The sequence below is a fragment of the Cibotium barometz genome, chromosome 47 (genome assembly GCF_041138505.1).
Source record: "Cibotium barometz isolate CiBa-2024 chromosome 47, ASM4113850v1, whole genome shotgun sequence".
NCBI classification, from domain to species: domain Eukaryota; kingdom Viridiplantae; phylum Streptophyta; class Polypodiopsida; order Cyatheales; family Cibotiaceae; genus Cibotium; species Cibotium barometz.
The window spans coordinates 396,033-540,211 of record NC_141092.1 but is presented as its reverse complement, the minus strand read 5'-3'; the positions used below and the strand labels follow the sequence as shown (position 1 = coordinate 540,211).

General features: G+C 42.5%; 1 protein-coding gene and 1 pseudogene across 6 annotated transcripts; both read left to right on the top strand.

The window, feature by feature from the left end:
* Positions 1-51,331: 51,331 nt before the first annotated feature.
* Positions 51,332-125,792, top strand: LOC147611240 (uncharacterized). Of its 6 annotated transcripts, none has more exons than XM_086785045.1 (11): positions 51,335-51,644; positions 62,849-62,949; positions 117,828-117,941; positions 118,059-118,141; positions 123,509-123,592; positions 123,713-123,788; positions 123,908-123,980; positions 124,150-124,223; positions 125,030-125,123; positions 125,220-125,306; positions 125,425-125,792. In XM_086785045.1, the coding sequence occupies exons 1-10, from the start codon at positions 51,622-51,624 to the stop codon at positions 125,293-125,295; spliced, it is 798 nt and encodes a 265-aa protein (XP_086641171.1). In that variant the 5' UTR covers positions 51,335-51,621; the 3' UTR covers positions 125,296-125,306; positions 125,425-125,792. The 6 variants fall into 6 exon arrangements, with proteins under 6 accessions (XP_086641172.1, XP_086641174.1, XP_086641175.1 ...); XM_086785044.1 differs by having other exon boundaries at positions 51,338-51,644; positions 125,420-125,792; XM_086785046.1 differs by lacking the exon at positions 117,828-117,941 and having other exon boundaries at positions 51,332-51,644; positions 125,420-125,792.
* Positions 104,353-105,513, top strand: LOC147611241 (uncharacterized; annotated as a pseudogene).
* Positions 125,793-144,179: the final 18,387 nt, after the last annotated feature.

Genomic DNA, 144,179 nt, shown 5'->3' with positions numbered 1-144,179 from the left:
AAAGCCTCCTTGCTTGCAATTACTGTAGTGTCAAATCCCTTGATTATTGAAGCAAGAGAGAAGATCATGCAGGATAGATTCTTTGGCTCTATTGCTACCCTACTTATGCAGGAAAGCAAAACTCCACAAGAGTTGAACCGAGTTCAAGGGTATAGCCTGGATGATAGAATTATGTATTATAATCACAGGCTATGCATTCCCAATGATGAGGGAACCAAGGGACAAATTCTGAATGAAGCCCATGAGACAGCCTTATTTGCAGGACATCCAAGTTTCATCAAAACCTACATGTCTTTGAAGAAAATCTTCTCTTGGCCTGGTCTAAAAAAGGATGTGCTTAATCATGTAAGATCCCTGTCTCCATCGCACTTGTTTTACCCTATTTTGGCCTAGAGAGAGATAATCCCAAATTAAGATATCTTTAGATATAAAAATCCTCCTAGTGTCTAAAATGGATTCCCCTCAAACAGAAATTCAAAATGAACTTTCCAAAGTGCATTTGGAATTAATTGAAAATGTGTATAAAGGACCTTAGCCTAACGGTCTACATTTTCAGAAATGTTTGGATTATAGTCCAATTAAGGTTCCAATGGGCCAATTGGATTAATCCAAGTGTTGGGATGAGATAAATCTAAAAGAATAAAAGAAAATACCCAAAAATGAGTAAATGTTCACATAAGATGAAGAGTTGACTGAGTACAAGGTTTATTAGTTAAAAACTATGAGATATTACTATTAAAAAATGAGATATTTTACAAGGTTTATTAGTTAAAAACTATGAGATATTACTATAAAAAAATGAGATATTTTAGAATAATGATGCATTTTTGACACCTTGGTAAGGAGAGGGGGACTCTTGAGGTAGGCACCTATTTCACACGTGTGGAAGGGTTTTTAATTCAAAACAATTGTGATATTTTTATCTCTCCTCTCTCCTAGATCAAACCAAATCAAAAAGGGAACCAAACTGGTTCAAATCTTGTCCAAATTGAGTCAAACTAAACCTGGAAAATTCTAGAACCCAGTTGGACTTGGTTAGTGGCTTCCCTCACCTATAAATAGATCCTTAGTCTTTTGTAAAAAAAAATTGTGAACTATACCATGTTAGTATTACATTAAAATAATGATATTTTCTATTATCCCTTTAAAATCCTCTACTTTTGGAGATCTTGGAACTTCTCTCTCTCTTCAACAACTCTTGGAGCTTTCTTCTCAACTCACTAAACCAATTGATTGGTTGGGGGCTTCACTTCTAGATAAAGAAGCAAGCCAAACCTAGAGGTAAGGAGGAATTTCATGGTTTTTGTTAATATTCTTAAATGATTTCACTTCTCAACCCCTCTCAAGCTTGAGAAGTTTCTAACTAGTTGTTTTTAATGTAAATCAAGAACATTAATGATTAATCACAAAAAAGTTAATCTTTATGCTTTTTTAGAATGATTTTTATGTATATCTCTCTCTCCCAAAAGAATAGTCATTCCTATGGCTAATTCTTTAGAAAAAGAATGCTTCTCATTGATAAATTCTTAATTCAAAACCAAACTCTAAGCTTGTTAAGCTAGAGGTTAAGAAAATGGTATTTTCATGCTTTTATGTTAATAAAATTATGATAAATTTATGATTTAATTCCATAATTTGGATTTAATTTTAAGGATAGTTCTTCTATCATAATTGTATTACAAAGTCTTATTCTTTTCTAGAAAAATTAAAAATTATCTGTAATAGCAGCAAAGCTATGGAAAATTTTTTAATCAACAAATATCTTATTTTTATGCATAATGCTAAAAGAGGACTTCCTATCATACTCTAGGATTGAACGTCCTATACTAAAAGAATGATTTTCATCATATTCATGGGAAATAAAATTTTAGTGTTTATGCATAAATAATTAATTAAAAAAAGAGAAATTTCCATGATATTTGAGAATCAAGTAATTAAATGGAAAAAGAGGAATTTTTAGTAAATATATTTTTATGCAAAAAGAGGAATCCCCATGATATTTGAGAATCAAGTAATTAAATAGAAAAAGTGGAATTTTTGGTAAATTTATTTTTATGCAAAAAGAGGAATTCCCATGATATTTGAGAATCAAGTAATTAAATGAAAAAAGTGAAATTTATGGTAAATTTATTTTATGCAAAAAGAGGAATTCCCATGATAATTGAGATCCAAGAAATTAAATGGTAAAAGAGGAATTTTTAGCATAATTCAAATTATAAGTATTTATCAAAAGTGAAATTTTAAGCATTATTAATTTTGAGCATTATTAATTTTATTGGAAAATATGGGTAGAATTGATTTTTATAAATCCCATGAATCTTTTACTCAAAAGAAGAATATTGAATATATTTCACTTGAGAAATTTGAGAAAGAATATGAAAATATCCATCGAGAAAAAGTACCTTCAACTAGGCCAAGCAATTGGCAGAAATTTATCAAAGTCTCATCATCGACATCGAAAGTAGAAAATGTTACTAAATATGAATAGATGTGAGCGAATGTGATAAGATGTAAATGCGATGTGACAGGATGTGATGAGATTTGGGTGGGATGTGATATGATGTAAATGGATGTGGATGGGATGTGATGTGATGTGATGTAAATGGATGTGGATGTGAATGTGATGAGATGTGATGATATGTGAAAGGATGTGATGTGATGTAAATGGATGTGGATGTGAAGAGATGTGGATGGGATGTGATGTGATGTAAATGGATGTGGATGTGAATATGATGAGATGAGATTGAGATGTGATGATATGTGAAAGGATGTGATGTTATGTAAATGGATGTGGATGTGGATGTAGATGTGAAGAGATGTGGATCGGATGTGATGTGATGTAAATGGATGCGGATGTGAATGTGATGAGATGAGATTAAGATGTGATGATATGTGAAAGGACGTGATTTGATGTAAATGGATGAGAATGAGATGTGGATGTGATGTAACGTGATGTGATGTGATGTGATGTGGATCGGGGTAGATGTGAATGGATGAGATGTGATGTGAATGGATGTGATGTGAATTGGGGTAGATGTGAATGGATGTGATGTGAATCGGGGTAGATGTGAATGGATGTGATGTGATGTGGATTGGGGTAGATATAAATGGATGAGATGTGATGAGAATGGACGAGATGTGATGTGAATGGATGTGATGTGATGTGATGTGGAGCAGGGTAGATGTGAATGGATGAGAAGTGATGTGAATGGATGTGATGAGATGTGATGTAGATCAGGGTAGATGTGAATGGATGAGATGTGATGTGGATATGGATAGATGTGAATGGATGAGATGTGATGAGGATGGATGTGACGTGATGTGATGAAGATCTTAATAGATGTAATTGGATGTGATGAGATGTGATGTGGATGAATGTGATGTGATGTGGATAGATGTGATGAGATGTAATATGGTATGATTGGATGAGAATGGATGAAGGATAATAGGAACAGATATGACCTGTTTTTAAATGAGTGTTTTATGTCAAGAATGCTGGGGAAGCATTTTTTACCATCTTGTGAATGAGTTCGTGGGTGGTGACCTAAGTGATAAAGTTACAACAGCTCTCATGGAGAGTCAATGGAGGACATCTCGCGTAGCAAGGTCGGCCGAGGTCTTGACCAGCCTCGGTTTGATTTAAATGGTGAGCTCCCGGTATGGTGGATGAGGGACCAGGGAAGCGGCCTATGAGTGAAGTGTTAGGTGACCTGCGAGGAAGGAACCTAGAGTGTGTTGACCATACGATGCTCAGGCTCTGGGTCGCCCGAAGATACCCACGCATGTGTCGAGGAAGAAAATGGAACAAGGTGTTAGTGTTGTTTTCTGAACTCGAGCATGGATCTGGTTGATTGTCCTTGTTGCTGGTCCTCAACGGATGAGTCCATGGCTCTTTTATATGGATCTGTTGGTTGATCTTGTTGATCTTCAATGGAGAGTCCATCTGGATTTTCTTATGTGATTATATTGTCGGGTACAATGAGCTAAGAACTATTGAAAAGGCCCCTGAGTGAACAGGTTGCCAATGATGCCATAGGTACACCCATAAAGAAATGATTGGAAATTAGAATTCAACCGGATATTTTGGAAGATTATGATCAGTGATACTATGGTTTCATTAAAAGATTATTTTAAAGACAGTTGAATCTGTGAAACAGGCAATTTCATATTGGGTGTGTAAGTGGTGTGACTATCTTGAAGTTTGCTTGAAGTGCCGGCGGCTAGGGGGCATGGGAACTCTTTTCCTTCATACTCGTCTCGGGACAAATCATAACTAAATTTCTAAATGGATCCTATCACTATAGTGGTTCGGCAGTTGGCTAACCCATTGGTTAGGCTGGACTGATGGATCCCTAAAATGAGATTCAATTAAGTTATGATAGTTGAAGTAAATCCTGGATAACCCTTGTTCTATGGAAAAGAATCAACGGCTATGCCTCTTGATGAGGAAAAAAGTGTTGGACTCTATGATCCAAGTGCAAGTCTTTTCCTTGATCTGACCATGTGACTAACGGGTTTGGTCGGATCAGTTTGGTTATTTACGACTCTTGATTACGTTAGAATAAAAATATCTTGGAGGAATCGCCCGTGCTTTGTGGGCGAGGGAAGTTTTTTTCGGGTTCGGAATCCGAGGGATTAGTCTCTTGTCCGGATATCCGTGGACGAGGCCCCGAGTGAGAGGCTTTGCCCTCCTGCTTACACTGCTAGCACCCCCAAATTCGTTGCGCGGAGGGGGCAGGGATCTTTCAGCTCTGGTATCAGAGCAATTTGGCTAAAGAGGAACAACCAAGAAGCCAAAAAGTCAAAAATGTATGAAGTACAAGTAAAAGATTGTAATTGTGTGATGAAATTCATACAAATTGATATTCGGAAGAATGAAAATTCATAAATTGGAAATTGGGTCTTCAAATGGAAGTACCGCAATTATATGGAATCCCTAACTTGCTTGAGGCCTAGATATGATCATATTTACCTTATAACTCCATGGACCGTGACTACCCGGATATACCTTGAGTATAACTGTAACTCTTTACTGGCAATATATACGAGTAAATCTAAGACCTTGAAATTATAAGCAAAAATGCTATCCAAATGATGAATTGGAATGCTGGTTGATATGATTTTAGAATTCTGGTTGAGAATTGATGAGTTGATTTGGATTCTAATTGAAAGATGATGATTCCTGAATTTTGGTTGAAGGAAGATAAGTTGAACAAAGCCACAATGAGGATGAATGGGACGAATCCCAGTGAGATGATGTTAGTAACTGGAATGACGATTATGACTTCAGCAAATCACTATGAGATTAGTTGATTGTGTTGAGATTGCTACTGTTAACCTTTAACCCCGTGGATCTAATTAAGGGATGCCAAATTGAGAACCTGCATAACTGAAATTCTCGTGGAGGAATGTTCATATGAAATTTTTGGTATGATGGACTATTATTGTGTTAAGGATATGAATGATATATTCTGAATGAATTGTTTTGTGATAATGAGTTATGTGTGTTCTTTTTGTAGAAGGGATTTTTATCCCAAGATTCTGTGTGGGTTGACCAGACTATAAGGAACCCCAGAATTCAGTTGGATCTAAAGTCGGAATTGAATTATAAATAAAGTGATCTTTTCACCTGAGCGTCTTGGTCTCTTGTCCAGATATTCATGGGCGAGGCCCCGAGTGAGAGGCTCTACTCTGCGCAAGAAGTGCTACTTCCGTTGCTAGCACCCCCGAATTCGTTGCACAGAGGGGGTAGGGATCTTTCAAAGGGTTTCGCCAAGGCCTTTGATGTCAAAGTCCCGCCAAAGCCAATACCATCATCTTTCAAAAGATTTCTATCTCCAGAAGGTGATTCCAACTTTCCACTGCCTAAGAGACAACTAGGTCAATCTCAGGATATGGGAAGTTCGAGAATGGAAGAAAGGTTCTTTTCTCGAAACTCAATCTCCTGGAATTCAACTTCAGAAGTTTCACCCTTAAACAAAAAAGTGAAATGCTATAACTGTCAAGGATTTGGACATCGCAGTATGGATTGCCCAACTCCTTTTGGATCAAGGTTTGTGGGGCAGGGAAGTCAGGGACCAAGATTCCAGAGTCCAGCTCCTTCCTTCTAGAGTAATCAGGTTCCTTTTCGTCAAAATCAAGGAAATCCCAGAGGTAGACCCTCTAACCAGCCCTCAGTTTCAATCCAAAGTAATGCATGACCTCTACCTCAGAATAGGGAAAGTCAAAGAGAGATGTTCCCAAATTGACCGTCGACTTTTAAGGCAGTAATGGTGGAAGTGATTGAAGAGGAAGAGATGAAAGAGATTATACTCCACCTGGCGAGATGAGAACATCTCGCGTTTTTTAAGTGGGATAGGATGTAAGATTCCTCTCTCCAGCTTTTGAGGTGTAAAGATGTAACAAACTCCCCTTCTGTTCTTATAATTATTCCCCTCTCTGAAATAAAAGAAAGATCTTATTTTACCATGTTTTAGCTTAGAGAGAGATAATATCTAGAGAGAGATAATCCAAAATTAAGATATCTTTGGATATAAAAATCCTCCTAGTGTCTAAAATGGTTTCCCCTGAAATAGAAGTTCAAAATGAACTTTCTAATGTGCATTAGGAATTAATTGAAAATAGTATAAGAGACTTAGCCTAAGGGTCTACATTTTCAAAAATGATGGGATTATGGTCCAATTGGATTAATCCAAGTGTTGGGATGAGATAAATCCAAACAATAAAAGAAAATAACCAAAAATGAGTAAATGCTCACATAAGATGAAGAGTTGACTAAGTAGAAGGTTTATTAGTAAAAGAATCATAATTAAGTTTATGATTATGGTTAAAATTATGATTTAAATTCATAGTTTAATTTTAAGCATAAAAGAGGAACTACTATCATATTTTCATTACAAGCTTTTATTCTTTAGAAAAAAAATTGAGAATTATCACTAATAGCAGCAAAGATATGGTAAAATTTTTAGAAAATAATAAATATCTTATTTTTATGCATAATGCTAAAAGAGGACTTCCTACCATATTCTAGGATTAGACATCCTATGCAAAAAGATTGATTTTTATCATTTTCATGAGAAATAATTTTTTTATAATTATGCATAATTAATTGATTATGAGAAAAGAGTAAATTTTGGTAAATTTATTTTTATACAAAAGAGGAATTCCCATGATATATGAGATCCAAGTAATTAAATGGTAAAAGAGGAATTTTTGGTAAATTTATTTTTATGCAAATAGAGGAATTCCCATTATATTTGAGATCCAAGTAATTAAATGGTAAAAGAGAAATTTTTGGTAAATTTATTTTTATGCAAAAAGAGAAATTTCCATGATATTTGAGATCCAAGTAATTAAATGGTAAAAGAGGGATTTTTGGCATAATTCAAATTATGAGTATTTATCAAAAGTGGAATTTTGAGCATTATTAATTTTATTAGAAAATATGGGTAGAATTGATTTTTGTAAATCCCATGAATCTTTTACTCAAAAGAAGAATATTGAATATATTTCACTTGAGAAATTTGAGAAAGAATATAAAAATATCCATCGAGAAAAAGTACCTTTAACTAGGCCAAGCAATTATTGGTGGCAGAAACTTAGAAAAGTCCTATTGGGTATCGAAAGTAGAAAACGGTACTAAATGTGAATGCGATGTGAATAAGATGTGAATGCGATGTGATAAGATGTGAGTGGATGTGATGAGATATGATGTGATGTAAATGGATGTGGATGTGAATGTGGATGTGACCAGATGTGGATGCGATGTGATAAGATGTGATAAGATGTGAGTGGATGTGATGAGATGTGATGTGATGTAAATGGATGTGGATGTGGATGTGGATGTGGATGTGGATGTGATGAGATGTGGATGCGATGTGATGTGATGTAAATGGATGTGGATGTGGATGTGATGAGATGTGATGTGATGTAAATTGATGTGGATGTGGATGTGATGAGATGTGAATAAGATGTAACGATATGTGAAAGGATGTGATGAGATGTGAATAAGATGTAACGATATGTGAAAGGATGTGATGTGATGTAAATGGATGAGAATGAGATGTGATGTGATAGATATGCACGTGAATGAATGTGGGATGTGAATGGATGTGATGGATGTGAATGGATGTGATTAGACATGAATGGATGAGATATGATGTGGATAGATGAGATGTGATGTGATGTGGACTTGGGGAGATGTGAATGGATGTGAAGTAATGTAAATAGATGTGAACGTGAACGTGATGTGATGATATGTGAATGTGATGTGGATCTGAATGAATGTAGATGGATGTGATGTGATGAGGATAGATGTGGATAAATGTGATGAGATGTAATATGATGTGATTGGATGAGAATTGATGAAGGATGATAGGAATACATATGACTAGATGTGGATAAATGTGATGAGATGTAATATGATGTGATTGGATGAGAATGGATGAAGGACGATAGGAATACATATGACTAGATGTGGCGATATGTGAAAGGATGTGATGTGATGTAAATGGATGAGAATGAGATGTGATGTAAATGGATGAGAATGAGATGTGATGAGGATAGATGTGGATAAATGTGATGAGATATAATATGATGTGATTGGATGAGAATGGATGAAGGACGATAGGAATACATATGACTAGATGTGGCGATATGTGAAAGGATGTGATGTGATGTAAATGGATGAGAATGAGATGTGATGTGATAGATATGCACGTGAATGAATGTGGGATGTAAATGGATGTGATGGATGTGATTAGACATGAATGGATGAGATATGATGTGGATAGATGAGATGTGATGTGATGTGGACTTGGGGAGATGTGAATGGATGTGAAGTAATGTAAATAGATGTGAACGTGAACGTGATGTGATGATATGTGGATGTGATGTGGATCTGAATGAATGTAGATGGATGTGATGTGATGAGGATAGATGTGGATAAATGTGATGAGATGTAATATGATGTGATTGGATGAGAATGGATGAAGGACGATAGGAATACATATGACTAGATGTGGAATAAGCAATGTGAATTGATATAGAAGAATGTGGAATAACGAGAAATGATATGGAACAATGTGGAAAGATGAGAGTTCGTTAGAAACTGTATTTATGAAACCTATTTTTAAATGACTGTTTTATGTCAAGAATGGTGGGGAAGCATTTTGACCATCTTGTGAATGAGGTCATGGGGAGACCTAAGTGATAAAGTTGCAACAGCTCACGGAGAGTCAATGGAGGACGTCTCGCGTAGCAAGGTCGGCCGAGGTCTTGACTAGCCTCGGTTCGATTTAAATGGTGACCTTCCGGTACAGTGGATGAGGGACCAAGGAAGCGGCCTATGAGTGAAGCGCTAGGTGACCTAGCGGAGGAGCCTAGAGGGTGCAAACCATACGATGCTTGGGCTATTGGTCGCCGAAGATACCCACGCATACGTCGGGGAAGAAAAATGGAACAAGGTGTTAGAGTTGTTTTCTGAACTCGGGCATGGATCTGGTTGATTGTCCTTGTTGGTCCTCAATCAATTGATGAGTCCATGGCTCTTTTATATGGATCTATTGGTTGATCTTGCTGATCTTCAAAGTCCATCTGGATTTTCTTATGTGATCATATTACCGGGTAGAAACTATTGAAAAGGCCCCTGAGTGAACAGGTGGTGAGAGTTCTGGTTGCCAATGATGCCATAGGTACACCAATGAAGAAATGATTAGAAATTAGAATTCAAGCTAGATATTTTGTATGATTATGATCAGTGATACTATGGTTTCATTAAAAGATTGTCTTAAAGACAGCTGATTCTGTGAAACAGGCAATTTCATATTGGGTGTGTAAGTGGTGCGACTGTCTTGAAGTTTGCTTGAAGCGCCAGCTAGGGGGCTTGGGAACTCTTTTCCCTAGTACTACCCAAGGTAAAACATAACCAAATTTCTAAATGGATCCTATCACTACAGTGGTTTGAGGTTGGCTAACCCATGGAATTGAGGCTGGATTGATGGATCCCTAAAATGAGACTCAATTCTATTAAGTTACGATAGTTGAAGTACATCCCGAATAACCCTTATTCTATGGAAAAGAATCAACGACTGTGCCTCTTGATGAGGAAAAAAGCATTGGACTCTATGATCCAAGTGCAAGACTCTTCCTTAATCTGACCATGAGACTTACGGGTTCGGTCGGATCAGTTTGGTTAGTGTGACCTTGACTACGTTCGAATAAAATATATTGGAGGAATCGCCTATGTCTGCTAGGCGAGGGGAGTTTTTCCGAGTTCGTCGGTTTTGGAAGAATCGAGGGAGTAGTCTCTTGTCCGGATATCCATGGGCGAGGCCCCGAGTGAGAGGTTCTACCCTACGCAAGAAGTGCTACTTCCGCTCTGCTACTAGCACCCCAGAATTCGTTGCGCGGAGGGGGCAGGGATCTTTCATAGGTAATGTTCTGACAGGCATAACCAGGATGTCTACCACCAATTTCTTTGCTGCCAATCATAGTATATCTTTGTTCGTAATATCCCAAGAAACTTGGTATTTCTACCATGGATACCTTTCACCTTTAAGGAAGTATTTTTGAGTTGGGGTTTTCCCAACTTGTTCTATGCATTGAAAGAAATTAGATTGTGAGCTAGGCAATTGAATGGATGTTCATAGGGGCGCTATATGCTCCTCTATGTCTCCTTCAACTCCACCCACAAAGTCTTGTGCAGCAGGTGTAAGGTTTCCTCCTCGTTGTTTTAACAGTTTGGCTCTTTCTCTTGCCTCCTCTTGGGCTTGTGTCTTCTTTTGAGTAGCCCTTTCCTTGGCGACTTTCTTGTCATGTGAAGCACATAAGGATTCTTTGGTAAGAGTTCCATAAAATTTTTTAAACTTACTTACATTAAGGAAACCAACAGTTTCAACTCCATCAAGAGTCTTAACACATATAGTACCTTGTGGAGTAACTTGACAAACCTTGAATAGTCCCTTTCTGGAATATTTAAGCTTTCTTCTCACTGCAGACTCCATAAATAAGTACAAGATCCCCTACCTCGATCTCCTTGTCCTTGAGATTTTTGTCAAACCACTTCTTTCTTCGGTCCTTTTCTGTCAGCATGTTTTTCACTACAATTTGTTGCTCCTCGATGAGTTAATCTAGAACAAATATCCAGTCAGCCAATTCATTACCATCAAGATTTTCACTTACAGCTACCCTTAAGCTAGGAATCATGAACTCCCAGGGCATTACTGCCTCAAGTCCATACACCATCTTAAAAGGCATGCAATTAATTACAACTTTGTATGATGTGTGATAGGGCCATAAAGCTGCTGTGAGTTTAGACTCCCAGTCAGTGTGTCGAGCTTCAATAGCCTTTGTCATTATTGAAATAAGAACCTTGTTGGTTCTCTCTTCTTGGCCATTTACCTGTGGGTAATATGGCATTGACTTATGGTGGTGAACGATCATGAATGTGCTGGTGAGAGTTTGGCTTACATCATTGATAAAATGCTTACCTTGATCACTCACTAGCCCAAATGGACATCCAAAGCACGTAATGATGTTCTCATAGAGAAACTTAGTAATCGCTTTTCATGAAATTCTTGCTTCATCCCATTTGGTTACATAATCTATGGCAACAATGATGAAGCGTGCTTGTGTGCCATGTGTAGCAAGACTAATAGGAATAGGACCAATGAAATCTAAGCCTCATTTTTCAAAAGGTTGGTTAACTTTGACCGGATGCAATGGCATCATGTCCTTCTTTTATGGCTTTGCACACCGTTGGAACTCGTCACATCCCTTGACAAATAGTGCACAATCTTTGAAGACCAATACCCCACTTGGAGTATTTTTCTTGCTGTAATGTTGACTACAAAGTGTCCACCAACTATCCCTTGGTGTGCTTGTTCAATGATGTATAAGTATTCATCCCCCCTGGGGAAACATCTTAGTATATCATCCTTACCTCTTCTATAAAGAGTTCTGGCAATAAGTTGGTAAGGTGCACTCTCTTTTAGCAACTTCTTTGCTAAATCTTTCCTTAGTTCCTTTCCTTTTGGAAAACCATTAGCCAAAAAGTTAATGATTTTCTCACTCCATTCTGGAATAGCCTCAACCTTGAATAGCGTAGCATCCAATAACTTATCATCAACCCCAATTGGTGCTTTACCATTAGGTATACGAGATAGATGATCTACCATGACATGACACTTGCCAAGCCTCATAACTACTATGAAATCAAACTTGAGAAGAATCAACAACCACCTTGTGATCCTTCCTGTGGAGCATGGTTTGTTTACTAGATACAACAAGGCTTGATGGTCAACATAGAAAACAAATTTGTTAGCAAGAAGGTAATGCCAAAATTTCTTTATAGCATAAACCATTGCTAACCCTTCATGCTCAATGGTGGTGTAGTTGATTTCAGCCTCATCTAGTTGCTGGCTTGCAAAACTAATAGGATAGTCTAATTTGTATTCCATTGGCTGTGCCAGGACACATCCAATTCTGAAGTTAGAGACATCAATGTGCACATGAAACATGATATCCAAGTTAGGTATTCACAAGATTGGAGTACTGGTCAATGCTTTCTTCAACGCATTATAAGCTTGTTGACACTCCTCGGTCCATATAAATACAATCAATATCTTGTACAAAGGACGAGCTATTTCTGCATAGAAAAGAATAAACCAACGGTAGTAGCCGACATTCCCCATGAATCTTTGGACTCCCTTGTAGTGTGTTGATGGAGGTAATTCCATTGTGTGCCCAAGAATAACTTCGTGTTTCACCCCCTAGAAATGGCATTTGTAAGGGTTTAAGGATATGCGATAAAATTGACACCTTTCAAACACCTTTTTTAGGCACTCTAGGTGCCCTTTCCAAGACGAATGAATGCACAAATCATCCAAGAAAGCTTCAAGAAACTTTCTTAAGAAGTCCTTAAAAGTGGTATTCATAAGTCTTTGGAACATGCATGGTGCATTGGTTAGACCAAATGACATAACTCTGTAGGCATATACACCATGCTTACTGACAAAGGTTGTTTTAGCTTGGTCTTAAGGGGCGATCGAAATCTGATTATAGCTTGAGTATCCATCCAAAAAGCTATAAGCCTCCTTGCCTATAACGTGTTTGAGAACATGTTCTGAATATGGTAAGGGGTAATGATCCTTGCACGTGGCAGCATTCACTTTCTTGAGATCAACACACACTCTAAGTTTTCCATTCTTATTGGGCACACAATGGGTGAGACCCATTCCGCGTGTTCAATCTCATAGATGAATCCACACTCAATGAGTTTATCGATCTCTTCCTTGACAATGCTTGCATATTTGAGATTCATTGGATAGGGTCTTCTCAACCCCTCTCAAGCTTGAGAAGTTTCAATTTAATTACTTTTAATGCAAATCAAGCTTTCTATAAGAATTCTAATGATTAATCATAAAAAGTTAATCTTTATGCTTAATTAGGATGCTTTTTATGTATATCTCTCTCTCTCCCAAAATAATAGTCATTCCTATGACTAATTCTTAAGCAAATGAATGCTTCTCATTGATAAATTCTTAATTCAAAGTCAATCTCTAAGCTTGTTAAGCTAGAGGTTAAGAAAATAGCTTTTTATGCTTTTATGTTAATAAGATTATGGTAAATTTATGATTTGATTCCATAAATTGGATTTAAGTTCAAAGATAGTTCTTCTATCATAATTATATTACAAAGTCTTATTCTTTCTAGAAATATTGAAAATTATCATTAAATAGCAGAGCGAAGCTATGGCAAAAAATTTAGAAATTAATACATAGCTCATTTTTATGCATAATTTAAAAAGAGGACTTCCTACCATATTCTAGGATTGGGCATCCTATGCTAAAAGAATGATTTTCATCAAATTCATGGGAAACTAATTTTTAGTATTTATGCATAAATAATTAAATAAAGAAAAGAGAAATTTTTGGAATTTTTATTTTTATGCAAAAAGAGAAATTTCCATGATAATGGAGATCCATGTAATTAAATGAAAAAAAGAGAAATTTTGGTATATTAAAATAATAAATGTTTTTATTGAATTTAAAGAGAAATTTTAGGTAAATTTATTTTATGCATGAGAAAATTTAAATGATAAAAGAGGAATTCCCATGATAATTGGAATTCAATCATTTAAATGGTAAAAGTGAAATTCTTGGCATATTTGAAATAATGGATATTTTTATTGAAGAAAAGAGAAATTTTAGATAAATTTATTGTATGATAAAAGAGGAATTCCCATGACATTTGAAATTCAGTCAATTAAATGCAAAAAGAGGAATTCCCATGATATTTGAGATCCAAGAAATTAAATGAAAAAAGAGAAATTTTTAGCATAATTCAAATTATAAGTATTTATCAAAAGAAATTTTGAGCATTATTAATTTTATTGGAAAATACGGGTAGAATTGATTTTTGTAAATCCCATGAATATTTTACTCAAAAGAAGAATATTGAATATATTTCATTTGAGAAATTTGAGAAAGAATATGAAAATATCCGTCAAGAAAAAGTATTCTTAACTAGGCCAAGCAATTGGCAAAAATTTAGAAAAAGTTCCATCATCAGTATCAAAGTAGGAAAAGCTACTAAATGTGATTACGATGTGAATAAGATGTGAATGGTTGTGATAAGATGTGAATAAGATGTGAATGGTTGTGATAAGATGTGATAAGATGTAAATGGATGTGATAAGATGTGAGTGGATGTGAGTGGATGTGAGTAGATGTGAGTGGATGTGATAAGATGAGAATGGACGTGAGTGGATGTGAGTAGATGTGAGTGGATGTGATAAGATGAGAATGGATGTGAGTGGATGTGAGTGGATGTGAGTAGATGAGAATGGATGTGAGTGGATGTGAGTAGATGTAAATGGATATGAGTGGATGTGAGTAGATGTGAGTGGATGTGATAAGATGAGAATGTGATGTAAATGGAGGTGGATGTGAAGAGATGTGGATGGGATGTGATGTGATGTAAATGGATGTGGATGTGAAGAGATGTGGATGGGATGTGATGTGATGTAAATGGATGTGGATGTGAATGTGATGAGATGAGATTGAGATGTGATGATATGTGAAAGGATGTAATGTGATGTAAATGGATGAGAATGAGATGTGGACGTGATGTAATGTGGATGGGATGTAATGTGGACGTGATGTAAATGGATGTGGATGTGAATGTGATGAGATGAGATGAGATTGAGATGTGATGATATGTGAAAGGATGTGATGTGATGTAAATGGATGTGGATGTGAATGTGATGAGATGAGATTGAGATGTGATGATATGTGAAAGGATATAATGTGATGTAAATGGATGAGAATGAGATGTGGACGTGATGTAATGTGGATGGGATGTATGTGATGTTATGTGGATGTAATGAATGAGATGGATGTGAATGGATGCGATGAAATGTGAATGGATGACATGTGATGTGATGTAAATAGATGTGAATGGATGTGAATGTGATGTGATGTAAATAGATGTGAATGGATGTGATGTGATGTGAATCGGGATAAATGTGAATGGATGAGATGTGATGTGATGTGATGTGATGTGAATCAGGATAGATGTGAATGGATGAGATATGATGTGAATGGATGTGATGTGAATCTGGATAGATGTGAATCTGGATAGATGTGAATGGATGAGATGCAATGTCAATGGATGTGATGTGATGTGATATGGATATGGGTAGATGTGAATGGATGAGATGTGATGAGATGTAATATGATGTGACTAGATGATAATGGATGAAGGACGATGCGAATACATATGATTGGATGTGGATTAAGCAATGTGAATTGATGTAGAAGAATGTGGAATAACAAGAAATGATGTGGAACAATGTGGAAAGATGAGTTCGTTTTAGAAACTGTATTTATGATCTGTATTTAAATTATTGTTTTATGTCAAGAATGCTGGGGAAGAATTTTGACCATCTTGTGAATGAGGTCGTGGAGACCTAAGTGATAAAGTTGCAACAGCTGACGGAGAGTCAACGGAGGACGTCTCACATATAGCAAGGTCGGTCGAGGTCTTGACCAGCCTCGTTTCGATTTAAATGGTGAGCTTCCGGTATGGTGGATGAGAGGGACCAAGGAAGCGGCCTATGAGTAAAGCGCTAGATGACCTACGAAGGAGCCTCGAGGGTGCTAACCATACGGTGCTAGGGCTCTGGGACCGAAGATACCCACACTTGCATTGAGGAAGAAAATGGAACAAGGAGTTAGAGTTGTTTTATGAACTCGGGCATGGATCTGGTTGATTGTCCTTACTCAACGGAGGAGTCCATGGCTTTTTTATATGGATCTGTTGGTTGATCTTGTTGATCTTCAATGGAGAGTCCATCTCGATTTTTATAAGTGAATATATTTCTGGGTACTATGAGCTAGAAGCTATCGAAAAGGCCCATGAGTGGACAGGTGGTGAGCGTTCTGGTTGTGCCAATGATGCCATAGGTACATCGATGAAGGAATGATTTTGGAAATTAGAATTCAACGTGGATATTTTGGAGGATTATGATCAATGATACTATGGTTTCATTAAAAGATTGTTTTAAAGACAACAGCTGAATCTATGAAACATGCAATTTCATATTGGGTATGTAAGTGGTGTGACTATCTTGAAGTTTGGTTGAAGCGCCGGCAGCTAGGGGGCCTGGGAACTCTTTTCCCTATTTCCCAGGGTAAAACATAACCAAATTTCTAAATGGATCCTATCACTATAGTGGTTGGGTAGTTGGTTAACCCATGGGACTAGACAGGGTTAGGCTGGATTGATGGATCCCTAAAATGAGACTCAATTCTGTTATGGGTACAATAGATGAAGTAAATCCCGAATAGTCTTTGTTCTATGGAAAAGAATCAATGGCTGTGCCTCTCGACGATGAGGAAAAAAGCGTTGGTCTCTATGATCCAAGTGCAAGTCTTTTCCTTGATCTAATCATGTGACTTATGGGTTCAGTCGGATCAGTTTGGTTAGTTAAGGCTCTTGACTACATTAGAATAAGAATATCCTTGAGGAATCGCCCATGCTTTCTGGGCGAGGGAAGTTTTTTCGGGTTCGGTTTTGGAAGAACCGAGGGATTAGTCTCTTGTCCGGATATCCGTGGGGCGAGGCCCCAAGTGAGAGGCGGTGTCGTGCGCAAGAAGTGCTACTTCCACTCCTAGCACCCCTGATTTCGTTGCGTGGAGGGAGCACGGATCTTTCAGTGTGTGACGACACGAACGCTACCATTCTGATTTATCATAATGGATACTAGGCATTGGCCATTCTGGATGGTGGGGTAGGTGTCAGCATCATTACCAAACATTGCTAGGAAAATTGGGGGAAGCCGGATCTAAAAAGAGTAGATCTAATCATTAAGATGGCTGATGGAACATCTTCAAGACCCATTGGGCTCTTGGAAAATGTTGAGTTCAGACTCTTTACGTTTCAATATCATCATACATTTGTGGTCATGGACTTCTTATGCCAACCTGATACATTTGACATAATATTGGTTTAAAGATGCACGGGAGAAGAGATCTTGAGCTTTTGCAAGCACACACACTCTCACAAAACCCTAAAAGAGAACACACAAGGTGAGAGGCTGAAAATCTTCTTCATCTTTACACAACACTCAACACACCATATATAAAGATAAGAGTACATACAATATGAAAAGGTACTCAACCAAATATATACTAGGGTTCTTTATAGTGTGAACCCAACTAAATGAGCTAGCGCTATAACTATGCCAGTCTTCTCAAGAATGGCTATCACACAGCCTATTATCCCACTGGCCGCATATCACCCATGATCTCACCAACCATGCCAGTGCTGTAAGTGTGGGGCCTATGCCCCATGCGGGTCATCAGTGTCCACCGCCTCACTAGATGAGCTCGATATCTCAACACTCCCGCTCAACTCCATCTCATGTACACCAAGCAAAGCCCTGGAGCTGCGGAGCTTCTCTGTACCCAATGCTTTGGTGAAGATGTTAGCGACCTGATCCTGTGTGCTGACATAAACAAGGTCAACGTCTCCTGCCAAAACCTTCTCTTTGACAAAATGGTAGTGGACCTCTATATGCTTCCTGCGAGCATGAAAATCTGGGTTCTTGGCCAACTGTATACTGCTAATGTTGTCACAGAAAATGACAACTTGTCTATCCACTGATAGACCCAAATCTGCAAGTAGCTTTCTCAACACCAAGCTACCTCACATGCTGCCATAGCAGCACCTCTGTACTCAGCCTCTGTACTGGATAGAGCAATCGTAGGGTGCTTCTTGCTGCTCCAAATCTTTGAGTGAACCAAGAGAGTCCTCATCTAGTGGTTCAGTTGATAGACCATGGAGTGGCAGGCTACGTCATAATACCAGTCCTACAAATGTGATTAGTACATCACATAAAGGCAAAGAGAAAGTGGTTGAGCCCCTTAGTATGCCTGACATTTCTGTAGGGCATTCTCATGTTGATGGAGAGTCTAGTGGCTCAGAGATGAGCCTTGATGAGAATCTTGGGATACCAGCTATGAGAACACATGGTGTAAAGAAGGCTATGGAAGCCATGAATGCAAAGCTACGAAGATCTGGGAGAGTGAAGAATCTTGTGTAGAGGTTTACCTATGACGGTTATGTGGCACATCACTATGCATACATGGCAAAAGTTGTGCAGGTTGTAGAGCCCACATGCATTGATGAGGCTATTGGAAATGTGTGTTGGGAGAAAGCTATGGATGAGGAGATGGATGCACTATATGGAAATGAGACTTGGGATTTAGTGCAATTGCCTGAAGGCAAGAAAGCCATTGGATGCAAGTGGGTGTACAAATTAAAACATAACAGTGATAGAAGCATAAGCAGGTACAAGGCTAGATTGGTAGCCAAAGGATATGCGCAGACATATAGCATTGATTATGAGGAAACTTTCAGCCCAATTGCCAAGATGGCAACAGTGAGAGTTGTGATAGCAGTGGCTACATCACAGCAATGGTCTTTACATCAGATGGATGTAAAGAATGCATTCTTGCATGAGGATTTGCAGGAAGAGTTGTATATGTTGCAGCCACCTGGTTATGAGGATGTGAGTCACCCCGAGCATGTTTGCAGGTTGAAGAAAGCCTTGTATGGCTTAAAATAGGCACCAAGAGCATGGTTTGACAAGATTTTTGAATATCTTGTCACTATTGGCTTTCATGTAACCAATGTAGCTTTCTCGCTGTATGTGAGACACAATGATAGAGGGGTTGTGCTTGTTGTCATCTATGTCGATGACCTGATCATTACGGGGGACCATGATGAAGAGATCTTTTTTGATGTAAAGATCTTGCTTAGATAGAAGTTTGAGATGTGAAGGATCTGGGGGAGCTTAGATATGTCTTGGGCATTGAGGTGATTAGGTCACCACATGGTATTAGATTACTGCAGAGATAGTATGGCTTGGACATGTTGTCCAAGTATGGTATGACAAGCTGTAAGCCTATCTCAGTGCCATTGGATCAGAATGGCAAGTTGAGCACAGATTCAGGAGAGATTTTTGGAGGATCCTACTATGTATAGGCACATAGCAGGAAGCTTGATCTACATGACGATCACCAGGCCAGATTTGAGCTATGCTGTTAGATTGGTGAGTCAATTTATGTAGGTTCCTCGGAAGCCGCATTTGGATGCATTGAGATGCATACTGAGGTATGGAGGTCTACTTTTCATTGTGGACTATTTTATGAAACTAGCACAGAGATATGTGTACATGGGTACACAGATGCTGATTGGACTGGTAGTATCTCAGATAGAAGATCTACTAGTGGCTTCATGTTTTCTTTTGGGAGTGCTGCTACACTAGATGTTGTGCATTCAGATGTATGGGGTCCTACAAAGACCATGTCTATGGGAGGCTGCAGGTATTATGTGACATTTATTGATGACCACACAAGGAAAGTTTGGGTATACTTCATGAAGGAGAAGAGTGAGGTGTTCACTCATTTTCAGAATTTCAGAGTTATGGTGGTTGAAAAGCAAACAGGGAAACATGTAAAGTGCCTAAGGACAGATGGAGGGGGAGAGTACTTCTCCAATGAGTTCTCTAAATTTTTACAGAAGAATGGTATTTAGAGACAGTTTACATGCAGATACACTCTGCAACAAAATGGAGTTGTTGAGTGAAAAAACAGGCACATTGCTAAGATTGCGCGAGCATTGGTGGGAGAGAAGAATATGCCGCATAGCTATTGGGCTAAGGCTGTTTCTACAGAGCAGTTTACATCATGAACAGGACTCCAACTGCAGCCATACGTGATGTAACTCCAGAGGAGAGGTTTACTGGTAGAAAACCTGATTTGTCTCATCTGAAAGTCTTTGGATGAATTACATATGTGCATGTGCTAGATGAGCTGAGAACTAAGCTGGATCCAAAAGCTAAAAAACGTGTGTTTATTGGGTATTCCCTTGAGCAAAAGGGATATAGGTGTTATAACCCTGCTACACGTGAGTTGAGGGTAAGTAGGGATATTGTTTTTGATGAGATGAGCAGCTGGTATGCTGCTGACACAAAGAAGCTGTTGGGGTTCATGTGAGTGGAAATGTGGTTGCACAGAATGCAAGTCAATTTTCTGCATACCTTCGACTTTAAACTTTGGCAGCCCTGTGACAATTCCTTTAGTCTGCATAGATTGCATTCTCTATACATTCACATGTCCAATTATTTTATGCCAAATGTCTGTGTCTGCAACAATTCCTGAACTATTTGCAAACATCGCAGCACTCACTTCAGGCATGTTTACATTCAATGTAAACATTTTGCCCACTCTGTTGCTTTTTACAACCAACCTGCACTTGTCTTTAGAGTCTTCAACATAACAACCATCAGGGTTAAACCGAACCTGCAAACCCTGCTTAATCATCTGGCCAACTGAAACCAGATTCTTTGTTATGTTTGGAACATGAAGTATATCTGCAAGGTTCTTCACTTTGCCATCCTGCATAGACAATGGCACATCTCTACCATGGGCAATTGGATGAGCAGTGTCATCCCCTGTTTCCACAAAACCCGATCTTTCAAGGTTTTTCATCTCCTTGAACCACTCCCCATGACTTGTCATGTGGTTCAAAGCACCCAAATCAGCGTACCATACATCATCTTTATGTGCTGCTTCAACATTTTCAGACATGGCATTAACGACATGCTGCATAACAAACAACCTTTCATTATCCTCATTGTTTTTGCTCAAGGATGCATAGTTGTTTTGCTGTAATTTTCCATTTTGCATGTCATCCTGCTTCTTATAACAATCTGCCTGCACATGTCCACGCTTACCACGATAAAAGCATCCACGTGTATCATTATACTACCTTTGCCAATTTCCACGACCTCTTTGACTCCCCCTGTCTCTGAATTGGCCTCTTCCACCTGTGTGTTGTTGTTGTGAATTCTGGGACTGTTGTTGTTGTTGCTGCTAGCCATAACTTTGATTACCTGTTTGGCCACCTCCTTGGCCGCGTCCACGGCCTCCTCTACCTCGTCCTCTTCCTGAACTTGTGTAGAAGACCTGTTTCTCTGAACTGTTTTTGTTTTGTGAAGACTATTGGTATTCACCCAAGCTCTCCTCTTCTATAATAAACATAGACACCAAATCTGTGAAATTGGGAATGTTTTCCCGAGTTTGAAGACGTCTTGAACGCCTTGTATTATGGCCCAAGACCACGTAGACAGACTTCCACCTTATCATCATCATCTACTGAAACACCAATAGATGCAAGGGATTCCACAATACCCTTGATCTTCAATGCACAGACATACTCTTTTTCTCCACAATATGAAGTTCATTCTTCAACTGTATCTTTCGTGCCTTGGTATTCGTTTCATAGAGTTTTACCAAGGTGTCCCACACCTCCTTGGGGGACTTGGCATCATGTATGTGCCCAATCATGGTGTCCTGTATACTAGAGAGCCAATACATAACTTTTCTGGCTTCTTGGTTCCAATCCTTGAACTCTTTCACATCTGCACAATCAGATTGATCTCCTGTATCTTTGATGCCTCTTCATGCTCTCCTTCTATGTAGTCCCTAACCCTTTCCCATTAGGAAATTTGTCAACCTGGACCTCCAAGCATGGAAGTTGTTCTTATCAAGCTTCTCAGCAAAACAATCTCGTTTATGCCATCATTTGACATCTTGCCAGACACACAAGTTTACCAGAAACAGCACTCTGGTTTGTCCTGCATATACTGCTGTATTTTATGTAACGGTACTGTACTACACTCAAATGTCACAACCACCACCAGTGACCTCAATGTGCATACATACACCCAATGGCAACTGTTTGAACTCCTTGCAGCGCACAACCAATCTGTCTTCCTGCAGTTCTTAAAAGAGAATTCTACATAGAATCGATGACTTAGCCCCGCAGTCGACGAACTTGCCTGCTTTTCAAAAAACGGAGGTCCTAACGCGTCCGAAACGTGTTTTCGGCCCAAAAATTTTGGTCCGATATATGACATTATAGTTGCCCTATAGCATAACTCCCGTGAAGAAAGCTCCTCAATCAAAGATCGTTTGTCGGTGCCTCCCGTAGAGCTCCCGACAAGGGTGTAGTCGCCAACACAAATAGGGAAGAGTAGATGAAGCTCTTACCCTCGTACCGCTTCTTGTGCTTCTCTTTCTTGCAGCTCAGCCCTTAGCATGAACCAGGCTCTGATACCATGAAAAGATGCAAGGGAGAAGAGAGCTTGAGCTCTTGTAAGCACACACACACACACTCACAAAACCCTAAAAGAGAACACACAAGGTGAGAGGCTGAAAATCTTCTTTATCTTCACACAACACTCAACACACCATATACAAAGATAAGAGTACACACAATATGAAAAGGTACTCAACCAAATACATACAAGGGTTCTCTATAGTGTGAACCCAACTAAATGAGCTGGCACTATAACTATGCCAATCTCAAGAATGGCACTATAACTATGCCAGTCTCAAGAATGGCTGTCACACAGCCTGTCCATCGCACTGGCCGCATATAACCCATGATCTCACCAACCATGCCAGTGGTGTAAGTGTGGGGCCTATCCCCTCCAGGCCCGGGTCATCAGTGTCCACCGCCTCACTAGATGAGCTCGATATCTCAACAATTGGGGACGACCTTTCATGAGGGAATCCAAATTGGTGCATGATTGGGCTTTGGATCATGTATATATACGCAGGGACTCACAAACATTGAAGATTGATCTAAGAGCATGGAAGGCACACCCCATGGAAGGGCAATTGTTTGGTAACGACTCAGTCACAAAACGTAGCGAGCCACATCCCTATAGATATGCCATCCCACAAAGGGAAAAACCAAGGATGAGGAGGATACAGAGATGTATGCATCACTACCTCCCCCAAATTTTTGTGAGAATTAGATGCATGTGTTGGCCACAATTGATGTGATGCAATCTAAGGGAACCCAGTATTTGGAATTTGGAAACATCCCTACAACTTCTATTTGCATGGTTGATTGGCAAACTGTAAGATTCCTTCCTCCAGCTTTTTGAGGTGTGCAGGTGTAAGAATCTCCCCTTCTGATCTTATAATTATTCCCCTCTCTGAAAAAAAGAAAGATTCTGTTTTACCCTGTTTTGACCTAGAGAGAGAAAATATCTAGAGAGAGGTAGTCCAAAATTGAGATATTTTTGGATATAAAAATCCTCCTAGTGTCTAAAATGAATTTCCCTAAAATAAAAATTCAAAAAGAACTTTCCAATGTGCAATTGGAATTAATTGGAAATGGGTATAAAGGACCTTAGCCTAAGGGTCTAGATTTTCATAGATTATGGTCCAATTAAGGTTCCTATGGGACCAATAAGATCAATCCATGTGTGGGGAGGAGATAAATCCAATTTGTAAAAGAAAAATACCCAAAAATGAGTAAATGCCCACATAAGATGAAGAGTTGACTATGTACAAGGTTTATTAGTAAAAAACTATGAGTATTACTAAAAAAAAAATGAGATATTTTGGGTATAATGATTCCATTTTGACACATGTGTAAGGAAGGGGAGTCCCTTCAAGGAGGCGCCTAATTCACATGCTTGAATGAGTTTTAAACTCAAAAAAAAAAATGTGAGATTTTTATCTCTCCTCTCTCTTGGATCAAACCGAATAAAAAAGGAACCAAACTAGGTCCAAATCTGGTCCAAATTCAACCAAACTGAAATCTAGAAAATTCTAGAAATCAGTTGGTCTTGGTTAGAGCCTCCCTCTCCTATAAATAGAACCTGAGTCTTTGTAAAAAAAATAGGAGAATTTTACTATACCAAAATTATGCTGAAATAATGATAATTTTTACTATTCTCTAAAATTCTCTCCAAATTGAAGAAATTGGAGCTTCCCTCTTTCTTCAATCTCCATTGGTGACTCCATCAGCATACCAAACCAATTGATTGGTTGGGGGCCTCTACCGTGATCAAAGAATCAAGCAATTTGTAAGGTAAAGTGTGAATTTTGATCTTTTCCATAAATTCTCAATGTTTCTCTCTTCTCAACCCCTCTCAAGCTTGAGAAGCTTAATTAGAATGGTTTTTTAATGCTATTGAAGTTAATTGATGAATGGTAGTGAAAAATTACATAAATTTAAATTTATGCTTAATTTTAATGATTTTTATGTAATTTCTCTCTCTCACTCAAAGAATGGTCATTCTCATGACCTATTCTCAATCCAAATGAAGCTTCTCATAAAGCTTTTCCTTAACCCAAGATTAATCTATGCTTGTTAATTTGGAGGCCAAATTAATGGTTTTTTATGCTTTTAGTTTATGTATTTCATGAAACTTGATGATTCAATCCATTATGGGTTAATGATCCAATTAGGGATCATTCTAATCATTCCCTTAATGTTAAGCTTTATTCTTTAAAATAATTGAGATTTATCAGTCATAGCAGCAGAGCTATGGTAAAATTTCTGTTAAAATTACACATAAAACAATTTCATTCAAAGCATGAAAAGAGGACTTCCTACCATATTCTAGGAATTATCATCCTAGATTAATTGAAAGAATTTCATTGTAATCATGGAAAAATTGATTTTTATGTTATGCATAATTGATGAATTAAGAAAAAGAGGATTTCTAGTAATTAAATTTAATGTTAAAAAGAGTAATCCCCATCGTATGAGTATTCTTAAAGGGTTATTTTCATTCTAGACATAGAAAAATGTATACTAGAAATATCTTATTATAAAAGTGTGATTTTTATCATAATTGATTTTATGCATGAATTAGATGCATAAAAGAAATTCTTTTATATTAAAAGAGTGATTTCCATCATAAATGATTTGTATGCATAAACATATGCATAAAAGATATTTTTTATATTAAAAGTGAGATTTTCATCATAAATGATTTGTATGCATAAACATATGCATAAAAGATTTTTTTTATATTAAAAGTGAGATTTTCATCATAAATGGATTTTATGCATAAATTAGATGCATAAGAGAAATTCTTTTATTCTAAAAGTTTAATTCCTACTAAATTGGATTTATGCATGGAAAGATGCATAAAGAATTTATTTTAACCCAAAAGTTTTATTCTCATCAATTTTGATTTTATGCATAGAAAGATGCATAAAGAATTTTATTTTTAATTCAAAAGAGATATTCTTATCAATTTTGATTTTTTGCATAGAAAGATGCATAAAGAATTTTATTTTTAATTCAAAAGAGTTATTCTTATCAATTTTGATTTTATGCATAGCTAGATGCATAAAAGATTTATTTTTATTTTAAAAGTGTTAATTTCATTAAGATGAAAATTTATGCATAGAAAGATGTATAAAAGATTTATTTTTATTTCGAAAGTATTATTCTCATTAAAATGGAATTTATGCATAGTAAAATTCATAAAAGGATTATTATAAAAGTGTTATTCTTACTAAAGTTATCTTTATGCCTAAAAAGATGTGTATGAAAAGTGATAGGATATGATAAGATATGTATATGATGTGATAGGATGTGATAAGATGTGTATGAGATGTGCTAGGATGTGATAAGATGTGTATGAGAAGTGATAGGATGTGATAAGATGTGTATGTGATATGATGGAATGTGATAAGATGTGTATGAGAAGTGATAGGATGTGATAAGATGTGTATGAGAAGTGATAGGATTTGATAAGATGTGTATGTGATGTGATGGAATGTGATAAAATGTGTATGAGAAGTGATAGGATGTGATAAGATGCGTATGGAAAGTGATAGGATGTGATAAGATGTGTATGGGAAGTGATAGGATGTGATAAAATGCGTATGAAAAGTGATAGGATGTGATAAGATGTGTATGAGATGTGATAGGATGTGATAAGATGCGTATGGGAAGTGATAGGATGTGATAAGATGCGTAGGAGATGTGATAGGATGTGATGAGATGTGATAGGACATGATAAGATGCGTATGGGATGAGTTAGGATGTGATAAGATGTGTATGGGATGAGGTAAGAAGTGTATCTGATGGGATAAGATGTATATGGGTTGTGATAGGGCGAGAATGGATGTGTTGTAAAAGAATAGATGTGAAGGCGTATGTGGATATATGAATGGGAATGTATATATGGATGTATGGATATGGATGTATGAATATGGATGTGGATGTGGATGTATGAATATAGATATAGATGTGTATGTATGGATGTGGATGTATGAATGCAGATGTGGATGTATCAATGTGGATGTGGATGTATGAATGTAGATGTAGATGTGGATGTGGATGTATGAATGTGAATGTGGATGTGGATGTGGATGTGCGAATGAGGATGTGGATGTGGATGTATGACTGTGAATGTGGATGTGGATGTGCGAATGAGGATGTGGATGTGGATGTGTGAATGTGAATGTGAATGTGGATGTGTGAATGAGGATGTGGATGTGAATGTATGGATGAGGATGTGGATGTGAATGTATGAATGTAGATGTGGATGTGAATGTATGAATGTAGATGTGGATATGGATGTATGGATATGGATGTAGGGATGCGGATGTGGATGTGGATGTGGATATGGATGTATGAATATGGATGTGTATGTATGGATGTGGATATGGATGTGGATGTATGAATGTAGATGTGGATGTGGATGTGGATGTGGATGTATGAATGTAGATGTAGATGAGGATGTGGATGTAGATGTGTGAATGTGAATGTGGAATTGTGCAAATGTGGATGTGGATGTGGATGTGGATGTGCGAATGAGGATGTGGATGTGAATGTATGAATGTAGATGTGGATATGGATGTATGGATGTGGATGTAGGGATGCGGATGTGGATGTGGATATCGATGTGGATATATGAATATGGATGTGTACGAGGACTAATGAATGCGAATATGTATGTAAATGGATAGGATGTCGAGATGAGTGCATGGATGAGATGTGATGATAGGTAAACCAGAATGTGAATGAATGATATAAGATGAATAAATGAGATGTAATGAGAAATGTATGTGATAAGATGTAATGTAAATTAAGAAAGATACGAATGGATGTTAGGTGAAGTGAATGAATCTGAAGTGATGGGATGGAAAATGATGTATCTAGTTTGAAAATGGATACGCATATGATTGGAATTGGGTTAAGTAATATGGATTGATGTGGAACAAATCGGAAAGATAAGAATTCATTATAGAAACTGTAATTGTGACCTATTTGTAAATGACTGTTTTATGTCAAGAATGCTGGGGAAGCATTTTGACCGTCTTGTGAATAAGGCCGTGGAGACCTAGCTGATAAAGTTGCAACAGCTAACGGAGAGTCAACGGAGGACGTCTCGCGTAGCAAGGTCGGCCGAGGTCTTGACCAGCCTCGGTTCGATTTAAATGGTGAGCTTCCAGTACAGTGGTGGATGAGGGACCAAGGAAGCGGCCTATGAGTGAAGCGCTAGGTGACCTGCGAAGGATCCTAGAGGGTGCTCACCATATGGTGCTCGGGCTCTGGGTCGCCGAAGATACCCACGTGCGTCGTGGAAGATATTGTATAAGATCCCTGTCCCCACCGCGCAACGGATTCGGGGTGCTAGCAGCGGAAGTAGCACATCTTGCGCTGCAGGGCAGGGTCCCACACTTGGGGCCTCGCCCACGGATATCCGGACAGGTGACTAACTCCTCGGTTCTTCCAAAACCAAACTCGAAAAAACTTCTCTTGCCCGGAAAGCACAGGCGATTCCTCCAGGATAAAATTTTACTCTAACGTAGTCAAGATCATTACTGACCAAACTGATCCGACCGCACCTATAAAGATACTCGGCCAGATCAAGGAAGAAACTTGCACTTGGATCATAGAGATCAACGCTTTTTTCCCCATCAAGAGGCACAGCCGTTGATTCTTATCCATAGAACAATTACTATCCGAGATTTACTTTATCTATCGTAATAACATAAAGGAGTCTCATTTTATGGATCCATCAGTCCAGCCTAACCCCATCCAGTTCCATGGGTTAGCCAACCGCCCAACCACTGTAGTGATGGGATCCAATTTAGAATTTAGTTAGGTTTTGTCCCGGGTACCAGGGAAAAGAGTTCCCAGGCCCCCTAGCCGGATGTTCATGCAAACATAAATCTAGTCACACCACTTACACACCCAATATGAAATTGCATTTTTCTCAGCATCAGCTATCTTTAAAGCAATCTTTTAATGAAACCATTGTGTCCCTGATCACAATCCTCAAAATCTCTAGTTGAATCCTTATTTCCAATCATCCCTTCATCGGTGTACTTATGGCATCATTGGCAACCAGAACGCTCACCACCTGTTCACTCAGGGGCCTTTTCGATAGTTCCTAGCTCATAGTAACCGGCAATATAATCACTTATAAAAATCAAGATGGAATCTCCGTTGAAGATCAGCAAGATCAACCAACAGATCCATATAAAAGAGCCATGGACTCATCCGTTGAAGACCAACAAGGTAAATCAACCAGATCCATGCCCGGTTTCAGAAAACAACTCTTACTCCTTGTTCCAATATCTTCCACAACACACGTGTGGGTATCTTCGGCGACCCAAAGCCCGAGCACCGTATGCTCTCAGCACCCTCTAGGATCCTTTCGCAGGTCACCTAGCGCTTCACTCATAGGCCGCTTCCTTGGTCCCTTATCCACCGTATCGGAAGCTCACCATTTAAATCGAACCGAGGCTGGTCAAGACCTTGACTGACCTTGCTACGCGATACGTCCTCCATTGAGTCTCCGTCAGCTATTGCAACTTTATCAGCTAGGTCTCCACGACCTTATCCACAAGATGGTCAAGAATGCTTCCCCAGCATTCTTGACATAAAACAGTCATTTACAAACAAGTCACAAATACAGTTTCTATAATGAATTCTTGTCTTTCCAATTTGTTCCACATCAATCCATATTACTTAACCCATTCCAATCATATGCGTATCCATTTTTAACTAGATACATCATTTTCCATCCCATCACTTCAAATTCATTCACTTCACCTAACATCCATTCCTATCTTTCTTAATTTACATTACATCTCATCACATACATTTCTCATTACATCTCATTTATTCATCTTGTATCATTCATTCACATTCTGATTCACCTATCATCACATCTCATCTATTCATACATCCATTTCCACATCCACATCCATACATACACATCCATATCCACATCCACATCCTGATTCGCACATCCAGATCCACATTTACATTCATACATCTATATCCACATCCATATCCATACATCCATTTCTACATCCCCATTCATATATCCACATACGCCTTCACATCTATTCTTTTACAACACATCCATTCTCGCCCTATCACAACCCATATACATCTTATCCCATCAGATACACTTCTTACCTCATCCCATACACATCTTATCACATCCTAACTCATCCCATTCGCATCTTATCACATCCTATCACATCTCATACACATCTTATCACATCTCATACACATCTTATCACATCCTATCATATCTCATACACATCTTATCTCATCTCATATGCATCTATCACATCTTGTCACTTCTCATACGCATCTTATCACATCCCATACACATCTTATCACATCCTATCACTTCCCATACGCATCTTATCACATCCTATCACTTCCCATACGCATCTTATCACATCCTATCACTTCTCATACGCATCTTATCACATCCTATCACTTCTCATATGCATCTTATGACATCCTATCACATCTCATATACATCTTATCACATCCTATCACTTTTCATACACATCTTATCACATCCTATCACATCCCATACACATCTTATCACATCCTATCACTTCCCATACGCATCTTATCACATCCTATCACATCCCATATACATCTTATCACATCCTATTACTTCTCATATGCATCTTATCACATCCTATCACTTCTCACATACACATCTTATCACATCCTAGCACATCTCATACGCATCTTATCACATCCTATCACTTCCCATACGCATCTTATCACATCCTAGCACATCTCATACGCATCTTATCACATCCTATCACTTCCCATACGCATCTTATCACATCCCATACACATCTTATTAGGCATAAAGATAACTTTAGTAGGAATAACACTTTTATAATAATCCTTTTATGCATTTTACTATTCATAAATTCAATTTTAATGAGAATAATACTTTCGAAATAAAAATAAATCTTTTATACATCTTTCTATACGTAAATTTCTATCTTAATGAAATTAACACTTTTAGAATAAGAATAAATCTTTTATGCATCTATCTATGCATAAAATCAAAATTGATAAGAATAACTCTTTTGAATTAAAAATAAAATTCTTTATGCATCTTTCTAGGCATAAAATCAAAATTGATAAGAATATCTCTTTTGAATTAAAAATAAAATTCTTTATGCATCTTTCTATGCATAAAATCAAAATTTTGATGAAAGTCACACTTTTATAAAAATTTTCTTTTATGCATCTACTTATGCATAAAAATCAATTATGATGAAAATCACACTTTTAATATTAAAAAAATTCTTTTATGCATCTACTTATGCATAAAAAACAATTATGATGAAAATCACACTTCTATAATAAAATATTTATAGTATACATTTTTCTATGCCTAGAATGAAAACAACCCTTTAAGAATACTCATACAATGGGGATTACTCTTTTTAACATAAAATTTAATTACTAGAAATCCTCTTTTTCTTAATTCATCAATTAAGCATAATAAAAAAAATCATTTTCTCCATGATTATAATGAAATTCTTTCAATTAATCTAGGATGATAATTCCTAGAATATGGTAGGAAGTCCTCTTTTCATGCTTTGAATGAAATTATTTTATGTGTAATTTTTATAGAAATTTTGCCATAGCTCCGCTGGTGCTACGACTGATAAATCTCAATTATTTTAAAGGATAAAACTTAACATTAAGGGAATGATTAGAATGATCCCTAATTGGATCATTAACCCATAATGGATTGAATCATCAATATTCATGAAATATATAAACTAAAAGCATAAAAAAAGCCATTAATTTGGTCTCCAATTAAACAAGCATAGATTAATCTTGGATTAAGGAAAAGCTTTATGAGAAGCTTCATTTGGATGTAGAATAGGTCATGAGAATGACCATTCTTTGAGTGAGAGAGAGAAATTACATAAAAACTATTAAAATTAAGCATAAATGGAAATTTATGTAATTCTTCACTACCATTCATCAATTAACTTCAATAGCATTCAAAAACCATTCTAATTAAGCTTCTCAAGAGAAACATTGAGAAATTATAGAAAAGATCAAAATTCACTATTTACCTTACAAATTGGTTGATTTCTTGTTTTTTGGTAGAGGCCCCCAACCAATAAATTGATTTGGTGTGTTGATGGAGTCACCAATGGAGATTGAAGAAAGAGGGAAGTTCCAATTTCTTCAATTTGGAGAGAATTTTAGAGAATAGTAAAAATTAGCATTATTTAAGCATAATTTTGCCATAGTATAATTCTCATTTTTTTTACAAAGACTCAGGTTCTATTTATAGGAGAGGGAGGCTCTAACCAAGACCAACTGATTTCTAGAATTTTCCAGATTTCAGTTTGATTGAATTTGGACTAGATTTGGACCTAGTTTGGTTCCTTTTTTATTCGGTTTGATCCAAGAGAGAGGAGAGATATAAATATCACATTATTTTTTAGTTTAAAACTCATTCAAGCATGTGAATTAGGCGCCTCCTTGAAGGGACTCCCCTTCCTTACACATGTGTCAAAATGGAATCATTATACCCAAAATATCTCATTTTTTTAGTAATACTCATAGTTTTTTTACTAATAACCCTTGTACATAGTCAACTCTTCATCTTATGTGAGCATTTACTCATTTTTGGGTATTTTTCTTTTACAAATTGGATTTATCTCCTCCCCACACATGGATTGATCTTATTGGCCCATAGGAGCCTTAATTGGACCATAATCCAAAAATTTCTGAAAATCTAGATCCTTAGGCTAAGGTCCTTTATACCCATTTCCAATTATTTTCAATTGCACATTGGAAAGTTCTTTTTGAATTTTTGTTTCAGGGGAATTCATTTTAGACACTAGGAGGATTTTTATATCAAAAAATATCTCAATTTTGGACTACCTCTCTCTAGATATTTTCTCTCTCTAGGTCAAAATAGGGTAAAACAAAATCTTTCTTTTATTTCAGAGAGGAAAAATTATAAGGTCAGAAGGGAAGATTCCTACACCTGCACACCTCAAAAAGCTGGAGCAAGGAATCTTACATCCTACCCCACTTAGAAAACGCGAGATGTCCTCATCTCGCAACCAGGGGACAACTCTTCCCCTTAAGATCCAATTGATTGTGGGGTTCCTTATATTCAGGTCAACCCAACAGAATCCTGGGATAAAGATCCCTTATATAGAACTCATCATCAGATAAAGATCCCTTATTTAGAATATATCATTCATATCTTTAACACAATAATGGTCTATTAGACCAAAAAAATTTCTTTCTGAACATTCCTCCACAAGAATTTAAGTCAAGCAAGTCCTCAATTTGTCATCCAAATAACTTGATCCACTGGTCAAGTGTTAACAGTAGTAATCTGATAGCACAATTCATTAACCTCATAGTGATTTGCTGAAGTCATTATCATCATTCCAGTTATTACAAATATTAGCACAGGGACTTGTCCCATTCATCTTCATTGTGGTTTTTGCTCAACTTAATGCTTTTTAACTAGAATTCAGGAATCATCTTTTTCCAATCAGAATCCAAATCATCTCATCAATTCTCAACCAAAATTATAAAATCATATCAACCACATTCGAATTCATCATCTAGATAGCATTTTTGCTTATAATTTCAAGTCTTAGATTTACTCGTATATACAGCCAGTAAAGAGCTGCAGTTATACCCTCGGTATATATGGGTAGTCACGGTCCTTGGAACTATAAGGTAAATACCATCATGTCTAGGCCTCAAGCAAGTCAAGGATTCCAAGCAATTGCGGTACTTCCATCCGAAGACCCAATTACTAATTTATGAATTAGGCACTCAAACGTGGCCACACGATAGAGGGATTGCCAGGGATTACACAAGCACTGAACAACCCAATGGCTAACATCTTTGAGCCATTGAGATCTATGCCACAAATTCACCTCCCAATGCCATTGGCCATGTCTATAACAAGCGCGTCATCGGGTTTTACACCCCCTGTGACATCGGGTGTTACACCCCCTGTGACATCGATCCCACACCGGGCTTTGGTTCCTTGCCTAACATTCCCACAAATCTTATAACAAGCGCATCATCGGGTTTTACACCCCCTGTGACATCGATCCCACACCGGGCTTTGGTTCCTTGCCTAACATTCCCACAAATCTTATAAGTACCAACCCTTTCCTGGATGCCCACACCTTGGACATACTGACTAGTCTAGGAAGGGGGTGGCCCAAGGACTCACTAAGGCTCTTCCAACAAGACCACTCTTATACAGCCTCAATGATTCATACAAAAATATGGTCGTACAAATTTTCAAAAATATGGGCAAATAACGGAACAACAGACCCTGTTCAATTCATTCAAATGTTTGAGCAGAGATGTGAAGCCTTTGGAAATCCCAATTGCCCCACTAAGGTACATGCGTTGAACTTATGCTTAGAGGGAAAAGCTAGTCGATGGTTCATCACATTAATGCCAACAGCGATCAAGACCAACTTCAAAACCTTGAAATTAACCTTTATACATGGCTTTTCCAGACAAGGTGATTAATGGAGTGCAATAACAAAAGTCTATTCAATTGAGCGTCAACCAAATGAATCCATTAGAGATTTTATCCTTCGGATAAAACTCGGCGGACTCACGTTGTGAGTCATGGGAAAAATTAAACGATATTCAATTGAGGAGATGTTTCATGATGGGCTTAAAGAATAATAGCTTACACAACTTGATCATTGTATCCAATCCAAAAACATTTGATCAATGTTACAAAGAAGCAATACGTTTAGATGACAACATGCTAGAAGATGAGCATGCTACGAGGTGTTCCTTATCTAAACCATGTGAAGCAATGGTAAAAGAAAGATCGATCTCGGAATCGACATTCTCCGAATTTTATGCAGCCTTGCTTAAAACCTTACAGCAAACATCTCTAAGAGAGGATGAAAACCTTCAAAACCAGACATCCTTAATGTTAAAACCCTAAGATCTCTCTAGATAATTGTTATGATAAATCAAGCATAAACTCATCCACCTGGGATGCAAACATGAATTATAATGAAGTACATCATACCTTTATCTTGATGTCCCATACTATCAAGAGGTATAACTCCAATCCAATAGCATGTAGCTATAGTGTGAAATGGTAGGTGAGTAGATATAATCCTCTATACAAGAGAACATCATATCATAACCTAGCCTTAAGATAGCATAGCCTTAGCCTCCCTTGAGTGTGCCCCATACCCCTATTATATAGAAGGGCCCTCAAGTGACTCTTGACTCTCCATCTCCCATGTGTGACCCTTCGATGCTTGACCCTAATCTTAACCCTTAAGGTAAGTCCTTAAGGTAAGTCCTAGCCCATGCTCCACTAGAGCTTGTTCCCATGCTCCCATGCTCACAAGCCTAATGTGGGTTAGCCTTGTAGTATATGCACACATAATGTACATATAACATACTTCCCCTCTCTCAAAACATTGAACTCTTGCAATGAAAAGGAGCATTGCACTGACCAAATCAACCGTCTCCCAAGTTGAATCCTCTATTTCCTTTTCTTTCCACCTAATTTTAATCTCAGGGTTTAGTCAACTACAAAGTTTCATTTCCCTGAATTCAAGTACCTTATTAGGTTCATGTGGAGCATAGGATAATTCTTCGACTTCAACGAGTTCTTGAGGAAGGAGTAACTGTGTTATCCTCACCTCCCAGTTTCCCTTTCAATCTATTGATATAAAAGACTGGATGAACTCTAACATGTGGAGGTAGTTTAAGTTCATACGCAACCATGCCAATCCGATGTATATATCAAAATAGACCACAATATCTAGGAGCTAAATTCGAGCATTTTTCTATTGACAAAGTCTTAGAATCTTTAGGAACTTTTAAATAAACCAACTCTCCTAGTTCAAAAAACCAAGTTGAGCATCCTCTATCAGCATAGAACCGTGCCCTATCTTGAGCACTCCTGATAGAATCCTAAGCTTCGGTCAGCATTTCCTACATATCACGCAAGAAATCCCTCGATGCATCAAGTTCGATGTCCTTAAGATCGACATCAATAGGTGTCCTAGGTTGATACCCATACATAAGCATGAACGGACTAAAACCAATAGCCATATATTTAAAACTGTTATAGGCAAATTCCATCATTGGAATATATTTTTTCCAATTTGATGCTTTTCCTAGAGACATATGCACGAAGCATATCCTCTACAATCTGATTCATATGCTCTGTTTGCCTATTAGACTGCGGATGATCAGAGGAATTCATACTTAAGCAGTTTCCTCTTGTTATAAACCATTCGGAATAAAATAGGAAAACATGGCATTATAACAGCAGGAATCAGGGATTCATCAGCACCCCGACGTACCCACATCTGCACATGGAATTATCAGTGTCCCGAGTTACCCATATCAACATAGAGAGTCATTAACGCCAACAAAAGAAAATTCCAAATTTCCTTAAACCGAACACAACAAGATAAACTCGTTGAACTCTAAAGAAAGAGATAAACTTGTTGAACTCTAAAGTACAGAACTAGAGAAAGAAATGCCAATAAAAGAAAAATCCAAATTTCCTTAAACCGAACACAACAAGATAAACTCGTTGAACTCTAAAGAAAGAGATTTCAACAAGTGAAAATGCCGACGAGATTACACTCATCATCAATACATGCATGTTATAGATAAAAGAAGTTTATCTAGAGAATGCCCACACAATAACTTTAAATGAATTCAGAAAATGAGATTGTCTTTGAATGTTGAGGTCAACATGCTAAGTGATATAAGCAAACCAACAATCTTGAGCCCAAATTATCCCATAAGATAATATATGTGAGGGATCACTAGCATCCCATACCACCATGATACCACCCATACATACCTTACCAATTTGAAACTCCCTAGTATGCCGTCTAGGAAATATAAATAAAATCTTGTATAAAAGGAATAAGATGGCCTTATCCCAGACTTTCACATACTAAAACCTGTCTCTATATTCTTGAGACCACATCAAGGAATAACTCTTTCCGAGTATATCATTAGAAAAGAAATTGAATTATTGACGCCTTTCCAATGATAACTACCCAATAAACACAATAAAGCTAGGGTAGAAAAATAACTCACCTAGATACATAAGCAACTAGGTATCCAAGTTAGAATATGTACAAGAGTACAAGGAACATAGTCCAAAATTACGTGCAAAAAACCAAAGGTAAATACTATCTTCAAAGCACACGATATTATCCAAAAGATCAAAAGATCATTATAAAACCATGGATAAAAGCATAGAAGCTCCTCGAATCCATGAAAACCATAGTTGATCATAAAAATCAATGCATGCCATAGTTGATCATAAAAATCAATGCATGCCATCTAATGGTCATTAAGCATGCCAAAAGAAGCATTAAAATTGGTGGCCAACTCATCAATCCGGAGTATATGAACGTGGTGTCGTTCAAGCAAAACTCCAAAGTAAGCAAGTGAAACACATGTGTATAGCACTCAATAAGAAACCCCTAGGCACAAGTGATCTAGGCAAAACCTAATGAGTCTATATAAAACTTGGAAAACATCCAATAAAATCCACTAAAACAAACCGATCCACTAAAACAAACCGATCAACTGACCCATTATAGAATTTATCTTAGGCTTAAGAAATTAAGCATAGACCACACTTAAATAAGTACAAAATAAATTATCATAGAAAAGTGTCAAAGGTGAAACACACTTTGAACGCAGATTATAGCCATCATTGAAGAAATTAAGGAACATGTCCAAAAAGAATGGCTAAACTAAGGTAAAAAATCATGAAAACATCGTTTAGAATTAATCTAAATAGAAATATCTACTAATACGAGGTATAATCGTATTAATAATATGCGAATAACCCGCATCTATCTAATGTCAGTACGAGAAAACGTACTTCAACATTAAATAACCCTCGGTGAAAATATTAAATTCTTGCCACATGCCAAACACCAACTCCACATTTTCCAGAAATTTAAAATTACCTTTGTCTAATTTTTAGGGATTTTTTGAAATTTTTAATTTACCCCGAACGTATTTACAATACGAACGGTCAAAAAATTTTGGAATCCCAATGGTTTTTCCAGAATACGGAAAGCCAACAGTTTCGGGAAAATGAAAAGACAAAAAAAAAATCAGAATGTGAATGGTCAAAAGTTTCCCAAATCCGAAAGGTCAAAAGATTTTCCGAAATCCGAAAGGTCAAAAGATTTTCCAGAATTCGGAAAGCCAAAAGGTTTCCCAAGAATGCGAAAAGCCAAGAGGTTTCGAGAAAATAATTTTTCAAAAAATTCCAGAGAATTTTTTCCTCAAATCTCATATTTTCTCAATATTTTCAAGCTTTTTTTGAAAAAAAATCAAAAGCTTTTTTTGTAAAATTTAAAAAACTATTTTTTATTTTAAAAAATCAAAATATTTAAAGCTTTATTAAGCTTTAAACAAAGCTTCAAAAAAAAGTTTCGGGGCAGGGGGGATTTTTGCCCGCAGGCTGCGCTGCAGCCTTCCCCTTCTGCGCGTTTTCCCAAAGAGAGAGAGAAGGTTCTCTCTCTTCTCTCTCCACTCTCCTCTCTCCATTCCATTTCCATGGAACCTCTCCACCCCCTCCTTCTCTGTAATCAGAGAGGAGGATTAATATTTGATTAATTTTGTAATTAATCTTGTTAATCATAAGTAACTCCTAATTATGATTAACATTAATTAAAAATGTGCTTTTTTAAGAGGTGTTTATACTACACGCGAGAGGAAAATAGAAGGAAAATTCGAAATTGAGAGACAAAGAGGATCCCATGCACACAGGAGAGCATTCAATGCATCAACATGCTACCCCTACTGCATTTCAGTAGAAAATCGGTAAAAATTTGATCGCATACCTGCGGAAAAACCCGCAAAAATGTATAAAAAATACATTCTTAACCATAAAAATGCTCAAAAAATTTCTAAACAATTAGGAAAAAATTCCTTAAAATTCTAAAAATTTAGGGAATCCATTCTACTAAAAATATCCACAATAAAATATGTGGTATTTTTGTAAAAATTTTTATTAATGCTTATTTTAAACCATAAAAATTAGAGAAAAATAGCATTAAACTCACGAAATTCCCCCGTAACATTGATTCGTCCATTGAATAGGAATAACACGCGTTTCAACCGCCATATCGACGATCCATGTGCAAATCATCAACACAAATCAACAAAATAACACTTTTATTAGTAAATATTAAAATTTACTTTTTAAAAATGCTAAAAATTACAATAAAAAGAAGAATCAACAACAATTAACTAGAGATTGCTCTGATACCACTATTAAAACCCCAAGATCTCTCTAGATAATTATTATGCATAAACATGCATAAATCAGGCATAAACTCATCCACCCGCCACCCCCCCGAGCCCAAGGGATGCACACATGAATTATAATGAAGTACATCATACCTTTACCTTGATGTCCCATACTATCAAGAGGTATAACTCTAATCAAATAGCATGTAACTATAGTGTGAAATGGTAGGTGAGTAGATATAATCCTCTATACAAGAGAACATTATATCATAACCTAGCCTTAAGATAACATAGCCTTAGCATCCCTTGAGTGTGCCCCATACCCCTATTATATAGGAGGGCCCTCAAGTGACCCTTGACTCTCCATCTCCCATGTGTGACCCTTGGATGCCTGACCCTAACCTTAACCCTTAAGGTTAGTCCTAACACATGCCCCACTAGAGCTTGTTCCCATGCTCCACTAGAGCTTGACAAAAAGTTGACAATAACATACTACCAGGAAGAGAATCTAACTTTAATGGATATCTATGATGCTGAACGCAAAAGGATACAAGCCTCTTCTATAAAAGCCTCTTTACACAATGACCTAGCATCTGCGTCAACAACCAACTCCGATAAAGCCTCTACTCCTTCAACCCCATCCTCACCTACGAAGTTCAATGCCAAAACCTCACAATCAACATCTATTCCTAGAGAAGTTCCCATAGCCAAACCATCTATCTCTAACAAGGAACTCAAAGGAAAGACCCCGGAGCCTATGCATCTTCATCGACAAACCTCACCAAAGGAGACAACCACATGCTCAAAGGCCTCGTCATCGACAACCACTCCACAAGAGACTCTAACCTCCTCATCATCAACAGCCTCACCAAAGGAGACAACCACATGCTCAAAGGCCTCGTCATCGATAACCACTCCACAAGAGACTCTAACCTCATCATCATCAACAATGCCCATGAGTCTCAAACCTGCAGCCTCAGCACCAACCAAAGTCAAGCAGGGCCCCAAACCTTCCACATCAACCCAAACGAAAACTCCACCACACAACAACCACAATCAAGGAAACGAAAACTCCACCACATGACAACCACAATCAAGGTATCTTAATAGTATCAAAATGTGGGTGGAGAAGCAGCTACTTGTAGCTCAAGGCTACTATGAAGGTGCATCATATGGTTGCCAAAATCGAACGATGTGAAGAAAACCTCACCACCGACTTCAACCCCAACAACTTCACCTAAAGTTCGACAAGAATGAAGGCCCAAGAAACAGCAAGCAAATCACTCAACCACTCTTGTGCATTCAGCACCAACACAAGAGCTTGTCTGTTGAAGCAAACAAACAACAGTCTTCCTCCCTACTGCCTCGACATCATTTTATCACACAAATTCAAGATCAAATATAGAGACTTGGGAGCACATCAAGAACAAAATAACAATGCTCTTTTTCCCCTCTGCTGGAAGTGAGAAATGAGCGCACAAGAAGCTGTTACTTGCAAATCATGACATAGATGACCTATAAAATTTAAAAAAAAAGGGGCCAAAATCTGCAAATTCACGGAATTCCATCTCATGGAATTACAATTCACGGAGATTCATCTCATGGCTTAAGAACCTGTACTTTCACAATTTAAGCCTTATCACACGGACTAAGACATCTCACGCATTAACCTTTTCCAATAATCTTCAATAGCCATTATATATCTGTTAGCTTATTGCTTACTATTCTTTTGGCTAAATTAATGTAGCTGAAGCTCCATGAGTACATATCCATACTGATACACTGGAGAACATTTGCACCAAAGCCTCATCATCGACAACTTCCAGGTACATCTCTGGATGGGGGGCCATGGTGGGCAAAAGCTTGGTCAATGGTACAACCCATCGCCTGGAATTTTCCTTCAAATTACAAACCTCTGCAAACGACGCCACAATCTTCACAACTCAATGATTTTCAATTCCTAGTCGCAAGCCGAAGTAATTCTTTCAATCCTCACCAACAAGTGGCTACTTCAACACAGAGCAGTTCAATATAAGAGTCTATATGACTCAATTCTTGTACTTCATGAAAATCTACTTCTAAGAACACTTAAATATACATAAAAACATAAAAAGCACATGAACAGACGAAGACAGGATCATATCCTACTCAACAACATTTGACAAGAATCTTGCCACACAAAGGGACATCATCACAAGCCAATTACTTCAAATGATGAATGTCTTCAATGAATCAAATGAGGAACTGAGAATCACCATCTCATTCTGATGATTAAGTCTACATTCCTCCGGATCCTTCTCTCTCTTGTCTCCCATTATTATCATCTCTTAGTGTCCCCACTAACAAAAATCACATGTAACTTTGCCGATGATTACCAAAAACAAAGTGAGCCAAAAAAAAAATGCTCACACAAATATAAAAGTACAATCATTCGCAAACACCCCCCACCCCGTTAGGAATTCCCAATACACAACTAACCTCTTCATTAATTAACTAGCTTTTCTTATTTCCTCCGGAGGAACAAAGACCATTGAACATCATTCAACATCAAAGCCATCGACAAGCTTGTTCATTCTCCCCACACAAAGGTCTTCAACGCGATCACGCGGACGTGATGGCTATCAGGAAGGGGGGAATGTTAATCCAATTCTAGGATTAACAAGAGCTACCACCATTATCTTACATCAAGGAGTCATGGTAGATACACCAAAGGGTCATACATTCAAGATATAAAGCAATAGTGTCCAAAGCTACAACTTGGATGGGCGCCCATAATGGTGTGACGGAGTATTTATGGTGATTCCTGCTTCAAGAGCATGTGGTAGCAAGTTAGGATGAAGTCCTAAGTGATGTACTTCATGGATATATTATGAGAGTAGTCATTGTAATAGCATCAAGCCTCTTATGATCCTAAAGTGCCCGGCCGGCCATAGTTTAAGTGAGTGTGAACACTTATGGCCATGTATATAATAAGTGAATTTCTCTCATAATACAACATACTCTCCCATTGTGCAATTGAGTCTTGCTCTTGCTAATCTCTCTCCCTAATGCATGCTAGTGAGTGTGTGTGAGTGAAGTGAGGTGAGAGGAGGGACGAGGGCCTGTAGTGCAACACGGCGGTGTGGCAACACTCGTGGAGACGCGATGGAATTGCTTCTCAAGGAGTTGTAGAGCTTGGAGACATCAAGGGTTACGAGATCGGCCATTGGAAAGATCCTCACAGTTACGGTTCACCAGGTAATCTCTTTTTGGATGTGTTTCAAGGAGGGTTAGGGTGAGCCATAACAATCAGCAAGCCTTGCTATACCTTATCAAATAATAAACCTTGCTCTATAGGGAGGGTTAGGGTGAGCCATAATAATCAGCAAACCTTGCTATACCTCATCAAATTATAAACCTTGCTCTATAGGTGGTTGTTAATTCTTCTTGAATTTGATTTCACAATAGTGGTAAGACTTGGAAAGAAACATATCATGGTTGATCATCTATCTCATTTACCTAATGTGGGTGAAGCACCAACTAGAATAGATGATGATCTACATGACCCTATATTATTTAAAGTTAAGGCTATACCAGAGTGAGTGAGAAAATCATTAACTTTCTTGCTAATGGTTTTCTAGAGGCAAAGAAGTTAAGGAAAGATCTAGCAAGGAAGTTGCTTAAAGAACCAAAACCTTACCAATTGATTGCTGGAAGAGGTAAGGATGCCATATTAAGGCATTTCCCAGGGAGGATGAATACTTATACATCATCAAGAATAAGCACACCAAGGGATAGTCAGTGGACACTTCACAGAAGATGTTACAGTAATAAAAATACTTCAATCAAGGTATTGGTGTCCCACACTCTTTAAGGATCATGCACTATTTATAAGAGGATGTGACAAGTGCCAACAATTTGCTAAACCACAAAAGAAGGACATAATGCCCTTACACCCTATTAAAGTTCTAGAACCCTTTATGAAATGATGCATTGATTTTGTAGGACCCATAAGTCCGGTTACACGTAGCACCCAAGAAAGGTACATTTTAGTAGCTACAGTTTATGTCACAAAATGGGCCGAAGCAAGAGCTTCAAGAAAAGCGAACACTGTGGCTACATCTAAATTTCTTTATGAGAATATAATTATCTACTTTGGTTAACCTTTTGAGCTGGTGAGTGACCAAGGGAAACACTTCATAAATGACGTAATCCAACATCTCACCACAACATTCACGATCTCACACCTCAAGTCTACACCATACTACCCGCAAAAAAACAAGAAAAAATGATCAAGCTAAGAGCACTAACAAAGTCCTCATTTCCATATTAACAAAAATATTGAAGCTCAACGCAATGATTGGGAATTCAAGCTCACAACAACTTTATGGGCTTACTGAACCTCTTACAAAGTTATAATTGATTACACACCATTTAAGATGGTATACGGGGTTGAGGCCCTAGGAATTCATGATACATAACTTAAGGGTAGCATTGTTGAGAGACTAGAGGGTAACATGTAACCTGACCAGCTGTTCATTCTTGAATAACTGGAGAAAAAAAGATAAATTTATGTACAAAACATGTTAACAGAAAAGGATCAACGAAAAAAGTGGTTTAAAAATAATCTCAAGAATAAGGAAGTTAATGAGACCTTTTACTTATGTATGGAGTCTACAAAAAAAAAAAAAAAACTAGGAAAAGAACCATTTTGAGTCTGTGAAATAACACCTCAAGGTACCATGTGTGTTGAAACCCTTGACAAGGTCTAACCATTAGCTTCCTTAATGGTAGTAAATTGAAAAAGTATTATAGTCCTATTACCAAGGAAACCTTGCAGGTCACACATGATAAGAAGGCAACCAAGGAGAAAGCGGAACTAAAGAAAGCTCAAGCTCAACAAGAAGCTAAAGAAAGGCAAATCCAATAGCAGCAAATGGCAAGAAGCTATCCTTGGATCTGCACAAGCCTTTGTGGGAGAAGTTCCATTCAATTGCCTAGCCCTTATGGTAAAGTACTTTACAATGCATTGCTTGATATGGGGTTGTCACAATCTAATTTCCTTCATGCATGGAACCAGTTAGGAAAATCTCAACTTGTAGATACCTCTTTAAAGGTGAAAGGTATCCATGGTAGAAATACCAAGGTTCTTGGGATACTACAAATAGAGACATATTATGATGGCAACAAGCACCTAGTGGGAGACTTCACGCCACCGAAACATTACCTGAACTAGTAATACTTGGTCGCACATGAATGAAGGCTGATGGATGTATGATTGGCTGGTCAAGGCATGTCTATGTGGGTAAAGCCATGTCTGAACATTCTACTCATAAACTCATGCTACCTCTAACTCTTATCGAGAGTCGCAAATGACAAGGAAGTTTTAACATCCACAAAATCTAAGGAAATCCCTCCACTTCAGCATCCACTATTTAAGGAACTCTTGATTCTTTTACTTCCACATGGCAATCACCTCCATGTCAAAAGAACGATGAGCAGATACGACAGGCTAAAAAGTGGCAACCCAAATCTACCTTGAAATGGGTTCCGAAGATTTCTCTATCTATACCACCTTAACCGACCAAGCAAAGAAGGTCTCAACATAATAATCGATGCAAGAAATCCAAATTATAGGTTACGCCAAAATGGATACCCAAATGCTTATTGAAAGCTTAAGGCTACTACAAGGGTAACCATTGTATTTAGACACCAAAACATAAATTTGTACCACTAGAGCCTTACCTCCACCACTTACAAATCCCCCTGTCTCCTTAGTGATGGATAAAAGCTTCACTAGCTCAAATTCCAACAAAGGAAAGACTATTGTAAAGGGAACCTTCACCACCAACACCCAAACAAGTCTAGATTCCAAAGAGAAACCCTATCACACGACACATGGTGATTGATGTGGTGAAGCTTCTACATCACAAAATGTTACAAAACCATTGTTGGCTATCCAAGCCCTAACCCAATTGGTTTCCCTAGAGCAACCCACTACGTAAGTACAAATTTCCTTGCCAAGTATCAACTCCATTGCTCATCTATAAGGGCAAACCCATAAGCTCTATCTGGTCTTATGAAAGCCCTTTACCGCCATTAAAGCTAGAAATTGACATGCCGCAACAAGTAACAAAGGGCGCTCCTAGAGCCAACAAGCACTGATGGAGCAAAGTTTGAAGGGATGGTTACAAAAAACCTACAATACCTTCCACAAGGTTAAGGTATGATATAAAGAAAGAATAGGGGACTTATGTGAATATCATTAATTTTGCTCCCCAACAAATTTCATGTGCATATCAGGAGAGAGCTTGTTGGAAAAAGCTAACCCATGATAATATATCTTGCACCAACATGTACATCAATATGGCACCTATACACATATAAAAAATCTGACTAACCATAAAAATTTTAAAAGATGATGATAAAGAGCACATATTAAAATAAGAGAATGAAGTACGATTGTGCTGTTACTATAGGCTATGAGCATGGAGTTTTTGTAGATTGATACAAGTGACACTATCCTGGACCCGGATTGTCTAGATTGGTACTATCAAGGATAGCTAAGTATTCCTCCTTTCCAAACCCACTCATGCTATTTTTATGCACCACTAGGAGAGCGATGTTGTGGAGCCACCTTTGTGGACCCGTTCTACCTATAGTTTCATCCCCTTGTACCATGTCTTAGCTACTGTGAGCATCACATATGTTGGCCGCAATATCCTACTTATGCTGGCACTATAGAACTTATTTTAGGTGCTATAGGACATGACTCTTGCAGTCCATGGTAGGAGTGACACCATAACAACATGATGACGTGAGTGTACTTTACCCAATGTGGAAGGACCCTATAGGGTAAGGAATGCATAGGAAGAGCTTATAGAGCAAGGGAGGAGGGCAAGAGCTTATGCACTTACACCGTCATTCTATAAAATAATGTTACTAACTCCTTGTCCCTTCTGGAGCATGGTGGGTCATTTCCTAGACAAGCAGTAGCTACTTAGCTCACTTGCTTATAGTACCCATGCCATATCACAGTGAGGATGCACTCAGCCCGTTGCCTCGTACACCAGCCCGTTAGAATGACCCATGAGGATGATGAACTTAGTGACACTAAGTCTGACCCGACGTATGAGTTATGGCTATCTGATAATGACCTATTGCACTGATTTTTGAAGATTTTTTAAGGTTCACAAAGAGCACAAGGAAAGTTCTCAACATTATAAGTACAAATCGACAAGCCCGACTTCCCAACCATACAACTAACTAGGTGTATTCTAAACCCATTCTCAACTAATGCTATTGTTTTCAATTTTAATCTTTCTTATAATTCTCTATTTCATGTTTGTTTGAGTGCTTTCTTACATCATTATGTGATTGGTCTATCACTTTTCTAGTTATTACTTAGATAACCATTCAAGATTTGGTCCTAGTTCACTCCTTTCTTGAATGGTTATTACTTATATAACCATTCAAGATTTGGTCCTAGTTCACTCCTTTCTGAGATTGACTTTAAAGTATGCCAAGTGCTCCACCTTCCTTAGTGTGCCCTCTTTAGTTAGAATAGAGCCTTCTAGCTGAATTCTGAAAGTGAAAGTAGTTTAGCTGAAATCGCAGGCTTTGGCGAATTGCCATGCATCTTTCAACACTATCCACCACCATAATCCAGCCCAGAATATTTTCCAGTCTCTGATTTCTCTAGAGAAGTGTCCTTCGCTGATGCCTTGATCGGCTTTCCTTTAAAATTTTCGCTTCCTTGTCATCTTTCACTCCTTCCAGCCAGTTGAGTCCTTATGCATCTTTCACTCCCTTCCTTGTCATCTTTCACTCCTTCCAGCTAATTGAGTCCTGCACAAAGTGGTCAGCGAGGACTGGTCGACTTTTCCTTTAGGGAATACGGACACCCGGACCTTTGTCTTTCCTTTTCGAATGGTCAGCCGATCTATATCCCACTTGAGCCGCCGGATCTTTCCATGATGGAGCCGTGGTCGGCAAAGCAACATTGGGTGTGCTCTAGAGTTCTCCTTCACCAGGAGTATTGGATACATGAAGTTTATAATCAACCACACTAATTTCTTAATGCATGAAGTTTATAATCAACCACACTAATTTCTTAATTCCGGACAATTCCCGCAGAGGCATCACTCTCCGCCCCCTTGCCAATCCACCCTTTTGACAGCAAAGGGCACTGGTTGGATGTCTATGATGCCTAAGCTATAAGCCATTTCTTATGATAACACATTAAGCCCGGATCCTCCACCATCAATAAGAACACCAGGTATTGTTCGTTCTTAAATGCCACGGTAACTTCCGGATCTACTTCATCACAGTCTAGAACTCGTTCTATTGAGCCACATTGAACTGTATTGATCTGAATGTTGTTGGATTTAATTTCTAACAATTCCACAGGAAAGATCTTTTTCAAAAGTTGTTGTCTATAATTAGGCACTAAGCACATGAATTGATCCAATGTGATATTAAGCTTCATCTTATGCAAATCCTCCCATAAATCATACTCTACTGATCCATTAGCTATTTAAATTTTATTTGTTGCAGTCCGAGGTAAAATTCCTACCCCTTTCTCATGCACAAACCACTTTTTTTTTAAATTTTACCAGCGTCATAACTTGGTAATGATACTTCCAGCTCTTTTTAGACTTGTTCTACACCTTTCCTTGCATAGTTCTGATACTTATGGCACTTTCTGTCTACACCCTTTCTTCTTAATTTTGGTGCTTCTAGCACTTTCAGGCTATTCTATGCACTCTTACCGCTTGATTCCGGTGCTTGTGGCGCTTTCTAGCTCTTCTTTGCACCTTGTCTTATTTGAACAGCCTCCAGTCAATCTACTACCACTGTGATTGTGGATGTAGAGCTGTGTGGACGTTCCGGACCTTGCCATGTGCTTCCTGCACTAACTTGGCAAAACTTGGTTCCAAACACATCGTTGCTTCTCCCAATTTTGGAGTTTATCCTTTGACCTTGGTTGATTCTAATTTCTCCATATCAACTACTAGGCATTGCACCCTTGGGACTGCCATGACAGCTTGTGGAGGCTCTACTTCCTTCGTTGCAGGAGGCTGAGCTAAAGTGGACCCCTCCGCTTGTGTTTTCTAGAGTTCCATCTGCTGCTAATGTCGCTCTACTAGATTGGACACTCCGTCTTTCGATGACCTACTTCCTTGCAATAGTAACAATGAAAAGGTGCACTTGGTGCACCTCTATGACCTCATCCATAAGTGCGAGCTTGTGGCATGCCTGTAGTGGACTGATTGATTGGTGCTATCTATTGTTGCATTCAGACTGCAAACTGAGTTTACTCTATCTGGCGTTGCGGACGATTGACTCTGGCATTGTACTAGCAAGCCTTCATAACATGAGTGGTAGTCTGGCATATAACATAGTAGATAATAAGTGGACATTCTTCTTGGGTATGACCTTTCTTAGAACACTTTGTACACTAGACATCGGATTGCAACCCAGATCTAGCTCCTCTTGCACTGCCAATCATACCTAGCTTGCTTGTTAGACCACGTGTAGCTGCATGCACTAGCATCCCTGCAAACTTGCTTTACTCTGCCCTAAAGCTAAGCTCATGCCGCCATAAGTCGTTTCTCGACTATCTCTGGCTTCTCGCTTTTCTTATTCCTGTTCTTGTGCTTGGATTCTAAATCTGACTCCGCATCCGAGTCGTTATCCGAAGTGTCTTCCTCTTGCTCATCCTCTGAAGAATCCACTTGAGGCTTCGTTTTCCCTTTCTTCGAAGCGGAACTCTCCCCCCCTAAACTGGGCTTTGATATTCAAGCAACTTCCACCAACCCATCAAACTCGTTGATTGTAAGATCCATGGATGCCACAATAGGTTTCAACTTCTTCTACAGACCTCAGACAAACCATTCTCCCATGAGGGCCACCTCAGTTGGCTGATCAATGGGATCCACCCAACTCCGCATAGTATGGAATTTGGTCGCATAATCTTCCACTAGCAAGCTCTTTGTTCCAGATGGCACAATTCCTCCAAGACTTGTGAAGAGGTCTTATCCTTCTATAACCGGTGTAGAAAGGCATTCTGAGCCACACGAGAGTTTACCATTTGTGGTAGATTGAAGTGTTCATTAACCCGACTATCCTCTGAGTGACCACTGTTAATGTCTCCCATGAGCCTGGCACTGGCACCATCATCTTCCTCCTACGAGCCTAGCATTGGCACCATCATCTTCCTCCACAACGGAGACGTCATGATTGTCAACTTCCTTTCCTTAATGATCTAGTGCAGTTTGTTGTCAATGCTCCAAATGAGGATCATAACGCCGTTCTCGGTAATCGGCAAGTGGCTAATAAAAGTCATTGCCATGCTCAGCTTCCAATAGAAAAAGATTTTACAAATTCGATTGAGCATGGATTGGGAATACTATCGGATAACCACTGAGGAGTACTAAAATAGACTTAACTTTGAAAAATGGAAGACGTTCTAAAAGACCTAAGGATGAAGATCCACGAAATGTGGTCACTTCCACGTGATTAACCAAACACCACAAAAAAGTTGACAAAATAGTGGTATGTGGACTAGGTGAAACGTCTGCACACAAAGAAAACACATCGACATGCAGAACTAAACGACAAGCTCCATCCTGATCTAAATGAAAACAAAGACGGACAGAGGGATGGCGAACGATCTGCCACTTAATCGGCAAGGGCAGATAATCCACCTCTGTCAACTCCATGCAACAATGGCATAATGCTTAGATCATAAAAGTAGAGCACATTGGTAGGGAATCGATCGCAAACCAACATGGTAAAGAAAGATTTAACAGTAAATATGACGACAGAACTAAGCAATAGACAATTGACTAATACATAATGCAGACAACATTGCACAGACAATACAAAGATGGAAATAGACTTTGTGTATTTCTCAATGCTCTTCTTCTTCTTCTGGATCATTTATAATTACAACTGTGAGTTGTGGGCATATAGTTATCAGCTTTTGAGAAATAGAACAACACATGATTGTTGGAATTCTATTCCTAAACTACCCCTAAGCTATGGATGTGCGGGTCATAGAGGATGTTAGAAAGTCGAGTGTGGGTGTGATATATGTTGTTGGTCTAACTTTGAATAGTTAATATAAATACTTTAATGTTAAAAAAAAAGATTAAAGTGGCGGGTTATTTCCTAAGCTAAGACTCTCTTTCTCTCTATCATCATTGTTTAGAAATAAAACACCCCATCATTATATGTAAGTTGTGTCCATGCTATTTGAGAATATAAGTGAGCACATCTCACTACACATCTCCACCAATGAAAAAAAAAGTAAAACCAATAACCATTTCTATTTATGAAAAATATTTTTTTCTTAACAAAAATTCTACATACATGCACATATACACATACACATGTATACCCACATACATAGACACACACATGTACACACACTCTCACATGCACACACGCGCGCGCACACACACAGTCACTCTTGCATGCACATACACACACTCGCATACACATACACGCATAGACATAGGCAAGCATACACACATATAGCCCTACACTTGCATACACATATGTACACATGACACACATACACACACCGACACACATCTAATCACCTATATGTATTGATTCTCTATGTGCACATGTAAGTGTGTGTGTCGATTATGTGTGTGCACACAGGTGGAAGTGTATGTGTGTGCACATGAGTGGAAGTTTATGTGTGTACATGCATGCATGTGTGTCGTGAGTGTATGCATGCTAACTCTGTGTGTGTGCGAGAGTGTGTGCCTTTATATATCAATAGTGTATGCGCATGCGCACGTGTCTGTGTGAGTGCACCCTTATCTATTAAAGCCTTAATAAAGGCGGCTCACGTTATCTTGACGCTGAGACTATGCCTGTCGACTCTATGTGTGGATGCATATGTGTATGTGTACCGACAATCGCATGTGTGCATACACCATGTATGTGTTTATGTCCACGTGTGTGTTTTTATGTGCACGCGCATGCACACACACACACACACGTACACTATATGAGCGTAAGGGTCTATAGCTCTGTAGTAGCGCGAGAGTGTGTGTGTGTGAGGGTGCGTGCAAGTGCACACGTGTGTGTTGTGTGTGTATGCGTGTGTGTGTGTGTGTGAGAGAGAGAGAGAGAGAGAGAGAGAGAGAGAAATCTGTGAACTTACACACATGAATATGCACACACATGTACACATACATATTTATAGGAATGTTCATTCCCAACAAAACATATGCACATCTCACACTATGAGTGTATTCACACATATAGTCACTCACATTTGAATATAAGCTCACAAGTTGGTACGAAGTACAATTGAAATACTATTTTGAGAGGTGATTGTTGAGGTCGATGACTCGGGTGCTTTCCCCTGCCACATGCTTTCTCTTCTCATACATGGAAGCATTGTATAAGGGAGCAACAATGCGAGAAACTACTATATGGCAGGTCTGAGAGCTCCTCTTTAACCACGTGTCACATGGCAGCAGTGTAATACAAAAAGGTAGTGGGCAGGCCGGAAGGTGCCGGTGAAGTTCTAGTGCTAAGAAAAAGCATCCAATTTGTTAAATATCGTCGACTCAGCTGTTTGCAGTTCCAGTGAGGATTTTGCCCCCCATCAAGCTCGCCGACACGGCCGCGTTGCGCGCCATGAGCCTCTTTGGGCTTGGCAGGTAAGTACTGGTTAATCAGGCCCGTATCTTATTGCCTTAGGGTGGGGTGTAGGTTTAGGTTTAGGGTTAGGTCAACCCATCATTCAACAAGGGTTGTAGCTATAACGGAATCAAACTTTGCAATTACTCACCAACTCGTTGTTCTTAGTGGAGAATTTGCAGATAAAATGATTGCAAATTAGTGGAGAATTTGCAGATAAAATGATTGCAAACGAAGATTGATTTTAGCCTTCAATCCGTGACCCCAAAATGCCCTTTTTCCTCCTTTTAACAGGGCTTTCACAGGTGTTTAGTCTCTATGACTTATTTGACTCCGACTGCTATTGAGACGCCCAACCAAGGGCTTAATAAGTGTCCGATTGTGGAAGCCTTGACTTGATCCCACCCTAAGCCTACTGATTAGGAACACTAATGCAAAAGCAATGATTAGGTAGAGAGAGAAGAGAGAGATGAACTGTGTTTTGGATATCTTGTTATGATACAAAAAGATGTCTCTATGACTCATTTGACTCCGCCTGCTATTGAGACAACCGACCAAGGGTGTAATAAGTGTCCTACTGTGGAAGCCTTGACTTACTTGATCCCATGTGACTTGGTTGAACAGAATGCTAATCAATACACTTAAATACACCAAGATTTAGTGGACAACATGCTCAATACAAGAAGTAATTTACAAGATTAAAGAGAAGACTGTCCCAAATTTGCAAAAAGGGTGGACAACCAACCAGCCAAAAGAACTGCTTCAAATGTGGTAGGAAAGGCCGCACGATTTGGGAATGTCTTGATTCAGGCCAGCTCCATGATGAGAAGGCTCATGGGAATGTTATTCTTGTTGTGCAAGGAAACTTTGGACACTCAGCTGAAGGCAAAAGAAAGATTTGTAAGGCATGGTGATAAATCAAGGATCAGCCCGCTTTGTTCATGTTTGATGATTGTTCCCTTGATAATTTGATTTTTACCCATATGTCTTGCCACCTTGGGATTGGAAGTTGGATACGATATGGAGATACATGCATGTTCAGCTTTTGAAGAGGCTACACTTGTGATTGGAAAGCTTCACATTCACATGTGGGGATATCTGGATTGTGAGAACTTTCTTATTGCTTAGCTGGCATGAGCGTCTTGACTCTCGCAAGGGTTACAAGACAATCACTTTTATGCAGAGGTGGAGAGCATGTTATTGATATTCTCTCTTGTCATGCAGTTGAGTGGTTAGAGAGTCAAAGTTCCAATGTAGATGTTGTAGATTCGACCTCTGTGTGGTGCAATTGGGAGTGACGCGTTGAATGTGTAGAACTCGCTCTAGCCTGCATGAATTAAGTAAAAAATCTCTTGAAAAAAAGTATGTTATTGATGCGAGTACTCTCTGTTAACCTTGGTAAAACCAAGGTAATGGTCTTTAGTATCTCCCGCCCCTTCACATCAAGATTGAGCTTTACATACAGAGGGGATCCTATGGAGATTGTCTCATCCTATGTCTATCTTGGTGTCACTTTCAGTGGCCCATGCTTCACCATGCTTCCCATAGTACATGCCAAAGTGACATGGGATATGTAGCCTTGGGCTTACTTGAGTTACAGTGCTTCCAGGTACATTTCCAGGAGCCCAGGATGAATGGTTGGCTTTTTGACACCCTTGTCACACTAGCCTTGATGTATGGAGCAGTCTTCTAGGGGCGGATTTATCCGATGAAGATTGGCAATGAGTTGAGAGCTCCCAGGTCATGATGTTCTCCCGTATAATCCACAGCAAACCTTCAGTCCTACACCAGATTATCCAGGCAAAGTTGGTTGCAGCCCAGTGAATACACTCTTCCAGATAGTTAGATACCTCCATTATCAGTCACATGGATCCCCACAGGTACTTGATATGTAGTGTCACATGTGAATAGGAGATAACTCTAGGGGCACTTTTATCCCGATGGGTTTTCCCCCTTGGACACCTAGTGTGAAAGGACACTTAAACTAGAGTGTTGTATGACCAAATCCTAACTAGTTTTCGCCTTCACATGTGTGGTCGCCTTGCTGCCTTGATTCTATTCGTACAACTCTGAACTGAAACTGACCTGTCCATACAGTGCCATGTCATCATCTTGCACAATTGTGCTTGCTGCCAGACTATCCCTGATTGTTTTACCAGCCTATTGTACAACTGAATCAACATTTGTACCTATTGTACCTGCTAAAGGTGCCTTACAGTACACATACCTTGGATTTTTACGGCGAAAATTTGGGGCTTCCATTGTCTCCTGACATTGGTCAATTACACACTACCCTACTTGAAGTCGACCAATTGCATTTGTAAGTGAAATTTGAGGCTATTTTCATTCATGAACAGAAGTGACTGCACCTTATTGGCAGTTTGTGCATTTTGGGCTTGATAGTGCACAGCAGTGCATTTTGGTTGCATACAGATTATTTTTGAGCCTCTTTGCAATTCGTGCACTTGTATCAATAGCACAAAACACAACAAATGTATTTGGTGTACTCTCATAGGAGGATAAGTTGGATGGCACCAACTACTCGTTCTGGAGTTTTATGGTCAAGAACTTTCTGGTGGGCAAAAGTTTGTAAGTGGTGATGAGCCTAGACCTGTAGACATTGCACGTGGAATGCTTAGCATGCAGCAGCACCTGTAGTTGTCACTTAGGAACAATGTAGATGGGATGCACGTGATGCTCATGCTATGGCCTTGATCTCTTTGTCAGTAAAGAGATCCGTTATTCCTCACATCCGTTAATGTAAAACCTCACAGCGTGGCATGGGATGTATTGGAGACTATGTACCAAGGCAAAAATGAGGCCAGAGTTGCCTAGTTGAAGAAAGAGCTTAAAAACGTGCAAATGAACGAAGGGGATAGCATGGCTGATCATCTTACGAAGATCTAGGATCTTTGAGAGCAACTGCTTAACATTGATGAAGTCATTGTTGAAAGGTAGTTAGTCTCCATGACACTACACTCACTTCCAGAATGCTACCTCAACTTCCACACTTCTCTCACTTTGTCCATGAGGGGTAACCCTCAACCCCTTATGTTTGAGGAGTTGGTTGGTTTGATAGATAGTTGTTTTAACAGTTTGGCGGAATGATTGAGTATGTACTGGGTAAGCACAACCGTGTAGTAGATGCTCTTGGTCAGAAAGGTAGTATTCAGATAGTAGAGAAGTCCATTGTATTAGAGATATAAGGAAAGGACTTAGACAGTATGAAGACACAATATGCTGATTGTGCAAAATATGGAACTCCTTACAGGATGGCCCTTTATTCAGAACTGGGTCATTATACCATTTAGACGGTTGGCTCTTTTAGAAGAGTTGACTATGTGTTCTCAGGGAGAAGAGACCGACACTCCTCCATGATGCCCATGATTCACTTGTTGGTGGTCATCGCGGGATCAACAGGACTTTGGAGAAGTTAGAAAGATACTCTTATTGGCCGAAGATGTGCAAGGATCTATACAACTATGTTTCTGCATGTCCTATATGTCAGAAAGTGAAAGTACCTCACACCAAGTAGGCAGGGCTGCTTCAGTCATTGCCCATTCTTGAGGGTCCTTTTCACAACATTTTGATGGATTTGTTGGACCACTTCCCGCATCTACTTGATCTCAGAATACTCAGTGCATGACGATAGTTGACAGATTCAGTAAATTTTGTATGCTTATACCATGCAAACAAACGGCTCGACTTTGGTATCTAGTATGTGGTTTTCCATGGACCATTACTTCAGATTGGGATATGAAGTTTACATCTCACTTCTGGCGAGCTCTGTTCAACAACTTTGGTACCAAATTGCAATTATTGAGTGCATTCCATCCCCAGACTGATGGCCAAACCAAGATTTACAACTAGTTGGCTTTCGATGTGCTTAAAGCATATTGCCATGATCAGCAACCGAAGTGGGAGCTTCATCTCCCGTTGGTGCAAGTGATTCTCAATGACACACTCATCCAGTGTTGGCAGAACCCCTTATGAGGCAGCCTTTGGTCGAAGATTTTTTTCCCTTCTCACGCAGATGATATCTCCTTCCTTGGAAGCCAACAAGACATCAGAAACATTTTCAGCCATCATTGAGTTAGTCAAAGAGCGCCTTACCAAAGCTTAGGAGGCTTATACTAGACAGACAAACAAGTCAAGGTGAGACAACAACTTGAAAGAGCGATTGGGTATACTTAAGGATCATGAAGCAAAGACTCAAGCAAGTGGGCAAGCACTATCCAAAGTTATCATTCAGGAGTTTTGGTCCTTTTTCCATCATCAAGAAGTTAAGTGATGTCGCCATGCAACTCAGATTGCCAAGACGGTTGGATGATGCACGTCGTCTTCCACGTCTCTTGGTTAAAGCCTTATGTCGGATCTTCATTACAGAATGTTCTAGAAGAGCAGCAGCCAGAAATGGTTGATGAAGCAGAAGTGATAGAGCTCAAGCAGATCCTTCTACATCATTGGAAGCATGGTTTCGGACGATGACTTCACAAATTTTATACCAAGTTCAAAGATCAAGGAACCCATGAAGCCGTTTGGGTAGATGAAGAATTCTTTCTCGAGTATCCATAGTTCTTAGTGGACTACCTCGAAGCCATGAACTTGCCGCGAAGCTAAGCAGTAGGGAATGTCACATGCACCCATGCACTGTGGTACACGGTGACACACTGGCTCATCAATAGTGCAAGAAACATGTACAGAAGTAGTACCTTTTTAGGATATTTTGTCATATGCCGTGACCTCTTTGTGAGCCCCAATCCGGGATGTGTCAGATACGAGCTATGTAGGTCAGTCTCCTAGCCATAGAGGTCAATGTCAGGTTAGTCCTCTTAACCCAGTTTAGAGAATTTAGTAAGTAGTCCTCATGTAGATGTTAGCCATATGTTAGATTGCATTAGAAGCATGTAAGTTGTAGGGGCTAGCCTTAGGGCTAGCCCCAAGGCCTACCCAAGGAGAGACAGCCTTGCTATGGGTATTAAATACCTTAGCCATCTTGTAGACCCAATCGACAGCTCTTATGAGGGCTTGGGCAGTAGTCGGCCAGGCCTGGGCTGCAGTCAGTCAGCAACCAGGAAAGCCCACACTTAAAAGGAGCATTTAATGCTGTGTAAATTCAGTCGTGGCAATTTAATCAGGCCGACAACATCATAAACCAGCCGACTAGTACCTCTTGGACATATAAAAAGGTGAGCAGCCATAGTCCATAAAATCATCAGATAAAAATCAGAGTTATCAAGTAGCAGTCAAGCATTTGTGCTTAGGCCTCCAGCCTTTGCATACTTTTCAGCATTCTTCGTGCTTTCCAAGCCAAGGCAATCGAAGCTTTGTCTCTTCTAAAGTTCTTAGCACACCAACCCTCAATCTAGGGCCGGTGTATTATCTTCGAAGATAGCTTCATAGTCGCCTACAGCTTATGCATAGTTCTACCCAGTGCTTGGTCATTTGTTCTTACATTTGGCGGTCAGTCAGTCAGTTTGTCTCCTCAATCTTGTGGACACAGTTCAGCTTGTATTCAGTTCTCCAGAAGAAATAAAGCAAATACTCTTGATTGCAGGGAGGGGCCTTTCAGCGGCGGGTAATTTGGGACCCCATCTGGTGTCGTCTCGACTACATCTTTCAGATTCATGTATGTTGTTTAAAGGATTGCTAAAGACTTAAACTTAGGTTTAAAGAGGGCCTCGTTGTTTGAAACTTGTTTCATACGGTCCTAGCTTGGCATATGCTACATTTGTGGATTATAAATCAATCTTATAGGCAAGTTTTATGAAGATATATCTCAGGATATCTTACGGATATGGTGACAAGATATTACTTTTGGCTTCATATCGAACGTGGTGAAGAAAAGCTAAGTATACTTTGAGTTTTGCAAAGTTGGTGCTTTTTGCAATTTATTGTGAGTGTTTTTGAACACTTAACCCTTTGTATACCGTACAAGGAGAACTGTGCGTTGTTTGCCTTGAACTGTTTCAGGTAAACATAATGGTTGAAAAGCTTGGTTTATATGGCTTTCATACGGATATTTTCAATGACCATGGACTACATTTTTGGCATATCTTTGCTCGAGGATTTATATATATATGATGGTTTGGCACATCTATATGGTTATCGTTGGCTGAGATTCTTAGGCTTTATATACAGCTCTATCACTCCCTTTACTGGGATGAAGTATGTTTTTCTTGCTCCATGTTCTATGGGATGCAATGAATTTCTGGAATTTCTGGGTATCTCATGGATCGAGGATTTTTCTATGGATTTCTATTATCGGCCGAAATGCCTGTAAGACTATTTATCGCAGACATGTTTATGGAGAACCATGATCTCTATGCCTGTGATTCATTCTTATCTTATATGAACTCATGGAAGGGTTGGTGACCCTAGTGAGTTATCTAAACTCATGCAAGAGTTGGTGATTCTGGTGAGTGAGAAAAGTTGGTGACTCTCATTATTACTAATGTAAACTCATGGAAGAGTTGGTGACTCTATCCAGTGAGTATTTCATGAATTGATGGAAGAGTTGGTGACTCTGTCCAGTGAGCATGTCAACTCATGGAAGGGTCGGTGACTCTAGTGAGTGACTAAGGGTTGGTGACCGTGTGGACTCATGTAAGAGTTGGTGACTCTAGTGAGTTAGTATCTAGAGTCATGGAAGGGTCGGTGACCCTTCAACTCATGGAAGGGTTGGTGAACCTCTAAACTCATGTAAAGAGTTGGTGACTTTAGTGAGTGAGGATTTGGACTCATGGAAGGGTTGGTGACCCTAGTGAGTAAAGTCTCGAGGAAAGGGGAAACTCTGGCGAGCATATGTGGTTTCATGGAAGGGTTGTTGCTCTGGAGAACCACATGAACATGTGAAGCGTGTTAGGCTTGGGCATGCATATGGATCATAGGAGTGGTGCTCTGGAGAACCACATGAACATGTGAAGCGTGTTAGGCTTGGGCATGCATATGGATCATAGGAGTGGTGCTCTTATGCAGTCCAATGGCATGGCAAAGTTTTGTGACTATGTATTCTGCTTATTCTCTATTTGCAGGTACTTTAAGCTACTTATGGATTTATGGAGATTTCGGGCACAGTTGGCTGTTGTGCTTGTGTCTCGTTATTATCAAAGTTGTTGACTCGGAATATGGATAAAGTTTATTCTCGATATGGTTGGCTCTTGTGCCCGTATCTGATTTTGGATTGTGGATTTGGACTTACGGCTTTAATGCTCGGATTATGAAATACTACTGATTGGCAGTGTATTTGCTACACTTGAAGAGTATTCGAGTAGCATGGGAATTTAATCATAAAAGCAACTTATAATGTTTATAAGTTAGTGTGTTCACACATCATTAAAGACGGGCTGGACTTATTGATATTTTGGGCATGAACAAGTGGACAGAAGGAGGCGCCTAGATAAAACTTGGGCAACAAGCTGGGAAAAGCATAAAAGTTGATATTTTGGGCATACTCAGCCACTTATGGCAAAAAGTGAAAAGCACAACAGATAAAGAGCTGGTCGACTTTATAAAAGCAAGAAGGGGATCTTGTCTTGATCATCAGGCGCTTGAAGGGCTCTAGCCAACTGCCAGCTGTCTTCTTCCCTCTCTTAGTGCTGGCCATACACAGTCATCTTTTGCTGATTTCCTTGCACTGGTCGTATACTGCAGAAGGCATCTGTCCTGTTCTCTCTCTCTCTCTCTTCTGTGCCGTGGTGGTGTAGAACAGCCATACAGTGCAGCTCTTTCTCTCTCTTGGCCATGCTGCAGCTGCCTACTGGTGTTTTTCTGTGCGCTGGCTGTACAGCTGACTGCAGCTGTGGTCGTTTTCCTTGGTCTCACTCAACTGGTCGATTCATATAGCTGTACAGAAGCTCTTGCTTTCAGCATCAGCTCAGCATCCATACAACCGTACAGTACTCATACATGTGGTTTCAGCCGGCTCATAGATTTGGCCGTACAACGGGCAGTGTTTGAAGGCTGATTTTTGGGACTGTTTGTGACAGGTTTGGGCTGGTTTGTGGCCTGTCTTCTGCAAGGAGGGACAAGCTTGAGTATCGTATACGCTCCCTGAAAAGTTGCTAATGCTTTGTGGAAAATCTGGTGCAAGGTGCACCCACACCTTGGTTTCTTGTAAAAGCTTCTATTTGAACAAAGAAGTTTCTACGGGGTGCCGGCCCGTTCCGGCTTAGTGTAGTGTCTTTATATTATTGTGGCTTCTTGCTGTGTTTCATACTTTGTTTGCATATTAGAAGTGTTTGTCTATTGTTCCAGGTCCTCGGATTGGTTACATCCAGACTGAGCTTCACATACACAGGGGATTCTGTGGAGATTGTCTCATTCTATGTCTACCTTGGTGTCACTTTCTGTGGTCCATGCTTCACAGTGCTTCCCGCAACACATGCCAGAGTGACACAGGGATATGCAGCCTTGAGCGGCAATGCTTCTAGGCACATTTCTTGGAGCCCAGGACGAAGGGTTTGCCTTTTGAAACCCTCATCACACCAACCTTGATGTATGGAGTAGCCTTCTAGGGCGAGATTTATCTGATGAGGATTGGTAGCGAGTTGAGAGGCCCTAGGTCATGATGTTCTCCCGTATGATCCGTAGCAAATCATCAGTCCCACACCAGATTATCCAAGTAGAGTTTGCTGCAACCCCGATGGTAGTGGACGTGCTCTTTTAGACGGTCACATATCTCTGTCGCATTAGTCACATGGATGCCTGCAGGTACCTGAGGCTTGCCATGGAGGCCTTGAGACAGCTCGCAATTGCGGGCCACCCTAGAGTTTGGTACGTCTTAGTTTCCACTTGGTTCTCAGTATATGGACCACCTGTCACCCCTTCAGTATTGTTTGTACTCCCCTTTTCTCCAGCTCTCTCGTTGTTGAAATATGCACCAAACACATCCCTAGAAGGATGGGGCCAAATGGACCATGTACATGTGAAAGGGACCAAATCACTTAGCTTGTGGGAGAAGCTTCTCTAGCATGTAGTTTTGTGTTTAACCACTTGTTTTGATGAAACCACTAGGTGGTATTGAGTTGTATGGAATCTATAAAAGGGCACTTGCATATGAAGTAATCAATCAACCATTTTTCGCAACATTGTTGTCTCTTTTGAGTGTATACATCATTTTACACTATTCTTCTTTATCATGTGTTTCAACCTAGCACTATTATTTGATCCACCATAGCCAACTTGCACATGGCTTTCAATATTTCAACATGGTATCTTAGAGGAAAGAATAGGTAGGGATCCTAGGACTACAGTTGGTGGAGGGTTCAATGCTCCCAACTCACTCATTCATTGCCCACCAAAATTTGTGAGGGTCTTCCCTATCTCTAGGCGCACTAGTGTGGCACATCAATTAGGCGGATTTGCTGTATACGTTGCACCATTGTCGTTTCCCCCAAATCGAGTCGTTTTTTGCTCCCGCGCGGTCGTACAGCCTGTGCCACCTCTACATTCCGCCATTGCCTAATTTCCCCTAGCTGTAGGTGCGCCTACATGTGCCCTTGCTTGCCGTAAAAGGGCTTGGACAATAGCTTTTTCAGCTAGGAGAAGTGAGCTATTTCTCAGAACTGTGTCCACCTTAGATTATGTGCTGCACTTGTAACCCTAACCCTAGACTCTTCAGCAGATGACAAAAAGTTTGTTCAATGAGTTTATGATGCTATGTATGATAGTTTGAAAACTTGGGAAACTCAGACAAATCAACTCATAGCTTTAACAAACAAACTTTTGCAATTAGAAATTAAGGCTTGCAAAGTAGCCCTGAGGAAGGGAAAATAAAAGCCTAAGGTGAGAGCCCGAGGAGTTAATGGAAGTCAGAATCAAAGCCAATGACCAAGGCGAAGTGTTTGGCTCGAAACAGCTAGAATATGCGTAAGGAATGTTGCAGCGAGAAGGGCTTCAGAGAAGCTGAAGGCCTCCAGTGAGCGGCTTAATCAAATTGAATTTAAGTTTCAAGAAAGCACAATAATCATACAAGAAACGCAGAAGACACAATGAGACACAGCTGAAGCGATCCGAGCACCAGTAGGAGGACCAATCATAAGACAATTCAAGAAGACTGGAGTGGATCCAATCGACGAGTGCCATGTGGCACTATAACTGCCTACAAATACTGTCCATTCTCATTTGGCAGGGTTCTCCATGTGCTGATTATTCAGAGTTCTGAATGTTCAGAGTCTTGAAAGTGTTAGGTGTGATTCCGATTCTTATCCAAGCAACTACTGTTGATGGATTGTATTCTTGTAAGCAAGCAAGCATCTTCGCAAGCCATTTCGTAACTCTAATACAAAGTATATTCTCTATGCTTTCTGTACTCATGTTTATCATTCATGCTGTTAATCTTGAGCAAGAAGTTCTTATCTAAGTGAGCGAGAATATATAGAACGAGAGTAGAGAGTGAGAGCATGACTAGTCTAGGCTTTGCAACCTAGACGGTGACTGCAAGTCACTTGGCGATCCTGAACCCGTGTCCCTATCTCTTACTGAGTTTCTCGGCCGAGAGTAGGAAGGTGGATAGGTCATCAACTTTGTCAAGATTTGACTGTGAGTCTACTATCACTTTTTGCAAGGCAAAGTTGAGATAAACCGAGATAACCCGGGTGTATTCTTGGAAGGTGTCTGTGAGAATTCCAGCGTCCACATTCTCGGAAGATCACTCGTGCTAAGATGCTGGGAGATTGCTTTGATCTTTTGTTAATCTTGTGCATCCTTTTTGCCAATATTATGAGTTATCTTCTTGTCAATTCCTTCGTAATGAGGTACAATGAGGATCACTATATCTCATTATGTTTGTGTGCTTTGTTCATTACATGTTAAGTTCAGGAATGGCATTGCCGAGCATGATGTGTTTTGCAACTGTGAGTATGGCTTGAGTAGATGAGTCTACCACTTAAGTGATTCTAGGTGTTTACTCTGATAAGCCAATCAAATGACTTTTTGACCCTTCTCAATCGGACACTCAGACAGTGAGGCAGTGTGCGTGTTTGTCAGAAAATACTACATGCCATGCTGAGGGCGAAATTGCATCATGTGCATCTTCTTGTTTTTAGATCACAAAGATTTTACTCCATGCATTCATGTACCTACGTACTGTTACGTGCCTAATATAAATTGTCACATAGGACATCATTGGGTCATCAAGAATTTGGCTACATATTTGGTAACACTTGTTTTGCGAAAGACATAAGAGATTGTTTATCTGCTATAGTAAAATACTCCATTGCAGGTTTCCAATAGGAGTGTCTCCTCGAGCAGCTGCGCCGCCGTCCTCCGAGCAGCCAACAAGAGCGTTTCCTAGTGAGCTATCGACTGATCAATCTCTCCGAGGTACTCTCAAACCCATTTGTGTAGAATCTATGCATAAGTACAAGTTAACTCTCTCTCTCTCCTATGTCTACCTTGGTGTCACTTTCAGTGGCCCACGCTTTACCATGCTTCCTGTAGCACATGCCAGAGTGACGCGGGGATATGCAGCCTTGAGCTTACTTGAGCGGCAGTGCTTCCAGGCACATTTCTAGGAGCCCAGGACGAAGGGCTGCCTTTTTGACACCCTCGTCACACCAGCCTTGATGTATGGAGCAGCTTTCTGGGGGCCAGATTTATCCGACGAGGATTGGCAGTGAGTTGAGAGGCCCCAGGTCATGATGTTCTCCCGTATGATCTGCAGCAAACCATCAGTCCCACACCAGATTATCCAGGCAGAGTTTGCTGCAGCCCCGATGGTAGTGGAGGCACTCTTCCGAACAGTCACATACCTCCATCGCATCAGTCACATGGATCCCCACAGGTACCCGAGGCTTGCCCTGGAGTCCTCCAGACAGCTAGCACTTGAGGGGCACTCTGGAGTATGGTATGCACTAGTTTCCACTTGGTGCTCAGTATATGGGCTCTGCATGGACCGCCTACCCCCCCTTTAGTACAGTTTGGACTCCCCTTTTCTCTGGCTGTGCCTCTACACACATTGCACATGGATCACACCTCCGGAGCTCCCCACGAAGATGCACTTCTACAGAGATCACTTCCTCACACTCACTAAGGATGGATTCATCTAGCAGCCGGGCTACTTGAGTGTTCACATGTCCCATGCCATGTGGATTGCGATTGGCCAGATATGGGTTTCATCCCACCGCCTCAGAGTGGAGACAGGTAGAGCTGAGCGCATCTTCAGAGCCGGGAAGCTCATACGGAGACCCAGACAGGAGAGGATCTGTCGACTATGCCACACAGAGGTTGAGACGGAGGAGCATTACATATGCCGCTGCCCAGTATACTATGAGATCCGTGGGAGGTTTCACTGTCTATTTCGTGAGGGATTCAGTCCACTCTCCAGGATCATTGACTTCCAAGACTAGCGTTGCCTGGGTCTCTTCCTGCTTGAGCTCCGCAGGCACAGGGACACCTTCTTGAGAGAGACTCGGCCCTAGCCACCCCGCCCCCTCCCTCACCAGTCAACCATCACCAGTTTGTTCCGGACCCAGGAGGTGGAGGACATCGACATAGTGGATCTTGTGGACCCTCCACGAGCTGCTCTGGACCTACCTCGCCCGAGAGGAGTTACCTCGGACCGAGAAGAGTTACCTCGGACCGAGCCTCTGCATTCCATCGTGCCCGATGCCCTCGACTCCCCCGTCGGCCATGATCACCTCATCAGTTCCAGATCCAAGACATGCTCCACTGCCATCGAGCTACCTTTCCACGTGACATAGCTGGGGGAGACCTCTCGGCCATACTCATCAGCCCCATGCTTGATATTTTGGAGAGTGGTATACCATCTACCCAGAGCTGATGTTGCTCCCATGTTTTTATGTTCTTAGTATTCCATGATGAGTTTCCATGGACAGTTTTGTATCACCCTAGTGAGATAGCTATGTTTATGTTTTCTTTCTGTTTTATTTTCCATTCCATGATGAGATATGCCATGGACATTATTGTATCACTTTGGTCTCATAGGCCCATTGGGTCTTTAGTAGGCTTAATAGGCCCATTGGGTCTTACAGTTCTGTTCTTATAACTGTAGGACAATCAATTTATTGTACTTTTTAGTCTCATTTAGTTGTTCTCTTTGATGAAACACCAACTTCAGATGTACTCTCAGTTTCGGTCTCATATAATGGCATCTCCCTGGAAGTCATATGTCTGCACTTGTTCCCCTTTTGTCTTTGCATTAAAGTCCCTTAATAGGTGGACCTCTCCCTGTTGGGAGAACTCTGCAATGTCTGCAAATAATGGCGCATAGGGAGTCTCCCCTTTCTCTGTCAACCTGCATGCATATTTTGATTTCTCTGGTGGGAAGTAGCATACTGCAATATGCATCACTCTCAAGCCAGGCCTGGCTAAATGCATCCACATAAAACGAGCCTCCTCATCGTGTCTAACCATTGTGAGCATGCCTCTCAAATGAGGGCGAAACAAGCATGCCACTCCTCCCGACCCCCCCCCCCCCCCCCCCCCCCCCCCAGTGGTGTGTGTTTGTCCTCTGAAAGCTGATTCCCATGTATAACCCTCCACTTTGGGTAGCCCTCTCTTAGGACTTTGATGCGTTTCTGTGTAGAAGATAATATCCCTATTTGTGTAAGTCTCTGTGAAGCCTCTTGTGTCTGACCATAGAGTTCCATTGCAATTCACTCCCATCCTCAATGCATCTATGGTCTCATAGGCCCCGCACCGTCATGTGGGGTGTTTATCCGTGATGATGACTCGGTCATTACGATAAACGGCCCATTTTCTTGCCTTGCAGGCTTCCATAACCTGAACCATCCCGGCTTTCCTGTGTTCCACTTGTAGGGGGGTGAGGTCATCTCCAAGGTATATTTTGGTGGTTTGGAGGAAGGCCCTCTTCTTCAAGAAAGCCAAATGGGACTCTGTATCTTTGAACTGAGGAGGAGAGGCCTCTCCCTCGTCAAGTCCTTCCCGGCTCACCAAGCATCTACAAAAGGTGTGTCAGTGAGGCCCATCTGTCTACATAACGACTCACCATCCTCTTTTGGTGAGTTTCCCGCTTGCAAGCCTGTTACTCGCACATGTAGAGCCCTAGATTGGCGACGCTTCTCTTCCTCAAGCGTGGCCGTCATGATGGATGTGGCGTTCGGGGTGTGGACTGTTTTCTGCTTTTTCACAACCTCAACCCATTTGGAGGGTTCTCCAACCTCTTCTTTGGTTGCCTCCATGTCTTTTCGGAGGCCTGCATGCTCCTCCCGGAATCCTGATTTGGCCTCTTGAATCTCTACTGTGATTGCCTTCTTAGCCTTCTCTAGTTCCGCCTCAAGTTTGGCATTGGCGTCTCACAACTGGGCAATCTTTGGAGCAAGAGCTTCTTGTGTGGCTAGCTCTCCTTCCTCTTTCCCATACTTGTGCATCTCTTCCTTGCATAATTCCATACATTTCTCCATGCATGCAGCCAGGCATGCATCCTTCCAGGCTTCCATCTCTTGTCACATCTCAGCTTGCAGCTGTTTGTACATTTCCTCTTTGCCCTGAATCTTAGTCCTTACAGCATGAATCTCTTTTTGATGCTGGTTCAATGTCTTGTCTATCAGTTTCTTTTGGTCTGAAAGGGCCTTTTGAGCTTGTTCTTCAATCTTGTTCACTCTGTCAGAGGGAGCACCATTGTCACAGTCACCCAACCCAAGCTGTAGTCAAGGACAAGAGAGAAGACGGGAGCTGGCCTGATGCGCGATGGGGTAAGGGCGGGAGTGGCTTCTGTTAGAGGGTTCAACCATTAGACCGGGGTAGAAGCTTCAACCATTAGTCCGCAATAGAGGGTTCAACCCAAGAGAGGCAGCCCAGGAAGGCAGTGGCGAACAGGGGCGCGAATAGGGAAGCAGGCGGGAGAGAGGGTGGCGAAGGCCATTAGTCTGGCGTAGAGGGTTCAACCATTAGTCCGGGGTAGGGACATTCTATCTACATTCCTGGGACTAGACAGAACAGAGGCAGCCGAGGAAGGCGGCGGTGAACAGGCAACGCACAGGGAATAGGGGCGCGAACAGGGAAGCAGTCGGGAGTGAGGGCGGCGAAGGGCATAGTCTGGGGTAGAGGGTTCAACCATTAGTCCGGGGTAGGGGCATTCTACATTCCTGGGACCAGACAAAACAGAGGCAACCTGGTGGTGAACAGGGAAGTAGGCGGGAGAGAGGGTGGCGTAGGGCGCAAACAGGGAAGGCAGAGGCATCCGGGGGCGGGGTGGCTGGGGCCGAGGCTCTCTCAAGAAGGTGTCCCTGTGTCTGCGGAGCTCAAGCAGGAAGAGGCCCATGCAACGCTGGTCCTGGAAGTCAATGATCCTGGAGAGTGGACCGAATCCCTCACGAAATAGACAGTGAAACCTCCCACAGATCTCATAGTATACTGGCTAGCGGCATATGTAATGCTCCTCCGTCTCAACCTCTGTTTCGCATAGTCGGCAGATCCTCTCCTCTCTGGGTCTCCATATGAGCTTCCCGGCTCTGAAGATGCGCTCAGCTCTACCTGTCTCCACTTTGAAGCTGTGGGATGAAACCCGTATCTGGCCAATCGCAATCCGCATGGCATGGGACATGTGAACACTCAAGTAGCCTGGCTGCTGATGAATCCATCCTTAGTGAGTGTGAGGGAGTGATCTCTATAGAAGTGCATCTTCGTGGGGAGCTCCGGAGGTGTGATCCATGTGCAATGTGTGTAGAGACTGAGAAGATCTAACCGGATAACCCGGTTGGTATCCTCGTGAGACAGCCGGAGAAAAGGGGAGTCCAAATTGTACTGAAGGGGGGGTAGGCGGTCCATGCAGAGCCCATATACTGTGAGCCTCGGGTACCTGTGGGGATCCATGTGACTGATGCGATGGAGGTACGTGATTCTCTGGAAGAGTGCATCCACTACCATCGGGGCTGCAGCAAAATCTGCCTGGATAATTTGGTGTGGGATTGATGGTTTGCTGCGGATCATACGGGAGAACATCATGACCTAGGGCCTCTCAACTTGCTGCCAATCCTCATCGGATAAATCTGGCCCCCAGAAGGCTGCTCCATACATCAAGGCTGGTGTGACGAGGGTGTCAAAAAGCCAGCCCTTTGTCGTGGGCTCCTGGAAATGTGCCTGGAAGCACTGCCGCTCAATTTAGCTCAAGGCTGCATATCCCTATGCCACTCTGGCATGTGCCGCGGGAACCATGGTAAAGCATGGGCCACTGAAAGTGACACCAAGGTAGACATAGGATGAGACAATCTTCACAGGATCCCCTCTATATGTGAAGCTCAATTTGGATGTGAAGGGGCAAGAGGTATTGAAGACCATTACCTTGGTTTTACCAAGCTTAACAGAGAGGTCCCGCTGGGTGCAAGAGTCATGTAAGGCATCCAATTGTCTCTGAAGCCCTTCGGCTGAGTCTGAGAGGAGGACGATGTCATCTGCATAAAGTAGTATGGGGATCAATATGCCTGCCAGTGTGGGAGCAGCCCTGCCTAATCCATCAATGAAGCTCGAGATCTCATCAATGTAGAGGCCGAAAAGAGTGGGTGATAGAGGGCAGCCATGTTTCACCCCAATAGTGCTGGAAATCTCTTGTGATGTACCTCCTGGGGCTCTCACTCGTTGGGTGACGGATTCATAGAGGGCGATGATGCTCCAAACCATGTCAGATGGGAGATTCCGATCTCCTGTAGACGGTGTAGGAGGCGGGCCCGGGGTACAGTATCAAAAGCTTTGTAGAAATCCACAAAGCAGCAGTAAATCCTCTGATGTTGTGCTCTACCCTCCTTGATGATGGCATAGAGAGTGAAGATGTGGTCAAGGGTAAAGTAGCTCCTCCGAAAGCCAGCCTGTCTTGAGGCTTTGCATCCCTGGCTCTTATTAGGATCAAGTGGATCTCCGGCTTTGAGGATGGGGGTGATGGTTGGAAATCCTTCACAAAGGGCTCTATTGAACATTTAGGCTAGTAGGGGCGCCAGGGTATCATCGGCATGCGAGATATACTTGGCAGTGAGTCCCTCATGATCCTGGGCTCGCCCATTGCGTAGTCTACGAATGGCCTTGAGGACCATTTCCTTTGTGAAGAAGGTGGAGGTGGTGGGAGGGGGATCTGGTGGTGGGGATAGGGGTGGCTGATGGGGGATATGATAGAGGGAGCGTGCATAGGAGTGCCATGTGTCCGGGCAGGTGATAGGTGTGGGAGGGCGATGTTCTCGGAGTTTCCTCCAGGCCTCTTTGCAGTTCGGCCCTAATAAAAGTCGGTATAACTCATCCTCTTTCCGAGCATAGAACTCCCGTTTCTTGCGTTGGGTGAGCCGTTGAGAAATCCGTTGCGCTTGGCGCTTCGTGAATATAACTTTCTTTCTTTCTTCCTTGAAGGAGGTTATGACCCCTTAGGTTCTTCAAAGTGACGAAATTTCCGTAAAGCTTATCTAGCATTGACTTGATCAGTATGGGTACGACCACATCTTCTTCTACTTTAGCTTTAAGTGCGGCAAGTTGGTGCATGAGAGACTTCATGAGCGTCGGAGCTCTCATGTGGTTGCAAGGTAAGTCCATAGAACTCTATCTCATAGTCACAGGGAATGGGCATTTTTAGACTCGGGAATGTTGGGGATGGATGCATCTTCCTGTTCCCATTCTCGTCCCATGTCATTCTATAGTCACAAGGAATGGCCATTCTCAATCTTTTCTGTCCCCGTTCCCCGTCCCCATTTCGCGTCCCATGTGACTATGCTCTATCTGCAATGAAACTTATAGAGTTCTTTTCCTGTGCTCCGAAAAGCAAATCCAGCTTCTCATAGGCCTCTTGGATGTCGAGAGATCTGCTACATGATGTATGAAATTGTTAGAGACGCCAAGGGCTATTAGACCAAAGGCTTTTTGATCCCTTAGTTTCGAGGCCCTTTGAGCTGCATCTTCCTCTTCAGGTATCTTGTCTTCCTCTTTAATTAAAAGAACCATAGCTCGATTTTATTGTACCTTTGTTATTATTGTTATTGAAGCTTGGCTTGATATTTGATGTGGAGAGCTGGCTCAAGAATAGATCGGCAGAGCTGAATAAAGTTAAAGAAGCAAGAAAGAATGGCAAATGGGCAATATACAGAGGAGGACAAGCAATCATTAAAGAATTCCGTACCCCACCCCCCTCAAGAGCAAATCCATCCATGGATGAAATATAGCTATTTTTATTTTGAACCTCAATTTCGAACTAGATGCAATAGAACCCATTGTAATTTAAACTCTTGAGAGTCTTAAGAGTTCATTTTGAGTTATTTTTTTTTCAGTTTTATGCCTCTTTGGCATCGATACCCAAAGTGGAATGTAAATGGATGTATCTGATCTGTCCCATAGGTCGGATTCGGCCTCCCGTGGACGTTAATATAACTTTCTTTCTTTCTTTCTTTCTCTCTCCATGGACAGTTTTGTATCACCCCAGTGAGATAGCTATGTTTATGTTTTCTTTTTGTTTTATTTTCCATTCCATGATGAGATATGCCATGGACATTATTGTATCACTTTGGTCTCATAGGCCCATTGGGTCTTTACTAGACGCTTAATATATCTTTCTTTCTTTTTTTCTTTCTTTCTCTCTCTCTCTCTTGTTGAAATGCAGGAGCAGATAGCAATTGGTAGCAGGGTGGAGACCCACAATATTCAAGATGCCACGTTGCAGTAGCCAGGCGTAGGTACAACACTACTGATGGCGGAAGCGGTTGCTGCTGCAGTAGGTCGAAAGCGACGGGGTGAAGTGCGGAAGCTGTTGCACTATAGTACGACTATACTATAGTTGTCACGTGCACACCCTGCGGGTTGCATAGTGACAAGTTGGCATCATCATCAGCATCAGCATGATGTAAAGGGGCATGAGAACCAGTCGGCAGCCCAGTAGCGAACAGGAGCTCATATTGCAGGTGGCTAGTGTCATAGTGAAGACCAACACAAGAAGGACAGACATCAGTAGTTAAGCGCAGATTTTTAGGGGCATTTTATGCCTAAGACATGTCCTATGCTGGCCGACAGTAGTTGATGTCGACCAACCCCTCTACAAATATATAAGAACAAGTCACAAAATTTAGTCATTCATCAAGTTCATTCATCAGATCTTGAGGTCGACATTGGCATGAAGTCAACATCAGCATCAGCATCATAGATCTGTTCACAGATCTCATCTCAGTTGTAATCATTTGCATCATTAATATAGCTGCATTGCATTCATCTAAATTCATCTCCAGAGTAATTAAGTTAATTAAGTCTGTGATTACTATGATCAACCTCAGTGCATGTAACAACAGTAGGACATGTCAGATCGTTGTTGACTGTACGGACATGTATGGATCACTGGCGACTATACAGTCAGACACAAAAATTTTGGGTGTCAACGCTTGAGGTAGTATCAACCTAGAGCTCTGATACCAAATGTTGAATGTCCTAAGCTATGGAGCCTTGAAGAACTCCATGACTATGGCTGTGCGAGTAGCAACAAGGAGAGAGCGAGTTAGAGAGGAGAGAATGCTCAAGAGAGCGAGTGTACTATACGACTCAATGATGTGATTGTTGATTGATTTCTTCAATGAAGTACATGCATCTTTATAGGTTACGATGGTTGCCCCAATGACATCATTGCTTATGTCACTATATACAAATATCTAGATATTATTTGATACCTCTCTAAGAGGTGGTTCACACACAAACACTACCACACTCATAAGAGTGTGTTCACACACACTACCACGCTCATAAGAGTATTTGATAAAACTCTAAGAGGTGGTTCACACACAAACACTACCACACTCATAAGAGTGTGTTCACAGACAGGTAAGACCTTGATTCCCAATAGAGTTGTGCAGACTAGAGCATCTTGTTATCTTTCTCTTTCTCACTAATTACCTCTTGATCACATCATAAACAGAACCACGCTTTGATACCCATTGAAGATTATGCTAAGTGTGGAGAGCTTGATGCTAATGACATGGTTAATGTAGATCATAGTATAGAAGGAGCGTTGTCAAGGAATGAGAATAGCACTAATAATGGTATTTAAAAGATAATAGGCCACTAATGCAATACGAATTAGATTAGAGAAATCTCTTCTTTTATTATTCATGATTCATGCCTCTTATATAGGCAAGCTACAACTCATCATCATTTTGATTAAATCCTAATGAAGCACGTAATTCGCTTCTTATATTTGCTCCACCTTTTCATGATTACCTGTGGGGGCTGATGGAGGTTCTCTCTCGTTGATTCTCTCTTGATCATAGCTGCATTCCGTACCCGTACTCATTTGATGAGTACCTTTAGTACTTTCCGTACCACTCCATACGTACCGTAACTTCTTGTATGAATAAGGTCTTCGTACCAAATATCAGGTTCAATGTACAACACTTATTTGGCTCGTTTTTTAATTATTTTAGTAGGCAGTGGTCATTGCTTAGTATGGATGTTAGATGTTTCTTATTTTATATGCACACACACACACACACACACACACACACACACACACACACATATATATATAGACTTATCGTAAAAACCGTGAACGTACTTAAAGTACTTATCTTGATGCATACTTTACATACTCGTACCGTACACATACCATACCGCACCGTACCTAAAGTACTCAACCACTATGCTCTTGATCTAGGCGTGGCTTCTTGCTTGTTTAAATGCATCTACAAGATGTCTAGCTTGCCATTCACATAAGGGTTACAACTTTTGAATGATTCTCCTAAGGTTTGGGCTATTACATCTTTGGCATTTGACTCCTCGTAGTGATGGTTATTACTTGTATTTCCCAACATTGGCTCCATCGGGAGATCGCGAGATAAATTATGTTAATGGTCTGCCGTCGGTGTTGTCACCTTGGGTTTGGTGTACGTGGGGTGTGCCCTGAACCATGCCGACAATGACCTTGCTGTTGGGGGTGTGCCACTCTTGCTCGTTTGGTGCTTTTGGGTGTGGAACTTGTTGGGGGTCTCTACTTTGCTAAGAAGAGCCTTTTTTTTTGGGGGGGGGGGGGAAGGTTATTGGTGAAGATGAGGTTTTGGTGGTCGGGTTGTGAAACTAAGCACCTGTTGCTTGGGGTTCTCAACGATTGGCCCATGTTGGGTATTTCGGAGTTAATTTGGAGTTTGGTCGGGTTGTGAAACTAAGCACCTGTTGCTTGGGGTTCTCAACGATTGGCCCATGTTGGGTATTTCGGAGTTAATTTGGAGTTTGGTCAAGTGTCCTTAGTGGTGTGAATCATCTCTCTTCTACACACTCCACTATGATGATGATATTTCATCCCCAATAGCTGCATTTATGATCTCTTGCAATATCTAATATGGTATCAGAGCCATGTATGGGAGCTGTGTGTTTTTTACTACTGTCACGATTGTGACTAACTCTCTTAATCTCTCCTTAATTACTCCTTAATTCCTTATTAACTGAAAGGACACCTGTGAAGGGTCACACCCTTACACACGGGTCACTATCAAAGGACATGTCTATTGATACACCCCTAAGTCCAAAGGACATAACCATTGATTCAAGAGCCACACCTCTTCCCAGGGATGTGCCTCTTCATTTGTACCCTTTCGGCCTCTATTTAAGAAAGGCCCCTGTCTCAATGCAAACAACTCAGTCTTTTCTTGCAATATTTGTCTTATGTTCATTAATTAAGTCTTAATCATGTTAATAAAGCTATAAAAGCTTTACAACTACTGCCACGATGAAGGTTTCAACTTTCACGACGCCATCAAGCCACCCCTTAAAGCGTGTGTTTTCTTCTCCATCGCCACCGTGAACTGCACCATCATCACATGCTTTGTTTTTGTCTTGAACGGAACCATCACCACCTACATTTTTGCCTTGGCCGCTCTGCTCTGGAGTCCTTGCTAAAAGCACACTTAGGCTCATATGGGTTACATTTTGCTTGGCATTAACGTGATGGGCATTGTTAACAATTTTGCACCACTTTGGCATTGTTACGTGATTTCATGCCGAGATTGTTATTAAAATGGGCATCATTGACTTCACACTTTACTTATGGGCCCCAAGCTACATTGGCTTGGAAACGTCAACGCAAGAAGGTGACATCAGATCATCATTGACGTTCTACCGTGTGGGAAATTTGTTAACTTCCAAAAATCTATCTTTTCAGTTGTATGTGTTGGGTTCCCTGCCCTGGTAGGCCCCCAAAATTTTATTTATATATTTTTTGATCCTTTTGGATTTTGAACTCTTTGTTTTCTATAAAAGGCTCCTCTCCATTATTCCCTTTTTGCCTTTACTTTAGGCAAAGTGGGGGGAAGAGGAGGCAGGGGGTGGGTGGGTTTGGTATGCCGATGTAAGGGGTCTTTGTCCTCTAGGCATGACTTGACCTCTGAGTCCTTTGCATTGAGCCACGCTTTATGAGCCTCTGAGCCATGCTTTTAGCCTTTGAGCCATGTTCATGAGCCATTGAGGTAGTTGCAAGTACAGGACTATTGAAGGTTATCCACAGTCACTCCGAAGGGGGGTTTGTTGTGTATTTCGGAGTTAGTTTGGAGTTTGGTCAAGTGTCCTTACTCGTGTTTCTATGCCCTCTTATTTAGGATCAAAAGATAAGGCCTTGGTGTCTAAAACATGGTGGAAGTATTATCATAATGTAGCATTATATGGTAGTGATGTGTGTGAACACACTTAGGACCGCCGGGGCACTTTTTCCCTCACTAGGAGGTTTTTTTTCCCGTGTGTATGTACACCCTCTTATCTACTCATTTTGGGGTATGTGCTTATCTTTTGTATCTGGCACACATTTGTTGATTCTAATCTAGTGAGTTTGTGTGCTCTTAAGCTTCTCTATCTTGTGTGTGTGCATTCTTGCAATCCTAACCCTAATTCCAATAATTGGTATCAGAGCTAGCTTCCTTTACACTTGATCTAGTAGTCTGCCTCCCTCCTCATGACCCTGTTTTTCTATCTCCGATTGGGATACCCTCTTAGGAGAAGAAGGTATATACCATAGTGTGCTATATACGAAGTATACAAAGTTTTCGGGGTCTGCGGCGCGATTCGGGCGGGTTTAGGGCATTGGAAGGTTTCTGCAGACGTTCTGGAGGGGTGTCATTTTGGATTGGTTCTGCGCGATTTTGGGTGTTTGGACTGTGCAGCAGCAAAGATTTGGTGTGTAGCAGCATCTATAGTGCCTTCAACAAAGTAACACTCTATTCTCTACTTTGTGTTATTTTTCATACACTTTGCAGGGGATTCAGTCAGTTGGCAGCCATTCGGGGTTGCATTGAGTGAATACTGAGTACTTGCAGTGTGCTGAAAGATTTTGCATTTGGTAGACAGTCATGGCTGGCTGTAGTGATGTATTCAACATGTTGTTTGCTGAGGACAAACTTGATGGGACTAACTACCCACTGTGTTCCGATATGATGAGGCATGTACTAGTTGCTAAAGGCCTTTGGAATGTGGTCAGTAGTAGTGAAACTCATCGTGTTTCACAACTACCAGTGCAACCAGGTGCTGCAAGTATATCTAAAGTAGAATCTGATATAGATGTGGCTCCTCCACATGCACTACGAGTATCTCCCGCTGCTGCTCAAACGAGATGGGATGGAAGAGATGAACAGGCACATGCATTGCTTGCACTTTCTGTGAAGTGAAGCATTATTCCTTGTATTCGGTCGTATAAGACTTCAAAACAGGCATGGGATGCACTTGCTGCATTATACCAGGTGCACAATGAATCACGTGCTGCATATCTGTGCAAACAGTTGGAGTCTTAGCACATGAATGAGGGAGACTCAATGGACAACTTTTTGACCAAGATCAAAGATTTTAAGGAGAAACTCGCTAGTGTGGATTAGATATATCCTGATAGTACATTGGTATCCACAGTTCTCAATGCATTGCCGGATTCTTATTAGAGTTTTGCCTCTACCCTTAGACTCATGATAAAGGGAAATCCAAATGCCCTTACATTTGATGAGCTGGTTTCAATACTCTTGCAAGAAGAGCAGTCTAGGCAAAACAGATTTGTTATGCGAGTTGGTGACCAAGCTTTTGTTACCAGTTAGAAAGGCAAAGGTAAAGCTTCTTCCCATGGTGGCTATAAGTCAAAATCAGAATCCTCAGGTAAGGATGCAGAGAAGGAAGGTGATAAGCCTAAAAAGAAGGGCAAGTGTCACTATTGCAGGAAACCAGGGCACTACATAAATGAGTGCAAGAAAAAGCCAGAGAAGGAGAAAAAGAAAGAATCGGGCATGGCTGGCTGATGCATCATCACCAAGTGCAGAGAAGAAGGAATCTGCAAGTTTTGCTCAAGATGATTGGGCATGGACTTTACATTGCGATTATGATTCTTCTGTTCATGATGTATGCATGTAAGTGGCAGAATCGGATGCTTGGTACTTTGAGAGTGGTGCTAAGAAGCACATTTCTTCACAAAAAAATTTGTTCTTATCTCTAGAATTTGTCCTAAGTGCAGGAACCGTCACATGTGCAAATGGTTCCTCATATCCTGTTGAAGGAGTTGGTAGAGTTGTGCTCACTGCTGCAAATGGGGTCGCATTTACTCTTTCTAAAGTTTTATATGTGCCAGATATTAAGAAGAACTTGCTGTGTCAGTTTCAGCCTTAGCCTTGTCAAGCTTGATGGTGAAATTTATGGATGACAAATGTACACTTTAGGATAGAAATGATGGTTATTCTATCATTGTCTCAGGTACCTTGTTTCATGGCCTAAACAAGATGGATGTATTTGAGAAGTTGTAGCATGATTCTTACTCAGTCTCTACGACTCGTGCTATGAGTGATGCAGAATTATGGCATGCATGATTTGGCCATCTGAATTATGGCAGTTTGTTACGCCTTCAAAGACATGATATGGTGTCTGAATTGCCAACTCTTGAGACCCCTGTTAGACATGTATGTGAGGGGTGCATTCTTGGTAAAATGCATCAGGCATCATTTCCAAAGGATGAATCTGTGAGAGCTGTTAAGAAATTATAGCTTATACATAGTGATGAATGTGGTCCTATGAGGATACCATCTATTGGGAGATATCTCTACTTCGTCACTTTTATTGATGATTACTCCAGAGATAGCTGGGTGTATTCATTAAAGCAGAAGTCAGGTTTTTATGTGTTTTAGGCACTTTGTATCCATGGCTGAAAATGCATGTGAATGTAAAGTTGGCACCTTTCGTTCAGATCGAGGGGGGGAGTATATGTCCAAGGAATTTCATGCATATATGACTGAAAAAGGCATAAGGCATAAATGTATAGTGCCATACACACCTTAGCAAAATGGTATGGCTGAGAGGAAGAACAGGTCTCTCATGGGGATGACACGATGTATGGTGAAAGCCCAAGATTTAGGCAACTTTGTGCGCAAACTATGTGTTGAACAAATGCCCTACCAAAGCCTTGCAGTCTAAAACTCCTTATGAAGCTTGGCATGGCAGGAAGCCTTCTGTGGTTCATTTGCGTGTTTTTGGTTGTCTTGCTTATGCTCTTGTGCCTGAGCAACAACACAGTAAGCTTGATGATAAGGCAATTAAATGCATATTTGTGGGATATCGTTCAGAAAGCAAAGGATATAGACTCTACCATCCGGCCTCAAAGAGGATTTTGGTAAGTAGAGATATTGTTTTTGTCGAAAACTCAGTTCAGCCCATGCTTTCATGCAAAAAACAGTAGAATGTATGCTCACAGGACATATTTGATTTGCTCCTACCTTTGTTGTTTAATGGAGGGCAACCATATGTAGAGCAATTGAATGCTCAACCAAGTACTGAAATTCAGCCCTTGCAGGTGCAAAATCAGCCTGCAAATCAGCCTTTTGATGAGACAATTATTGAGGATGTAGTGGGTGAGGAGAAAGCAGCCATAGAAGAATCTAGATGTATGCCAAAATGGCTTGTGCAGACATTGAGGGATAGCAAGTTGGCAGCTCCTTTACCTAGCAGAACTCGTGCAGGTTCTCATCATGCAGATTATTCTCATGTGGATCATGTTCTCATTTCTACTTTATGTAATGAGGAGGAACCTGTTTTCTTTGAGGAAGCACAAGATGATGATCATTGGATGCACGCTATGTAGGATGAGTATAACTCTATACTCAAGAATGACACCTGGTATTTGACAGATCCACTTCATGGCAAGAAGGCTATTGGTACTACGTGGGTTTACAAGTTAAAACGCAAAGCAGATGATAGCATTGATCGCTACAAGGCTAGACTTGTTGCAAAGGGGTATGCCCAACAAAAGGGCATTGATTATGATGAGACCTTTGCACCTACATCTCGTATGACTACCATTAGGTGTCTCATTGCTTTGGCAACACATCATGGGTGGAATGTACATCAGTTGGACATTAAGACTGCATTATTGAATGGTGATTTACACGAGGAGGTGTATGTATCGCAGCCTCCTGGTTTTGCTGTGAAAGGAGAAGAGTCTAAAGTATGCAGGTTGAAAAAGGCTCTTTATGGTCTTAAGCAGGTTCCTAGAGCATGGTATGAGAAGATTCATGCATACTTGGTTGCAAATGATTTTTGCAATAGTCCAACAGAGAGTACCCTCTATGTGAAGAGGAGTAAGTACTAAGGACACATTTTTGGTCATCGTTCTATACGTTGATGACATGCTGCTGACGGGACTCAATATAGATCAGATTTCAGCCTTTTAAGGCTGATTTGCAGTCATTGTTTGAGATGTCAGATTTGGGGTCCTTACATTATTATTTGGGGATTCAATTTATGTAGCATAATGATGGCATTGTTATGCTGCAGTCTAAATATATATTGAAGCTATTGAAGAGGTTTAATCTTGAAGACTGTAATCCTGTGGCTACACCTATGGAGACAGGTACTCGACTTAGTCTTCAAGATGTAGGAGATTCTTTTGATGCTAGTTTGTATTAGCAGGTTGTTGGATCTCTTTTTTATGTGTGCAACATGAGGCCAGATATACAGTATGCGGTCTCACAGTTGAGCAGATTTATGCATAGCCCAAGTACGAAGCATTGGCAGGCTGTTAAGCGGGTTTTTCGCTATTTACAAGACACTCAATATTTTGGATTATTTTATCCAAAGGTGAAGGGAATGGGTGTTAGGATTAGGGTTTACAGAAGGTACAATCAGGCGTGGAAACCAACACACAGAGAGAACACTACTTCAGTATGCTTGAATGAATAATAAAAGTGAAGTACAATAGCCCCATGATAGTGACCCTAAAGATACATGTCCGGCCATAAATGTGTCGGGTGGACCAAAACACTTATAAACTGCATATAAGTGAAACTGAGCTAAATTGGGAGAAAAAACCTCCACTAACTGAAGTAAAAAGTGCCCCAGTAATCTACTGATGATCACTAGCACTCCTCTGGGTGCATACACAGCATAAAACCCAACAAACCCCTCTGGAGTGATATGTGATCACTGTACATCATCCACCAAAAGGAAACAAATTCAAAGCACTGCGGAATGCTTCAAATTTCGGACGTGGTAATGCCTTGGTGAAGATGTCTGCCACATTCTGATCTGTAGGACAGTAGATCAGACTGATATCTCCTGCCTGGAGTCTCTCCCGAACAAAATGATAGTGAATCTCAATGTGTTTCGTGCGAGCATGAAACACAGGATTCCTGGCCACAGCAATGGCACTCTGACTATCAGTATAGATAGGTGTAGGCTCCTCCACTGAAATATCCATATCAGTCATGAGACGACGCAGCCAAACACACTCAACAGTAGTAGTGTAGGCTGCTCTGTACTCTGCCTCACAAGACGAAGTGGCCACTGTGGTCTGTTTCTTGCTTAGCCAAGAAATGCATGAAGAGCCAAGGAAGAAACAATTTCCACTAGTGGAATGTCTGGTATCAAAATCACCAGCCCAATCTGAATCACTGTAAGTGTGTAACTGCATGTCACCCCCCTCAGGATAAAGCAATCCAAGAGACAAGGTACCCTGCAAATAACGGAATACACGCTTCACAGCTTGCCAATGTGACAACCGTGGGCTGTGCATGAATCTGCTCAACTGAGAGACTGCATACTGAATATCTGGCCTTGTATTACACAAGTAAATGAGGCACCCAACAGCCTGAGCATATGTAGTGGCATCAAAGGAAACATTGTCATCTTGTAGTGACAGTTTCATCCCAGGCTCCATAGGAGTACTAATAGGCTTGCAATCCTGAAATTTAAACTTATCCAGAAGTTTAGCAACATAGTGTGATTGCAACAACCCAATGCCTCTGTTATCCTGCACAAACTGTATGCCCAAATAGTAATGTACAAGGCCCAAGTCAGACATGTCAAATGTCTGTTGCAGTATCTCCTTAAAAGCTGCAATTTTGTCATCATTTGATCCCATGAGCAAGAGATCATCCACATAAAGACTGATGACCAGCAGATCTGTCTCTTCTTTCTTTACATACAGAGTGGCTTCTGATGGACTGTTCACAAATCCCTGAGTGAGTAGAAAAGCATCTATTTTTGCATACCAAGCTCGTGGAGCTTGTTTCAAACCATACAAGGTCTTTTTCAGCCTGCAAACTTTCCCCTCATGACCATGTTCTGCAAATCCCATGGGCTGAAATACATAAACTTCCTCCTCGAGGTCCCCATGTAGAAATGCAGTCTTTATGTCCAACTGGTGAACAACCCAACCACGATGTGCAGCCAATGCAATGACACACCTAAGTGTCGACATACGGGATGTAGGAGCAAATGTCTCCTCATAATCAATGCCCTTCTTCTGTGCATAGCCCTTTGCAACTAGAAGGGCTTTGTACTTGTCAATGGATCCATCTGCATGTCTTTTCAACTTATAGACCCATTTAGTACCAATTGCTTTCTTGCCTTTGGGCAGATCAACCAAATCCCATGTTTGATTCTTTTTAATAGAATCAAGCTCATCCTGCATGGCTTTGTTCCAATGCACATTATCTCGTGCATCCACAAATGAATCAGGCTCATCATCATCCTGTAAACTGGCTGCCATAACCAGATTCAAATCCATGATGTGTGCATGCTCATTGGTCCTTGTCTCCCTACGAGTACGACCAGCAAGAGGACCCTCTAAATGGCTGTCCTGTAATGTCCTCAAATACCATCTAGGTATATGTCTGACCTGTGGTGCCTGCTGCCCCATATTTGGTTCAGCTTCTGGCTCATTTGGCTGCTGAATTTCTGCACCACCTACATCATTTGCTGGCTGTCCTGTACCCTCATGAGTTGGATCACCAACTGTGGAATGAAACTCCATGGGTAGTAGACCTTCAAACACATCATTTTCAGCCTGATTTGCCTCATAACCAGCCATGGATATTTCTGATTTTTCATCAAAAATCACATCCCGACTAGTGAATATCTTCCTGGATAGTGGGTCATATAACCTGTAGCCCTTGCTCTCACGGCTATACCCAACAAAAATGCATTTTGTGGCTTTATCATCCAGCTTCCTCCTCAACTCTTTGGGTATGTGTGCATATGCAAGACACCCAAAGATACGAAAATGCGATACAGAAGGCTTGCGGCCATGCCAAGCCTCAAAAGGAGTAATAGAAACCAATGCCTTTGTGGGACATCGATTCAAAATATGACAAGCACACATTACTGCTTCCACCCAAAAGATATGTGGTAGTCTTTTTGCCTTTAGCATACATCTGGCCATCTCCATGAGTGACCGATTCTTCCTTTCTGCAACCCCATTCTGTTGTGGAGTGTAAGGAGTAGTATACTGATGTTTTATACCTCTACTCCCAAGAAAGGAATTCAGCATATGTGACATATATTCCCCCCCTCGGTCAGAACGGAGAGTCTTCACCTTGCATCCTGACTCTGTCTCAGCAAGTGCTACAAAGGCCAAAAATGCATCATATACCTGTGATTTCTGTGTCAAAGGATAGACCCAGCATATACGAGAGAAGTCATCAATAAATGTTGCAAAATAAAAGCAACCACCTAATGACTTCGTCTGCATGGGACCACAAAGATCACTGTGTATAAGTTGCAACTTTGCAGTTGCTCTTAGAGCCTGATCACGTGGGAAGGAAAACCTGTGCATTTTTCCCAAAATACATCCTTCACAAATGTGATCTGGAGGCTTCTCCATGAGAGGTAGATCTGTAAACATATTATGTCGCTGCATAAGCATAAGACTACCAAAATTTACAATCCCCATGCGAGCATGCCATAACTCCGCATCAACCATAGCTGGAGTAAGAGTGAATGCATGATAAGCAGACTGATCCACTGGCTGAAATGCATCCAACTGATAAAGTCCATGACATAATGTACCAGTAAGCATCAAGGTCAAGGCATTAGCTTTGTCTCTGACCATGCATTTATCATCATCAAAGTGGACTTGCATTCCACAATGTGCTAAAGAAGAAATGGACAACAAATTCTTCTTTATCCCTGGTACATATAAGGCATCTGTAAGGCGGAGAATGGAGCCATCAATGGCTGTGAGCTGAATCTTCCCAATGCCACGAACTGGATATGAAGCATTTTTGGCACACTGAACAGTTTTGCCAACAGGGGCAGGGCCAACATGACTAAACAAATCCCTGCGAGATGTGATATGCTTTGAGGCACCACTATCAAAATACCAAGTACATGCATGCTCTGTCAAACTGAGTGCCTGTGTAGACCAGGAGGCATCATAGCTGCATGTATAAAAACAGTAATCCCTGTCCTAAACAAAAGAAGCAGTCTCTGGAGGAGCTTTAGAAGCATCATTAACAGACATCCTAGCTTCCTTTGCCTTCTCTTTGGCAATCCTCTTCCTACATTCCGTGATGTAGTGACCTGGCTTCTTACAGTAATGACATTTGCCCTTCTTCTTGGGCTGTCCATCACTTTTCTTGGTATCCTGTGAAGAACCACCATCACCTGAATTTTGATTTGCACTCTTTGGCTGAGATTTTCCTTTCCCCTTTTGACCTGTAGTAAATGCTTGTTCAGCATTTGTGTTCATATTCATATTCTTCCTCATTTGCTCCTCTTGTAGTAAGAGAGCAACAAGTTCCTGATACTTGAGGGGTTCAACAGCATTCCTCATGCTGAGGTTCAAAGAGGTATGAAAAGCCAAGTAAGATCTTGGCAAAGAGTGCAAGATGGTGGACACAAGCTGTGTCTCAGAAATAATCTCATCCACATTGATGAGTTGCTCTCTCAAATCCTGCAGCTTGTTTAAGTGGCTAGACATATCATCTCCTTCATTCATCTTCTGATTTTCCAGCTCTCTTTTCAAAAATGAGATCCTAGCCTCATTACGAGCAGCATACATCTGCTCCAAAGTCACCCATGCATTCTGTGAAGAGCCAGCTGAACGAATATGAGGTATAATGGACCTCTGAACTGACAATGCAATGAGTGACAAAGCTTGTGCATCCCTGGCATCCCATGTCTTTTGAGCATTTGTTCTTTGAACAGGCAATGGCTGTCCTGGAGCCTGTACCTGTTGTCCTTGTCCACGAGCATCCCCTTGGGGAGGAGTCTCTGGAGCCAATGGACCTGGACATGGTTCATCACCACTAACAAAATCCCAAAGACCTTTTGCCACAAGCACATTTTTCAGCATAAAACTCCACAAGGAGTAGTTCGTGCCATCCAATTTGTCTTCCTTAGACAAATATGTGAATACATCACTTTGCTGTTGATTTGCCATTATGCTTTACGCACAATGTTGTACCTGTTTACCAAAAAACCCAATAGCAGAAACCCTGATAACAACTGTACTCCACTGAATACAATTCACCCAAATATGCCTGCACTCTCAATCCTTTGAATGTGCAGTTCAAAGCACCAATGACTGAGTAGAGCAGCAAATGGCGTATACAATGCCAAAATGCCCCAAAAATGCCCAAATTTGCTGCACCCAAACTGTGCAAAAAAACCTGTATAATTCCTTGCTAGAAAATCTGCCTGTCGTGCCTGTATATTTTCACAGAGAAAATAAAAATGCCCAATATTCAAAACTTGTGATGCTTACCACAGTTGTACTGAGTAATGAACAAGTACTGTTGACTGTACTAGTAGGTACAGTTTACTGGTTCTGGTAGTTGCAGGTCACAGCAGGTACAGTCGTATCACACAGTCGTATCACAGAAGATACAGTCACCAGGTACGAAAGCATGCAGTCGTATCTCAGCAAGTAGAGTCGCCAGGTATGCAGCACTGAATGCTGTACGATTCTCTGCGCAGGTGACGGTTGGCGCTGACTATACGGGTGCCTGTTGTTGCAGCAGTCGACTGAGTACTCTAAAGCGACCAGCGTTGACAAGAGCTGGTACTGATACTGACAGCCGCAGTCATTCGAAGCAGGTACAGTATACACGTGCGCTGCAGGTACAGTACGGGTACTGAAGGCGGCTATCTGCAGGCGGTGCAGACTGGGTATAAGGGGCTGGTACACGAGCGCTGACTGAGCAGAATGCAGTACGGCGCTGTCAGGTACCGAATGTTGTACGGCGCACGGCTGTAGCTGATGGCGGCGCAGGCTGAGTGTACGGGCAGCAAGCGCACAGTGTACGGGCAGCAGATGCTGAGACCTGAGTACGGCGCACAACACTGGCAATGTACGGGCAGGGCAGAGCAAGCTTCAATGCTCTGATACCAATTGAAGGGAATGGGTGTTAGGGTTAGGGTTTACAGAAGGTACAATCAGGCGTGGAAACCAACACACAGAGAGAACACTACTTGAGTATGCTTGAATGAATAATAAAAGTGAAGTACAATAGCCACATGATAGTGACCCTAAAGATAAGTGTTCACATGTCCGGCCATAAATGTGCCGGGTGGACCAAAACACTTATAAACTGCATATAAGTGAAACTGAGCTAAACTGGGGGAAAAAACCTCCACTAACTGAAGTAAAAAGTGCCCCAGTAATCTACTGATGATCACTAGCACTCCTCTGGGTGCATACTCAGCATAAAACCCAACAAAAGGGGGGTGAGTCACAGCTGCATGCTTTCAGTGATTCAGATTGGACCGGATGTTATGACACATGAGTGTGCACTAGTGGGATTTGCTTTCGCCTTGGTGATTCATGTATATCATGGCTCAGTAAGAAGCAGCCTACAGTGGCCACTTCCAGCTGTGAAGCTGAGTACATGGCAACTTTTACAGCTACAGTTGAGTGTGTGTGGCTCAGACGTCTTATTGCTGATTTGGGTGTTGGATAGACGTCTAGCACTACGATTTTCACTGATAGCCAGAGCGCATTAGCAGTTGCGAGGGACCCAGTGTTTCATGCTTGCACTAAGCAAATTGAGGTGCATTACTACTATGTCAGGGAAGGACTCTCTGCAGCAGAGATCAACTTGGTCTATGTGCCTACACATGACAACATGGCAGATTTATTCACGAAGGCTCTTTCTTGTGAAAAGTTCGAAGCTTTTCGTAAAGCTTTGGGCTTACTACCTTTTTCAAGATTGATCAGCCATACCCTGTACATGTTCACATTATCACTCCAGGGTTTGTAGCATTATATGGTAGTGATGTGTGTGAACACACTTAGGACCGTCGGGGTACTTTTTCCTTCACTAGGAGGTTTTTTCTCCTGTGCGTATATACACCCTTTTATCTACTCATTTTGGAGTGTGTACTTATCTTTTGTATCTGGCACACATTTGTATCTAGTGAGTTTGTGTGCTCTCAAGCTTCTCTATCTTGTGTGTGTGCATTGTTGCAACCCTAACCCTAATTCCAACACATAATACAATCATTATTGTGTGGTGCAAACTTGCTCTCTTGGCTTGAGTATCTCTCTTCCTCTCTCTCTCTCTCTCTCTCTCTCTCTCACGTCATTTGAGTCTTGCAAATCTCTCTTTATTTGTGCATTGTCTTTCTCTCTCTCTTCTCTCTCTCTCTAGTTATCCATTAGGAGCTCCTAGTACCGTAATTTTCCTCATAGTTGTTTCAGTTTCAGTTAGTTGTTTAGTTGTTTTTAGCTTTTCTTACACAGACATTGTATCAGATCCACCAATTGTTGTAACCTTTTTGGTCTCATAGGTCATTTTGGCCTTTTGAAGACGTTAATATATCATTTCATTTCTCTCTCTCTCTCTCTCTCTCTCTCTCTCTCTCTCTCTCTCTCTCTTTCTCATGGGGTACGGTGTACTATTGGTCAGATGCGCACATCCTCACACCAGCTAGAGATTGAGACTGGCAGATTCAGAGTAGTACCAGTTGAGGGCTGGGATTTGTCAGTTGTGCCAGATGGAGCCAGAGACAGAGTTACATTACATATGTCACTGTCCAGTATATTATGAGATACGAGGCCGTTTTCACTGCCTGTTCAGAGAGGGTTTCGGACCACTTTCCAAAGTCATGAGATACCAGGATCAGAGATGCCTCAGATTATACTTGCTGGAGCTGCGTAGACATAGAGAGGGTTGTCAGAATATGCAGCGAAAATGATAACCAAACTTGGGTAGACAAGAGCAAGTAGACTGCAGAAAATAAACAGCACAAAAAACACAGAGAGATAGGTGTGTAAACTATTCTCTATACACAAGATCCCGGAAAAACTGAATGAGAAAGTGGAGGGGGCTGAGGGGCTATATATACATCCCAGATAGGACAGTCGGCCAGCAGCAAGAGTGCCCACGACTGGAGAAAAAATCCCACGACTTAAATGCAGTCGGCCAGCATACTGATGCCCACGACTGATGAAAACCAGTCGGCCAGCAGCCCTGAAGCCCACGACTAATGAAGATCCAGTCGGCCAGCACTGGGGTGCTCCCGGCATCATCTGGCAGCCCTCCCACCACTAGGAAAAATGGGAAAAAATAGGGAAAAAATACGGGGAGTGTGGAAAAATGATAAGACACCTCATAAGGGCGGGCACACCCACAACAAAGGCCCTGGTGTATACAAATAGACAGGAGATGACTTCTAACACCCCCTCTCAGCTCTTGGCTGTGAAAGCAACCCAAGGGAGCTGGAGTGCCGCCTGAGCATAGCCTGAGGTAGAGACTTCGTGAAGAGGTCCGCCGCATTGTCCTCCGTCAAACAATAAAGTAGCAAGATGTCACCCGCCAAGATCTTCTCACGTACAAAGTGATACTGTATCTCTATATGCTTGGTCCGGGCATGGAAAACCGGGTTCCGAGCAATAGCTATACAACTCTGGTTATCGCACTGGATGACTGTCGGCTCCCTCTGTGGAAACCCAATCTCGCCTAGCAGCCTCCGTAGCCATACAACCTCACAAGCAGCACCACAAGCAGCCCAATACTCTGCCTCTGTCGAAGAAAGGGCAATAGTTGGCTGCCTCTTGCTGCTCCAAGAAACTGCTCCTGAGCCGAGGGTAAAAGTGTATCCTGAAGTAGATCTCCTCGTGTCTGGATCTCCTCCCCAATTTGAGTCACTCCAACCTTGGAGCTTGACTCCATTCCCTCCTGTGTAAAAGAGTCCCAGATCCTTCGTACTCTGCAGATACCGCAAGATCCGCAATCCTGCGTCCCAATGAGACTTCAATGGCGTCTGCATAAAAGAGCTCAACAGCCCCACGGAGAAGCTCAAGTCCAATCTGGTGTTCAGCAACCAGATCAATGAACCAACCAACTTCTGGTACTGCGAGGCATCAACTGGCTCACAAGGATCTGTAACGGTTAACTTTGTGTTCGGGTCCATTGGCGAAGTAATAGGCTTGCAGTTCTCCATCCCAAAGGCCTCAAGCAACTCATGAACATACCGCTGCTGAGAGACGAAAAACCCCCTCTGGGTCTGCCAGATCTCCAATCCCAAGAAGAAGTGGAGTAAGCCTAAGTCGGTCATCTCAAACTCCTTTGACAAGGCAGCCTTCGTCACTCCAATGTGCTCCACATGACCGCCGGTGAGAATGAGATCATTCACATAAAGGATGATAAGTGTGACCATGCCGCGTTCCCGAAAGAGATACAGGTTGGGATCTGTAACCGATCTCTGAAGTCCAGTCCAAATAAAGAAGGAATCAATCTTCTGATTCCAAGCCCTGGGAGCCTGCTTAAGACCATACAAGGCCTTACGTAACCTGTAAACCATCCCTTCCGATCCTGGAACAATAAAGCCTGGAGGTTGCTCAACGTACACCTCCTCCTGCAGGTCACCATTAAGGAACGCAGATTTTACATCCATCTGGTACACGGGCCACCTCTGAGAAGAAGCAAGGGCAAGAACGGTCCGAATCGTGGTCATCCGTGCTGTCGGTGCAAAGGTATCCTCGTAGTCGATGCCTGGCCGTTGAGCATAACCTTTAGCCACAAGCCTGGCTTTGTGTTTGTCCACCGACCCATCAGACGCGTACTTGGTCTTAAAGATCCATTTGACACCAATGACTGACCGCTTCGACGGCCTCGGTACCAACTCCCAAGTGTTGTTCTTCTCGATGGCATCAAGTTCCACCTGCATGGCTTTCCTCCAAGTATCCTGTGAAAGGGCTTCCTTTACGGAAGTGGGCTCTTTGTCCCGCATGATACGAGACATAAAAGCATAGTTCATGTGAAGAAGCTTCGCTGTGTTGCTTTTATCTCGGACTTGATGTGATCTTCGAGGGCCGTCCTCTGTGGTCCACTCGGAGGGTAGCTCCGTGACACCTGACTCCCGAAGGGTGTCTAACAACCACCTAGGTACTCGAACAGATCGTGGAGCCTCCTGTGGTCGTGGGGGCTCAACTCCAGCTGCGGGCTCAACCTCCTGTGATGACTGAGGTGGATCAACTGGAGTGATAGACTGGGAATCATCATCAGACTCCTCTGGATCTCCAAGAAGTGGCGGCTCCTCGACAGTGGATGCTGGAACATGCTCGTCAAAGACCACATCCCGGCTGACAACAATCTCGTTCCTCTCTGGATCATACAACCTGTATCCCTTGGAAAGAGAGTTATACCCCACAAATACCAGCTTGCGGGACTTGGAGTCAAGCTTCCCCCTCTGCTTCTTCGGAATATGTACATACGCGTCACTCCCAAAGACACGGAAGTGCGAGACATCGGGTTTCTTGCCAAAATATGCCTCAAATGGAGTCATATGGGGTACAGAAGTCGTTGGAGAGCGGTTAATGGTATGGACAGCCGTTGCCACTGCCTCACCCCAAAGTGGACGAGGAAGATCACGATGCTCCAGCATGGTCCTCGCCATCTCTACCACAGTCCTGTTCTTACGTTCAACAACTCCATTCTCCGAAGGCGATCCGGTATTGGCCAATTCCCTCTTGATGCCATGATCTGCACAAAACCGGAAAAATACAGTCGAGGAGAATTCACCTCCTTTGTCAGCCCTGAGAGTCTTGACCTGAAATCCAGACTCTTTCTCTACCATCACGTGCCAATCCTTGAACCGAGCAAAAGCCTGGTCCTTCTGGGAAAGAAAGTAGACCCACGTGAATCTAGTACAATCATCAACAAGCAGCATGAAGTAGAGAGATCCTCCCAAGGATGGTATCTGCTGTGGTCCACACAAGTCAGTGTGAATCAACTCCAATGGTTTCGAAGCCCGCCTGGAAGCTTGCTTCGGAAAGGATTCCCTATGCTGCTTACCACGTATGCAAGAACTGCAGCGTCCTTGCCTATTACCAACATCTGGCAAGCCAACCACCATCTGGTCTCGGAAGGCGCGCCGCAAAGCATCCACATTTAAGTGGCCAAAACGAAAGTGCCACAAATATCCGACCTGAGAGCCTGTCAATGAGGAGAGTGCAGAGAGCTTGTAGATGCCATTCTCCACACCGCCTTCCCAAACAACTTTGCCTGTCTCACGGTCCCTTAGAGCAACTGAATGCTCCTCAAATTCCACCCGAAAGCCAGTCTTGCATACCTCATGCACTGACAGAAGATGAAAACCCATAGCGGGGACATAAAGAACATGGGAAGCATGCTTGCCCCCCTTGCCGTCGGGAATAATCTCCATCCGGCCCTCACTATGAATCGGAATAGTGGAGTTATCGCCAATAAAGATACGACTTGACTGCCGTTTCAGATCCAGAAAGAAGTCACGGGATGGAGTCATGTGCCTGGAAGCACCACTGTCGAGAATCCATTCCCGGGTATCCTTCACGGTGAAGACAACTGCCTCCTCGCTCGAAGATGATGAAGCATCGGAGTCCACCATCTCTAAGTGCACAAATGCTGGAGTCTTCGCAGCTGAGGCTGAGGAATCAGCACTCTTCCCTGTCCGCTTAGGGCACTTCCTCCAGTAGTGGCCTTTCTCGCCACAATCATTACAAGATCTTTCGGTCTTCAGCTTCTCTCGTTCTGGATCAGGCTTCTTCTCAAAAGACTTCTCCGGTGAAGCCTTCCCTTTGCCCTTGTTGGTATTACGGCTTTTCGACCGTTGGCTAGTTAAGGCCTCCGAACCTCCGCCGTGAGGAGGGTTCGTGAAACGTTCCTCCTGGTCCAAGACCATTGGCACAAGCTCCTCCCAAGTAATGGTGCTGAGCCTGCCACTCGTGATCAACGAGGAATAGAAAGCAGAATACTGACCAGGCAAGTGGGAAAGTAACGTGATGGCCATATCTTCGGATGATATCTCTTTCCCAGCTTGAAGGACTTCCTGCTGAAGGGCCTGCAGCTTGTTAATGTGTTCCTGCATCGTCGAAGACTTTGCAGGGTTCATAACCCGCATCTGCACTTCCAAGGATATCCGTTTCATGGGTGACACCCTATTGTACAAAGAAGCTAAGTGCTCCCATATGCCTCTCGCGAGCGTCATGTGCTTCACATGGTTGATCACTTGTGGTGTGCAATTGAGGAAAATAAACGATTGGACCCTGGCGTTGACACGATCCCACATGTGTGCCTGTGCCTCTCGGTCCTTCCTTGTCGATAATAACTCCCCTTCCTCAGCTTCCGGCCGTGGCACCCCTATGATAATAAAATCAGCAAGGTCATATGACTCCAGAACTGACTCCATCATGACCTTCCAGATGCCGTAATTGGACCCGTCCAACTGATGATCCACTGGGAACGTGGGGAGAGTCGGAATCTTCACGTGCTTCTCAGCCATCTCTAGTAAATCTGCCATCGCGGAGCGTAACCTGAAAGGGTGGGTGGGTGGGAAAAAAAATCTGAAAATCTGCAAGTGGCTGTCCAGCACCTTTGCCGGCCTTCCTCTTGCACCTTCTCTTCCCGTTCAGCCCGAAACAGTCCACCAATCAGCAACCTGTTGCTCCCCCTCTTGCTCAGAAAAACGCCCAAGATCTCCTAGAGCCTAGGGCTCTGATACCATGTCAGAATATGCAGCGGAAATGATAACCAAACTTGGGTAGACAAGAGCAAGTAGACTGCAGAAAATAAACAGCACAAAAAACACAGAGAGATAGGTGTGTAAACTCTTCTCTATACACAAGATCCCGGAAAAACTGAATGAGAAAGTGGTGGGGGCTGAGGGGCTATATATACATCCCAGATAGGGCAGTCGGCCAGCAGCAAGAGTGCCCACAACTGGAGAAAAAATCCCACGACTGCATAAATGCAGTCGGCCAGCATACTGATGCCCACGACTGATGAAAACCAGTCGGCCAGCAGCCCTGAAGCCCACGACTGATGAAGATCCAGTCGGCCAGCACTGGGGTGCTCCCGGCATCATCTGGTAGCCCTCCCACCACTAGGAAAAATGGGAAAAAATAGGGAAAAAATACGGGGAGTGTGGAAAAATGATAAGACACCTCATAAGGGCGGGCACACCCACAACAAAGGCCCTGGTGTATACAAATAGACAGGAGATGACTTCTAACAAGGGTCTCTTGAGAGGGAGGGGATCAGAGAGGGAGAGACACCTACAGAGGTAGATTACAGACTTCTTTCGACCAGAGATTGAGCAGTTAGGCCAGTAGGCATTGCAGCTAGCCCCAAAGTATAGCCGCACCAGAGGTACACTGATTGATTGGGATAGAGCTGGGGAGGTCCAGGCGCCCCAAGATGAGAGGCCCATCCCGACACACCGGCGGAGACTACAATAGAGGATCAAGACCATACTAGCACGGCATGGGAGACGTCCAGTCAGAGTACTCACCATGGAGGACATTGAGGATATCCGCCATCGACCGATGAGACATCTTTGGATAGTGATGTATATGATGCTTACCTTATGTTATCCATTAGGAGCTCCTAGTACCTTACTTTTCCTCATAGTTGTTGTTTCAGTTTCAGTTAGTTGTTTAGTTGTTTTAGCTTTTCTTACACAGACATTGTATTAGATCCACCATATGTTGTAACCCTTTTGGTCTCATAGGTCATTTTGGCCTTTTGAGGACGTTAATATATCATTTCATTTCTCTCTCTCTCTCTCTCTCTCTCTCTCTCTCTCCCACCAGCCCCTCGTCCCTCTCTGCGCCAGACTCCTCTGGCCCCCCTCCTGCCAGCAACCCCCTCTGCGCCCCCTCCCGCCAGCCCCTCGCCCCCCTCTACGCTAGCCCCCTCTGCCCCCCCTCCTGCCAGCAACCCCCTCTGCGCCAGCCCCCTAGAGTGAACTATCCTTCTACACACACACTCTCTCTCTCTCTCTCTCTCTCTCTCTCTCTCTCTCTCTCTCTCTCTCCCGCCAGCCCCTCGCCCCCCTCTGCGCTAGACCCCTCTGCCCCCCCTCCCGAGAGCAACCCCCTCTGCGCCAGCCCCCCTTTGCGTCCCCTCCTGCCAGCCCCTCGCCCCCCTCTGCACCAGCCCCCTTTGTCCCCCCTCTCCCGCCAGCAACCCCCTCTGCGCTAGCCCCCACCTCTCTTTGCGCCCCGCTCTGCGCCAGCCCCCTCTACGCCCCCTCCCGCCAACCCCTCGCCCCCCTCTGCCCCCCCTCCCGCCAGCAACCCCCTCTGCGCCCCCTCCCCTCGGCCCCCTCGGCCCCCTCTGCGCCAGCCCCCTCTGCGCCAGTGCTCCCTCCCGCCCTCTCCCCGTAGTCCCCCTGCCCTCTCTCTCTCTCTCTCTCTCTCTCTCTCTCTCTCTATAGTCTACACAGAGACAGATTACTGACTTCTTTAGAGGGACTACCCGTGAGGACACAGCCGACAGCCCAACAGTGGGCACCCCGTGGGACGCTAGTTGAGAGCTATCCAGTTGGGCAGATCCAGACGCCCGAGGGTTCGCGGATCCTTACATGAGAGACGGTGCCTACACCGGAGGATTGAGAGCATCATTGCGAGGCATCGGGCTCGTCCGACCGGGCATCTCACTATGGCAGATATCCAGGCCATCCGGCAGAGACCCATGCTAGAGCTCCTAGGATGATTACCACTCCAGCCATATACTGTTGTACTCACTGTCACTTTTGTACTCCCCCATATTCATGTATTCATGTATCCATGTACTCATGTACCCCATTTTGCCTAGTAGCATTAGCTTCCCCCTCTCCCTAGTTGCTGCTTCCGGATGCTCCCTACTGATGTATTGTAGGGCTAGATACTTACCTTCAGTCCTTTCTTTTCTTTTCCAGATAGTGTATCAGATGTCATATGGTTGTAACTTTGGTCTCATAGGTCACTTTGGCCTTTTGAAGACGTTAATATAACATTTCATTTCATCTCTCTCTCTCTCTCTCTCTCTCTCTCTCTCTCTCTCCCCCACATGCGTATCCCCTCCCACCTCTCTCTCCCCGCTGCCCACCTCTCTCTCTCTCTCTCTCCCTTGTTGGGGTAAAGGCGTTATGCCCACCCTTATAGTGTGTACAAGCCCATAAGTTATAGTACATAGTACTCTTAGTACTTTTAATGTACTAAGTGCACTATGTGTACTAGTGCAATATACATGTGTGATAGGGGAGTCACACACTCATGCCTCATGAGTTGACTTATCCCCACAACTCTCTCTCTCTCTCTCTCCCTTGTTCTTCTCTGTGTATGTCTCCCACATAACCTAACCCTAATTCCTTCTCCCATCAACTGGTATCAGAGCTTAGTGATCCCTCCCTCTTCCCTCTTCTCCTTGATAGCAAGCATAGAACAGTGAAGCTTGCTCGCAGCAATCACAGGCAGACAAGGCGTGCAAAAACTGTGCTGAGCGTGTGGGCGACTGGGTTTGGCATGCGTGTGCTGATCGCAGTCAAGGAGAAGGGCGTGGCCTACGAGTACCAAGGAGCTGGTAAAGCGGGTAGCTCTACACGGCGAAGGCAGCGCTGGCCCTTCAGCGTGGAGCGAAGAAGCGATAGGCGAGAAGCGTTGAGTCGTCGGCAAGCGCTAGGCGAATACGTCAACTAGCGGAAACCACTAGGCGAAGGCAGGCGTTGGCGAACAGTGTGGAGCGAACCAGGTCCCTCCGACTCGCCCGTGCAGAAAGGCGTGACTCACTTCGAGGCTGGGGACACGCGCGCCGCTGAAGTGTCCAGCTTCCTCAAGACCAACGACCCTGCTGGGTTCACCATTGTGGATGTGTTGGGCTGGGGCGCCCTCGGCCACGCCGTTGCCTTCTTCATCCTCGCCACCGCCTCCAACGGCTACGAACCCCAATCCTAGGTGCCCCGGTTTGTCTGATCTTCTGTCGTTGTGCGTGCTGCCTCCGACAAGTCTGTGAAAGCCGACAGGCAGCTATGGGTCAGGGAGCTTCATAGCAGCCAGCCATCTGAGCATCACCAACAATCTGCAGCAGCAAGAATTGCCCCCCTCTCCTGCAACAGCCTCTGCTATCAAAATTCAGCCTGCAAATTGAAGAAAAATCAGAAATTACAAGGTATTTTCCTCAAATTTTTTTTGGGATTTGCAATTGAGCAAGTACAATCAACAATTGAGCAGATACAGGTGTCAAATTGCTCAATTTTGAGCAAAATTGGCAAAATTGGGTGACATTGGTCACAATCAGGATCAATTTGTAGGACATTGGTCACAATCAAGATCAATTTGCAGGAAATTGGATGTCGAAATTTGGGGCTTTTGATGTAATTGTGCAATTAAGCACTCATACATGCTGTATGATGTGAGAAATCGCACATTTGGGCAAAATTGCAGCAAATTGCAGTGCAAATCAAGGGGCTTTTGTGCCGATTGAGTTGATTTGCATGCAGGCACTCGCAGTTGATGCTGTGGATAATGTGCTGATGCTTGTCAAGCACTCAATGTGCCTGTAAATCAAGGGGCTTTCATGTATTTGATGTATATGTGGCCAGGGGGAAGCATCGTGAACACTCTGGATGCCTTCATGTGCGTCAATGTACCATGTATGATCAGCAATTGATCTTAAATCAAGGGGCTTTTCAAGTTCGTATGCTTGTTGAGCTTGGCAAAGCAGCAGGCAAGACATTTATGCCTTGAATCCTCAGAAATCAGCTTGCAGTCAAGGGGCTTTTGCCCAATTTCTGTTCGGAACTGTTGTATGCAGTGTTCGGGACTGTAAAAATCTGATTTTCACTCATTTGGACAGCCAGGAGAGCATTTATTGCTACTGTACCTGCTGGTACAGATTTGGCACAGCTTTGTGTATGTTTTGGCATGGCTGTACACTGTTTTGAGTGACCAAAAGGTTCAATTTCAGCTGCTGTACTTGCCGGTACAGGTTTGGTACATCACATGTGAGCACTTGGTACTGCTGTACAGTACTTTGGAAGGGCAACAGAGCACATTTAAGGTGCTGTCCAAAATCTGCAGCAACCAGATTTTGGTGTTTTCATCACATAAAGTGGGAGAAAAGTTGCATTTGTGCTTCCGCAGTGGGAGATAAAGCTTGGGAGAACAATTGTGAGCACTTTGTGTGCTTTTGGTGCAGTGTTTGCACATTTTGCAGGAAGTCAGGCATTGACAGGTTGCATATTGCTATGGCAACCACAGGTGAGAGCTCTTCATTGCTTCACATCAAGAAGCTTGAAGGCTCACATAATTATGATATTTGGCAAACCCAGTGCTACAATGTGTTGCTTCAGAAAAAGCAGCACAAGCCTATCAAAGAAAGGGGTGTAAAGCCCGCTTCTCTTACGGCTGAAGAGTGGGAAGATATGGATGAGCTGGCAAGATCTACTATCATGTTGTCTGTGTCAGACTCATTACTTTTCAGCATTCGTGAAGAGAAGACAGCTTGGGGAATGTGGCAGAGATTGCAGGACTTGTATGCCCAACAAAGTGCCTCAAGCAAAGTGTATTGGTTGAAGAAACTCATAGGTCTTCAGATGAAGGAAGGGGCGTCTATGACAGCCCATCTAAATGAGTTTAATGGTATTGTCAGCCAGGTCATCAATCAAAAGTTGGCAATGGACGATGAGTTCAAAGCCACTTTTTTGTTATGCACTTTGCCAGAGAGTTGGGACACATTCAGGACAACCACTAGCAATTCGAATGCTATGCTGTCATATGCAGATGTTGAGGGTGCTCTTCTTCAAGAAGAGATGAACAGGAAAAACAACTCTGTTGGAAAGTCCAATGCAATGAATGCACGTGGGAGATCCCAGCAAAGGGGGAAAAGCCAAGAAAGGGGAAGGAGCAAGTCTCGCTCCAAAAAGGATTTGGAATGCCATTATTGTGGCAAGAAGGAACACATTAAAAAGCAATGCTACAAATGGAAAAATGATCAAAAAGAAAAGGAAAAAGGCAAAGACAAAGAGAAGGATGAAGCCAAAGATGTAAAGCCAAAGGGCAAAAGTGGAGTCAAGATTGAAGAAATCAATGTGTCACATGCAGGTGGCAGTGAGGATGAGGTCCTATTTACTTCTTCACTTGATGCCCATTCACTTCTTACAGGTGGTCATGGTATGCACTCATGGATCATTGATTTAGGTGCCTCCTTTCATGTCACAGGTTGCAGAGACTTGTTTGTCAGGTACACTGCTGGCAATGAAGGAGTGGTTTATTTGGGTGATAACCATGCATGCAAGATTCTTGGTAGAGGTGATGTGAGGCTTGTGTTTTCAGATGGCTCACAGCTTATGCTCCATGATGTCAGGCATGTGCCTGAGATCAAGAAGAATCTGCTTTCTACTGGACAGCTTGATGATGCTGATTATGTTACCACATTTGGTAGTGGAAAGTGGAAAATTAGTAAGGGCTCCCTGGTTGTTGCCAGGGGCTCTAAGGTGGACACTCTTTATTTCATGCATGCAGGTGTTTGTCACCATGCTAATGTAAATGCAACCGAGCTGCCGGAAATTTCTGTGGCATAGCCGGTTGGGACACATGAGTGTCAAGGGAATGGAGCAATTGTCTGGTTTGGGTTACTTGCCTTCTCTAAAGTTTTCAAGTTTTCAGTTTTGTGAGCATTGTATTTATGGCAGGCAACTCCAGTGCCCCCACAAGAAAGCTCTTGGACAGAAAGATGCTCAGTTAGAGCTTGTGCATACAGATGTATGTGAGATGCCTCAGCTTTCTTTGAGAGGGGCAAAATATTTTGTGTCTTTTATAGATGATGCCACACGCAAGGTGTGGGTTTATCCTCTTCGTTTGAAGAGTGATACATTCTCAGTGTTTCAGAAGTTTGTTGCTCTTGTTGAGAACCAAACTGGCAAAACACTGAAGGCTTTGCGTTCCGACAATGGTGGAGAGTATATGTCCAAACAGTTTCAGGACTTTTGTGACGCTAAAGGCATCAAGAGGGAGCTCTCTACTCCTTATGATCCTCCACAAAACGGGACAGCAGAGAGGATGAACAGGACCATACAGGAGAAGGTTCGTTCTATGTTGTCACATGCTGCATTACCTCATGGTTTTTGGGTTGAAGCTGTTATGACAGCCGTTCACCTTATAAACAGGTCACCTAACACGAGGCTTGGTGGGAAAGTGCCAGAAGAAGTATGGACAGGGAAGCCTCCGTCATACAAGCACTTGAGAGTGTTTGGTTGCGTTGCATACGTGCACATACGCAGGGAAATGCGCACCAAACTTGATCCTAAGTCTCACAAATGCATATTCCTAGGATATGGTGACAGAGGTGAAATGGGGTATAGACTTTGGGATCCTGTCACGTGCATCCCGCACTTGGATGCCACGTAGACATTTCTGTACAGAAGGTGCAGGACCTGGGATGGTGAACTGGTCCCATGTGAGCCCAGTCCGGGACGAGTCAGCCAGGGATCCATCTCAGTCGTCCGAGGTCAGGTGTGCATTGTCCTGCACATGAGTCCAAGGTCAGGTGTGCATTGTCCTGCACATGAAGCAGTGCCAGTCCGCGCTGTGAGTCTCCCTCTGGAATGATGTCAGATGTGCTGAGTATCTGGTTTGCAACTGGATGCCAGGCCTCTGTAGGCATGTAGTTTGCATGTAGAGATGGGGCCAGCCCATAGGGCTACCCCAGGGCAAGGTTTTGCATTGGCATACTTAGCATGGGCATGGGGGAGGTATAGAACCACCCCCAAGGGGCCAGGAGGACCCAAGATATTGCCCACCAGCCAAGGCAAGGGCTGGAGGGGCTGTCGGCCAGCTCCAGAGCTTCTGGACAGGCAGCCGACAGAGGTTAAAGCCCTAAACAGCAGGCGGCCAGGTGTGGGGGGCAGTCCCACACCCATGCGCAGCATGCCCAGCAGCCAGGGTGCTGCCCAGAACATGTGCGCAGGCTGGACAGCCATCAAACAAGTGTGAAAACACTTTATTAAGTGTGTGGGTATTTTATTAAAAATACTCAGTCGTGGGCTGTCCTGAAGCCAGCCGACTGCATGAAGGGAGGGGTATAAATACCCCAGCCCATAATCCCATCATTTATCTCATAATTCACCAAGAGCCTCAAGCATTCAAGGGCCAGGACAGCCAAGGGTTTGCTAAAGCTAAGGGGTGAAGGACTGAAGGTCAAGGGCAGGTTTTCCAGCCAAGAAAAGGTCAAGTACTTTGTATTTGTTTCAGATTTACATCATTCTAATAAAGCAAATACACCATCCGTGGTGGGGGCCCTACAGAGGGTAATTGGGACCCAATACTGTGTCCTCTCCATCTCCCCCTTCTCTCTCTATTTTCTGCACATCGTCTTTCAATTTGTGCGTTAATTCCGTCGCGAAAAGAGTGCTGTTTTCTGAGTTTTGAAGTACCGATCCTTCTCCGAAGCTTCCGCATATTACAGTGGTATCAGAGCCTACTTCAAGGACGAAGATTCAGCAAAGAAAACCAGAAAATTTTTCGCTCGTGTGGTTGGTTTTTAGACGCCGGTGGACTACCCCTTTCGGAGTGACTCCTGTCCCTCGAAGGACGGTTGGTTTTTAGCCTCCGGAAGCCTCCGGAAGTCTCCCACACAGATAGTGGATGGTCAGATTGCGTTCCGGAAAGGAACTGCATTTTCCCGCTATGGCGAACTTCGGCGACGAGAGAGAACCAGAACCATGGGACCAGAGTGCACCAGGCAGCCCAGCTAGGGCACCCGGCTTGAGTGTACAAGACATGTTCCAGCAGATGATGCGAGCAATCGCAGACCAGGCAACCAAGTTGGACGAGCAGAAGGCGCGGATTTTGGCTCTGGAGGAGCGTTCTCGCTCTCCAGCGTCGCGTTTTCCATCTCCTCCTCCCTCTCCTTCCGTACCCCAGATACCAGATCCTCGTCACAGGGACCCTCTCGAGGGGTCACAGCCACAGTCAAGCTCCTTGCTTGAGATGCAGATACGGGCATTGGAGATTCGACAACGAGAAGACGAAGCCATGCGACGAGTGGAACACGAGCGTTACCTCCGAGCTTTGGACGCCAGATTGACACCGGCGGCGCCCTCGAATCATTTTCCCGAGAAAATGAACTTCAGTAAGTATAATGGTAAACTCGATCCCACTACTCTCTATTCATGGTTACATCAATTTGAAGCTTACTTTGCCGCAGTTAGGAAATCAGATATTGACAAAGTGATCTTAGCCAGTTGGTATTTGGAAGGTGAGGCCATTCCTTGGTGGACTCAGTGGGCTCATGCCCACACCAAATCAGGTATGGCAGCTTATGGGTGGGACGAGTTCGTCCGTGACCTTAAGTAGCGGTTTTTACCGCCCCACTACCTTGAGCGACTCGAAGACGAGTTCAGGGGTGCGCGTCAGAATGCGCAACCAGTCCTTCAGTTTGCCAATAGAATTTCGACCTTGTGTCTACAATTAGGCTTATCTGATGCGGACAAGAAAGGGCAGTTTTTGTATGGCCTGGACACGCACATCCAATGGGAGGTGCGTATGTTTAGACCAGCCACCTTTGAGGACGCACTCTCGCTTGCGCAGAGTGCAGAAATGAAACACAATGGTGGCAAGCCCAAGACTTCCCAGCCGGCTTCTCCCAAGGCTAACACCTCGGGGGGCAAAAGCCAGAACCAGACGGGGTCTTCCCCAGGACAGAGCCCGGGAGCCTCTGGCTCCAAGAACTCGAACAATGCGTCTAAGCTTACTCCAGACCAGAAAGCGGAGGCAGGCAAGACAGGTGGCAAGTTGAGTGCTGAGGAGCTTGCTCAGTACAGGAAGGAGGGTAGATGTTACTTTTGTCACACAAAAGGACATACTTCTCGGGATTGTCCGAAGAAGCCTCCAAAGCCCGCCGCCGCCTCCACAGCTTCCGTGGTGAGCACAGCTCCCACATAGACCCCAGTGGCTACCCCTAGTTCTTCAACCCCCGGTGCTTCAGTTGGAGCAATTATTAGCCGGGAGCTCGAAGATAAGCAGAAGGGCGCCCATGACCAGGAGTATGAGCGCAACGAATTGCTCAAGTCCTTTGGCTACATAGGTGGCCAGAGAGTCGTTGTCTTGTTTGACAGCGGCAGCACGGAGGATGTGATCACGGAAGAGGCCGCTAGGCGTGCCCGTTTCGAGCTCACTCCGGTGGACAAACAAGTTGAGGGTTTTAGCACAGGTATGACTACGAGCGTCAAGTATGAAGCTCTAGGTGCTAAATTAGTCATTCAGGGCATAGAGTTTGTGCGTGATTTTATGGTTGCCCCTCTTGGAGGAGCAGACATAATTTTGGGGATCCAGTGGTTTCACAAGTTTCTCCCTGATGTCAAGTGGGACAAGCACACGTTCCAGATTGATCGGAATGTGTCAAACACCCCTGTGACCATTAAGTGTGAGCCAGGTATTCCAAACTTTCCGCTCATAAGCCACTTGCAGGCTAAGCGAGCAGTCAGGAAAGGCGCACAGTGTGCGATGATTTACATCCAGACAGCCCAGACGGTGGCCAGTGCTTCCGAGAAGTACTCGGTTCTCCATGAAAAGTTCCAGGAGATTTTTCTTCGGGACAGTCTCCCTCCCCAGCTTCCCGCGTCCAGACCGGAGGATCACAAGATTGACCTCCTCCCAAGCTCGGAACCCCCGAGCAAGTTTCCGTATCGCCTTTCCAAGGCAATGGAATCGGAGTTGGACCGCCAACTCCAAGAATTGTTGCAAGCTGGCTTCATCCGCCCCAGCGTGTCGCCATTTGCAGCACCGATCTTGTTTGTCAAGAAGAAAGATGGGTCTTCTCGGTTGTGTGTCGATTATCGTGCACTCAACAAGCTGACGATCAAGAGCAGATTCCCGATGCCTCGAATTGACTATATTCTTGAGAGGCTGAATGGAGCTAAGGTGTTCTCTAAATTGGATTTAAAGAGTGGGTACCACCAGGTTCGGATTGTTGAGGGGGACATCCCCAAGACAGCTTTCCGTACAGAACGGGCCCACTATGAATTTGTGGTCATGCCATTTGGTTTGACGAACGCCCCAGCTACATTTAACCGCATGATGATGCGTATTTTCCGGGAGTTGATTGGAGTGTATGTGTTCATATTTTTGGACGACATACTCATATTTTCAGCTACAGTTGAGCAGCATGACATTGATGTGGAGAAAGTCCTTAGGTTGCTGGAAAGCAACGAGCTCTATGTCAATGAAAAGAAGTCAGAATTTTATCTGTTCCAGGTGCATTACTTGGGATATATAATCAGTGCCGAAGGCATTCGACTTGATCCGGCTAAAGTGGCCGAGATTGTTAACTGGGAAGTACCTCAGACTGCTTATGACATTAGATCATTTGTGGGTATATGCCAGGCATATTCCACCCACATTGACAAGTTTTCTGATCTCTCGGCAGACCTCACCGATCTGCTAAAGGGAGTGAAAACAAGGAGGCAAAAGATTCGAATGACTCCACGAGCGTTGGAGGCATTCCAGAACCTCAAGGTGGCTTTGTCAGAAGCGCCTTGTCTAGCCCTTGCCTCGTGGGACGAACCATTTCAGGTGATCACCGATGCGAGTAACATCGCAATTGGAGGTTGGTGGGGGCCCTACAGAGGGTAATTGGGACCCAATACTGTGTCCTCTCCATCTCCCCCTTCTCTCTCTATTTTCTGCACATCGTCTTTCAATTTGTGCGTTAATTCCGTCGCGAAAAGAGTGCTGTTTTCTGAGTTTTGAAGTACCGATCCTTCTCCGAAGCTTCCGCATATTACAGATCCCTTGAATAAAAAGATTATACGCAGCAATGATGTCATTTTTGATGAAACATGCATGTATAAGGAGCCTGCAAGGCAACAGGAGCTTGGCAGAGTCATCTTTGATGATGATGGACATCATGGACAACAACAAAGGGCTGTAAATCAGCCATTACAGCAGGAAAACCAGCCCTTAAATGGTGCTGAAAATGGTCCAAATGGACAGCTAGAGATGGCAGAAGATATCCCTATGGATATACCACAGTTAGAGGAGATACCGGGTATGATTTTTCAGCCTTATGGCATGGAACAGGAGCCACCAATGGGTGATATGCAGGCTGGACAGCAACCTGCAAATGATGGTCATTGGGTACGGAGGTCCACAAGACCCTCCAGAGCCCCTGACAGGTTTGTTCCAGGGGTTGACTACTTGATGCTTACTGACTGTGGGGAGCCCTCATGTTATAAAGAGGCTTTACAGAGGGCAGACAAGGCTCTATGGGAGCGTGCCATGAAGTCAGAGATGGATTCTCTGCACAAAAATGGAACATGGAAGTTGGTGCATTTGCCTGCAGGCAAGAAGGTTTTGCCATGCAAGTGGGTTTACAGGCTCAAAGTTGCACCAGATGCAAAGCCAAGATACAAAGCCAGGTTAGTGGCTAAGGGCTTCAAGCAGGAATATGGTGTGGACTTGGATGAGATCTTCTCTCCAGTGGTCAAAATGACCACACTTAGAGCTGTATTGGCTTTGGTTGCTCATGATGATCTGGACTTGATTCAGATGGATGTGAAGACTGCTTTTCTTCACGGTGATCTCCATGAGGAGATATATATGCAGCAGCCAGAGGGTTATGCAGTAAGTGGAAAGGAGAAGCTTGTATGCAAGCTGAAAAAGAGTCTTTATGGGCTCAAACAGGCACCAAGAGAATGGTATCATAAATTTGATACATTCATGAAATCTCAGAAATTCAGGAGAAGTGACATAGATCACTGCTTGTACACCAAGAAAGCTTTGGATGGCAGTCTATTGATCCTCATCTTGTATGTTGATGATATGTTGATTGCCGGGAAATCTCGTAAAGAGATGGATGCCTTGAAGCAGAGGCTGCATCAAACCTTTGATATGAAGGATTTGGGTGATGCAAATCACATCTTGGGTATGCGGATACTTCGGGACAGAAATCAGCATGTGTTGTATTTGTCTCAGAAGGAATACATTGGCAAAGTCTTGCAGAGGTTCAATATGGATGGGGGGAAGAAGACTAGTACTCCTTTGCCTCCATATGTGAAACTCAGTGCTATGGACAGCCCACAGTCAGATAGAGACAGGGCTGATATGGCCAAGATTCCGTATACTTCAGCTTGTGGCAGTCTCATGTATGCCATGGTTGCTACTAGGCAGGACATTGCATTTGCAGTGGGAGTGGTTTCTAGATACATGGCCAACCCTGGCAAGAAGCATTGGGAAGCAGTGAAAGGTGTCATGAGATACCTGAAGGGCACACAGGATTTGTGCATTTGCTTTGGCAAACAGGATGCATTAGTGCATGGTTACACGGATTCGGATTATGCCGGTCATCCAGATAACCGGAAGTCTACTACCGGTTATGTATTTACATTCACAGGAGGTGCTGTTTCATGGATATCCAGGATGCAGAAGTGCACTGCCTTATCTACTACAGAGGCCGAGTATATTGCAGCCACAGAGGCTTGCAAGGAGGCATTATGGCTATCTCGGTTAGTGGTTGATTTGGGTTATACAGGGGATATTCCATTGTTGCATTGTGACAGTCAGAGTGCCATTCAGTTGGCAAAGAACCCTGTTTTTCATGCAAAGACGAAGCATGTGGATGTGAAGTATCACTTCATCAGAGAGGTGATAGAGAACAAGCAAATTCAGCTTGTTAAGATTCATACGGATGACAACCCGGCTGATCTGTTGACAAAGAGTTTGCCTCCGGAGCGGTTTGCTCATTGCAGACACTTGATGGGCATTGGATGAGGCCAGTTTCAGCCTTGATATGGCCTTGTATATTATCATGTACATGCTGATTTTTTTTCCTTTACTTAAGGGCACTTTGCCTTTAAGTGGGAGGTTGTTGGGGTAAAGGCGTTATGCCCACCCTTATAGTGTGTACAAGCCCATAAGTTATAGTACATAGTACACTTAGTACTTTTAATGTACTAAGTGCACTATGTGTACTAGTGCAATATACATGTGTGATAGGGGAGTCACACACTCATGCCTCATGAGTTGACTTATCCCCACAACTCTCTCTCTCTCTCTCTCCCTTGTTCTTCTCTGTGTATGTCTCCCACATAACCTAACCCTAATTCCTTCTCCCATCATCCCTTGTCGCCTTCGCATCTCTCTCCCCGTCGCCTACGCTTTCTCTCTTCCTGTCGCTTGCGCATCCCCTCCCCGTCGCTTCGTTTTGGTCGCTGCCTGTGCTACTACTGGCGCCATGTGAAGCCCCAGCCCAATCCAGGTTATGTTCGCTACGCTTGCTCAGGCCTCCAAGGCAGCAACATAAGTGTTAGGGTTCTATCTCTCCGAGGTACATCGACATGGCCAAGGGTGCAAGCAAAGAGGAGATAGTCAAAATGGAGGATAAGCTGAGCATCTCCATCAGAGAAAACAACAAGACGGCGGACTCCGCCATCTACAACATCATCAACCAACTTTCCAAAGTCCAGAAGGAGATTGAAGCTTTACAAAAAGAGAAGGAAGCTTGGAAAAGGGAGAAGGAGACTTGGGAGAAGGAGAGGGATAAAGAGAAGGAAGGAGGGAAGAAGGAGAAAGAAGCATGGAAAGAGGAGAAAGAGGGATGGAAGAAGGAACGGGACACTATGAAGGAGGAAATCGACGTCCTCAAAGCGGAGGTGATCTCTCTACGGGACCGACCACCACGGGAGGAGGGGGAGATTGTGGAAGTTGACAAAGAGGCCATCAAAGAGGAACTCACCAAGGCAATCACCAAGAGCCTAGAAGGTAAGATGGAGGCAACAAGGGAGGGTTGGGTAGAAGTGGTGAAGAGGAACATCAAAAAGGAAGTGAAAGAGGATGTCCAAAAAGAAGGGCTCCAAATCGTCAACACCACCATTGAGGAGGAGCGGATGCGACATGCTCGTAGACTCAATGTGAGAGTCACAGGGATTCCCGAGGTAGCTGACTCTACCCCCGAGGGGGATGGGTGGACACTATGCACACGACTTGGATACTCACATGAGGGACCCCCCCCCCCCCCCCCCCCCTTCCTCAAAGCTTGAAGGGCCGGGAAAGACATGACAAAGAAGAGAGCTCTCATCATATAGTTTCGGGATGTGGAGGCACGCACCATCTTCATGAGGAAGAGGGTCATACTACGAGGCTTAGAGGGAGCTCCTATTTTCTTGGATGATGATCTCATGAGGATGCAGCTAGAGCATAGGAGAGCTTGCATGCCACGTGTCTTACACGCGAGGAGAGAAGGCAAGAAGGCCTTCTATTGAGATGGTCGGGTCATCATTGATGGCCGGCCCATGGTGGATTAGTGGTTTGGGGCCTATGGGACACAGACCAGGCCACTGACAAAGATACACATGGCAGTATGGAACTGTAATGGTTCACTATGGGTGCAGCCTGGACGACTGGAGCATGTTATGGTGAGGAGAGACATCATACTTCTGACAGAGACACATCAGAGCCGAGAGAGAGGGCTACCTCGAGTAGAGGGATTCCAGTGGGAGTCAGCATACAAGAGGACCACACGCCAGGGTACCTCGAGAGGGTCGGGGGGGGGGAGTAGCAGTTCTATTCAGACGGGAGCTACAGGGGAGACTGAGAGTGGTAGCACAGGATCCAGAGGCCACATACATGTGGATCAGCTTACAGCTCTCACAGGACAGGGTTATATACATAGCCCTATGTTATGTCAGAGGAGATTATGCATTATTCTACACTAGGGGAAGTATTTCTTACGGGTGACTTCAATGCCCACACAGAGCAGACAGTGTGAGGTGTATGACTATGATGACATGGAGATCCTCCACCCTATGGATCCAGAGGAGATAGAGGCTAGTCGGGCATCAGAGGACACTGGACCAGACATAGGACATTATGGGGACCACTTACTAGAGTTGGGAGCCAGGCATCGTCTCGTTATTTATAACGGGATGCTACAGTGGCCGGGATCAGGAGGGCTGACATGCTTCCCACATGGGGGTCATACACGGACCGGAGGCACGGTGGTAGACTACATTATGGGGTCTTTGGAGGCATCACAGCTTGTCACCTCATTCTCCATCCCACGTCCTATTGGGGAAGATCATACATACTTGGCATTTTCACTAGCCGGATCACCAGGATCACCAGCCCCCCACATACCGACGCCACACACTACCATCTACTTCACACATGACATGGCAGACATACACTGGCAGAGTAGAGGATGGGCTCCTACTCATGGATCCCCTGGCACCTATGGATACCATTACAGCCTAGCTGGCATCACTCCTACACAGGGATGCATTACAGAGCTTCCCACATCGTGTCCACTCAAGAGAGCCTGCGAGATCTAGGACTATGCCCCATAACAGATGGTATGATGACGAGTGCAGAGCCCTATACTCACGGCTCCGCATACAGAGAGCCTTGGGAGCCATCACAGAGCAGGAGTTGAGGAGAGAGATGAGGAGACTTACTCGCCGCAAAAAGCGGGCCTTCGCAGAGATACAGGAGCTAGAGATCTTCCATTTCTTCATGAGTAGAGATAGCCCTATCTCATGGCGGCACTTCAGAGAGCCCCGGACACCGACACCCATTGCAGACCCACAGACATGGCACACATATGCAGAGGGCCTATACTACGCCCCACAACAGCCACCTATACCTCAGCCACAGGAGCCTTGACCTACCACAGCTAGCTTCTTTACCCACTCGATGGTAAAGGAAGCTATCCGCCGCCTACAGCATGGACGGGCTGCCGACCATATGGGCCTATAGGGTGAGCATCTCATATATGCAGTAGATTCTTTGGCTCCTTTTCTTGCACACTTGTTTAACAGGGCACTAGCAAAGGGTTTGCCTACGGAGTGGACGATGCACACCATTGTGCCGATCCACAAAACAGGGGATATGCTCGATCCGAGCAACTACAGGACGGTTATGGTTGGCCACGTGTTTGCCAAACTCTATGGTGCAGTGTTGGAGCAAGAGCTTAGCTTATATGCTAAGTGAGCAGGTTTACGCTCATCAGGGCAGGCAGGCTTCAGGAGAGCTTTCTCTAGCACTGACCATGTATTCACTTTGAGATGTATGATTGATCAGGCCAGAGTGAGAAAGAGAAAGCTCTATTGTTGCTTTGTGGATTTCCGCAAGGCATTTGACACAGTACCACAAGAGAGGCTCTTTTAGCGCCTGCAGTCTCTTGGCATATCAGCAGATATGACATGGGGCATCTATGCATTATATGAGCAGGTTTTTGGGCGAGTCAGATGCCCAGGAGGTATGTCCGAGACTATTGCTAGCACCATTGGTGTGAAGCAAGGATGCCCACTTTCCCCCACGCTATTTGGGTTATATATTGATGAGGTGGCTGACTTCATTACACGGGGAGGCGGAGATGGAGTTGATCTAGCTGGTACCTCAGTACATATTATGCTTTATGCTGATGATATTGTATTAGTGTCTGAGTCTCCAGGAGGTCTACAGCAGCATCTACATGCACTCGATGATTTCTGCACAGAGGGGTCTTACTGTGAACCTTGGGAAAACCAAGGTTATGGTCTTTCATACATCGAGACAGGGCAGGAGTCAGCTGACATTCACTCTCGCAGGACGCCAGGTGGAGGTGGTGACATCATACGTGTACCTAGGGGTTACCTTCTCCTCTGCAGCAGCCACACGCTTCACCATGGGTTCAGCAGAGCCAAAGCTAGATTGACACGGGGATATGCAGCATTGGCTATGCCAGAGAGACAGTGCCACCAGGCGCATTTTCAGGAGCCCCGGATGAAGGGGTGGCTATTTGACACATTATTCACACCGGCACTGATGTATGGAGTAGCGGTATGGGCGCCAAGCCTTGCTACCCATTGGTGGACACAGATAGAGAGACCACAGGCCCTCATGATGGCACGCATGATACGCAGCAAACCGTCAGTACCTCATGAAATTATCCGAGCAGAGTTTGTTGTGCCTCCTATGATGGTAGAGGCCATATCCTAGACTATATGCCTGCTAGACAGATTCAGAGAGATGCCACAGGACAGATTGTCATACAGAGCTTTTGAGGCATCTAGACAGCTGGCTGAGGCAGGAGACAAAGGATCATGGTATGCACAGGTCACACATTGGTTCTCACAGCATGGCCTAGACATGGATCATCTACCACCATTCTAGTATGACAGGGATGCACCACATATCCATCTCTCTCATAGTGAGAGGAACAGAGTATTGAGACACGACCTATGGTAGCTCTATACACGAGAGACATGGATATCGCCTGCCTCTTCCACCGAAGATGCTATACTACAGAGATCACTTCATGAGTATCACTGATGATGGATTTATAGAGAGGCTTAGTTACATGGAGGGCTTTTTACCACACGGCTCCCGAGTAGCTATTGGTCAGCTTAGAGTCTCATCACATCGATTGGAGATCGAGACTGGCAGAGCAGCACGGATCCCCCGAGAGGAGAGGGTATGCAGATTGTGCAGAGAGGAGGTAGAGAGTGAGGAGCATTATGTATGCAGATGCAGAGCTTATACAGCCATCAGAGAGAGATATCCCATTTTATTCAGAGAGCCACATTCCCTACGCTAGATCTTTGAGGCAGCAGACCAGCGCATACTGGGGAGATTCATTCTAGACATACAGCGTCACAGAGAGACATCATTACAGGCTCAGACAGCTCCAGAGGGGGGACGACAGACACAGATTACTACATTTTTTCAGAGATCCACCCCACTCCCAGCCCCTACACAGTAGGGAATTACTCTCCAGAGAGCAGAGACACTCAGAGCCCGCAGGAGACATAGGACACTTGGCTTTCGGACACCACGCCTATACCAGAGAGAGATGACAGAGATCAGAGCTCAGTTTCAGAGAGAGGGTGCGGAGCGACTGGCTCGCTTCAGAGCAGACCTAGGCATGTTCTTCAGGGAGCTGTGGACACCCCCTTCATTCATGTATACCATTTTATACCGCCAGTATGGTACAGGATGGAGCTAGCTAGGTTGCATATCATGATTGTATACTCCATGCATATAGCTTTGCATTCTCCTAGTAGTAGAGCTCCATCCCCTCCCCCACTCATTGTACTTATTGCACACCCAGATTCAGCTTTTTAGTTCAGTACTTTTTCATTTTGTTGGGATGACAGAGGATACCCCACACAGGTACACTGATTTGTCTCATAGGCCGAGTTCGGTCTTTTGGAAGACGTTAATAAAATCTTTCTTTCTTTCTCTCATGAGGACACCAACCGGGTTATCCGGTTAGATCTTCTCAGCCTCTACACCCACTGCACATGGATCACACCTTCGGAGATCCCAACGAAGATGTACTCATACAGAGATCACTTCCTCATGGTCATTCAGGATGGATTCATTCAGCAGCTGGGCTACCGGAGTGTCCACATGCGCCATGACATGCGTATAGCGATTGGCGAGGTACCGGTTTCATTCCACAGCGGGAGGTTTCACTGCGTGTTCCATGAGGGATTTGGTTTTCTCTCCTGGATCATTGACTTCCTGGACCAGTGTTGCCTAGGGCTCTTCTTGCTTGAGCTTCGCAAACATAGGGACACTTTCTTGAGAGAGCTTCGGCCCGAGCCACCCCGACCCCTCCCTCGCCAGCCAACCATCACCAGCTTCTTCTGGACCCAGGAGGAGGAGGACACCCATACATGGGATCCCGTGGACCCCATAGTCATAGGGAATGGGCATTTTTAGACTCAGGAATGTTGGGGATGGTAGCATCTTGCCGTTCCCATTCCCGTTGTGAGGTGAAAACAAGAAGAAAGACCATACCTCTATAACCCTTCACCTCCCAAACTTTGATACAATAACTACAAAAAGGGGGCACCAACAACCAACACAAAACACCACACAGAGATACCTCGAAACTTTGTACTCCACAAGATAATCAAAGACCGCACACTTATCCACAATAATGTAAAAAAAGTCCCTCTTTCACAATTCGGCCGGCTCCACTCAGCTTCCTTCACTCCCTTTGCCTGCCCAGAGCTCTACTTCTGCATCCCAAAGGCGGCCACCCTGACCCTGCTTCCCTCTCTTAATACACAACTCCTTCGACTCTGTCTGTCGGCAGCTTCACTTTACGTAGCTTTGTGCAGCTGACCAAGAAAACCCTTACTACTCCAAGGCTGTCACTTAGAGGCGGCCAACTCCCTTCTAATTGCTGCCAGCCTCCATGCTTCAGCAGCTGCAGCCAACACCTTCGTTCCCTGACTCTGAGGCCGCCCCCTCCTTTGTATTGACAGCCCGTCTCTCTCTCTCTCTCTCTGTCCCCCGTCTCAGCTCTCCCTTCACCCAGGAGTCGCCAGCAGCACAGCCAGCCTTACCCGCTTGCGCCTGTGGCTGCGCCAACCACACACCTGGTCGCAGGGCCTATTCCTTTCTTTTTCGCTAACCGCCACCACCGGCCACGTCCAAGACAAAGCAAGGCAACTCCCCAGCCAATCGGCAGCCCCCTGTCGTTGCTAGCAGCCACAGTTAACACTCCTTCGTTTGCAGTGGTTAAAGAACCTGTCCTCCGCAGCTCTCTCCTCTCCGTCAGCTCTGCACGCCTCCCAGAAGAAGCATCCTCTCTCCAAGGCGGCCAACTCCCTTCGCCTTTTCCTCTTCGCCAACCTTCTAGGCGACTCCCTCGTGCTGGCGAGGGTGCTGGCAGCAAAACAAGCGCCCAAGTGGACCTTTCTTTTGCTGGTTACGTTGGTGGTGTTATTTATTTATTTATTTATTTTATTTTGCCTAGAAGATGGGTTATATCTTCTCACCATCACTATCATGCCCAACCCCCGGTTTATATGGAGAAACACAGCCATTCCAAAAATCTGCACAGTACATCCAAACACGAGCATAAAGAGCAAATTATGTTTGACTGGCATCCCTTGTAGATTTCAGTATTTGCAGTCTAGATTGGGCTCTCTCCACGTAAACCAGCTTATGTGCATCCATCTCTACCAGAGGCTCATCAAAGCCCCGATCATTGACATCCTCATGCTCTTCCACCTCTTGTTTACACATATCCAAGACACCCTCTTGACAAATAGAAAGCTCATACAATAAAAGAACTTCAAGTCTCAAGCACCTGCTCCAAAGAAAAATGCATGTACTAGCTCACTACCAAACCACCCATTCTGTACATTTGCCAAGGCATTCAGGGCCAAACTTTTTACATGCCATGCATCCCATATGTACACAAGCCCAAAACACCTTCACAAAATTTTGCCTGACATACTTTGCCCAACCCCTAGCTTGCTAGAGCATTTATGCTCAGCAGAAAAAAACATTTCAAGATCTAAATCCATGTCCAAAGACTGTTCTTCATTGGAAATCACATCTTCTAACACTGCATCCTGTACAATCACCATCAAACGTGCATAATACTTCTTCAGCCTATATCCATTTACCCTGGAAGTATGTAAAGTCCCATCTAAATCTGCCAATTGATAAGTACCATTTGCAAATCCTTGCATCACCAAGAAAGGTCCCTCCCACTTAACTTGAAACTTCTTATGAAAGGAATTGTCTAACCTGCTATTATAACGTAATACTAAGTCATCCTTCATAATTCCTTTGCTTTTAATCTTCTTGTTGATCTTCTCCAACGTCCTTGTCTACATATCTTCATAATGCTTCAAAGCATTATCCCTGTTCAGCTGTGCTTCTTGTAAATATAACAGCCGCTCTTTAAGGGCATCTTTAGCCTCTTCCAAAAGCTTTTCCAACATTTTAACAGCCGGTATCTCCACCTCAATAGGCAATAAAGCTTCTTTTCCATAAACAAGATGAAACGGAGTGAAACCAGTACCAGTTTTAATTGCTGTCCTGTATGCCCACAAGGCTGCAGGCAACTCCAGATCCCAATTCTTGCCTTGTCGCTCCGTCACCTTAGATAAAATCTTAATCAATTCACCATTGAAACACTCATTCAAGCCATTATACTGTGGATAGTAAGGTGTGGTAAAACTGCGACTGATCTTCATCTTTGTACACAAATAGTCCATAAGCTCTGCCCTGAAACCTGGACCCTGATCAGAAAGCAATTCCAATGGCACACCAAACTTACAACAAATATCCTGATATACAAACTTTGCCACTTCCTTAGCAGTAATTTGTTTCACTGCCTTTGCTTCCGCCCATCTAGAAAGGTAATCAACTGCAGTCAAAATGTAGCACTTCCCTCGGCTGGTAATAGGAAATGGTCCCATAGCATCAATACCCCATTTTTCAGAAACATCATAGGCAAGAATTGTCTTCCTTATTTCAGGCCTTAATATCCGTCTACTATGAGCCTTAATATCCGTCTACTATGAGCTTGGCATTGTTTGCATGACCTGCACCAATGATTAACATCCTTATGTACACTTGGCCATATATAACCTTCCTGCAATACTTTATGCAAAGTAATCTTCAAGGCAAAATGTCCACCGCATGCTCCTTCATGGTTTTCTTTAAGAATTTTGTAGATTTCTTCCTTCCAAGGTACCCGTCGCATTATCAAATCAGTTCCCCTCAAATACAAAGCATCACCAACCATCACATACCTTGCAGCTTTCCTGATGAAACCATATTTTTTTGATTTTTCAATACCACTAGGAATCATCCCTGTTAACAAAAACTCCTCAACATCCTGTAAATTCTCCCTGCCACAATAAAATGGTGCATGAGCTTTAAGAACAAAAACTTCACCAATCATTCCCTGGGCTGCTTCATGAGCCTCCTCATTATGGCCTCGATCCACATGCTTAAGACTCCAAGCTTCAAATTCCTTCAACAAACCTTTAATCTTGAAACACATTTCTTTGAGTGAAACATTCTTTGACTTCCAAACTCCCAACACCTGTTCTACAACAAGTAATGCATCTCCTCGAATGCGAATCCTATGTACACCATGCTTCAAACATACTTGCAATCCCACTTCCAAAGTCAGATACTCCGCTTCATTGTTGCTATGTGCATCCACCTTAACACCCTTCTTAAAAACAAGGCCACCCTGTGGATCATAAAGCACCAAACCTCGTGAAGCTGCATCATGGCTTTTCCTGTAGGAACCATCAAAATATAATAAGTGTACATTCACCAACTCAACCGCATCCTCAACTGGCTTCTTGATGGTCTCCTCCTTTATAAGAAGAGGACTTTCCTTAAATGTCAATAAATCAGCTAAGGTAGCCTTGGTACTCTCTTCCACCAAGAATGAGAAAGCAAACTCCTGCAACTCAATCACCCACTTCATCATAGCCTTAGATAAATTTGTGCCATTTATCAACTGAGGCAAAAAAGTGTAACTCGTCAAAAACACAAAGAGGCGAGTCAACAAGTAGTGGCGGAACCGCCTACATGCATACACCATACTAACCATAATAAGTTCCACCTCTGATAACAACCTTTCTCTAGCAAGTTTTACCCTGCTAGCACAGTAGATTGGTTGCATATAATGTGATTCTTTCCCCTTCTGTAACAACATAGCTCCAATTGCATCTTCACCTACTGAAGGGTTGACATAAAATACCTGTTCCCAGTTAGGCGCCTGCATTGTAGAAATAGCACCCAACACCTCTTTCACTTTTTGGAAAACAACCTCACACTCCTCCGACCAATGTAAAGGATCATGCTTTGCTGCCTGCTGCAAAGGATATAACAATTGTGAAGATAGAGAGATAAATCGAGCCATATACTTCACCTTTTGCACAAAAGTAGTCAATTGCTTTGTATTCTTTGGTGTAGAAAGAAGAAGAAGAGACTTGACTTTATCAGGATCTGGATCAATACCATTCTCTGAAACAACATGGCCCAAGAGCTTCACCCTCGGTTGAGCCAAAAAACACTTTTTTGGATTTAATTGACCACCACACTCATCATAACGCTGAAAAACTGTAGCAGCCTATCACAATGCTCTTGCCTGGAGCTGTATATACAAAATCATCAATAAAATCTTTGACAAACTTGCCCAAAAAAGGAGATAATACCCAATTTGCCCTTTTCTGATAGTAGGCTGGCCCATTCATCAATCCAAAAGGAAGGACTTTGTAGCAGAAACACCCCCAAGGTGTAATGAAATTCGTCTTGCGCTGATCTCCTTCTGCAATCTTTAACTGAAAATAGCCTGAAAATCCATCACAAACACTGTACCTTTCATATCCAGCTACAGTATCCAAGATCTCATCCAAAAAAGGTAGGGGGTAAGGATCCTTTTTTGTAGCAGCATTCAAGGGCTTGAAATCCACACATATACGCCACCTGCCATCCTTCTTTGGACTCACCACTGTAGGACTTACCCACTCAGCTGTGTCCACTTGTGTAATGAAACCTGCACTCAACAACTTATCAACTTCCTCTCTCAGGGCCTGTATTTGTTCTCGTCCCATCCTGCGAAGCTTCTGCCTAACTGTTTTTACACCTTCTTTCAATTCAATCCTCAAATCTGGCCCTTTAAATCCTCGAATCTCCTTATAAGAGGTAATGAACAATTCTGGAAAATGAGACAGCATGTTAACATACCTAACCATTTCTCCACTCGAGAGATCCGGACTCAGCATTCCTTCAATCAGCTCCTGCTTCTTCTCCACTTCTACCTTTGGCTGCAGTAATTCCTCGATCACTTCATACGACCCAAAAGTATCTTCTCCCTCAATACCCACTTCATGCACTTCTTCATCCTCATTACCTTGTTGCTCTGATACTAGGAAAACCACATCTGCCTCTTCTTCGTCGCTAGAAGCAGTAGTCGATGAATCCATCTCCAATTCAGAAGTACTGGTGGTAGTTTCCTCTTCACTCGAATCCTGTGGCCTCTCCCACACATCATTCAAAGATCTCCTACTATGCATCTCAAAAGATTTTTTATTACCCCGCTTATTATGTAAAGAAATGGTCCCATACCTCCAGTCTTGTACTGCACCCACCACTCGCAACCAGGGTCGTCCAAGAATAATTGGAAAAGCACCAAGACCCGCAGGAATCACATGAAAATCTACAATAGCTTTGACATTAAAAGCTTCAATTTCCAGCTCCTTTACCATACCAAGACATTTTACCTTTTGATGATTAGCCATCCTGATTCGAAAACCAGAAACCCCAGACACCCTCAAGCCTAACTGCTCCACACATGATTGAGTAATCACACAGATTTGAGCTCCTCCATCTATATAGGCCTGACCAAGGTTCCTACCTTTACTCCACACCTCCACAATAGGGCAAATATCTGGAAGCTCTTCTAAAGATAGTACTTTGACTGACCTCTTCTCTGACTCCTTTTCCATTGGATTCACAAGTCCCTTCCATTGCCTTCTCAATTTTGGCACCATCTCCACCAACTGTCCCAAGGTGATGTTGGCCTTCCTGTTCACCATATCAGATTTCAGGTTATAGCTGGTTTGCCCATCCCCCAGTGGGAAGTCTGACACCTGGAACCTTCTACGAGGCTTCCGTTTCCTTTTGGCTTTCACATCTTCTCCTTCCTGTTGCTTCCCCTTCTTACGGCTGGGTCCAGCCACTCCCTTTCCTTCTCTTTCATCCGTTGTGCGCTTGCCAACGGGCATCACATCCCCTTCTTTTTTTACCTGAACATTCTCCAGAGTAACAACATTCACGACCTTTGCCTTCCCCTTCTCCTCTGCTGTGATTCCACTGGGACCCACTTGATCCCTGATATCAATACCATAGTCGTTTGACCTATCAGGTAACTGTGAAGGTAGTGGGTACATATCACCACCCATTCGCTGAGGCTTATCACAATCTGTACTTAGATGTCCAAGTTCACCACAATTCCAGCATGTAGGGATGAAACGACGGCCCCTACCACGACCATGTCCATACCCTGCTTGTCCATCTCCCCCTTCTTGATTATTGCCTCTACCTCTACCACGTCCACCACCTGTACTTCCCATTAAACTTAAGCTCAAATTCTTCATAAGATCGACCATCTGTTTCATATCTTGTCGCAATCCCTCATCAGAACCTACAGGAACCATAGGTACTCCTTGACTAACTTGTGGTACCATCTGCATAGCCTGGGCTTCAGCGGGTTTCATCCTCTCAATCATTGCATTCATAGGTGTAGCCTCCACTCTACGAATCTCCGGCTGTGCTACAACTGGAATCATCCCCAGCTGATTTATCCGTTGCAACTTCCAATCATTTGATTTGGCAATCTCCACCGCATCCTCATAAGACCTGGGCTTCTTTAATTCCACCTTCCAGCGAATACTCCTCTTAAGCCCGGCTACAAACTTGTTTTTCTTCATCATGTCAGGGGGTACCTGGTCTTCCCCTAAAGCCCTGCATAAAGTCTCCCACAGCAAAGAGAATTTCTTCACACAATCATCAATTGATTCCAACTCACCCTGTATCAGAGCTTGCACCTCATGCCAAACCTTGTCGAGGTCTTCTACCTTCTTAAACCTGTTGCTAAGTGCTGTCTTTAATCCATTCTCAGTCATATCGATACGCGGAACAGCAACCCTCATAGACTCCTCATAAGTTCTGTACCAGGTCCTTGCATCCCCTTTCAAGCAGATGCTCAGTAGTCGCAATACCTGTACCGACTCATTGATGTGGTTGCTTATGCACGCAACCTCCATTCTTTTAAGGAAGTCTGCTACATCTTCATTAGGACCACCAAAAGACTCTGGATACGACATCATTTTAATCCCCAAACTTCACCTCAAATCCCAAGAAAAACACCTTCTCTGAAACCCTCAACTCCTAGGGCATACACCCTTGTAAACTGAGAAAAATACCTGAGCTATCCTCGTGGGGGCACCAGAAAGCTGTGAGGTGAAAACAAGAAGAAAGACCATACCTCTATAGCCCTTCACCTCCCAAACTTTGATACAACAACTACAAAAAGGGGGCACCAATAACCAACACAAAACACCACACAGAGATACCTCAAAACTCTGTACTCCACAAGATAATCAAAGGCCGCACACTTATCCACAATAATGTAAAAAAAGTCCCTCTTTCACAATTCAGCCGGCTCCACTCGGCTTCCTTCATTCCCTTTGCCTGCCCACAGCTCTACTTCTGCATCCCAAAGGCGGCCACCCCGACCCTGCTTCCCTCTCTTAATACACAACTCCTTCGACTCTGTCTGTCGGCAGCTTCACTTTACGTAGCTTTGTGCAGCTGACCAAGAAAACCCTTACTACTCCAAGGCTGTCACTTAAAAATGGCAAGTCCTTTCCTGCGTGTTTTGTCAAAGTTTGCACTATAGACAAAACATTCTTTTGCATTGCTATTCACCATATCCCAACATGAAATCTCATAAACAATTTATTTAAAAATTCCATGCATCTTGAACGAAAAAGAATCCATTGATTGCCGCAATGTCGGCCTGTGAAATGTTCACAATGGCATCCAAGTGCACGAGGCACGTGACATAGGGCTTGCAAAAGGTTGGCCGAGTGGACTTGAATTAATTCTTCTTGTAAAATAGGGGCCCTGGCCCTTAACATTAATCATCAAATATCTTGTGTCTCAAGGCTTCTTAATGCACTAGAGCCACAAGTTTTTTGAGAGCAAGCAGTTAATGTGGCAGCCAATGTTTGCATCTGAGCAGGATAGCTCAATCTGCAGTCTGGGCTGACATCAGCAGTTTGACCAGATTTGCACTTTGAACAATTAGTTGCACGTAGTTTCTATATATACAAGGATTAGGTTAGGATTACTATGCGTGATTGTGTTTCCAAGTCTTCCATTGCACATCTTTCTATTAGCAATCTCATAGCACTAACATAACGTTACAGGAGGCAAGTTTTTGTTTCGGTTGTTTGCAGTATTTGTGCTTATGTTTGATGCTTCATTGTAGCATCAACGGTGCATAAGACAAAATACAAGGCATTGCTTGTTGATGCGGGTGGGACTTTGCTTCAACCAGCCAAGCCTGTTGAAGAAACGTATGCTGCATATGGTTTAAAATATGGTATGCTATCTACCTTCTCTCAAATACATGGCAACTATGTACGGATAGGTTTCACATCTTGACCAGACTTAGAAAAGAGAATGGTATGCTTGGTTTCAAATTTTCATATTCTGACAGGGGTGAATTCGTCAACCAAGGACATAAAAGAAGGTTTCAAAAGGGCCTTTGCAGAACCGTGGCCAGAACGTTTGCGGTATGAGGTGTGTTCTCATTGCTCAGTGATGTTTACCATTTCGTACCATCTCCTATCAATATGCTTCTTGATTTTACTCGCATGAAAATCCTTAAAACACATGCAAGTTATGCCAAATCAATTGTTTAACATGTGTGTGTGTGCGTGGGCGCGCATGTATGTATGTATTGTATGGTGCGGAATTTGTTTCATGCAATAATTCTCTAGTTTGCTGTGGTGGCAATGCATCGAGAGAGAGAGAGAGAGAGAGAGAGAGAGAGAGAGAGAGAGAGAAATGAAATGAAATGATATATTAACGTCTTCAAAAGGCCAAAATGACCTATGAGACCAAAAAGGTTACAACAAAAGGTAAGCATCATATACGTCACTATCCAAAGATGTCTCTCATCGGTCGATGGCGGATATCCTCAATGTCCTCCATGGTGAGTATACTCTGACTGGACGTCTCCCATGCCGTGCTAGTATGGTCTTGATCCTCTGTTGTAGTCTCCGCCGGTGTTGAGATGGCCTCTCATCTTGGGGCGCCTGGACCGCCCCAGCTCTATAGCCCGATCAATCGGTGCGGCTATACTCTGGGGCTAGCTACAATGCCTGCTGGCCTGACTGCTCAATCTCTGGTCGAAAGAAGTCTGTAATCTGCCTCTGTAGGTGTCTCTCCCTCTCTGATCCCCTCCCTCTCAAGAGACCCTCTCTATGTCTACACAGCTCCAGCAAGTATAATCCGAGGCATCTCTGATCCTGGTATCTCATGACTTTGGAAAGTGGTCCGAAACCCTCTCTAAACAGGCAGTGAAAACGGCCTCGTATCTCATAATATACTGGACATTGACATATGTAATGTAACTCTGTCTATGGCTCCGTCTGGCACAACTGACAAATCTTGGCCTCAGCTGCTGGTACTCCTCTGAATCTGCCAGTCTCAATCTCTAGCTGGTGTGAGGATGTGCACGTCTGACCAATAGCACACTGTACCCCATGAGAAAGATGAGTATCCATGTAGCTGGGTCTAATCACAAACCCATCCTCCGTGAGTTGGAGAAGATGATCTCTATAGAAAGCCATCTTCGTACCAAGCTCGTGTGTCGGCTGTATCCATGTCCTCCTTAGTGTCCAGCTGGGTCAAGTTCTGCCTGATAAGTCTGGTAATCTCTGCCCGTGTGAGAGAGAGGGAGGGTGCATCCAGGGAGTACTAAAATGGAGGTAGCCTGTCCATACTAAAGCCATGCAGTTGGAACCAAGCTGTCATCTGTGCATACCAACATGATCCGTCTCCCTGTGATGCCAACTGTCGTGAAGACTCCAAGGCTAAGCGAGCATATCTGTCTCTAGGGAGAGCCCAAGTGCTATGTATAAAGGAGATTGATCGAGTGAGTGTCTCTACCACCTATGGGGGGGCAGCCATCTCTGCACGGATAATATCATGTGGTACGGAGGCCTTGGCAAGTTGGCCCTAATCATCCGGGAAATCATAGAAACCAAGGGCCTCTCCATACATCTCCATCCATCAGTGCTACCAGCTCGGCTGAGGTGATCCACTGAGGGTCCCCATATCTCCACTCCATACAGCATGGCTGAAGTGACCAAAGTGTCAAAGAGCCAGAGCTTTGTTTGAGGTTCCTGGAACTGAACTTGCGAACACATCCTCTCTAGTCTCCCCGATGTTGCGTAAGCTCTGGTCAATCTGGTCTCCGCTGCTCTCCTCAAGGAAAATAGTGGGCCACTAAAAACCACACCAAGGTAAGTATATGCATCTTTATACCCCACTGTCTCCTGACCATATGTAAAGGTGGGTGCTGACCTCCCAACCCACTGTGCTGTGGTGTTAAACACCATCACCTTGGTTTTACCAAGGTTAACAGACAATCCACTGTCCTGTGCAAACGTGTGCAATGCATCCAAATGACGCTGCCTCCCCTCTGGAGAATCTGAGATCAACACAATATCATCAGCATACAATAACAATGGAATCCATGTCCCTGCTAGCTGTGCTCCTCTGTCACCCTCCCGCTCTACATAGTCCGAAACCTCATTCACATACATCCCAAATAAGGTGGGAGAAAGGGGGCAGCCCTGTTTCACCCCAATAGTGGAGTGAACCATCTCAGATATACCCTGAGTAGTACGTACCTGCCCCACAACTGTCCTGTATAAAGCCATGATTCCCCAAATCAGCTCTGTGGGCACTCCCATCTCCTGTAGTCTGCGCATCAGTCTGGCTCTCGGTATTGTGTCAAAAGCTTTGCGGAAATTCACAAAGCAACAATAAATCCTCCTGCCATATGATCTGCCCTCAATAATAGCTCTAAGTGTCAAGATATGGTCAAGAGTGGAGAAACCTCTCCTGAACCCTGCCTGCCGTGATGCACGTATGCCCTCTCTCTCTGCCCATCTACTCAACTCCTGCTCAAGAATAGATGCATATAATCTAGCCAATGTGTGACCAATCATGATGGTACAATAATTCCCAGGAAGCATGGGATCCCCTGACTTGAAGATAGGCACAATCGTGGACATATTCCAAGTCTCAGGAAAACCCTCACACATGGCTCGGTTAAACATCATAGCAATAAGCTTTGCAAGCATATCTCTGGCATGAATAAAGTGCTCTGCTACCAAACCATCATGATCATATGCTCTCCCAGTCCTCAGCCTGTCAATAGCTTTCCTTACCATCTCAGCAGTAAAGAAAGCACATGTCTCTGGGCATGGCTCCGATGGGTCTGGCAGGGGTGGCTGTCCTGGTGCTGTGTATAGGGATGCTGCATACTCACCCCAAATCTCTGTGGAGGTAATGGCTGGTGATGGTGAATGCTCATGGAATAGTCTCCATGCCTCACCTGAGTCCTGACTCATAAATAACTGATACAAATCCCTCTCTAACTGAGCAAGATAAGCCCTCTTCTTCCGTCGCACTAGGCGCCGGAAGGTAATCTGTGACTGTCTGTGAGTGGTAACACCCATGAGCACCTCTCTGTAATCTGATCCTCATCTCTCTGCACTCCTCATCATACCAGCTGTTCTGGGGCATGTTCCCAGATTGTCTCCGTGTAGGCTGACTATGGGGATATGCCTCTGATGCTGCAGCATGAAGCATCTCTATCAATATCTGAGTGAGCTCATCTAATGGCCGTCCCGGCTCCTCGGCACATAAGCATCTGTATATCTCATCCGTGTACACGGTGTCAGTCTCCCTAACGAGTGTGTGTGGAGACCTGTCCCAATGGAGCTGTGCTGAACTGAAATGTGAGAGTGAAGGGCAAGATAGCATGATCCACTGCTACTCCAACCGGCCTAGTGCCTACCATAAAATCCTGAAAAGAGGGAATAAGACTGGGCTGAGCCATAACATAGTCCATTGTACTAGCACCATGCCGATGTGGAAAGCAAGTGAAACCGCCCGCTGTCGAGAATCTCTGTAGGAGGCTATTCAGGATGACCAATCCATGTGCAGTCCCCATGTCTATCAAATACCGCCCATACTCAGTGTACTAGAGGCCAAACTCGACCTATGAGACAAAATCAATGTACAACTGTCAATGTCTTCTGGATGTCCAGAAAAAAAAGGACAAAATGAACATGAAATAAACTATGAAAGTATTGAGCTAGTGGGGGGGTGAGATGGATGGAGAACTACTGCTAGAGAGAGAGAAAGTAATATTAACATCTACAAAAAACCCAAAGGTTTACGATACCATAAGTGATACAATGATACCATGGATATACTGAGCCATAGAAGAACTGAAAAAAAAGGAAAAAACACCAATGTGTGTATACTTCTAGATAGCAGATGATTATCCTATGATTACTCCTGTGCCAGCACCAATCTCAGGGCAGAAAGAGGGCCAGCCCTTGTGATGGGAGCATGGGAGAACCTCCTGGATTTGTCTGTGTGTGGTGGAGGGTCCTGATGCTTTGGGTTGGGGGTGTCTGGCTTCTAGAATGGATCTAGCTCTCTCGCTAAGAACTCCTCTAGGGCATGGAGCTGGAGTGCAGGTATGGGTGGTGGACTTTGATGTGGATGCATGTACCACAAAGAATCTGAGATGGCTCTTTGATGTTGAGCAGAGGCACTGGTATGGGTGGTGGACTTTGATGTGGATGCATGTACCATAGAGAAATCTGTGATGGCTCTTTGATGTCGAGCAGAGGCACTGGTATGGATAGTGGACTTTGATGTGGATGCATGTACCACAAAGAAATTTGTGATGGCTTTTTGGGAGGTGTCTTGTTGGGGCTGGGCCTGTCTCTCAGCGTGCTGCCTCTACATTCCTGTGTTGTGTGAGGTCTATCGAGTACATGCCCATGTATCTCTGATCCTCATAGTGTATCACCCGTGCGAGTGGCCCAAAGTACTCTTGGAAAAAACAGCAGAATCTCCTTTGTATTTCGTAGTAAGCGTGAGGGACAACTAAACATATAATGGGTCTCATCCTCTACCACTCCTGTGGTGCATACTACTCTACTTATCCTCTCCTGCTGTGGGATATTCTCAGCTCTGCCAGTCTCTACTATGAGGTGGTGGGAGGATACCCTGAGCTGGCCAATCGTGATACACATAGCATGTGACGTGTATCTGTATGTATGCCGGGATCTCGATGATCCATCCTCGGAGAATCTCAAGAAGTGATCTCTGTAGAACTCACACTTCTTACCAATCAGTGTATCCATGTGGTCGAGGGTAGAGTTACGAGTAGCTCTTCCGGTTTACATCAGTAGATTATTGTACTCAAAAACTGGGGACCCCTCAGCAAATGGAGGAGGTCAAGGCTACAAACTACTCCACTCTCAAGTGAATGTATCGCATGCCATTTCAGTTGATTGTGAATGTTTTAAATTTGTTGTATTTGATGATTTTTAATAGTTAAGTGGTTCCTCACACGTCAAGTTGGGTTACAAAAGCTTCCTCTATTTGTGGATACATTCGAGATAGAGCTTGATGAGAACTAGGGTATCTCCAACCCCTGGTGTGGTGGTGTTGGTGTTGGTTTAGTGGTATTTTTAATTGTGATAATTTGTGTTTATTTTAATAGGTAAGTGCTCCGAGATCGAGGCTCCCCTGTTACAGTTGCTTGATGAGAACATGAAATGGAAGGTCTTAGAATTGTACTATTGCACCTTTGACAAAGAAGTCTTGATCATAATCCACTCTCTTTAACATTTGAAAGCACTTCTTGTATGGTGAGAGTTTGTTGTTGAGGGAGTGCACACTAAGTTCACACATTCTGCTTTAAAAAGCTTCAAATGTATATGACCACTTAGTTGGAGTCCAGACATCGTGTTGATGACATTTTAATTTACATCAATCACACTTGTTTACGAGAGGAAAAACTAAAATAATCTGGATGCATTATGACTAATGAGAAATGTGTCACAGGGTGATGGCAAGCTGTTTTGGAGATATGCTGTAGCAAAGGCAACAGGCTGTGAAGATGAAAAATTCTTTGAAGAGCTTTACTGTGTACATGTCTCTTGCTTTGTGTTCAGTCTCTGAGAGTCTCTTTCTCATGACATATATGCCTGTAGTAGATTGGTATTCATCAAGTTGAGTATTGTGGGGCAACAAACCGTGTTTTTGCAGCATTATGCAAAAGGAGCAGCTTGGAAGCTCCCTGTTGGTGCTTTGAGCTCTTTAAATCGCTTGAGAGATTTTGGAGGTACTGTGCTTGTTTGATTTAGTGATTGTGCGCCGAATTTGTACTCTTATATAAGCTTTACAATATTCAGTAGGAGGGTGTAAGCCACTGATGAGTACTATTATGCTTTGTAATTTCAGTGAAACTTGGAGTCCTTTCGAATTTCGACTCTCGCCTGCGACCGATTTTAAGAGAGCTAAATATTTCTAACGTGTAGGACTGACTAATTGGTTATATTTGTAATTTTGTATAGCTACTTGTGTGCAGTCAATAAAGAATGTGTGCTCCCTTTTACCCTCTTTCACATGCTCATGTTCAATGGGATGTGTTTTGGAAAGATCATGTGTGTATAACATCTCAAGTGCTTGGTCTACTTCTTCAGGTTCCATTCTGTTATTGTGTCTTGTGAAGTTGGATACGAGAAGCCTGCTCCAGAGATATTCAAGGCCGCTCTCAGTAAGAAACTCTAGCCCTGTCTTCTCCAACACACACATACATGCATGTGTGCATGCACACACAGTCTCCATCTTGCACCTTCTCTGTTTGCCATCTATTGCCCCCTCTGCCCTCGTGCTTCAGCTTGTACACTTCATCACACGCGTGCATGTATTCCATGTTTGTTTAGCTTCAAATGCTGTGCTCAAAGGTCAAAGAAAGTGAGTAGAAGGCAAAATTGTAAGGGTTGAAAAGGTGAATGTCTGATGATGTAATCCTGATGCTACAAGGATGAGGCATAGGCCACATGGGTGGTCACATTAGATCACTTTGAAAATTTGAGTTGGCATCAGAGCCAAGGTCTTTCAACAGTAAATTCCATAGTCACGCTTTAGCCTCTTTATATGGTAGTAACATTGTGTCTATTAAGAGTCTTGCGAGTGGTGAAAGCTTTGAGTTGAGCATAGCAGATGCTGGACATGCACAACAAAAATTTACTTCCCACTTCTTTGTGTTTGCATCCGCTTGCATCTGATTGAGTCTTCAAAGCAAGAATCCTCTTGTGTTTAGCTAGCAAATCCAAAAAAGTTAGTGTCTAGGATGGTGGTCACTCAAGCTAACAGTGGCTGCATCCAAGGTGTCTTAACATTCTAGGAGATCCACATGCCATCTGTATGCATCTGCAAATACTAGTGTAGTAGCTGGTGGCGTAGTTCTAAATTTAAACATGATGCATGAGAAATGCTTAGTGTGAAGTAGGGAGCTTTGCGTGTCCATCTTGTCAGGAATGTTGTGCTTTGATTAACCTCCCCAGACCACCTCTATAGGAGAACTGGATGTTCAGGCCAATGACACAGTCCTAGTAGGAGATGATCCAATAGCAGACAAGGAAGGAGCCAGAGCCGTTGGAATCGATGCATGGTTTGCCATCTAATTACTTCACAAGAATGCAGTTTTTTGTTGTAGGGAATGTTTAAGATGCAATGCATTAAGATTACGGTTTGTTGTATGGAGAAGGCTCTGGAAAAAAGAGGTTACGACCTTTGAGGAAATAGCAGACAGAGTCTTGGGAGTGCAAGGCTGGCCATCATGAGAAGTTTTCAGGTGGTAACCTTACATCCCAGTCCTTGGAAGAGGCCACATATTTGCCAAAGGTTTTGTAGTAAAGGTCATCTAATGCATTTCCCTCCCCTTTTTCATTGGTGTGGTGATTGTAGACCAGTACTTTGTCATCATTCAGTGTTAAAGGAATTCCAGTTGAGGTTCTTGGCATGGTCATCAAAACACCACAGACAGATGGTCTCTACATGAGTCATTTGCAGGCATTTTGATGGATTCGAAACAGTTTTTTGAGTAGGGATTCAGGTTGAAGATAGTTAACAATAATCAAACCTGTATCCAGACTAATTTACTGGAGTTTTGGTTGTATGCTATCAACCCCTTACATGAACCTCGTAAGCAAAGACAATGGGCCCCTGTGAAGAAGACTACGCATTTATAATTCTCAATATCCAACAAAACTAAGTTTTACAAATTGGTAAACTATTTTGATTTAAAGTATTTATATATGAATTTCAATTTGTTTGAAAGTCATATATGTTTGATGAATTTCAATTTGTTTGATGAAAAGTATTTATATATGAATTTCAATTTGTTTGATGAAAAGTATTTATATATGAATTTCAATTTGTTTGAATTTTGTGAGGTTTTTAGATCAACTGTATTTTTTTTTCTCTTGAAATGAGTTCTTAATCTAATTTTTTATGCTAAAAGCTTGCCAGTTTTTTTTAAAAAAAGGTGTGGATGAGTGGAACTTCACTTGCAAAGAGCAAACCAAGATATAATCAAAATGTCTTTAATTTTGAAATTTTTGCTTGGCTTTGAGAAAAGAAAATATGCATGTGGGGATGAAAATGGAAAATACTATAGATCTTTTATACATAGCTTGCAAATTTTATTTGAAAACCTTCAGGCTACTTGATTGGTTTTGGTCATAGTAACAAAAAAACCCTCTTTCTAGCTTTCGAAACCTCGAAACCTCGAAACCTCGAAATGGTTTTTAAAAACCTTGAAACTTCGCCGAAATTTCAGGTTTGTCTCTCCCCTCCTCCCCCCAATTTTTTGGGATTTTTTTTTTGTTTTTCTTCCATATCCTCCTCATCACCTTCCTTTCCTCTTCTTCTCTTGCCCCCCTCCTTCCTTTTTTCATCTTCTGCTACTTCTTTCATCTCTACTCCTCCTCCCTTCATTCTCTTCTTCTCTCCTCTTCTTCTTCCTTTCTCTTCTTCTCCCTTGCTCTTTTTCTCCTTTTCTTCTTCTCTTCTTTCCCCTTTTTCTTCATACACCATCCTTCAATGTCTTAAATCTTTTCCAATATCTATCTTCTCTTCTTCAATTTCTTAAGAGTCCTTGATCAGCATCTAATCAAGAAAAATTTCCATAATGTCTCACCAAAATAAGGATGGTTTCTCTCGAGATGTGTGAGAAGGCACCTTTTTTCATCATTATACTATGTTTTTAGATGGCTACTATAAGTTCTTTAAGTATTTATACTTCAAGAAATTATTGATTTTTCAAAACCTCGTGGTTTCTTGGCTGAGGGGAGAAACCTTTCAAAACAAAATCCGAAAAACCTCGAAACGTTTCTTATGACTATGGTTTTGGTACTTCAAATGGACGTATTTTTTTTTCAACATTATGGCATGGCCAATTGCAACTGGCCTCTTCAAGAAAAGAAAGGAACCTATGTTGGTTTTCCATTTGGCGAAGTTCACTTTATTTTAAACCATTTAGTTTTAGGTTAGCATAGCGTAGATCTAACTTGTCCAAGGCAGATTCTGCATCTCTATACTCTTGGCAATCAAGTCATTCACTTATGTTTGCAAGAGCTAATGTGGTAGTATTTCAAGACCTCACATGTTTCTATTAAGACCTCATCATGTGATAGCAATTGCCAACATCCTAATCTCTTGTCACTGTAATATCTTTAGGATGCTACAAACTCTTCCCCTCCAAATGTGAGGGTGTAGAAAGGCTAGTGTTTCTTACCAATTTTCCTCTTGGGGCGGAATGGCAAGATGACGGTGTGAAGTAACAGACCAGTTAGGCAATGTCGTGGGAGGTGTGTAGCCACCCGCCAGAGCTTCTGGATTCGAACACCATCTTTACAGTGGTCATGGGGGCACTCAGAACACCGCTCTGCTTTAGAACTCCACACACTCTCACTTTGCTCTCACTCTGCTTCATAATTCTCTCTCTCTCTCTAGTGCGCAATATGCTTATTAAAATAGAGAACTCTTATTCAACACATTATAGAGAGTAACAGAGAGACATAATGAATGGCAACATTGCTCTTTGTTTACTGGATTTCTTCTGAAATCATTGCACGATCATTACAGAGAACTGCTCGACACAGAGACTACTACTTCCTAAGGGCCATGACCATGTTGGACTTCTCACTACTAGTTGTCAACTATTAGTTGTAAGCTATTAGCAGCGTGCAACCTTAAGCCTCTTTGCAGTAGTGATTAGCCACCCTTTTAAGCTTTTTCTTGATCTTGGTGATGGCTATTATGGTGGTTATACCCAGCCACCTTCACACGGGTAGTACCGAGGTGACTCATGACCTGGGAAGTGGTTCGATTGTGCACTCTGTCACCACTGAGCTGCTGGGCGCAACACCTAGCATGCCCAGTACTGAAGCATTTGCTTTCGGAACCCGTTCCCTTGACAAATTTATCTTTAAACTTTATGAACATTTTTGGAGGAGCACAGTCCGGAATGTATACATTATTTGAGTAAGTAGCATGCTTCTGCATCTCTTCAGCATTGTTGCTTGCTCTTCCTTCTGAGCACCCAAGACCTTTGTTGTTGGTTTGCGGAGTTTGCAGGTCAAAAAGTATCACCATCGGTCGAAGTGGGGTCTGCCTTAGAATCTCCTTTTCTGCCATGGGGACAGGCCTCCACTTGACTAGTGCGGCTTCTTCCTATTCTGTCGGATGTTTTGGAAGTGGACTTTGTGTCTTTTTCGCATCTGGATCTCGATGTTCCACTTCCAAACATCGGCGTTGGTTGGTGGTTGCATCCTTGGTGGCATCATCTTCCTTCCCTCCGGATTCTAAGAGAATAAGTATTGAGAACATGGATGCTCCGGAGGAAGGGGTTTCTTGGTCAGTATAGACTTTATTCTATCTTTGTTTTGAAAGTATGTTGGGAGTTCTTTGTTAGCCTTCAACAGTTCTGAGAACATGATATGGGAGGCCTAAAAAAGGGGTTGTCTGTGCTGGCCCACATGGCCACTACTGAATTGTTTGCTAGCCTGTCTTTTAGGTGCACATTTTATTTGTTTAGAGCTTGGTTGGCATCGTGCAGCTTCTCAACCTCAATAAGCAGCTCTCCGTGCTCTTTTCTTGGCACACCGATCGGTAACATCTCCGGGTTGTCTGTGGCTAATTCTGCATCAACCTTCACTGCCACTGCGAGTTCTGCTTGTAGCATGGCGGCCTCTTCTTTTGCTTCACGCAGCTCTAGCACCCACTGTAGTCTAGTCTTTTGGGTCTTCCGTATCCTTTCTGCCACTAGAGACGCGCCTCCTTTATTTTTTTTTGGAGTGCTGTCTTTTACTCTGTCCAATCTCTGAGCCTTTCTTTTCTGAGTTGAGTCTCATTCTCCAGACAGCGCTGCATCTCTAATTCTAGCACATTCAGTTTATTCATTGTGTCAATTCCAAACTTTGTGCTCCTCTCGAGCTTTTCTTTATATTCCTCTGCCTCTGTCTTGGCCTTGTCTCTGTCCTCCATGGCTTCTCTTAAGATCTCTGCGTACTCTTGGGAGGGTGTGGCGTCTTGCAATTTTTGGTGTAATTCCTTATTTCTTTCTCCTAGCTTTTTAGCATCCTTCTCCCAGCGAGCTACCTTCCAAGCGGTGGCCTTTAGGGCTAGCATCAGGTTTTGGTCCTCGTCTTTTGCTTGCTTGTCCTTTTTGGAAGTGCCTCGTGTAGCCTGCATCTGTTGTTGTTACTACTGCTCTTTGTCTGTCTTTTAATCCCATTTTGGATTAACAAAGATGCTCTTCCAATTGAGGACATTAATAAGTGTTATGTAAAGGCACTATAAAAGTTATACATTTTGAAATACTAGTCACCCAAGGCCTTAGTTAGTGAGTTTTGGGTACCCAAGTGTGAATAAGGGCCAGATGTATAAAAGACAATTTCTCATAATGAAAGAATGCAATCCCTCTTTGTGTATGAGAGCTCTTGCTTTGTCTTTTGTGTGAGAGAGAGTGTACTCTAGTACATGTTCCTCTTCAATGCCTGTGTATTGGAGAGTGAGAGAAAGATTGTCTTGCATTGTGGTGTGAGCGACTTCGTGGTGATAGCGTGGAGGTGGATATTGGAGGAGTGGAGCTTCCAAAAGCGAGCTTGGGGAGCCTCAAGGGACATGAGCTCGAAGCATTGGTAAGTACCCAACGATAGTTGTAGTCTATTGCTTCTTCCAATTGTGAATGGGTAGAGTTCTCTCTTGGGAGGTACGGTAGACCATAACATTTTTGGCGCAAACACCATTGTTTCTTTTATCCTCTTAGTACACCAACTCCCAATATGCAAGATTCACTATTGTCTTTGCATTTTGAAGGTGCATTGTGAAAAATTGTGTAGATAAGGTTTGTGTGAAAGAGAAGAAATTAGAGTAGTTGTGGAAAGTTGTGTGGTTGGAAGTGTGGGTGAGTACTTGGTATTGCCTAGAGCAAAGATACACTTGGTTTTTCTTACACCAATTTTGCAAGCGTGAACTAGCGGTTGTTGGTGACACGCTTTGTGCTGTTTTTTCAAAAATTATGAAAAGTACAAAAACAAGGAGCCATTGGTTGTGTTGGTAACTTGCATTGCATTCCAATTGCTTGGCACAACCTTTCTAGATCAATTGCTTGGCACAACCTTTCTAGATCTTTTGGATAGGAAAATCACACTCTAAACATCATTCTGTTGACACGGTTATTAACACGTGAACGTGTAGGAAAAAGTTCATGGCTTGAAACATAGTCTGCTACTTCATACAACGTGAAACACTCTCTGCAATCAGCACCAAAAATTTTGGGATGCATTACTATAGTTAGGGTGCCTTATCCAGACACGTCGAACACAAAGAGACGCTAAAAACCTTATCTCGGTGAAAGTGCAGCGAAACAGTTCACGACGTGAAATACATTGTAGTTCACAACGTGAAACACATTATAGTTCACAACGTGAACCACACTCTGCTAGTTCATGGAGACCTACTACTTCACAGTTATAAAAGTCTTGTTTACGGAGTAAGACTTGTCAGACCAGCGGTGAGATAAGTTCATGAGTACACTACAGGAGTCGCTCCGACTCGAATTATGGCAATTCTAAGTTGAGAATTCAAAGCGTGAAACATGTGTGGTGCACGACGTGAAACACAGTTCATGGTGTAAATCGCAGTCTGCTACTTCACGACGTGAACGATAGTCTACTGTTTCATGACAAGAAGAGTCAACTCGACAAAAAACCAATCGTAAGAGTAGTGATTTAGTCATTTGAAACACATTCTCATGCACTTGAGATCAGGGAAACTCATTGGAGACAATCTTACTCCCGAGACGATAGTGCATTAAATCACCCAGGTTCTTCCTACCAAAGAAGTGTTGGTTTAGGTCGCTTAGCGAGCAGTCAATTGAGTGTTGCAGCTTGGAGAAATCTGACCACCATAGAAACAAGTAGCGAGGAATCCATGGAAGAAGGGCTAAGATTCTTTGGCCTTGGAGATGAAGAAAAACCCTCTTCTCTTGCAAGATCCAATGGAATCTTTGATATGGCCATGATATTTTTTGGTCTCCAACATGGCACAAACGAAGTGCAATCTGCGGGCGCGGGTCTGTGAACAAGCACATGACACAGTCTAAGACCGGATTTACTAACCCAACCTTCTGGCCCTAGGAATGCTAACATAGTGAATATTAGTAGGATGACCCCTAGGGGGGTTAGTAAGGAAAATGCTACCAAGACAGGTAAAATCTTCTTCCCCACATCGGCGGAGGAAGTGGAAATGAACTTGAAGATGGTTGAAGTAGGAGCGACAATTGCGGCTATTGAGTTTAAGAAAATAAAAGCTCAATACGCGAAGAATGAGGATAGAACAGAGGGAAATGGAGAATTTGAATCCGTTTTGACCACGTGGAAAGGATATAGAAATCTCTAGAAATGCCATTGATAGCATGTGGATAGAAATCAGGAGGAGGGATACCAGCCCTAGAACCCATCAATGAGGAACCAAAGGCTGATGAAAACGTTGAAACACAATAAGAGGTGGACAATCTACCTAGGGCATCTGTAGGGAGAAGTGGATCGGCTCTTCACAAGAGAGGATATAAAAGAAATGATCAATGATCCCACATTCTTGCAGAGCATGAAATGTTTAATCCAACAAAGGCGGATTGAGGTCGTTAATAATGAGTCAGGTGATGAGGAATTACCTGGACCTAGCCATAGACGTGAATTGAATAGAAGAATTAATGCGGGAAGAGGACGAGGTCTAGGTAGGGGAGGGTAGCTCCTCGAAGACCAATTTTGGATCCTAACATAGATCGAAATGCGATCACAAGGGCGGATCTATTGAATATGACTATAGAAATGGGCAGAGGAGGCATGGTTAGGAAACTAGGCACTTCCCTTGAATCCAGACCATCTCAAATGAAGTCACACATCATTTCGAAGCTTTTCACGTGATGGGGACCCGATCCAACACATAGAGGTCTTTGAGTCAACTTGTGAAACATGTGGGCCAGTGAGTGATGTAACCATGATATAAAGCCTGAGGTTAAAGTCCATGTCACTGGGCTTAAGAATGTCTTCATATCGAGCTTTACTTGAAGTGGTGATAGGTGGAGTCTTGTGTGGCACAACTCCACATCAAGCAAAAAGACAATGAGTCCATGCGAGATTATGTTTCTTGGCTCAAACACTTGAACTCAAGGTGTAAAGTGAGAGGGAAAGGCTAACTGATGATGATCAGTTTATTGCCATGCTTTCGGAGAGGAGTCCAAGATCATAAGATGCATGATTATCTAGTGTTAGCTTGACCGACCACTCTAGATACATGTTGTAAGTTGGTGATTGAATATGAGGATAACATGCTTGAGTTACCATAACCAGAAGATACCAAGGTAACTTTGGTGGCAGGATCACGAGTGAGTATCTAGTCATCAAGGATGCAGGATCCAAGAACAAGCAAGTTGGCAACATAACATCGAGGAACTTAGTAATGCCATCTTGGAGAAGTTCAAAGTCAGGGATGGGAGAGAAGCATCAAGGAATACCCATCTCTATCCCCAGAGAGAGTTGATTTGGTGCTCTATCTGTAAATAAAATTACACGAGCACTGAATGCAAAATCACACGAGCAGCACTGAATGTCCTCACCTAAGACCAAGGCAATTACTTTATTGTGCTCACACTGTCAGAGACGAGGGAACCATGACACTGCCATGTACAAATATCCGAGGATCCAACCTCTAGCACAACTACTAGCACCTAGAGTGCCGCTAGCCTTACCATCCCCACCCATGTAAACCAATGTGGCTGCAGGACAGTCGAATACCTCCTACTTACAAAGAGGGATGTTCAGAATGTAGGACATGTCACCATTTCTGCCACCTGTCTTACCACCACAGCCTCCACAAGCCAAGATCAACCAGGTGTTGATTGAGGAGCCCTTGGAAGAAGGAGAAGTCATGCGCGAGATAGAAGTCAATAACGACTACTACGAGAAACCCAGGGAGATCACACTGGAGTACTATGTCTTACAAAATAGCACGCCTGTACCAATGTTTCAAACCACGGTGTGCAATGGAAAGGAAAAGACATAAACTCAACCATGAGTAGGGACCCATATAGTGTAATGGACCTCATCGAGTAGCGGAGTGTCCTCTAAAGAATGTGGCTAATGCTGACCAAACCTAGCCAATCGCAGCGCAGACCAACGCCACACCAACACTCTCATGTGTTAAGTGTGGTGTTGATCATTTGATCAAGGACTACCCATATCACATCAATGGCTATACTTCTACTTTCCAACCACGCTGCATCAGGACTATAAGTGTGCAGTAGAAACATCATGCCACTGAATGTCCTGACACGCACAAACAAGTGGAAAAAGGGAAAAACCTAGGAGGTGTTACAACCTCTAAGACTAGAAGAAGGAGAAGAGTGAAAAAGTAAGCAAGGGTGATACCATGGTTATAATTCAGGACGGATCAGAGGAAGATACCATTGACACCTGATCCACACAATCAAAGGAAGGAGATGACCAAATGCCAAAACCAGATGAGAAGCCAAAAGAGAGACTAGCAACCCCCCAAAGGTGTTGGAGAATATCCTAATGCCGAAGAAGAAATAGGGAAGCTTGAGGGAGCTAAGACCCTTGTTGAGGAATGTCCATGAAACCAAATTGAAGGCTAACAAGGCTAAGGATACAGTGGTTCCAAATGAGTTGTTATTAAAAGAAAGGAAGTTGGATGTGCCTACTCCGATTCCAGAAGAGTCCGAAGAAGGTACTCATAGTGACCTCATGGCAAGAATGTTTGAGGAGGTAGATTAAGATTTGTTGATCCATTTATTCCCTAGAGTTCAATATGTGATAAACATGTGGAAGGAGCCCTTACTTGTCAGAGAACCTAGAGACATAGGCAGTCTCACAGCAATATTGTCCACAACTATCAAAACGCCGCTTGGATCATTGCTATGCAACACGTCGGCATTGTGGGCAGCTATCAAGGATTGGGTAGAAGGAAGAATGAACCTAATTTCCAATACAGAGGAGAGCCAATCACCTCTAGCAGAAAAGAGCCTAGTGCCTAAGGAAGGAGGAGCACCCAAATTCATCAAAATACCTGTCAACCAATTGGGCCAGTATTATGAGAGCGATGACACGAATGCCATAACTCCAATCCACCATAATGGGTACCAAGCACTTGCTATCCTGGATGGAGGTGTGGGTGTAAGCATCATCACCAAAAGATGTTGGGAAAACTGGGGAAAAATAGAATTAGAAAGGGCAGATCTAATCGTCAAGATGGTAGATGGAACATCCTCAAGACCTATGGGGCTATTCAAAAACATCGACTTAAGGTCCTGTCGTTCCGTTACCATCATACATTCGTTGTAATGGACTTTCTGTGCTAGCCAAATTCATATAACATTATCTTGGGCAGACCCTTCATGAGGGAGGGAAGCCAAGGTGGTGCACGATTGGGAATTAGACCAAGTGTCTATTCAAAGGGATTCACAAATTCTGAAAATCGATCTCCATACGTGGAAGGCACAGCCCATGGAAGGACAATTGTTTGGAGATGATTCGGTTACCACAGAACGAACCACATCCTTACAAGTCTGCCAACAACCAATTAGGGAGAATTCATGGGAAGAGGGAAAGGCCAAAATGTACGTGTTGCTTCCACCTCCGGACTTTAGTGAAAACTGGATGCATGTACTTGCCACCATAGATGTGGCTCCCCCCTTGAGGGACCAAATATGTTGAATCAAGAATCATTCCCATCACCTCAGTGCGCATGGTAGATGTGCAATCAAGAGAAGAAGAAACAGAGGATGAAGCCTCTAGCACAGAAGGGTCAGAAAATAGCACCCAACGCCTTAGGAAGTGGCGAAAACAAAAGAGGTATATCGCTCGACGAAATGCCTTGTTACGTTGTAAACCCATGGACGCCCAGTGCGCTAAGATATCTTGAAGTCATTAAGGAGCACGAGGAGTTTTCTAAGAATTGGGGTGAGAAATTGAGTAAGATAACCTTGGCAGGAAAACAAGAGGAGAAAGCCATGCCTCAAGAGCCTGATAAGCCTTAACTCACCAAGGCACGACAAAGAAGATGAAATAAGGCTCTAGTTGAAGCCGAGCGAGAGGTAAAGAAGGCGATGGCTAGGATAGAAGATGATGAGGATGACAAGCTAGTCCTGCTCTCATTGCTGCCAGACCATTTCAAAACCTACACCATTGATGAAAAAAAGTGGTCCAATGGACGACCAAAAGAGTGAAGGAAAATGACCAATCCACGTCTTATGATGGACCATCGAAAGTTAAGGAAAATGGCCAATCCATGTCTTATGGGACCATCGGCGGAAGTTAAGGAGGTAGACATTGCAGAGCCAGGGAAGGATACCAAACCTATGTACATTGCTAAGGACTTAACTGTTGCAGAAGAAAAAGAACTCATTGCTCTCATCAAAGAGTTCAAGCATTAACTGTTGTGGAAGAAAAAGAACTCATTGCTCTCATCAAAGAGTTCAAGCATTATTTTGCTTGAAAATACATAGAAATGAAGGGTGTACCACCCGAGGTGGTTCAACACACCATCCCGATCATGGAAGGATCGAGATCATCCAAGCAAGAATCGTATGAGATGAATCCAAAATATGCTGCAATTGTAAAGGAGGAAATTGATAAACTCATAGCTATGAATTTCATCTATGAGATTGAGCACACGGATTGGCTTTCACCAATCGTGATTGTGCCAAAGAAGAATGGAAAGCTAAGATTCTGTGTTGATCTCAAAAAGGTCAATATGTAGCCACCAGGAAAGACCATTGCCATATATGGAACATGTATTAGAATGGGTAGCAGGAGAGGAAGCCTACAACTTCTTGGGTTTTCAGGCTACAATGAGGTGTCCAATAGCACCAGAAGACCAACACAAGATGGCCTTCAACACAATGTGGGGGACCTATGCTTACAAGGTTGTTCCTTTTGGTTTCACCAATGCCCCAACAACTTTACAACAATTGATGTGCATGGCCTTCAAGGACTACTTACAAAAGTGGCTGGAGGTATTCATTGATGATTTGTGTGCACTCACGATGGACTGACTACTTGGCTTGCTTGAGAAAAGTGTTTGAGAGATTTCAATTATATCATATATTCTTAAAACCTTTAAAGTGTCAATTCTAGGTCAAGCACGGTGTAATCTTAGGGTACATTGTGTCTAAAAATAGTATTTCCACTAATGAGAGCAAATTAAAGTTAATCTTAGAATTACCCCTACCAACAAACTACAAGGGTGTACATCGGTTTATGGGACACGTTGGATAATATCGACAATCCATCATATTCTATTTTGAAATTGCCGGGCCATTGTATAGACTACTCATTGTCTTTGAATGGATTGAGGAATGTCAAAATGCATATGATTAGTTGAAGAAAGAACTCGCCAGTGCACCAATTTTGAGACCACCCAACTAGGATATTGTATTCCATGTGCACATCGATACATCAAATTTTGCTATAGAATGCATATTGGTGCAACTTGGGGAATTAAAATTGGATTACCCAGTTTACTTTGCCAGTCATCAACTGAATGATGCAGAGATAAACTACACCACAACTGAGCATGAAGGGTTAGCCATGGTTTATGCTATAAAGAAATTTTGACATTTCTTGTTGGCCAACAAGTTTGTATTCTTTGTTGATCACCAGGCCTTATTATATCTAGTGAATAAACTATGCACCATGGGGAGAATCACAAGCTCGTTGCTTTTACTCTTGGAATTCAACTTTATGTTCGGTGAGAAAAGGAAAACAACCCATTGGCATTTGATTGATGTGATGGAACAGGAGGTGGCAATTGAAGTGCTTCTCACATCATATTTTCTGTTAAGAGTACCTATTCCTTGGATCCATCTGGCTTTGTAATTGTCTCGATTTTGGTATTCTTGTCGTAAGGTTTGAGAACTTCTACATAGAGTGATTGATTGAATGTGCGGGGGAGAACCTCGGCCATCTTGCCCAGCCCCACCTTCTCCAGCTTATACTAGATATCTGTGTCTTGCAAGATTTTCAGGCACTCGGTGCTATGGTATTGGAAGAGAATTTAACCTTGATCAATTTGGATGTCCTCCTGTAGCATGGTTCCTTTCAGTTCCTTTTTGCATAAGGTTCAAGATATGTGAGTTTTGTGCCCCTATTCCCTCTTTTTTTCTTGCTGCTCTGCTAATGGTGTTGCCTTTCTTGTATTGTAATATGTAGGCTTGGAACTAAGAATTTCATGGGCATTACCGAATTGATGCCATAAGTTATACGAAAGGGAGTGGCTCCCGTTGCTACCTTATATGATGTACGATAGGCTCATAATGCTACAGTCAACTTATGTCCTCAATCCACTCTACTGGCCTCTACGGTCCTAGTCAAGATAGCATGTTCTCAGCTTAGCCATTTGCTTGTGGATAATAAGGTGATGATTTTCGATGTACCATAAGGAATATCGTGAGAATGTTCAATCACCTCATTAATGAAGTGTGACCCTCGGTCACTGACTAATTCTAGTGGGAAGCCAAATCTGGAAATGATTTGTTCATATAAAGAACTTAGCCATAGTTTGAGCATCGGCTTTTTAGAAGCTCTTGCCTATGCCCACTTGGTAAAATAATATGTGGCCATGATCACAAAATGAGCTTGTGATGTGGGTGCGTTGTTGAACTAATGGGTCCAACAAAATTAATGCCCCATTTCTCAAAAGGTTACCTCACAATTATAGGGGTAAGTGGCATCCTGTCTTTTTGTTACGGAATAATAAATTATTGACATTCTTTGCATCTCTTTACAAATTCTATGGTGTCTCTAAATAACGTACACCACCATAGTCCTGCTTGAAGCACCTTATGAGCTATAAAATCTCCATAATAAAATGTCCTCTGGCTATTCCCAAATGTGCTTCTTCTAATACTGTGGAATGAACTCATATTCTTGCACACATCTTTTGAGGATATCATCTTTGCCCTACTTATATAGTTCTCCCGCAACAACAATCAATTGATATGGTGTGACCAACTTAATAAGCTGACACATTTTATCCTTGTTCAAAGGCCGATCTTGTGGAAAACCATAAGCCAGGTACTCGAATATTTCCTTGCTCCATTCATGCACCATGTTAACCTTAAATAGACATGCATCTCGAAGATCATCGTCCACCCCAATTGCAAGTTCTCCATTTGGAATCCTTGACATATGGTCTACTAAGACATGTTATGATCCTTTTCTTACTGTGACTGTAAAGTTGAATTCCAAAAGTAAGAGTAAATATCGAGTCCTTCCTATGGTTTATGGCTTGTTTACCAGATACAATAGGGCTTGATGATCCACAAAAAAATACAAACTTATTGGCTAACAAGTAATGTCTGTATTTCTTAACAGCATATACCATAGCCAATCCTTCGCATTCCATTATGGTATAATTCATTTTTGCATCATTTAATTGTCGATTGGCAAAACAAAATGGGTAATCCAATTTTTAATTCTCCCCAGTTTGTGCTAGTACACATCCTATAGCAAAATTTGATGCATCGATGTTGTGTACATGGAATATAAGGTCCTAGTTGGGTGGTCTCAAGATTGGTGCTTAAGCCAGTGCTTGCTTTAACTAATCATATGGCTTTTGGCACTCATCAGTCCACTCAAAGACTATAAGTAGTCTATACAAAGGCCTAGCAATTTTAGCATGAAGATAATGAATCTTCAATAGTACCCAACATGTCCCATAAATCTTTTTACACCCTTGTAGTTTGTTGGTAGTGGTAATTCCAGAATCAACTTCACCTTGCTCTCATCGATGGAAATACCATTTTAAGACACAATGTGCCCTAATACAACACTGTGCTTAACCTAAAATTGGCATTTTAAAGGATTTAAGGATATCTGATATAATCGACATCTCTCAAACACCTTCTTTAAGCAAGAAGCTAGATGTTCAGACCATCGCAAGTGTGCACACATATCGTCAATGAATACCTGAAGCCACTTTTGCAAGTAGTCCTTGAAGGCTGTGCACATCAATCTTTGGAAAGTTGTAGGGGCATTAGTGAGGCCAAAATGCATAACCTTATACGCATAAGTTTCCCACATTGTGTTGTGTTGGTCTTCTGTGCAATGGATACTTGATTGTATCCTAAAAAAACATCCAAGAAGCTATAGGCTTCTTCTCCTGCTACCCGTTCTAATACATGCTCTATATAAGGTAATGGGTAGTGGTCTTTCCTCTGGTAGCTGCATTGACCTTCTTGAGATCAACACAAACTCTTAGCTTCCCATTCTTTTTTGGCATGATCACGATTGGTGAAAGCCAATCGGTGTGCTCAATCTCGTAGGTGAAATCCACAGTTATGAGTTTATCAATTTCCTACTTTATATTTGGGATTCATATGATAAGGGTTTTGCCTAGATGGTCTTGATCCTTCCATGATCAGGATAGTGTGTTGAACCACCTCAGGTGGTACACCCTTCATTTCTATGTACTTCCAAGCAAAAAAAAATCCTTGAACTCCTTTAAGAGAACAATTATTCTTCAGCAGGGCAGCAGTTAAGCCATTAGCAATGTACAGGTTTGGATTCCTCCCTTGGCTCTGTAATGTCTACCTCCTGAACTTCTGCTGCCCATCCTAAGCAATGGATTGGCCATCCACTCATTAATGGTGTAACTCTTGATAAGACATTTCCTTTCTTGCTTCTTGCTCAACTTCAACTAGAGCCTTATTATGCTTCCTTTGTCTAGCCTTGGTAAGCTTAGGTAGATTAGGCTCTTGAAGAGTAGTTTTCTCTTCTCGTTTCCCTTCCAAGGTGATCTTACTCAACTCCTCACCCCAGCTCTCAGAGAACTCATCGTGCACCTTAGTGACTTCAAGATATCTTAGCCACCACTGGGCGTCCGTGGCTTTACTTTTCAACAAGGCATTGTGTTTTTGCCATTTCCTAAGGCGTTGAGTGCTATTGCGACCATGCAGTCCAGGCTTATCTATGATTGAGGCTTCATCCTCTATTTCCTCTTCCATGAATTGCACATCTACTATGAGCACTGAGGTAGTGGGAATGGTTTCCGATTTAACATACCTTGTTCCTCTAGGGGACAACACATCTATAGTGGCACGTACAGCCTTTCCAACAAGGCATTGCATCATTTTTCATTTTATAGAAAACAAAAATTAGAAAACCATTAAACGGAATAAAGAAAAAGTAGGATTTCTAGCTTACATGAATTTTTGTGAGCTTTCCTTTTGGTGGCTTGATGGTTTGAGGGATCTACTCTTGTTTGCAACAAAAGTGGCTACCAATTCTTTTGAAGAGGAATTGGTCAAAAATTAATGAATTATCAATAAATTCACTGTTTTTGGCTCTCGAGAGGAGTAGAGTAACAGTGCATAAAACACTATTAACCATTTACAAAGAGGGAGGCTTCATTTATAGGAAAAAGTGAGCCTCTAACCAAGCAAACTAATTCTAGAATTTTCCAGATCAGTTTTGTCAATTTTTGACCATTTTTAGGTCAATTTAGCTTACTTTTTGGATCCAGTTGAAGCAGGAGAGATGAAAATATCTCATTATTTGTGAGTTTAAAACTCAACCACACATGTGAAATAGGTGCCTCCTTCATGTTTAGCTTACTTTTTGGATCTAGTTGAAGCAGGAGAGATGAAAATATCTCATTATTTGTGAGTTTAAAACTCAACCACACATGTGAAATAGGTGCCTCCTTCATGAGGGGAATTCCCCCACACTGAGGTGTAAAAAATGCATCATTTCTTCTAAATATCTCTTCTTTTTTAACTAATAACCTTGTCCTTAGTCAACTCTTCATCTTATGTGAGTATATTTACTCATTTTTGGAGGGATTTCCTTTTATTCTTTAATTTATTTCCTCCTTACACTTGGATTAATCTAATTGGTCCATAGGAACCTTAATTCAAAAATTTTAGAAAATCTGGACCCTTAGGCTAAGGTCCTTTTTACCTGATTTTAATTTATTTCAATTGCACATTGGAAATTTCTTTTTGAATATATGTTTCAAGAGAAACCATTTTAGACACTAGGAGGATTTTTATATCAAAAAATATCTCAATTTTAAATTACCTCTCTCTAGAAATTTTCTCTCTCTAGGCCAAAACAGGGTAAAATGGGATCTTTCTTTTATTTCAGAGAGGGGAGTAATTATAAGATTAGAAGGGGAGGTTTTTACACTTGCACACCTCAAAAAGCCGAAGGGAGGAATCTTACAATCGGTATTATATTGTTTGCTCGATTTGGTGAAGCATTGTCTTGCTCATTATCGATATTACATTGTCTGTATGTGCATCCTGAATAATTTCATTGTTGGTATTACATTGTCTACATTCCATTTCATATGTTTGTGCATCCTAAACCATTCCATTGTTGGTATTACATTGTCTACATTCCATTTTGTTTGTGTGTGCATCCTAAACTAACATGGTAATTGTCCATCTAATAATACTTCCAATACCCTCAACCCTTGTAGTAGCATCAATTATTAGAAATGGAGTAGTGTATAGATCTCAAAGCTTTCAATAACATGTATTGAAGCACATGAATCACCAATTTTGTTGGTGCCACAAAGCTTGGTAGGATCATTACTAGAGAAAATTATCCCATGACCCTTCCTTGAGGATCCTTGAAGAAGAAAAACTTTATCTCCTTTGTTGTCCACATGTTGCACAACTGTATATAGAAGAACATTAAATCATGTTAACAACTAAAACTAGTAGAATCCAATAATCCAAAAATCAAATAACACAAATGTCCTTTGCTCTACATGTTGTGCACTTGCATATAGAAGAACAGTAAATCATGTTATTAACTAGAAATCAATGGGATCCAATAACCCAAAATTCAAATGACACAGATGTAGTATGTACATTGTAGTATGTACATTGTGCCAAAATAGTGTAATAACACAAATGTCCTTTGCTCTACATGTTGTGCACTTGCATATAGAAGAACAGTAAATCATGTTATTAACTCGAAATCAATAGGATCCAATAACCCAAAATTCAAATGACACAGATGTAGTATGTACATTGTGCCAAAATAGTATAGTGGTACTTGAGCATGTAGAGGATGCAAATAGTTATAGGGACACACAAAAATACAATATACATAGTGAGGCTCAAACTTGAGTTTGAGGCAAAAAATGTTGTTAAGTGTATTTTTAAACCCATATTCAAGTGACATTTTGAGTGTGCACAAGCTTGAGAGCATCAAACTTCAAGGTTTTGTTAAATATTCCATACAAAGAAAGAGACATATTTTTTTCACCCTTTTTTTTTAAGAGGTTACATCTCTTTCTCTGTGCTCTTTTTGCAAGGAAATAACCTTTATTTCAAGCATGGTTTGTATGTTAGTAATTCTAGTCCCAATGACCCACTGAAAGAGTGCTCAATCTCAAGCTTGAGGCTCATGGTACTTTTGTTTTGTCTAGCACAATAGATTGAAGACTTGGCAGGCAAGTAACTGTAAGAGATGCTCAAACTCAAATGAAATAAATCTTGTTATAAGAGGAAACATTGAATGCTCTCGTAGCACCTTCCACCAATGTCCTTGCTTAAATGATGTTCAAACTGAAGTTTGAGCCTCAAGACATATTCACCAGATCTAAAACATTAGACGAGAGACATTAGGGAAAATAGCCTTCACATATGTGTAAGAGAGGATTAAAAGTAAACATGAAAATAAAATTTGCAATGTAGAAATTGGAGAGGATTCAAAAACTATTGTAGCAAAAAATATGTTTTTCTAGATTTATCTTGAAATATGACATAGATTTCTTGAAAATAAAATTTATTTTAAACAAGTTAGTACCCCCTAACACTCTCGTGTAGGATATTCTCAAAGTCAAGCTTAAGACTCATGATATATATACCTAGACTCTCCAGGAACATGCCAAAATTCACCTTTTTAGAAAGTGCAATTTATAACCTCATGGTAGTCATCCACAAGACAATAAACCATCAACTCCATTATGCATAGTATGGACTAGATACTATGACATCCCCACTAATGTCATTAGTGCCCAATAGTGGTTGTAGAACTTGGTATCAATATATACTCCCACCACACACACTCCCCACGCGCACATGCACACACACACACACACACACAAGAGCATACATTCATACAAAGTTTTTGTCAAAGCTCTAGAGATACAAGGCAGACTCAGCCATAACCAAGCCTAGCCTTAAGGATCATAACAAATATAAAGAATTATTACAACAAAAAGGTAGTTAATAGGGCATATGCTCCACTAAAGATGGAAAGAATTAACACAATATTAACTGGGTTCAACTTGGATAAAAACTTCACAATGTGAAATTTGCATGTCCGTTAATACATCATAAAGATATACCTAGATGAATCTAGGAACATTTCCAAATTGACCTTTTTTGAAAAGTTCAATTTATAACCTCATGGTAGTCATCCACATAGTATGGATTAGATACTATGACATCCCCACTAACGTCATTAGTTTTCCCAATAGTGGGTATAGAACTTGGTATCAATATATGATCCCACACAATGAAGCCTAGAACTAAGGATCATAAATAGAAAATACATCTTGGGATTCTACCTCCTTGATTCATAAAAAAAACTACTCCCAAACTTGTTGGAGCCTCAAACTTGGGTTTGAGGCAAAGCTTGACCCTCAAACTTGAGCTTGAGCATTGATTTAGCAGTTTCCACCTTCATCTTGATTCTTGATGTACATAATTCTAAGAAGAATACTTCGTTTTAATCAAGTTGGTATCCTCCAACACCCTTATGTAATGGATGCTTAAACTTAGGCCTGAGTGTTATGACATAATCATGAAGCCATAGAATAAATGGCCTTGACACATGTGGAAGAAATAATAAAAAAGTAAACATTAAAATATGGTTTGTAAAATCAAACATTACCTTTCTAACTTGGAAGCGGGGTCCCAGACTTACAAGGGAGCCTCAAACTTCAGCTTGAGCCAAAACATGAAGGACACCCTTGTGGTTTAGCATCAAAATTAAAAGGGAATGTACAACCTGTATGGTGAGCCATGGCATAAGGCTCAAACTTGGGGTAGAGCCTTAGATTTAGAATGGAGCCTAAGACCTAAGGTTTGAGCCAAAAAATAAATTCCCACCTTGAG

What these genes read in the sequence shown, in the direction of transcription:
- LOC147611240 (XM_086785045.1), top strand. Translation starts at nt 51,622, where the DNA reads ATGAGCCTCTTTGGGCTTGGCAG. An exon ending in AGCCTCTTTGGGCTTGGCAG is followed by an intron (nt 51,645 to 62,848) that starts GTAAGTACTGGT and finishes ACTCCATTGCAG; the next exon opens with GTTTCCAATAGGAGTGTCTC. An exon ending in CAGAACGTTTGCGGTATGAG is followed by an intron (nt 118,142 to 123,508) that starts GTGTGTTCTCAT and finishes AATGTGTCACAG; the next exon opens with GGTGATGGCAAGCTGTTTTG.